Below are 124,135 nucleotides of genomic sequence, written 5' to 3'. Positions count from 1 at the left end.
TGGCAATTTACTATCAGCATTCAGAAGGCTGCAGTGGGAGGATCTCTGTGAGTTGAGTCCAGCCTGGTCTGTACAGTGAATCCCAGGCCCTAATTTAAATAAAGTAAATGAAAATTTTCCTGTACAGCCACATGATCGTCTTCATTTAGCCTGTGAGAAATTTCATGGAACCCAACAAGATGGCTCAGCAAGCCAGACTATCTTATGTGGATCCCTGGGACCTTCATGGTAGGACAGGCTCAACTGTTAGTCCCACTAAATGAGAGTAAAGACCATTGCCCAAATTCCTTGATCAAATTAAACAAGCTTTGTTTTCAGCCAGGGCTATCTCCCTAAGAGGGGCTTGAGAAAATAGTATTGAACATAGGACAAGATGAGGTTTATATAGCCCAAAAAGCTGCAAGAATGGGTTTTTAAGGGTTGGAGGATTTTCAGAGGGACTTTGGTTATATAGGAATTTGTCTGAATATTCCAAAATTATTTGGCAGAACATCTTATCAGGGTGGAAATCAGTGTGTGGAACATGTCAAATTCCAGAAAATTGGTCAAGACCTAGAAAAATTTAAAGTTTTACAGAAAACAGGAATAGCTTCTAATGTTAAAATGGACTCAGGCTGGTACCTCACAACTCCCAAGAGTTATCCCCTGCGCCTACACACACACACACACACACACACACACACAGCCATACATGAGTGTGTTTTAAAAGAAAGAAACTTAAGCTGGGTAGCAATGACACATACCTTTGATCCCAGTTCTCAGTAGGCAGAGGCAGGTGAATCTGAGTTCAAAGCCAGCCTGGTCTACACTGTGAGTTCAGTCAGGTCTTCACAGAGAAACCCTGTCTTGAAGAAACAAAACAAACAAAAAGAAAAAAACAAAAGAAAGGAATCTCATGGCTACATTTTAAAAGATCCAGAGATGTCCTGCCTTCTCTCCCCCAGCTATGTGTCCCTCCCAGTCTAACTGGGATTTATCTTCCCCTGAATCACATGAATCACACACCTTGGTCTAAAAGCTGCTAGAAAGACATCTTTGTTAGGAGTATGTTTTCCTGCCAACCTGGTCCCAGAGCCAGGTCGCACCAGCCCCAAATAACACACAGAGATGTTATTGTATTAGATATAAAGCTGTTAGCCTGTTTCTATAATTTCTTATTAGCTAGCTCTGTCTTAAATATTAACCCATTTCTATTAATTTAAGTATTTTCACATGGTCTTATCTTACCCTAGAGAGGGCCTGAAGTTCTACCCTGTTGGTCCTACATCTTGAAACTCCTCCCTACTACTTCCTGCATCCTCCTTGTCTCCTAGTCCCACCTCTCTTGCTTTCCTATTGGCCAACAGTGCTTTATTCATTAACCAATAAGAGAAACATATTTACAGAATGACATCTCCCATCATCTCTGTGAGGCCAGGCTGGCAGAAAACCTACTCATAACACTTCTTGTTTAGTTTCCTAAAAACTATGTGTCCCTGGGTGGTATGTGCATGAGTTCAGTTTCCTTCAGAGTCTGGAGTTACAGGCAGTTGTCTTCAGGCAATTGCCATGTTGATTCTGCAACCCTAATTTAGATCTGCAAGATCATCCAGCTCTTTAACCCCCAAGCCATTTCTCCAGTCTACTTGTTCACTTGTTCGTAAAAGTTTATTGGGAGATTGGCATTGGTGGTGTATGACTTTTAGCACTTGGGAGGCAGAGGCAGAAGCAGGTGGATCTCTGTGAGTTCAAGGCCAGCCTGGGCTACAGAGTGAGTTTCAGGACAGCCAGGACTGTTACACATAGAAACTCTGTCTCGAAAAATAAATAAAATAAAAAATGTTTATTGGGAAGAAGAGATAAAAGGTGCTTGAGGAGCAAACCTGGCAACCTGAGCTCTTAACACTGCATACACAAAAAGCTGGATGCAGTGACTCCTCTGTAATCCCAGCACTCCTGTGATAGGAGGCTGAAATAGAAGTTTTGGTGCTCCATAGCCTGGAGCACACTGAACTGCAGAAACAATGAGAGGCTCTGCCTCAATGAGTACCAACTCATGAAAGAAAGTTGTCCTGTCTTCTGCATATACACCATGCCACACGAATTTGGAAAATAAATGTAATTTTAAAACATATGTAACTGGGCAGTGGTGGTGCACACCTTTAATCTCAGCAATCAGGAGGCAGAGGCAGGTGGATTTGAGTTGAGGGCTAACTGGGTCTACCAGAACGAGTTCCATGATATCTAGAGCTGTTATACAGAGAAACCCTGTTTTGCAAAAACAAGAAAAGATGGGATGGGGGTAGGGGAGGAAAAACACACATACATTTTAGAAGAGGGAGGGTCTCAATATGTAATTCTGGCTAGGTTGGAACTCCCATTTAGACCAGGTTGGCCCCAAGCTCACAGGCTCTGTCTGCCTCTACACCCCAAGTGCTGAGCATGCAGCACTGTGCCAAGTTAAAAGTTAAACTTTTTGAGGTACAATTCAGAAAAGTAGGAAGACGGCAGGGAAGGTCTGTGAGTCACTGCTGAAAATATATTTATATTTATTCTTTAAAAACAACAATAACAACCAAACCCATTATTTAAATCAGACATAATAGAGCACACCTTTAATCTCAGCACTTGGGAGGCAGAGGTAGGTGGCTCTTTGTGGGTTCAAGACCACTGTGGTCTACAGAGGGAGTTTCAAGACTGCTAGTATTATGTAGAGAAACCTTGTTTCAAATAAATAAATAAATATGTGTGTGGTTGGGCCTGGTGCCCATACTGACCAGAAGAGGGCACCAGATTCCCTGAGATTGGGGTTATATCACATGGGTGTGGGAATTGAATCAGTCCTATGGAAGGGCAGCCAATGCTCTCTCAACTGTGGGGCCACCTCTGAGGTCTCCCTAACAATTATTTTATGACCTTCTTAGTGACTTCTGTGCTCTAAGACCTCTAGCATCTCCTCCCTATGTCCTAGAGGAGAAAGTTCAAGATCATGCTATCATAGCAGCATCCCAACTAGGAACATGGCAGTCACAATTTTACTTGCAGTTGTGTGAGTCGGCCGGAAGCCTACTGGGGTTATTATTTCCCCTGCCCCTGCAGGCAGTGTCTGGCACACAGAGGCATCTTACTGAATCACTGATAAATGAGCGAGTGGACGAAGAGCTTCACAGATGAGTGCAGAAGGGCGTTAGCGTGCCTGGGCCAGATATCAGCTCTTGCAGATTCACTCCCAACGTCACCATTCCTCATCTTCTTGGACTAAGCTCTCTGTGGACTTGAACCCCAGATCTACCACAACTGCAAGCTAGTCTCCCAGGGGCTCAGAGGCCACCTGTGGTCAAAGGTCACTGGCACTAGAGGGCTGCCTTGTACCCACTCCTACCTTGCCACCAGGTGTTTGCTTTACGTGTGTAGTTAGGGTTCTGGGGCAGAAAAGGAGGGCTGGAAAGGACCCAGGTGAGTACTTGGCTCCCAGCTGCTGCTGCTTGCTTTTTCCTTTTTTTCTTTTTTCTTTCTTTCTTTCTTTCTTTCTTTTTTTTTTTTTTTTTTTTTTTGAGACAGGCTCACACTGTAGCACAGGTCAGTCTAGAACTCAGCATTTTAGCACAGGCTGTCCCTAAATTCACAGCCATCCTCTCGCTGTAGACTCCCCGATGCTGGGATTGTATGAGCTGTCATATTTTACTCTTTGACTGTTAGCCCTGACATGCTTTCCTCCCCCTATAGAGTGATGGGGATTGTGGAAATTACAGTTGCTAAGAGTCATGCACATACTTGGGGGTCATTTGAAGAAGGGATGCTTAAAAAAAAAGAGGTAAAATAGCAGCAAGAGCTTGGACCTCAAGGAAAGCTGACACATAGCTCCCTTCAGAATGAACTTTATTTACAGAAGGGCCTCAAGACCATGATATATGAGGTGAGATGGAGAGCATTAGACAGAAACAACACAGTGTTTGGAGATCTAAGCCCCGTGTCACCATAAGGAAGGACAGGCTTCCCTCTAACACCTGGAGAGGAGCATTATTAAGAGTGAGAATGAACTGGGTGGTGGTGGTGCATGATTTTAATCCCAGCGCTTGGGAGGCAGAGGCAGGAGGATCTCTGTGAGTTGGAGGCCAACCTGGTCTACAGAGCTGAGTCTCAAGACAGCCAGGTTACACAGAGAAACCCTGTCTCAGAAAAAAAAAAAGTTGTGTGTGTGTGTGTGTGTGTGTGTGTGTGTGTGAATGAAAGAGAGAGGCACCATGAGGGAGCTGGGAGGCAGAAGAGGCTCTTTACAGGGAATACTCACACACTCATCCTCAGACCAAACCTCTGAAAGGCCTTAGATTGATCCCCAGAACAAAGAAAAACCTTTTAGGGATGACGGGGTATTTCATATCACATCATTTAGTTCAGAATATCTCATGTGACCGGGAGCATGGAAGAGAGCTGGGAAGTTCTAGGATAGACTTCTTAACTCCCTGTCCCACAGAGAGCTGAGTGGAGGTGTGGCCTGACTCAGGCTACAGGACCAGTCCTAAAGGTACAGGCCAGGGTTCTAATGGAAGGCTGTGTTGTACTTAAGAAAGCAAAGTCTAAACCACTTGGATGTTTTATCCACTCACCTTTCCAGTCAACCCAACATAGACATCGCCAACTGGTTCCAGCCCAGGAAAAACCATTCCCACTGAGGTAACAGGCTCTACCAAAGGACTGAGTTGGGGCAGAATCCCTACTCCCCTAGATACACTCTGAGCTCCACCTGTGTCTGTTTGGAATGGGAACATCCTTTCTTTATTCACATAAAGGTGATGGCTCAGAGAAGACAGGTTATTGCTTTTGTGGAGGACCTGAGTTTAATTCCCTGAACCCACACTGGGCAGCTCACAACCCTGTGGAAGTCCAGCTCTGTCTGTCTCACATCTCTAACCTCTCAGAGCACTCTGTTTGTTTGATTCTCAAGACAGGGTTTCTCTGTATAACAGTCCTGGCTGCTCTGGAACTCACTTTGTAGACCAGGATGTCCTCGAATTCACAGAGATCCACCTGTCTCTGCTGGGACTAAAGGCATGAGCCACCATGGCTCGGCTTAAGAGCACTCTTAAAAAATAAAAAATAGTCTATTCTACATGCATGAAATGCCTCATGGGTTAGTAGTGGTGACAGTAATAGGACCCTGTGGGGATACTAATAAAAAGCCTGCAGTATTTTAAGAGAAGGCCTTGCACCAGGCCAGAAAATGGGGGGGGGGGCTCCAGGGCTGTCCCACTCTGGTTTAGAAGGAGGCTTCCCTACCTCTAATGCTCATTCCAGTTCCAAGTTAGTGGTTGCCAACTCCCTGTTCATCCCTGGTCCCATGGGTCCCCTTTTGAGCTGACCTCAACATGCCTTGAACACCTTCTATCACTTCTGATTCAAAGGAGTCACTCTGCTTTACTGTAGTCAAATAAGTCTCTGAGCTGCATTCTTTCTGGTAGTTATTTCCATACCAGCTTCCTCTGGGTGACTAAGGGTTCTTAATGGGGACAGAATTTAACCCTGCAGGTACTCTGCCATTCCAAGGGACAAAGGTTATTTTCCTTCCTTCCTTTCCCCCCCCCTCCCTCCGTCCATCCTGTCCCCTTTTGCAGAGCTAAGGATGGTACCCAGGGCCTTGTGCAAGCTAGGCAAGCAATCTGAGCAACATTTCTTGCTGTCTACTCTGTTTTGTTTTGACAGAATCTCCTGTAGTCCAGGCTGGCTTCAAACTCTCTATGTTGATGAGATTAACCTTGAACTCCCCAGGGGGTTGTTGGTTATGTATATATATATATATATGTATATATATATGTATGTATGTATGTTTTGTGTTTGTGTGTGTGGCTTTTTGAGACAGAGTTTCTCTTCACAGCCTCTCTGTGCTGGAATTTGCTCTGTAGACCAGGTTGGCCTCTAACTCACAGAGATCCATTCACCTGTCTCTGCCTCCTGAATGCTGGGATTAAAGGTGTGCTCCACCACTGCCTGGATATACATACATACATATTTTTTTTTTTTTTTTTGAGAGAAGGCTTCTCTGTGTAGCCCTGGCCTGGAATTTAGTGATCCATGCGCCTCTGCCTCCTGAGTGCTCAGGCAGGCCACAGCAGCCAGCCTGCCTCAGCCATGTAATCACCTCGAGCTCTTAGTTAAATCATCACCTGCTACAGCCAGGTTCCTTTCCCCACTAGCTATTCAACATGCACACCCCTTAAAAATGCACATCTGAGCTGGGCGTCAGTGGCGCACGCCTTTAATCCCAGCACTCGGGAGGCAGAGGCAGGCAGATCTCTGTGAGTTCAAGGCCAGTCCTCTTTTCTTGGTCTTGTTCCTCTTGCTTTCCTGTCTGTCTTTCTGTCTGCCTATGTCATGTCCCCACCCTGAGAGGGCCTCTTGTTCTTTTGCTCTTCCCCTCCCCCACCCCCCAATAAAAATCTTGTTCTAACTCTGTTGCTCATGGTGCATCCCCTTAGGGGTTATGCTGGCAGGGCCTGCTGAAGGTACTCCCTCCCCAAGGGTTTGTTCTTTCATGCCACCATGCCTGGCTCATCGTCCAATAGTTTTTGAACCCAGGTAAATGTCCAAGAGTTTACAGTTGGAGAGTTTGCCAACCCTGCACCTCCAAGTCTATTTTTTTAAAATTTATTTTTATCTATTTTATGTGCATGACTGTTTCCCCTTCTTGTATATTTGTGCACTGTGTGTGTGTTTGGCTAGAAGAGGGGACTGAATCCCCTAGAGCTGGAGTTATCAGGCATGAGCCTCACATGTTTGATGGGACCCAAACCCGAGTCTTCTGCAAAACCAGCAAGTGCTCTTAATTACTGGGTCATGTCTCCAGCCAGTTTTGCCTCTGATCCTCTTCCTGGCTCCCCAAAGCTCTCAGAGACTCAAACATCTGAGCATAACCTGGCCCTGCCTGCTTTCCCAGCCTTAGGTCCCAAGTCTGTTAGATCTCCAGTCATCTGGCTCCTTGCAACACTGTCCCCTCTCCACATGTTACTCCTCCTATCCCACTACCACCCCCACAGCACACACACACACACACACACACACACACACACACACACAAAGACACACACGCACGCACGCGCACACACACACATACATACACACACGCACGCACATACACACACACATACACACACACACACACGCGCACACACACGCACGCACGCACACACACACACCACACACACACACACACCACACACACACACACACCACACACACACACACACCACACACACACACACACACACAAAGACAAAACACAAACCATCACTAATAAGGAAAAAAAAAATCAAAAGAAAACCCAAAGACGGTTAAGCCTATGTCACCTCCCAGAAATTTCTGGTCATCTCCAGAATGAGTCGTTCCTTTCTTAGGTTTCTCAGGTTACCTCACTCATTCACTCACCTTCTCCCTGTTGTCCAATTTCAGGTTTAGGAGGCAACACCATCTCCCTGCTGCCCAGTTTCTGGTCATTCCCAGCTCCTGGTATGATCAACAAAGAACTCTAAATGTGGTTTGTAATAAAGTCAGACTGGTTTCCAAGCCACCAGGTAGCCCAGGATGGCCTTGAACTGCTAACCCTTCTGCCTCTACACCAGAATGCTGGGGTCATAGGTGAGCACTACCACATCTGGTTTAAGTTTAGGTTCCTGTATTCTCACATCTCCAGCTAGCATTTACGGTCCTTTGGTGGCCAAAGCCAGCCAATGAATTCATTCATGTTTCTGTTCTGCAAGGAGAGGACAATGAGTCAGAGAGGATGGCGCTTGCCATATATTTTCTGGAAATAAAGGAGGCTGGCTGAACTGAAACGCCTTCAATTCTACTAGATAATTTTTAAAGCAAACTGCCAATATCGTATTATTTTGCTCCAAGTACTTCTGTGTTTCTAAAAGTCGGGGACTCTTAACAGCATCTTGCAACATAGATGTGGTTTCCACAGAGACTTACAAGCCCTTCCTCCAGTGCTGACTGGTACATCTCTCCTCCAATCAAGTTCACGCCCTGCTGGACAAACGAGGAAAAGCAAGAGCAGCCAGCCGCCAGGGATAAATTGGAACACAGGTAACTGCCAGACGGGAAGTTCTGCTCAGACACGTGGCTGGTCACAAGTTGGTGGGAACCTGCTACGCGGACACACCTAGAGGGACTGCGGCCGCACGCGAATGATCCCGAGGATGACACTGCTCCCGTGGCTGATACTCCTGGCCCCCTGGGGAGTGGCAGGGGCTGAACTAGGTAGGGCTGCAGGAAAACCTGCTTAGTCTTTGTTTCCTACTAGGAACTGGGGGGTGGGGTCTGGGTTGCTGGGAATGGCTCACAGAACAAGGCCGAGAATGGTCAAGCAGCTTAGAGGTTAAAGTCGAGAGTTTAGAGTCATCAGGGCTACTTACTGTGTGGTGTTGCTCTCTTGGTAGAGAGAGTTCGGTGGCAGCCTAGTATCCATGAAACAGTGTTTCAAAAAGAAAAGAAAAAGGGGCCCCTTGAGCCAGAGGCAGGGGCAGGATGCTGACTTTGCCAGTTGGGCACTGACTTGGCTTAGGGTCTGGTACAGAGCCAGCCACGGAGAGGGAGCAGGTGGTTGGAAAAATTTGTGAACTCAGTCGGGACGCTTGTGGTGGAAGGATCAGGTGTAGTAGCTCTGTGGTACAGTGATTGTCTGAATGCGCAAGGCAGTGTGTTCCAGCCCTGGGATTCGAACAAAGCAACAAACGAAAACATTGGCTAAGGGCTGGGGAGATGGCTCAGCCGGCAAACGTGTTTGCCACCAAGACCCACATGATGGGAGCAGAGAACCTATTCCCAAAGGTTGTCTTTTGACTCCCACACAAGTGTAGTGGTGTGTTCCTGCCCAATGGATAAACGTAAATAAAAATAAAATATAAAAACAAAAACATTAGTGGAGAGCCGATCTCTGAACCCTGGGTGAATGCAGGAAGAAGGCAGAAAAGAAAATTCAGGTCTTCAAGGAATAACCATCCCCTCAGCTGGAATAAACAACAGCCAAGGAGAAACCCAGCGTGAGCAAGACAAATGCTTATGCCAGTAGTATTCCAGAGTGACCTTGAAGGCTTTTTTTTTTTTTTTTTTGAGACATGGTCTCACTGTGCATTCCTTGCTGGCCTGGAACTTGTTATGTAGATAAGCCTGGCTTTGTTCTCACAGAGATCCTCCGGCCTCTGTCTCATCTATCTACTTGTTTTTCGAGATAGGGTTTCTCTGTGTAACAATAGCCCTAGCTGTTCTGGAACTCGCTCTGTAGACCAGGCTGGCTTCAAACTCACAGAGATCCTCCAGCCTCTGTCTCCCGAGTGCTGGGATTAAAGGTGTCACCACCACACTAGCTAAAAATTTCTCATCTTGAGTTACAGCTCAGAGAAGGAGGCAGGCTTAGCAGGGAAGATCTGCAAACCACTGTTGAAGAAGCATCATTGTTTTATGTACATGGATGTTTTGTTTGCATGCATGCCAGTGTACCACATGTGTGCCTGGTGCCCCAGTGCAGGCCAGAAAAGGGCATCCGATGACCTGATACTAGAGTTAAAGACAGTTATGAGCTCCCTTGTTGGTGCTGGGATTTGAACCAGGGTCCTCTGTGAGAGTGCACTTAACCACACTCCTGTGTGTGGATTTTTTTTTTTTTTTGACGTAATACTTTCACAACAACTTAGCCTGTGAAGTGTTTTCCTTATCATTGTACACAGAAAAACAACTCCAAAGTTACACAGCTATTGAGTCCAGACATGAACCCAGGCTGTCCAGCTGTGTTCTGTTTACAATGGGAAGCTCTGCAGAAATAGTCCATTAAGGAAAACAGCAGGCAGACTTATTGGCTGCTGAGCATTTTCAGTGGCCTAGACTTGGTATTAGGCTCTTGGAAAACTCTCTTTAAAACTTATTTCAATAAAATAAAAGGATAAAAGTCTTTATTTAAAAAAATTATATATAATATATATTCCTACACACATGCATGCACACACGCACAGTGTGTGGAGGTCAGAGGACACTTGGAGGAGTCAGTTCTCTCCTTCTATCATGTGGGTCCTAGGGATCAAACTCAGTTGTTACCTTTCCTTCAGGGCCATCTTGCTGTAAAGATTATGCAATCTCAGGAAGCTCACTTTGTTGTCCAGGCTTGCCTTGAACTCCTGAGCTCAGGTGACCTTTCTGACCATCTCCTGCGTAGCTGGAGTCGCTGGCACACACCACCACATCTGGCCTCACTGCACTTGGGTAGTTCTAGTAGCTGTACTAGTAGCTGCTGTTACTACCACATTCATTTAATGAGAGGCCCTGGGAGGTGGGAAGGGGGGGGGCAGTGCCTGTCTGATCCCACAATGAGACAGACTCTGCTAAGTTGCTGTGAGATTAAGATGCCTGCCCTTCTATGCTTTTCCTGAAATGTAGATTGACTTTTTTTTTTTTTTTTTTTTTTTTTTTTTTAGACAGGGTTTCTCTGTAGCTTCGGAGCCTGTCCTGGAACTAACTAGTCAGGTAGACCAGGCTGGTCTTGAACTCACAGAGCTCTGCCTGCCTCTGCCTCCTTCCAGTGCTGGGATGGCTCAGTATTTTATGAGTATGTGTTCTTGCAGATGTGTGTCCCAGCATCCATGTGGGAGGCTCACACTGCCTATAACTCCAGCTCCAGGGGATCCCACACCTCTGGCCTCCACAGGCACCTGCACTCACAAGTGTACACACACTCTCACTTACACATAATTAAAAACAACAACAACAAATGTCTTTAAGAAGAAGAAAAAAGAGCCAGACTGTGGTGGCACACGCCTTTAGTCCCAACACTCGGGAGGCAGAGGTGGACATATCTTTGTGAACTTGAGGCCAGCTTGGTCTACAGAAGGAATTCCAAGACAGCCAAGGCTACACAGAAAAACCCTGTATCGAAAAACAAACAAAAAAGAGTCCTGTGACACCTGCAAGCACTTTCAGGGTCTTCTGATGTGCAAGGAAGTGCCAAGTCACCTATCAGTTAGCAGCCAGTCTCCGCTTTGCATGGAACTGTGGGTTCTACTATTCTTAGCCAAGAGCTGGGATGCTATCTGTCATGACACCAGCATGCAGCTCCTTTTCCTCCCGTGCAGCTGGTGCAACACTCCACTCATTCCCCTGCATCAGATGGCAAGTTCAGTCTTGACTTTGTCCTTCTAATCTCTCTCCTGGCCCTGCAGAGGACAGTCCCAAGGAGACAAGGTGTGCAGTCAGGACAAGCTGTGGCCATTCCTCCCTTCCTTCCATCTCCTCTCTGCAGTGAGAGGAAGCCTGTCAGATATTCTCAAAGACCAAATATGGAGTAGCTGACGCTTCCCACTTGCTGCATGCCGATGCTATGTTAGCTCATCTCACCACATGCCATCTTCACGTACCTATGAGCTGCTGGACAGAGACAGGCCAGAGTAAAGATGTCCTTGTCTATGCAGCAAGTGAGCAGTAAAGCTAGAATTTCTACTGAGGTTTGTGCCCTCAACTACTCACTAAACTTGGCACCCAAGTTTTCTCATAACCATAATAATTAATTCCAGGTGGTGGCGGCAGCTGCGCATACACCTTTAATCCCAACACTTGAGAGGCAGAGGAAGGCAGATCTTGGTGAGTTTGAGGGCAGCCTAGTCTATAGAGTTAGTTCTAGGACAGCCAGGGTGACACAGAGAAGCCCTGTCTCGGTACTCAGCCACCCCCACCCCCAAAAAGAACCCTTATTCCAACCACTTTGTGGTGACACACCCCTGCTATATTGGCTACTTGGAAAGCTGAATGGGGGGGGGTACCTGCACTCAGTGCATTTGAGGTCATTCTGGGAACCATAACAGTTTTCTCAAGGCAGCCGGGGAGAGGGCTGGGGAATGGCTTAGCAATAGAGCACTTGCCTAGCATGCACCAGGCCCTGAGTTTGATTCACAGCAACACCCATTCACACCACACCCTACTCACAAATGCCAGGGAGGATGAGTGCAGTTTCATTTTTACTAGAAACTGACAATTGGCCTAGCCTTGCCCCCAGCCAGGACTTTTCTGGAGTGAAGAAATACCCACTGCGGCTGACATCAGAGAGACCAAGTGGCTGGTGCTTGTGGTTAATTGAGAAAGCTCCTCCTTGAGGCAGGGCAATAGTGTCCTCCTGGGTCTTCCAAGGACACCAGACAGAAGTTCATCTTGTTGCATTAGGCTGGCGAGCTTTGCCTAAAACATGGCCACATGCATGAGCTAGCAGGTGCTTGGGTACATGGGAAGCCCACTAGCTTGTCCACTTATGGTTAGAATGGGATGCTTAATTCCTTTACTCTGGCTTAGGGTTTTGTTTCTGGAGGAATAATTTCAAATATATTAGGGGCTGAAATCTGTGTGGAAAGATTAAATCCCTTCTTTCGGTATAAACGAAGACTCCATTCGGGTAAGACCATCAAAATGCAGGCACATACTGTCCATCTAAACATCTATCTAGAACAGGTACCTGGTTCTCCAAATGGCAACCACATCTCCTTAGAGTCTGAGCCACAGGCCCCTGCCATTGGCCACAGTCTCAGGCCTGTTGACCTCTGATCCTTTGCTTCCTTATCAGGAGAGTGGAGAGGGTAATCCAAACTTTCCAGGCTGTGGGAAGGGCAGCTTAGTCAGTCATTTATACCTTAATGTAAGCAAGTTTCAGGTCCTTTCCCCAGATAAGGTATAGGTCAAGAGAGGTAGGCAAGTTCTCAAGAGCACCTGGGAGGGAAAGTGTAGGAACCAGAGTCTGGACCTGTTTTGGTGCCACATTCGTGTCCTGGTCCCACCCCAGGCGGAGCATCCTGTGGGGAAGGATGTTAACTGTTGATTCTGAGTTTGAGGAAATGGAGTAGGAAGTATCAATAGGAGGTGAGGTAATCCCCAGGTTTCTCTGGCATTTCAGCCCGAAACACAAGATTGAGGGCAGAGGCTGGACCTACTTTCAATATGCTGTCCTTGAGAGCTGGGTGTGGCAGTGTGACTCTGCAGTCCTAGTGTTTGAGAGGCTGACACAGGACAATCCTGGGTTCAAAACCAGTCCTGTCCTCAAAAAAGAGAAACTGGGCTGGGAGGGGGGTGGCGATTGCCTTTAGTCCCAGCACTCAGGAGGCAGCTACAGGCGGATCTCTGTGAGTTCGAGGCCAGCCTGGTCTACAGAACTAGTTCCAGGACAGGCTCCAAAGCTACAGAGAAATGCTGTCTTGGAAGAGAGATAGAGACAGACAGACCATGGCAATGCCATGCTCCACCTCACCTGCTTCTTGTCTGTCCTTTCTCTGTATTACACGTTTCAGTTTGGAGAAAAATTCAGGCAACTGCTTCAACAAACACACTACCCACAGCGTGTGCCGATGCCCCAAATCCACACCATGATGTGCACACCCATGCGAGGAGCTGCAGCCTGAGACATCCTTCCTCTGCTCTGATCCTCTTTCATTTCCACACTGACTCCCAGGGTTTGCAAGCTCTCCCAGCTCATTTGTGTGTAAGCCTCCTCCCCCAGGCCAGATTTTCTGCTTATATCTCAGGGTTTGCCAGGGCCTGGATCTAGTGATAGGCCCTGCTGAGCGACTAGGCTTGCCCAAGGCCACACAGCTCTGAGGTGGATCCAGAGCCTGCATGTTTAACCTGTGCTTTTGCTTGCATACGCACACCTGCTCAGCGCCTTGAGGGTCACACGGCCCCATCCCTCCTGCAGCTGCTGTGGGTACTGGGATAGGCAATGATAAGAACCTCACCAAAAGATCACAGGCTGGGTGCAGAGCGAGCCCGTTCTCTACTCTGGGCAGAGTGGGGCTCTGAAACTCTTTCTTGAAACTTGGTGTTCAGAGGAGCCTGATTTTTTACCTCCAGGCTTCTTCCTCATCCAGCCTGGGGAAGAGCCAAGCATCGAGGGAGGTTCTCTTTTTCCACAGGAAGGTTCTGGCACATCTCTGACCTGCATCTGGATCCCAACTACACTGTATCCAAGGACCCCCTCCAGGTGTGCCCGTCAGCTGGCTCCCAGCCTGTGCTAAATGCTGGACCCTGGGGTGACTACCTCTGTGACTCTCCTTGGGCCCTTGTCAACTCTTCCATCTACGCCATGAAGGAGATTGAGCCGAAGCCAGACTTCATTTTTTGGACGGGGTAAGAGCAGTCATATGTCACGTGTGAGCCCTTTACCTCCTCTGTCCCTTTTAACCCTCATCTCAGCAGAACATCCAGGATTGTTGCGTGTTCGGTCCTCGGGCAGACACCAGGGGCTGAGATGGCAGAGTCAGGGACTGGTCTTCAGAGGGCTCTCAGCCTTGCAGAGGATACAGCCAGGAGAGAGGGCCGCCTGCACAGGGTACCAGACCCCACATGGCAGGACAGAAACGGACCCAGCAAACTGGTGAGGGTGGCTCCAGATGCTACCTCTGCCAGGCTCAGTGCACACTTATAGGAAGTGGGACGAAGTCCATAATGTTCTTGACTGTCCCTCCCTATGATGTAGGGGTGACCACCCCAGGGGCCCTGTGCAGGGGGAGAGGAAAGGCTATGCCCTTAAGGAATACGGCAGTATCTCAGGAGGGCCCAGGAATCAATAGACTCCTACCAGGAGTCACGCTGCGGGGAAAGGGCTCTGATAGTTCTGAGGAGTGGCTCTTAAAAACTGTAACAGTTGGGGCTGGAGAGATGGCTCAGTGGTTAAGAGCACTGGCTGCCCTTCCAGAGGACCTACACAGCAGCCCACAACTTTCTGTATAACTCCAGTTCCAGGGAATTTGATATCCTCATACCAATGCACATAAAATAAAATTAAAGAAATTATTAAAAAACTTTAACACTGAAATAGTCCCTCTGGGAGGGGCACTGGGAAATCCATAGCCCTTCCCATGGTGCAGCATTTTTCTAGAAACCTCCAGGGGCTTGCAGAGCTGAATGATATAGAATGGAATAATTTCTAGGGTTCTTTCTTCATAGCTCTTTAGTTATAAAACACATTTCTGAGACAGCTGCAGTTTCTTGGAAGAGAACTGTAGAAATGAGTTTTTTTTTTTTTTTAGACAGGGTTTCTCTCTATTGCTTTGGAGCCTATCCTGGAACTTGCTCGTAGACCAGGCTGGCCTCTAACTCACGGAGATCCACCTGCCTCTGCCTCCTGAGTGCTGGGGTTAAAGGCGTACGCCACCAATGCTCTGCAGGATGGTTTTATTTTTATTTAGTGTGTGTGACTATGAATAGGTATTATTATCTATTCTACACGTGAGCTAATGGGGGCTCAGACAGACTAACAACCAGCCCAGGACTTCACGGCAGGTGTTTAAATGGCAGAGCCTGGGTTTTTAATTCTGTCTGATTGCACTCCAGCTTGTCTTTCCTTGGTCATGTGGACATGCGGGGGTGGGGGTGTATAGCTACAGCTCTCTTCTCTCCGCTGTTCCCTTCAGTTTCTTGTGCCTGTCTGTCTGGTGCCCACTGTCTGTCTGGTGTTTTACAGAGATGACACACCGCACATCCCCAACGAGAGGCTAGGGGAGGCAGCTGTGTTGGCAATTGTGGAACGCCTGACTAACCTCATCAGGGAGGTCTTTCCAGGTAGGACTCGGTGTCTGACTGGCAGTGTTCCATGACCCCCCTCTCCCCCGCATCGTGTCTGGCACGGGCCACAGCAGCAGTAGGAGTACATACAGACCTTCATTGACAACAGTGGCTGCTCCCCAGCTTCAGGCGCCGGACAGCAACCATTTCTCACCTTTGTGGGAACACGGGTGACCACCAAAGTCATTGCCAGCCATTCCTCCATCTTACACTCTTCTCTATCTAATGCTAGACTCACACCTGCCAGTCAGTTACATACAGGCATCCCTGGGCAAGCTCAGTCAGGCTCACACATGGCCTTTGTATCCTGCCCTGACGCTGGCATCTGCTGTCTGCAGACCATCTAGCTGTCAGACTTCTGGGAGATGCTGCTTGCCAGCCACAGTACTCTTATCAGTGCTTCTTAAGCCTTTCAAGCCAGGCAGAGTGGTCAGAGAGTGGGAGTGAGTGAGCAACCCCGAGGGGCATGACAGAGAAAAGAGGGTCTGTGTGTTCCACCTATTGGCCCTTGAAGATGGTTTTAAATGGGCCATACAAAACAGGTCCTGAGGGCTGAGTCAGGTCCACAGGCTGCCAGCTGGGAACCTGAGAAAGCTTCCCGCCAGTGTCTACCTCATCTCCTTCCTCTCCTTTCAAAGGTCATATTCATGGCCCTCCAGGATCCACATCCAGAATCGTGATAAAATAGACAACAACTGTGCCGATCAAGCGCTAATTACTACTCTAAGAGTTTGGCAGGTTTTAGCACATTCACTGTCATGACAACCACAGATAGGAGCTGCTGCCAGCTTAACTTTCCTAATGAGGAATGTGAGTCTTGGCATCAAGTCAACTGGTCAAGGTCATTTGGCAAGTGTGGGGCTCTATGCCCCCATCTGGGTCCTGCTCTTGTTCCCATAGTCTCCTCCCTTGACAGAAAACATTTGCTGAGACACCTGGCTGTGTCCACCTTCTCTAATCCAGCCCTGTATGTTCTATAAAGGTAGACTCCGTACATCTTTTGGCAGAGGTTGCTTCTTAGGGTCCAAATGGGCTATTCGCCCAACCTCCAGCTAAAGGTATTATTACCCCCAATGCAGTTAGGGACTGATGCCTCAGACGTCACTTTCTAGTGAGGGATTCAGACGCATACCTAGCCCTGAGCCTCTTTCCTCTGGTCCACGTAGGACTTCTGGAGTAAAAGTGAAATAATGGATAGGAAAGCAGTTTATTGGGGCTGGGTGGATGGCTAGGTGGTGAAACACTTGTCACCATGCATGAAAACCTGAATCTGTTCAGATCCCCACACAGACATTAAAGCTGGGGTCAACAGCACACATCTATAAACCCAGCATTGGGGAGACAGAGACAGACAGATCCTGGGGGCTTGCTGGCTAGCCACTCTAGCCAAAATGACAAGTAAGAAAGTTCAAAAATAAGGTAGCAACTGGGAAGACATTAAACTGTCAACCTCAGGCCTCCATCCACACCCACATGTGGGTGAGTGCAATATATATATATATATATATATATATACATACATACATATATATATATATATATATATATATATCTCACATACACAAATCAAAAACAAAACCAGAAAAAAAAAAAAAAAAAACACTTTACTGACCATGACTTAACATGTGTAAAAATTATAGATTCTGTAGTCTGTGTCACATTTATTACAATTGCTATTGTTGAAGATGCCACTCACTGGCTGAAAAGAGAATCATTTTATATATGGCCATGATTTAAAAAAAAAAGTGCTGCCCGATAAAGAACGATAAGGTGCTTCCTCACAGCCATGGTAAACAGACACGCCTTATTTTGAGAGATGTTAAAATGAGACTGGAAGATACAAGAGAGAATTAGAATACCATCCAAGCAGAACCCGGAGCTGCATCACAGAGAGTTCAGAGGGTTCACCCGGGAAGAGTAAGGGGCCAGCTGTGTGGCTCAGTGGTAGAGTACCTGCCTGCCTGCCTTCCTGGCATGCACAGGGTTGGATCCTCCGCCTGCACAAAGGGATGGAAGGGGTGAGGTGGAGAGGGCATGGCTGGCCTGGGGAGTTTGCTTCTATAGTTTGACTGCGTTTCTCTTTCCTACCTTCACTTTGCACATTGGGCTTGACTCTCTAGTGTGGAAGAGAGGCCAAGAACAGGTGTACAAAGCAAGACCAGGAAAACAGCAACAAGACAGTCCCCAAATTTTACTTCCCCATAAGCTTGGGGATGTCACCCAGCATCTGTTTCCCTCCTGGGAAAAGGGGGAAATTGTGATGCCTGTCCCAGGGGTTGTTTGAGGATGACATAAGATAGTCTAGCCATTCATACAGCCAGTCAACGGGTGTTTACTGAGGAAAGTGTGAACATTCGATGATTACACCTTTAGGTGTGGAACCTGGACCACCGTAGCTGTGAATAGCATAAACGATTTTTTCCTTTCAAATTAGCACTTGCCGGGGATTTACATTTTCTCTCAGATGGGTCTGCCTTCTTCTGAGGTACGGGGAATGAACCTATGGCCTCTTGCTTTCTAGGCGAGGCAGGTGCTCTAGCCCATTTTGAAACCAGGCCTCATTAAGTTCAACAGGTTGGCTTTGAACTCATCTGCAGTCCTCTCCTTTTACTCTCCTGAGTAGCTGAAACTATAAGATTCTGTCACCTGGCTCAGCTTAAATGGGGTCTTCTTTGAGACAGGGCCTCACTATATAACTCTGGTTGTCCTGGAACTCACTATGTAGACCAGACTGGCCTTGAACTCAACAGAGATCCTCCTGCCTCTGCCTCCCGAGTGATGGTGTACATCACCATGCCTGGCTTTTCCCAAGAATTTTTGTTGTTGTTGTTCATTGTAGAATATTTATTAAGCACCTACTGCATGCCAGGCGTAGAGACTAAGTAAAAGCAGAAATGAGCTTGAGGTACTGGAGCAGGTCTGTAATCCTAGCACTCAAGTGGAGGCGGGAGGATCCAGAGTTACAAGGTCAGCCTGGGCTTCACAGTGCCTGGGGAAAAACAAAACAAGCAAACCCCACAATTAACACAAAAGAAGCGAGCATGAGGCTGTCCTTAAGGAGGCAGTCTGCTGGGCTCCCCTACACACCTAATCTCATTCACAGGCCACCCTTCCTCCTAGCCTTTGTTATCCCTCACACACAGCTAATTATTTGCTATCCTCTGCACCGCAAGGCTTCTGGGCCTGAGAGCCTGGTGCCCAGCTCCACGCTGGTGTGCTGTAGAATATTGGTTGACTTATGTGAATGAGGTGAGCCAGGTCTCCTCTCAGAAGCAAGATGATGTGAAATTGACAATAACACGAGTGGGGGCTCCATAAGGAATTGCTTCTCCTCGTCGCCTCCCAGGGGCCTCTTTTCTGGTCGAGTACAGGGGTAGGAAATGGGACCAGGCAACTCACAACTCTTCCATCCCAGTCCTCGGTGGAGCTCAGCCAGATGCTATCTAATGCGGTTTTCTGCCTATCTCTGTTTTCCCCTTATCTGTGTTATCTCTGTTCCCCTTTGGCTTTGATGGCCAGTGGCTGCTGAGGGCTGGCTGGCTGCTCTTGCGTGTTTCCTTAATATGTCTTCTTTTTCTCTCAGATACTAAAGTCTATGCCGCTCTGGGAAATCATGACTTTCACCCTAAAAACCAGTTCCCAGCGGAGAGCAACAGCATCTACGATCAGGTGGCGGAACTGTGGAGACCCTGGCTTAGCAACGAATCCTTCGCTCTCTTCAAAGAAGGTATCCATGGTGCTGATTACCATATGGACACAAACTGTTGGTCTGATTGTTTCATTTCCACAAGCCCTGAAGCAGGCACAGATTTTTATCCCCAGTTTTCAGAGGGAGACGCTGAGACAGAGGTCACACAGCTTGCTAAAGGAGTTGAGAACAGGATCTGGGACAGATTCCAAGGCCTATGTACTTAACTTAGGGCATCACTGATAATCGTAAAGCAGTGAATGCAACAGGATCTGGGACAGATTCCAAGGCCTATGTACTTAACTTAGGGCATCACTGATAATCGTAAAGCAGTGAATGCCAGGCACTATCCTCAGCACCCTTCTGGAGCCCGCTAGCTACCCTACTACAGCTCTGGAAGTTTAGCTCAAGCTAACTTGAACCTGGGTATCTACAGCCTGTGGGCCGGCAGGGCTGTTCTTTCCCCCACAATAGTATGTTTAGCAGTGTCTCTGGTCACTGTCTCCTAGATGCCATCTCCATTGTGACCACCAAATGTGTCTCTGAGCATTGACATATGTTCCTTGGGGGCCACATCTCAGTTGCAAATGTCTGGTGTAGACACACGGCCAGCCCAAATTTCTCTGACCTTGCTTTCTTCTCTTGTGCTGGAACTCCTCATTGTTCAAACCATAGCCCACTGATTGATCTAAATAGGTCAGCTCCTGGGACAAACAGCTGAGTGGAAGATGGTCAGCAATGGATCTAGATGGAGACTACACATCATTGTTAGTCCATTATCCAGATGAGGAGTACTGAGAGTAGAGAGGGACCGTGTGACTTTCCCAAGACACAGCTAATGAGTGATAGAGCCAGAACTAAAACTCAGCTCCAGAACCTTTGCTCCTACCCCTAGATGCCTCTCCTATGGGAGGGGAGGGCCCAAGGGAAAGAAGTCAGAAAGTGAGGTGCAGGGTGGCAGAGGCACCCACCTCAGGCTATCTCTGTGACATCCTAGGTGCCTTCTATTCCGAGAAGTTGCCAGGTAACAGCAGTGCAGGGCGAGTTGTGGTCCTCAATACCAATCTGTACTACAGCAGCAATGAGCAGACAGCCAGCATGGCCGACCCCGGCCAGCAATTCCAGTGGCTAGGAGATGTGCTGAGCAATGCATCTCGGGATGGGGAGATGGTAAGTGCTCCTACTTCTTTCTGTGCCCCTGGGTTACTCCCTGAAATAAGTCTTCCACCAGGCACAGGCTTACACACTCACGGGGGATGCTCATATCCCAGAGGGTCCGGTATCAGCCTGGCCCAGAGGAGGTTTCTTCTAGCCACAGCAGCCCTGTGAGTTGAGGACCTGAATCCCACTGCATGTGAAGACACTCAGGGCCTCAAGGAGCTGTAAAGGTCTCATCACACAGTAAGCAATGGAGCCAAGCCTAGAACCCTAGTCTCCTTGCTCCAACTTCAGACATCTTTCCATCACTGCCATACCCACAGCAGTAGTGCACACTGTGTACCCAAGGAGGCACCCAGATGTTGGGTGTGTCCATCTCGTCTGCTGACCCAGCAGCTACTCCAGGACCAGCACAGTGACTCATGTGTGGGTCGATGTATCACCCATCACATCCCAGGAGGACTTCGTGGCTGCTGTTGATGAGAGCTTATTATGCTAATAGCTGGCACATGGCTTTGTGCTTTAGACTTGACCCGTTATTAAATTTCGTAGCAACTCCATGTCTCAGTCAGGGTTTCTATTTGTGCTATGCAACACCATGACAAAAAAAAAAGGGGGGGGGAAGGAAAGGGTTTATTTTGGGTTATACTTCCATATTGTAGTCCATCATGGAAGGGAGCCGGGACAGGAACTCACACAGGACAGGATCCTGCAGGCAGGAGCTGATGAAGAGGCCATGGAGGGGCGCTGCTCACTGGCTTGCTTCCCTTGGCTTGCTCAGCTTGCTTTCTTACAGAACCCAGGGCCACCAGCTCCAGGGATGGCTCTACTCACCATGGGCTGGGCCCTCCCCATTGAGCACTAATTGGGAAAATGCCTCCCAGCTGAATCTCATGGAGGCATTTCTTCAGCTGAGGCTCCTTCCTCTCTGATGACTCTAGCTGTGTTGACACACAACAAGCCAGTACGCTCCCCCCAGGTGAATGCTCTTCCAGATGAGAAACTTGAAGCTCAGGGAGATGACATTCGGCTGGTGGCCAAGCTGTGCTTTGACGCCAGAGCTCAGTCACTATTCTTTATCCTTTTAAGACACGTTCCCACTCTGTAGCCCAGGCTTGGCCTTGAACTCCCAGAGATCCACCTGCCTCTTCCTCTCAAGGACTGGGACTGAAGGTGTGTGCCACCACCCCTGACTCCTAATTCTGTTTTCATTCTACATTTTTGAAATGGTGGCCAAGGGGAACATAAAACACAGATGCACATGAACATGGAGTGTTCTCACGGAGCCGTGGAGGATCAGCCCAGCTCTGGGAAGGATCAGGAAGGGTTTGTCTAAGTTACGCTCAGAGGGAGGAGATGCACATGAGCCGGACCGCCTGCCCTTGAGCACCTGGGCAGGGTTTGGGAGGTGGAAACCAGATGGAGAGAGCATCTCCAATCCTGGTACCTTTCTTGCAGGTGTACATTATTGGCCACGTGCCCCCAGGGTTCTTTGAGAAGACACAGGACAAGGCCTGGTTCCGAGAGAGATTCAATGAGGAGTACCTGAAGGTGGTCCAGAAGCACCACCGTGTCATAGCCGGGCAGTTCTTTGGGCACCACCATACTGACAGCTTCCGAATGTTCTATGACAGTGAAGGTACTGCGTCCTGAGGGAACTGGCCACCGACAACTTTCCTCTCCCCGTGGTGTCCCTTTCAGCCTGTTGTCTTTTCCCCTAAAGGTGCCCCCATAAGCGTCATGTTCCTCACACCGGGGGTCACCCCATGGAAGACCACATTCCCTGGAGTGGTCAACGGAGCCAACAATCCAGGCATCCGTGTTTTCGAGTATGATCGCGTCACACTGAACCCGCAGGTTAGGAGCGTGGGTCTGCTGGGGCCTGGGGTGGGAACCTAACCGCATCACCACCTTCTCTGGTCCTCAGCTAACCCACTTGCTACTCAGCGCTGAGCCTTGAAGGGAATGCTGGTTAGAATCTGCCACCTACCACCTGGTCAGGTCAATTCTTCCCCACATCTTTCTTTGTTCTGGGTCACTGCCACTTGCTGCCACACCCAGAAGGGATTAATCTTCCTAAAATACTAACTGCATATTGCCTGTCTGCTGCTTACAAGCCTTAAGATAAAATTGCCTCTCCTTAAGCTATATGGAAGACTCCCAACAGTCTGAGCTCAAGCCCATTGCCCCTTCCCAAACACCAACCAGGACCCAGCTCCTAACATTGTGAGCACTTTTTCGACAAAGAAAGACTACTTCATTCATTCATTCATTCATTTATTCATTCATTCATTCATCAAAATGTACTAAGAACCTCCACATGCCAAGTCTTGTTCAAAGCTCAGGAGATGCAGACACAAACAACAGAGTAACTGCTCTCCTTTGCCAAAATTCCTACAGGAGGACAACAGTAAACAAATGAATAAAATTAAACATGAGAGGCAGAAAAGGGAGGGTGGTAGCTGGACCAGCTGACACAGCACTGTAATCCCAGGCACTTGGGAGACTGAGGCACAGGACTAAAATTTAAAGCCAGTCTGGACTACATAGTGAGTTCAAGACCAGACAATAACATAGCAAGAAGACCCTGTGTCTCTAAAGGGGGATGGGGGCGTGGCTATAGCTCAGCAGCAAAGTGCTAGCTTAACATGGAGGAAGACGCTGAAGAAGGGTGGGAGGAAGGTAAAGGGGCTGAAGATTTTGGAGTGTGTGGGCTGTGTTACATAGATGGGACAAGGGAAATGTCGCTCTCGAGTAAGGAGGAATTTGAGTTCTGTGTAAACTGAGCGAGCCATAGGTTTGTAAAGAAGGTAGAGGGAACAGCAAGGCAAATGCCCTGGGGTGGGAAGGGGCTTGGAGGTTTAGGGAAAGAGCAGGGGGAGGGGTGACCCCGGAGAGCAAAAAAGGAAAAGTGGATCAGATCAAGGTCATGTCGAGAACTCTGGACTTGGAGAGCTGGGGACAGAAGTGTGAGCTGTTCTGATTCACAGTTTCACAAAATCACCACGTCTACTGTGATCAAGGCACAGGCACAGTAAGGAAGTAAACACCAGCAGCTGCCAGAGGGTGGTGACCCAGCCCTGGGTGCTGGGAAGTATCTGATCCTACAGGCATTTCAGAGGCCAAGGAGCCAGGGTTTGCTGACATGCTTGATGCAATCTTTCTTCTTCTTATAATGGCTATTTATTTATGTGTATGTGTTTTGCCATATGTGGGTGCTGGGAACTGAACCCCTGTCCTTTGGAAGAGCAGCATGTGAGCTGAGCCATCTCTCCTGCCTTGATACAACATTTCTGCCTTAGTCTCCTCTTGAGTGCTGCAATTACAGCTGTGAGCCTCCATACCCTGCTCAGTTTATATGTGTGTGCGCGCGCATGTGAGCGCAAGGATACAAACTCAGTTCTTCATAGTTGTGCAGAAAGTGCCCTTGGGAGCTGGACGGATGGCTCAGTGCTTTTGAGGAATACTCAGGTTTGACTCCCAGGACCCACATCAGGCAGCTCACACCTGCCTACAGCTCCAGTTCCAGAGATTCTGATCCCTTCCTCTGGCCTCTATGGGTTCCTGCATGCATGTGCATATACTCTCACAAAATTAAAAGTAAAATAAAATTTTCAAAAAGTACTCTTAACCACTAAGCCATCTCCCCTGCTCAGGTCTGAGGACTGAAAAATGTGTGTGTGTGTGTGTGTGTGTGTGTGTGTGTCTGTGTCTGTGTGTGTGTGTGTGACTTGCCAAAGTTGGTTCTTGCTTTCCTCCATGTGGCTTCTGGGGACTCATCTTGCTGGCCCCAGGCCTGAGGACTTTTAAGAGCATGTCTTGTTGTCTGCATGGACACTTCATTGCTTCCTCTGTACAGTGGCAGTCACAGCAGAGAGAGGGTGCAATAATGCCACACACACTCACCGAAGCTCCTTTCTGTGATAATCAGTGTGTTCTGGTTCCGAAGGCACCACCAAGTCCTACAGTCTTGTTTGAATTTGAAGGCCACATCAGCTGCAGTTCTTAAACTCTGCCAGCCACATTACCCCAACCCCTCCATCTCCCCTACCCCGTCCCCCCCCCCCCACACACACATCTGGCTGCTGCCATGGTTTCAGAGTGTTTAATTCCATCCTGGTGGGGAAGGCATGTGGCTACTAGTGTCAGGGACTCCTCATTGTCATTGAGCAGGAAGCAGAGATGGATCCAGAGCCAGCTTCAAAGGCCTCCTTCTGCCAGCTAGACTCCACTTCCTAAAAATTCTACAGCCATCCAAAGTATTGCTACCAGTGGGGGACAAGCATTCAGAATGCACCCATGGGGTACACTTCTGATTCAAGTCATAACAACCTCTTTAGGCCTGTGTTTTTATCAGGAGAATGGGGTTATAGGTGCAGTTGCCTCATCAGACCCAAGCACAGGCTCTCTGCCAGGCATACCTGCCTGAGTGCTCAGTAACAAACCAGCTGTTATGATAGCTCTGGAGAGCCTGGGGACAGGCTGGGTTGTGGGTAGGACTAAACAACTATTCATTCCTGGCATACCCTGTGTCTCTAATCCAGGACATGGTGACCTACTTCTTGAACTTGAGTCAGGCGAATGCACAAGAGACCCCACACTGGGAGCTGGAGTACCGCCTGACAGAGGCCTACCAGGTGCAGGATGCAGGCACCAGCTCCATGCACACGGCACTGACCCGAATCGCCAGTGACCAGCGCATGCTGCAACGTTATTATATCTATAACTCAGTCAGCTATGACCATTCAACCTGTGGGGACATCTGCCGCACTGAGCATGTGTGTGCCATGCAGCAGGTGGCATTCAACACTTATGCTACCTGCCTGCATGGCCTTGGCTCTAGGCTGATGCCAGGTTTCCTGCTCATACTGACTCTGCTGCCAACCCTGCCCATATTGGTGATGCTATGACTGTCAACACTGCCAACCTTCCCTCTTCCTGGGTTCAGCCTTCTCCCGGTAAAACTGGGCAGTGTCAGCTCATGGAGAGATGAACATCACCATCAGTCTACCCTGTCTTTTGATTCATCGGAGAGGTTCCGAAGAAGAACATTTCTTCCAAGTTTCACGTTTTCTCCACAAAACATGCTCGTGGTACATGTGTTTGTGCATTATTCCCCTTAATACATATATATCAAACTACCATGCACTTGATTGCCGCAGTAAAATGAGCCACCAGGAAGATGGGCCCTGCAGATCTGCTCAAGGCCTGAACTGGGCACACACGTAGTCTGCTAAACCCTAGATACTTTTTAAAAAGTTTTCTGGTTTGGTTTCGCAACCGTGCAACCTTGAGGGATCACAGCTGTGGCCCGGCCTCTAGCCCCAAACTCAAAATCTAAAGCAGCAGCAGCTGGGCTCTGGACAGGGTAGCCTGGGGCCCGGGTCTGAGCGGTGGGATCGGCTGAGGGGCGGGGTCGCACCCTCGCTCCTCCCACGGCAGGGCGAGAGGGGGAAGTTCCGCCCAGCAGCCCCGCCTCTCCGAAGACTGTCCCGCCCCCTTCCTGCCCGACGACCCGGCTGGCCGGCAGGCCCGCGGCTGCTAGGCCGGCTGGACGGCCATGCCTTTGTCGCTACAAAACCCTCTGTTCTTGGACCTGGTCGTGGGCGTGGTGGGCACCCTGGCTTTCCTGTTGGACGTGGCCGTTGACCTGTGGGCCGTCGTCCAGTACGTGCTCGGTGGCCGTTACCTGTGGGCCGCGCTGGTGCTGACGCTGCTGTGCGTCGCCTCGGTGCTGCTGCAGCTCTTCAGCTGGTTCTGGCTGGCCTCCGACCCCGCCGAGCTGCACGGGTCGCTGCCCTCGCGTCGTTCGCTGGCGCTGCTGCATTTGCTGCAGCTCGGCTTTGTGTACAGGTGAGTGCCCGCCGGGCCCGTCGAGGAAAAAGATACGCGGGTTGACAACCTTCAGAGCCAAGTCCAGTGAGAAAGTCCCTGGTATAATATGGGCCCAAGGACTGTTTTATTATTATTTTTTATTATTTTAATTTAGTTTTTTTTTTCTTTTGAGACAGGGTTTCTCTGCATAGCCCTGGTTGCCCTGAAACTCGCTCTGTAGATCAGACTGGTTTCGAACTCAGACCCGCCTGCCTCTTAAAGGCGTGCATCACCTTGTCTGGCGTACTTTTTATTTTTATCATGAATAGGAACTTGGGTGAGTCATTAACTCCTCTGGTGTCAGTTTACTCTGTTCTAGCGTGGATGGCAATAGTTGCTACTGATGTTCTGAGCAGATTAAAGGCACATGTCCGTAAGTTGTCCTGACACAGCTTCAAGTTTTCCAGGACAGTGCCCCCTTCCCTTTGTTTCTGTCCTCTGTGAGCATTTGCTTCCCCATCGGGGAATGAAAAAGGCAGAGATGGGTCCTGCCTGACTCATCTGTGTCCCTGGAGCCGGCCAGGGCTGGACACAGACTGGTTCTTGTAAAAATGTGTGTGGGTTGTGTGCTTTTTCTGAACTGGATAGGACCCATGTTCAGCTCAGAGTGACAGAAGTGAGGACAGTTAGAAAGTCCCTGGTGACTTTTTTTTTTTTTTTTTTTTTTTGTGTGTGTGTGTGTGTGTGTGTGTGTGTGAATAAGCCCTTGGGTGAGATGGGAGAAAGTAAAATCAAGGGGTCAGGGTCTTGTGATGAAGGCAGGGCTTCTTGGTGGGTGTGGGTTGGGATGGGGTGGCTGGATGTTCAAAATCTGTTGTGGAATTCTCATCTTGGTAAAGCTGGATACAGCTTCCAGCACTGGGGAGGGGCTTTGAATGTTTGCATTTTGCCTGAGGGATTGTACAAACTTGAGTGCAACCCAGGTGAGTGTGAAGGACAGTTATTACAGACAGGCCAGAGAAGGTGGCAGATCCCCTGGAGCGGGAGTTACAGGTGAGCCACCTCGTGTGCTGGGAACTGAATGCTGGTCCTCTGCAAGAGCAGTGAATGCAGTTAACTTTTAAGCCATCTCCCAGGCCCCTTACTTGCTCCTTAATTCCATTTTCCATCTCTAAAAGAGGGCTTTGTGAGTTGTGATAAACTTGGCACCATGCCTGACCAGCAAGAGTAGAAGTTGTATGCCACCCACTTTATAGATGAGGAAACAGGTTCTGTGAGGTTAGGTGGCTTGCCTAAGGTTCCATAGCATTTAAGTGACAAGCTAGGACTGAAGCCTACCTCCATGTACACAGTAGTAGACCTGGAGGAATTTACAGAGCACTGACCTGGCCCCCTGGGCATCTGTGTGTTCTGCCTAGGTGCCTGCAGGGGCTAAAGCAGGGGCTGTCCTTGTTGAAGCAGGAGCTACCATCTGAGAGTGACCTAGCCTATGCAGATTTCCTCTCCCTGGATATCAGCATGCTGCGGCTCTTTGAGAGTTTCTTGGAGGCGACACCACAGCTCACACTGGTGCTGGCTATCGTGTTGAAGAGTGGCCATGCTGAATACTACCAGTGTGAGTGCTGGACCAGTGACTATCCCTTTGGTTCCCTTCCAGTGTCAACAGTGTTCTCAAAATCGTAGGTAGGGTGACTGAGCATTGGGTAGTGGGCCTGGATTCAAAGCTAAAGCCATTTTCAAGCTGCATGAAGTTAGAAAAGTGACTCAAACTATCAGTTTTTTTCATCTGAACAGTGGGCATAATAATGAACCTATTTGGTGAAGTGTTGAGGTTAGATGTGGGGGATGCATACAAAGCCCAGGGCCTGGTACATACTATATGGGTGTGTGTGTGTGTGTGTGTGTGTGTGTGTGTGTGTGTGCGCGTTTGCAACTGTATGTGTGTATATGCAGAAGCCAGAGGTCAGTGTCAGGTGTATATTTCTCAATTGCTCTCCCATCTTTTATTTTTGAGACAGGTTCTCACTCTGTAAACCAGGATGGACTGGTACTTACTGTGTAGACCACAGTGGCCTCAAACTCACAGATTTCCCTTGCTTCTGCCTCCCCAGCAATGTGCTTTTTATTATTTTGATGTTAATAAAATAAAATATAGAAATTACCTGACACATAATAGGTTTGTTAGGTAATGGGCGTTTTATTGAGCACTGCTTCCACCTGCATGGCTTAGGGATTGACTAAAGAAACAACAGGCACACACAGAAGCTGGGACCCTGGATCCTGAAGCAGCAGCGTAGCACATTTGAAGTTTCTGTACATACTGGTTTTAGCTAAAGGCCAGCTGTTTCTTAATGGTATTACCAGGGATAATACCATTCCTATGGTCTGAGGCACTGGGGTCTTTGACATGGCCATTCATGGTCAATAACACACATCCACTCAGGACCTCTCCTGCTCCCCACAGGGAACCTTCAGACACTCAAGTTTTTTCTTTGTCACTGTGGTAGAGACACAGTGGTGAACAAGATACACAGAGCCTCCACCCAGCCTGTAAAATAAATAGTTACACTCTGTGTACTGAGTTACCAAAAGAGACAGGTGGCAGACACTCATAAGACTCCATAAACCTGCAGAGAAGTCTGTACAGTGAGGAGTCTTGGGAGGGACTTCCTCAAGACCAAGTGCCCAGCCTGGGACTCTCCCTCACACTGGATTGAGCCTAGGGCTCCCCTTTCTGTTCCCCACCCCTTCGACCTCAAATAGCTTTGTAGCAGCTCCCCAAGGAACCCTCCTTGCTGTCACACTAGGACCTGGGAGAACCCCTCACTAACAAGAAGAGAGATGCATCTGCTAGATATATAGATAGATGGCATTTTCTTGATCATAGCCATGTGGATAGGGTCTACACTGTTGGTTGAGCAAGAGGAGACAGGTTTTTCTCAGCTTTTGATTGAGGAAACTAATGTGTGCCGCATATTGGGCCATCTGGGGACCCCAGGTGAGCCAAGTCAGTTTTCTGCCCTCCAGGAGCTCAAAAATAGAAAACAGGGTGGTGGTGGCACACACCTTTAATGCCAGCACTCAGGAAGCAGAGGCAGGCGGATCTCTGATTTCAAGGCCAGCCTGGTCTACAGAGTGAGTTCCAGGACAGCTACGGCTACACAGATAAACCCTGTCTGGAAAAAAAAAAAAAAAAAACAAAACTGGTAATTGCTGTGTTGATGGGGTGGGTGGGTTGTTACAGGAACCTGTGGCTGCAGAGTGGGGTCTAGAAGGGAAACCCCAGAAGTTACTGAAGCTGGGTTTTGCAGGGAGGTAAGAGGTAGGTAAGAGGCGGAGCTAGTTGCAGATTTGATACCAGGTCCCAGGTGGTCCTGAGCACACAGCAGGCTCTCAGTACACTTCTGTTGAGTGAATGAGTTAGAAGAGGTGAGGGAAGACACATAGGGTTGTACAGTATGCCCATGCCACTCCATCTTTCTTGAGTCTAGACAGTTCAGAAGTGGGGTAGAACCCCTATCATAAAGTGGATCTTGGAAAATCAGGATAATGGGCCAGGCTTACATGGAGGAGAGTGAGGAGGAGTGGGGAGGCAGGCCATTACTCCCAGTCCTGAGGACAGCTGCAGGAAGTCTGCTGCTACTCCATGAGAACGTCTGCCTACTTTTTGACATGGAGAAAGGGGGGCTAGGACTACTAATTCCATTCCCAGACCTTGGAAATGGAAAGGTTATAGACCTAGAAGAAGCTTATAGCCAAGGTCCAGGAGTGCCAAATTCACACACCCTCCCATCCTTATGAGTGCTACCAGGGTAGCATTTGAAAGCAGAGCACTCTCTCTGGTTGGAACTTAACTGGATGTTCTCCCTCTCCAACTGTCTCTTGAACAACTTGGGGCTTGTAGGACCTACTTCTGGGTTTCTGGTAGCGTTCCTGTGAGCCCCGGGGTTTGCTAGGCATGCTGCCCTCAAGGTTGACTTGTTTCTTCTTGTTCTTGGTAGGGTTTGGCATCAGCACATCCTTCCTGGGCGTCTCGTGGGCACTACTGGACTACCACCGGGCCTTGCGTACTTGTCTTCCCTCTAAGCCTCGCCTAGGCTGGAGCTCCTCTGCCATCTACTTCCTGTGGAACCTGCTGCTGTTGTGTCCCCGAATCTTTGCTGTTTCCCTCTTCTCAGCTCTCTTCCCCCACTATGTAGCCGTGCATTTCCTCAGCCTGTGGTTGGTACTGTTGTTCTGGGTCTGGCTTCAAGGCACAAAATTTATGCCAAACCCCAAGACTGAGTGGCTGTACCGGGTGACAGTGGCATTCATCCTTTATTTCTCCTGGTTCAATGTGGCTGGGGGCCGCACCCGAGGCCGGGCCATCATCCACTTGATCTTCATCATCAGTGACAGTACTCTATTGGTCAGCATGTGGGTGGCACATAGCATCTTGCTACCCAGTGGGATCTTCTTGCCATTGTGGTTGACTATAGGAGGAGCCTGCTTCCTCCTGGGACTGGCTTTGCGTCTCATCTACTACCTCTGGCTGCACCCTCACTGCCACTGGGAGCCCGACCGCATTGATGGGGTCCTAAGTCTTCTTCCTAGGAAACAGCCTAAGAGGCTTTATAACAGGCGTGCCACTCAGTTAGCACAGAACTTCTTCCCCAAGTACAAAACGAAGGCCTCTCTGCCAGAGGTTTCAGAGGTGGAAGGAGTCCTCTGAGGCAGGGTGTGACTCAGCCAGTGAGGACAATGTAGAGAGCTGGGCCTTGGAAGAGTCAAAGGCCAGTCATATACAAGCCATTTTCTCTTCCTTTCCAACCAATAGAGCTGCTGTCATCAAAGCCGCACGTTGCCATTCTTACCTCTCAGGTAACTGGGGAAAATGTTCTGTCTCCTGGGTTCCTTGGCCTGCTCTAGAAGGCCCTGGGATGCTAGGAGATGTTCTCGAGAAGTCTTCCCTACCCCACCCATCCACTTCAGTTAACAAATGCTGAGAGTACTTTATGTTCTGGGAGCATCGCCCTAACTGTTGAACTGGCCACCACCTGAGCTTCTTTCCCTACCCACTTGAACAAATCTGATCTCAAAGACCAAAGGCCAGTGATGACCCTGCCAGTCCCGTGTCCGTGTCCCCCCCCCCCCCCCGGTGTCGTGATGCAGCAGTCTCTACTCTGGCACTTAGGCCACCTTTAAACCAAGTGCCTTATGGACCTGTGGTCTAGGCCATGCACTATCCATTGAGTATTTTTCATTGTAGCTAGCATATGTATCTCCTACTTCAGTCTGTGAAAGGACGAGAACATGTGCACATGTGTTCAACAGTATTATTAAAACCACATGAAATTCTCCAAACCAGTATGTACCAGTAAGTACACGCTATCACCCTTTCTATTACAGACAGGTGGCAGGGACCTGGAACCCCTTAAAACTGGTACAGACCCCTGGAATACAGATGTGGGCTGAGTTAGGTATGACTTTGTAAAGAATATCTAAATTGTGCCAGTATAATAAAATCTCAGGAGTCAGAAGTTGAGATAAAGACCTGAAAAACCCAAGGACAACAGAGAGCCTGATGGGAGATGTCATTCTGTAAATATTTTTCTCTTATTGGTTAATGAATAAAGCACTGTTGGCCAATAGGGAAGCAAGATAGGTGGGACTAGGAGATGAGGAGGGAGGAAGGAGTAGGGAGATTCAAGATGGAGCACGGGGAGAAGAACGCTTGCCCCTCTCTCCCATAAGATAAGACCACATGGAAGTACTTAGATTCATAGAAATGGGTTAATAGTTAAGACAGAGCCAGCCGATAAGAGGCCAACAGAATTATATCTAAAATAGCGTCTCTGTGTTATTTGGGGCTGGCTCGGCAGTGGCTCCAGGCTGCTGGAAAAACCTACTCATAACAAGAGCCCATGGCTGACCCTCTCTCTACACTTTTTCTTAATTACCTCCCCAGAAACCCTGTCCCTCTTCCTGTCCTCTCTAGCAGACCTCTTCAGTCCTTCAAGAACTGTATAGCTAATCCCAGTTAGCCAATCGCCAACTCTGTCCTTTGATTCAAGGTAGCTTTACTGGCATAGTGGAATGGCTATATCTACAATTCTCTCAAGTTTCCCTTTTAAGTTGGTAGAGCATGGGAGTCTTAATCCCATAACCATAAGTTTGAGCTCCAAGTTTGGCAGTAAATACAGCTAGCCTTTCTCTTTCCCACCAGCTAGCTCCAAAAAGCAACACAGAGACTTAATTATAAAATTTTGGGCTTGTCCCACTAGCTTATATAATTTAAATTAACCCATTTATATTAATCTGTTTGCCTCATGGCTTTTTAAATTTCATTCTGTATGTCTGACTCCCTGTGTGTCTTGGTGTCTCAGGCGCCCAGATTCATCTCCTATTTCCTCTCTGCCAGAAGTCCCTCCTATACTTCCTGACTAGCTATTGGCCATTCAGCTCTTTATTAAACCAATCACAGCAATATATCTTCATACAGTGTACAAATATCTGACGGCATGACTTAAATTTGCTTTATAAGATGCAGTAGCTGATGAGCCAGAGTGGGTTGCCCATCTGGCAGGCAGCAGAACTCAAAATCTGGGCAGACTAGTGCATTCTCCTGAGCCTGAAGAGTAGCATTTTTAGAACTAGGAGGTGAGTTTGAGGGGCTGGGTGGAAGGTAAGTACTGAGAGCCCTCCGTGGGTAAGAGGAAGTGGTTCCTGGGATGTGGATGCCATTGACGTTTTTTGGGGAGAGGGTTCTGCTCTGGGAAGTCTGTAGTCTGGTGAACAGGGAACAGGGAAAATGCCAGAGGCAGAGGAAAAGCTCCTTGTTCCCAGTGCTGGGAACCCACAATAGCTCTACCAGTCACTCGTTGGCATGGGGGTAAAATAAAGTGTGACCAAAATATGTATCATCGAATAGTGTCAAGCGCTGTAAAACAGAGAGATGTAAGGGTGTGTCGTGGGCAAGTTACAGTTTTAAGAACTGTTAGTGAAAACGTCTCTGAGAAACTAAGGCACTTAAGGTGTAGGAAGAACTACTTTAGCAGTGACTGCATCCTGAAGCCCCTGAGAAGCAAGCAGAGCCTGGAGTCATGCTACAGTATGCTGGTGGAGAGGGGTCTGCAAGTGCAATTCCTGTGGGACAATCCCACCGGGAGAGGACTGTGGAGTGCTGTTGGCTCACAGCTAAGAAGGCTGTAGAGATGCAGGTGGCGGCCAGGGAGAGGTTCTGGGAAAAGGCAGTGCTTCTCATACTGAAATGGTACATGCTGCGTATTATGGACAGAAAGGACCTAGTGATTTTCAGACCTTAATTTCATAGACCAGTAAAAGGGGCCAAAGTGGTTGCTGATATTAAGAGAACATGAAAAATAACCACCATCTCATGAAAGACTGGATGTGAGTACATCAGAAGGGACCGTTCTATAAATGGATGCCTCTAGGGGTACACACCTGAAACCACTGTTATCCCCATTTATACAAAGGGTGAGGTCTAAAGAGGGCTGGATTGGTGTGGTGCACCTACATTCTAGGAAAGGACATCAGGAGTTCTAACTCCTCAGTGACAGAAGCCCCTGTGAACTACATGAAACCCTGTGTAAATGGAAGTTTCTGTTCCACCTGGTCCTGCAGTAGTTTAGTTCCAAGTAAACACACAGAGGCCTATATTAATTATAAACTGTTTGGCCTATCGCTCAGGCTTATTACCATGTAGCTCTTAAACTTTGTTTTTCCTCTTCAAGACAGGGTTTCTCTGTTACTTTGGTGGCAGTCCAACTCACTCTGTACACCAGGCTGGCCTGGAACTCACAGAGATACACCTGCCTCTGCTTCCAAGTGCTGGGATCAAAGGCCACCAATGCCCGGCTAGCTCTTACAACTTAACCCATAATTTTTTATCTATGTTTAGTCAAGTGGCTTGGTACCTTTTCTCAATAAGGCATTCTCACCTTCCTGTGTCTGTCTGGTGACTACGTCTCTGCCTTTCCTCTGCCAGATTCTCTTAGCCTGGTAGCCCACCTATAAAGTAGCCAGTCAGCATTTTATTAAACCAATATGAGTGACACGTCTTTACAGTGAACAAGAACATTATTCCACATCACCCTGTCTCAACACAAAAACACAAGATGTGTTCAGAATTTCAGTTTTGGCTGAGCTTTCATCTGTATTCCAGATGAAGTTGTCAAATGTGGTTATGTGTATTAAATTAAACAATGTGTTATATTACCTAAAACACATAACCAAATACTATATAAAACTACATATTCTACCTAACACACTAATGCACACTTGGTGTTCTTGAAACGGCTTACGAAGAGCTAACCTAGCTGGGGACACATCATGCAGCTGAGGCTAAACTCCTGATCCTCCTGCTTCCACCTATCAAGTACTGGAAGTAAACAGATGTCAGGGCTGGGGCTAGAGATCCAGCTCAACAGTTCAGAGCCCTCGCAGATCCTTTAGTTTTGGTTCCCAGAACTCACAACTGCATGTAACTCTGGCTCCAGGGGATCCAACATCCTCCTTTGGCGTTTACACATGCATATACAGGTGTGTGTGCATGCGTGTGCACGCGCGTGCACATACACAAAAAACCAAAACCACCCCCAAAACACCCCTCACCCTGCATGTAACTACACTGGCCTTGATTTTAGACAGTTTATCCTAATTGAGATGACCTTGAACAGGTCATCACCCTGTCTCAGCCTCCTAATTGCTAGGATTACAGTTGTGTACTACCATAAAAAGGTCTATTTTCAAAGTTTACAGAATTTAAAACTAGACTAGTAATGTCCTTGATGATTCACATTGAGATATATATTTTTGGCCGTTTGAGAGGAGGCCCCACACATACTTAGGGTAGCCCAAACTCTTGACAATCTTGCCTCGGCTTTTAAGGATTATAGACAGGAGGAATACCACACCTGACCAGTTAACTTTTAAAAAAAATAATTTTTATTTCATGTGCATTCATGTTTTGCCTACACATATATTTATAGGCATATATACTGTGTGAAGGTGTTCGATCCTCTGAAATTGGAGTTACAGGCAGTTATGAGCTGCCATGTATATTCTGGGAATTGAACCTGGGTCCTCTGGAAGAGAAGCCAGCACTCTTAACTGCTGAGCCATCTCTCCAGCCCCTGATCAAGAACTTTTAAACACAAAGAAACCTGTTTTAGAAAAATAAACTACAGTAAGATTTACATGTCCCAGGACAGCCAGGGCCAAAGGAACCCAGTCTTGAAAATAAAAAAAAAAATAAAAAAATTTACATTCACTGAAGGGTCTGTAGGAGAAATGTTTTTTTTTAGGAGATGGGGATGTTTTCTCTTGGGATTTGGAAGTCAATCAATACTTGGACCCTCTGCTTGTAACTGAGCAGGGAGCAGACAAGAGCTAACAGTTGGCTTCAGCAGCACTGTGATTCAAAAGACCACTATCCAGGGTACAAGATGATGTCACACTTGCTGGAGGAAATTCACCTTGTGGTCTGACATATTGGATCCTTGGAAATGAGAAGTGAATTCTAATTTCCTTCATTGGAATAAAAGGCTTCCTGGCTGTTTTCCAAGCCAACAAAGGCCACTCAGACCAGTGTGATGGAATGGAGAAAAACTGGCTGATGTGACACAAAATTGGACCAGATTAAAAGGTCCACTTGGATTTGTTAGTGTTAATGGTTTGCAGCTCATGCTCAGCACAGATTGACTTCTAAAAACAATTAAAAACAATTCCTTGTTTTCCACTGTATGTCAAATATCACTTTTTGTATGTGTGAAATTAATGACCCAGTTATTGAAAGGTGACATCTTTCTGAATGAAGCCCTGATTAGAACCCTGCATGGCTCAGCAACTGGGTTAACCCTATTTAGAAAAGACAAATGAGAAAACTATATAGAAAATAAAAATTTTATTTTTTTCAAGTTTATAAGATAGTTCCCATTACATATAACATTATGGTCAAGGACTCTTATAGCCACAAATGCCCGCAGTCACATAAATATATCCAACCCAACCGATGCCTTTTCCTGTTAAAGAGGCATCTGAAGTCCAGAGGGAGAGTGGCGATCCAAGAAGAAAAAGTCCTTAATGGAATGGCTCCGCTCAGTGTGCTAGGAGGCAGCCAGGGAGCCTTGCTGCTGACTCAAGGCAGAGGGAGGACAGATGGCCTGCGGACAGAGCTGGGACACAAGCAGATTTTTGCCACTGTGGTTAAGGTATTTGAGCTCAGAATTCCAACTTGGCATCTATAATGAATCTGTCTGAATACTTCTAGCTTCTTGAAGATGGAGACCAGGTTAGCAGCAAGGAACAGAAGCTTACTCAAGAAGGCCTCAGCTGCAACCTGGGGAGAAGTGTGGAAGGAGGGCCCAAGCCTGCCACGTGGGGGCTAGCCTGTACTCTCCAAGAGGACAGTACCATGCTTTGTCTGGTGCTCTTGTCAATTGTGTGACTCCCATTCAAAGTAGTGTCTACAAGTGTCATATGCTTCCAGTTGCAGTATGCCAATCAGATTCTACTTGGAGCTGTGAAGGCTGAGTTTGCGTGAATCGCAAACAAGCTGTGCCAAGTCTCTTGGGATACTAGCTCTGACACTCAACTTGTAGAGAAGACAGAACACTCCCAAATCAAAAGCCCAAACAGGCACCTGAATTCTGGAGCAGGTATCCACTCTCCTGGACATCACCAGCTGTCCCGGGGCACTGGACAGGGTGATGCTAAGGCACAGTCAGTTTTACATTCGAAAGTCACCTTGTATCCAAGAACATTCCTGCAACTCCACAGACACTCCTAGAATTAGCCCACACCATGAAATGTCCAGACTAACCCTTGAGAGCACTGGATCCAGCAGGTGAAGGATTACCAGCTAATTACTTCAGGGTGCTCTTTCCAGTAAAGACTGGGTCTTTTTGATGAAAGACCCAGTTTTTTCCAGCTCCAACTTCCAACAGCTTTTAATTTTTAAAAGAGATTTTATGTGTATCAGTGTTTTCTTGCATGTATGTAAGTGCTTGGTGTCTGAGGAGACCAGCAGAGGGCATCAAACCCTCTGGAACTGTAGTTACAGATGGTTGTGAGCAGCCCCTGCAGGTGCTCAAACCTTGGATCTCTGTACCAGCAGCCAGTGCTATTAACCAATGAGCCATCTTTTTAGGACTAACAGCTATAATGCTGCCAGCTCATTTTCCTTCCCAAGCCTTTGTGGGAGGGAGGCAGAATCAGTACAAAGGGCAGCAGCCCTGGATGCTCCTTTCGGTGGAAACAACACACTCTGGCTTCCCCTGCCAGAACAGAGGCTCAGCTCAGAGTGTCTCCTTGCCTCTTTTGGCCAAGTCCAAATTCCTTTTGTAAAGAGAGCTAAATTGGGTGGGCAGGGACTCCATGATACATTCTAGGAATGAAGAGTCTCCCTTCAAGTGTTCATGGTGTTAACCTGTGTGTAGAGGGAGGGCTGTGTGTCACACTTGGAAGCCTTAAACGCCTGAAGACCAACAGGTGGCCTTTGTCCAGGACAAGAAACTACACTGGCAATGAGGGAAGGTTTTGAGGGTTGAAAGTAAAACTTTCCCTTGAGTTTCTATGATGGACCAGGAAGAAAAGGCTGGGTAGTGCTGGGATGGCGGTGCTAAATGTAGCCTAGGGAGGTCTGGCTTAGACTCCACCTCTTTGTTCCCACCCCCTACCTCAAAATAAAGCCAAATGGGTGACCAAAGATGGAACCTCAATCTCGTATCCTGTCTGAGCCCCTTACTTAACCGCTGCTCTCAGAAGTCTTGCCCAACAGTTCTGAAAATGGTGTGCTGCACTTTTTGTTGCTGTCCAGCGGCCTGGCTTTAGGAGGAACCTTGCCTTTATGCTGCAGCATCTCTGGGGACAGTGACTACAGCTATGGGTTGGTTAAGGACCTCCTGAGAACCAAGGCTGCACATATCCTCAACTCTAGGCAACTTTACCCCAATTAAGCAGGTAACCTCATTGGTCCTAACGGGATAATGCCTTCAAACAAAATAAAACCAAACCTCCCCCAAAGACAGCTGGGCTTGAAAGGCTAGGCCTAGGCCAAGGCTCCCCTCCACACCTTCTAGGGGCAAGCTGCCAGGTGCTCTTGCCCCTAGCTCAGGATTATATATTTTCTGGCCTGGTTTCCCACTTCAGCATGGAATCTGAGAAATGGGGTATTTCATAGGGAATTGGGTTTTGATTCTAGCTATCTGCTCTCTACTCCCAGGCACAGATCTGTGTAAATGTAAGTTGGGATAACTGCATGTAAGTGCAGGGCAAAGGAAGCAGGTATACCTTGCTCTTAAGACTTTTTGCCTTTTGAGTGGGCAGGGGCTGGCCAGAGCTGTACGGAGAGGTGGATTTGAGACAGAGCGAGCAGAGAGTGTGAAACCAGATTCTGATGACTGAGCTAGCCACAGAGCAAGCCTCTGGTGGGAACAGGTGCTGCTCTGCAGGAGCTCTAGTAGACCCTTAGCACAGGAGCCAAGGCGACACTCCTAAGAAGCCCAATTTGGAGGTTGAACCTCGTAGGACAGAGCCTCTAAATCATAAGCTAAAGGCTTAGATTTATTGTCTATGGGAAAGAGTTTCCAGGGTTGTAACTTTTGGTTACAAAGGAGGACTGGCAAGGAGACTGAGGTTTACAAGATGGGAGATGCCAAAGTCTAAAGTTAGTAAGTGACCCGGGCCCTGATACAGCCAGGACCTCCTGGAGAGCAGAGTGCTGGGGCCACTAAAGAGCATTGCTTATCACAGAGAGGTATTTCAGACACTTCCATCTCGGAGACTTTACACACCACTTTCTTCATAGAAAAGGCTGGGGGGGGGGGGTTTGCTTCAGAGACCAGGCCCTCACCTACAAAAATAACATCTCCATTCACTGGAAGAGAAGTTCTACAACTAAGATTACAGGAGATGTTCTCATGGGACAGGGCCAGTTTCCGTCAGCATGATCGGGAGCAGCTCCCAGTCTGTCCATGCACCAAGAGTGCAACTATGTGCCCATCATTGCCTTTCTTGTTCTTTGTGAAATGAAACAGAAGTAAAGCACGGCAGCGGCAGGAAGTCTGCTGTCCTACCCAGCCACCTCCTGCTAACTATGGATGGGGCTGTGGCTCACTCAGCAAAAACTGCAGTTGGTTCTGATTGTGTTCTCGCCAGCATTCCATGGAGAGAGAAAGAGCACAAGAGAAGGGGAGGGATGCTGAGACAGAGAGACAGACAGACAGAGACAAGGGTCTCAGAGGGTTCTGGCCTCTGACTCCTGTTGGAGGTAAAAAGAAGCTCACAGGGTGGGAAGGCTCCACGTTCCAGTTCTTAGAGGAAGTCAAGCTCTAAAGCCTGGTGCAGGGACACCAGGTCTCCATGGTTTGTGATCCTCCAGAAGGGCATGTTGTGCTGGAAGAGAAGAAGGAAGGCTTGTTAGCCCAATTTCTGGGACCTAACCATAGCCCCTCCTCCACAGATGTCTCCTTGAGGCTCTTGGTAACCATCTATCCTTATGTCTGAACTCAGTACAATACAGGACATAGAAATGTGAGGAATTTTTATGAGATTTCAATGCTACCTATGCTTTTATCGAGGTACCTGTCCTAGATTTTAAGGTTTTCAGGTTCAAATAAAATGGTGATTAAAAAAAAAAAAAAATCAGTATTTCTGAATGTAGTAGTGAATGCCTATGATCCCAATACTTGAGAGGCTAAGACAGGAATACAAGATTGAGGCCAGTCTGAGCAACACAGGAGATACTGTAAGAACTGACAGACTGGGAAGGAAACTGCCTTGTAGTCGATCAGTTTCCTGTAAGCCTTTGCTCTAACAGGCTCAAATACTACCCATATCCAAGATGCAGCACGTACAGATGTTATGTCACTAGAGCTATACAAAGTTCTTCCAGCACCTCAGTAAGTGCTGGAAACCATGTGCAAGATGATGAGTTTCACTGACCCTCTATGAGTTATTCAGAATGCTGAGTTTTAGAAAGTTCTGGCTTAGAGTTAGCTGTCCTTGTTGGCTGCTCAACTGTGGAGTTGTTAGCAGACAGCAGAGGAAGACAGCAGTGCTGGATCATGGCATTTTGTCCAATGGAAGGAAGGACATTGACAGCTTGAATGGCTCCATAGGTAGGTTGCTTGGGAATCAGTTCCCTCATCCTTGAGGCACATTCATGCAAGGACTAGTTTTCTTCCAGAAAGGCTGGAGAAAGATTACTGACAGGAAGCAGGCTAAATTGCATAAAGCAGTCAGACTTTTTAAAAAATAATTTTATTTTATGTACATCAGTGTTTTGCCTATAGGTATAGTCTATAGGAGGGCATTGGATCCCCTGGAACAGGAGTTACACACATTTATGACCTGCCGTGTAGGTGCTGGAGATTGAACTGGGATTCTCTCGAAGAGCAGCAAGTGCTCTTAACCACTGAGCCATCTCTCTACTGCACTGCTACCCCCCCCCCCCCCACACACACACCTTTTTTTTTTTTTCTTTTTCAAGACAGGGTTTCTCTGTGTAACAGCCTTGGCTGACCTGGAACTCACTTTGTAGACCAGGCCAGCCTCAAACTCACAGAGATCTGCTGCCTCTGCCTCCCGAGTGCTGGGACTAAAGGTGTGCACCACCACTGCCCTGCTTCACTCAGACATTTTAATGAGCATATTTCATTTTTGTCTCAGTGCTGAGGACTAATACACCCTGAACTCCTGGAGAGTGCATTTCCTAGTAGATTGCAGACCTCAGCTTAGGGGGGAACTCTACAAATATTCAAGCTCTTTTCTCTCTTTCTTATTCCTTCTCCTTTCCCTATTTCTTCTCCAGACTGAGAAGCCACCGATGTTTGTCCCGAAGGGAGAGTGAGCAGGACTGGAGAATCAAAGCCTCAATTATTAACACAGAAAAGCTTTATCAAGCGGCAAGTATTTCATGGAAACATCATGAAATAATGATGCCAATTGATTGTCAGTCACTAACTAGTAGTTGCTGTGGTTTCTATGAACTGGGTGAAGAAAATCAGGGCAACCCTAGTTGGTAAGGCATGGTTTAAATCTAAAAACAAAAGAAACAAAGGCCAAGAAAGAATGTTCATACACCCACATAGCAGATGAACAAACTCAGAGGGTAAACAGACTTCGGCACAGCTAACAGTGCACTTCACCTGACTTTAAGAGACAGGGTCTTTTTATATAGGTGAAGCTGACCCAAACTCCTGGCCTCAAGCAATCTCTCCTCTCCTCCCAAGTAGCCAGGACTGTGGGTGCACACGACCATTCCTAACTTAATCTGATTTTAGGTTCCATAGCCCAAACTCAGATACTATTTCTGTATGAAGAGAGGATGACCCATGGCTTGGGCCTGCATAGTGATAGGGGAACTTTATCAACAAACTTGCAGGGCTTTCAAAAGCATCAAAGACTTCTCTAACACAATTCCTGTTGAATGTACTTGTTTTTCTGTTTCCCTCCCTACTTTTAAAAACAGACTTGAAGCCTAAGATCAGAATGGTTTGCCTTTTTGTAGTCAGTCTGATGTCCTCAGAATCTCAGATGAAGATGAGGCCCACTTCAGGGTTAATGAGAGGGACCCTGAACTTGCTATATAGCCTAGGGATGACCTTGAGCATCTGATCCCCCTGCCTCCACTTCTGAGTACTGGAATCACAGACACGTACCATCACATCTACTTTTACTTGGTGCTGGGAATTGAGCCTGGGGCTTCCTAGAGCATGTAAGCAAGCATTATCCACTGATCTACATCCCTAGGCAGGGAGGAAAGGACAGAGGAAGATCTAACAAATTACAGGAAAAACTCCACCTGGGAAAAAGTGAGGAAGGAAGACACTACAAATACACAATAGTGGTAAAGATTTTTCAATTTTATCATTTTTCTCCCTATACCCCTTTCTGACAAGAGTCTCATGCATCCTGTGAACTCACTATATAGCCAAGGATGCCCTTTCAACCTCCTGCCCATACTTCACAAATGCTGTGATGATAGGCATGCTCCATCCCGGTTCTACAATCCTGAGGATTGAACCTGGGTTTCATGTGGTGAAGCAACACCCTGCCAAGTAGGCTAGATCCTCAGCCTTCATTCCCTCCTTTATTCGTAGTTCTGCCCACACGCCTCGCAGTTCATATCCTCTCACTGCCTCCAGAGGAGGGATTACAGATATACACCACTGTACATGCTCTACTGTACCGTTTTTCTAATTGCTTCATGCACAATCACACAACTGATTTTTTCCCCCTTTCTACGTTACCTGCTTGGCTGCAATTTCTTCATCTCGTCCATCTCCAATCACTACATATGTGACTTTCTTTCCAAACCTTGACACAATTCTCTCAAAGCAGCTCTCCTTACCTATAGAGAAAAACACATTTAAATACCAAACATAAGGCCTGCTGCTCCATTCATCTGCCTTACGGGCAGCCTGTGCAGACTACTCATTCAGGAGTTAGGAGTGTGGCCAGAGCTTCAGTAGCCCCTCTGCCCAAAGAATCTGACAGCATGCCATTATCAAACAACTTGCTTCCCTAGATCACAAACAAGCCAGCAGCTAGATTTGGCTTCGTTCTTGACTCCAAATCCAGGCTGTGGCCACAATCTACAGCAAATGTTCTCTTTTTAAAACTCTGTATTTTTTCATTGATGAAATTTATTCTTGAAGAATTTCATATGTCAGTGTGTTCTGATTACTCTCAGCCCTGTCCTGCTTGCCATCTCACTCTGGCCTCTATGACACCCCCTTCAAAGCGCCTTTCCCGAATTCATGTCTTTTGTCATGGGTTTGAACCAGGGCCGTCTATGTGACCAAGAGCGGAAAGCTATCCATTAACCTCATTTTAATTCCTGTCAGATCCAGTGACCTAAGAATGTTCCTCAAGACACTGGAGAGCCATCTGCAGGAAAGTGATTACAATACCTGTAAATTTGACACTCCTAGCCAAATGGCACATCAGTGGTGTCCTGGTGCAGATACTGGTCCAGTCTGTGTCACAGTTTTCCCTTTAGAGATAAGGCTTTTAGGGTACACGCGTGCTAACTTCACCGTGGCAGTCCTGCCTGGCTTTCTCTGCAACATTCAATTGTTGCTGAATGAATGCTTATCACTGTGTATTAACTTACATATGATTCAGAGCCAATATACCAAGCCCAATTTGGTTTAACTATTAGAGTCAAATAATTAAAGTACTGTTTTCTATTTGTGTGCACCTGTGTATGGTATGGAGAGATGTGTATATGTGAGGCTGACTGGCCAGCAAGCCTGAAGGACTCTCCTGTCTCTGCCTCCCCACTGCTAGGATCACAAGTATCTGCCATACCCATTACATGTGGGTCCTGGGGACAAATTCAGGTTCTTGGGCTTATGTGGCAAGTACTTTACCAACTGAGCTTTCTCCTAGTCCCTGAAATTTTTATTTTTTTCTGTGAGGATATATTTATGATTTATTAAAACTTACCTGAGGATTCAGAAAACAAAGTCAGCCTCAAGCTATAGAGATCAGGCAGTGGTGGTACACACCTTTAATCCTAGGACTCAGGATTAAGAGGTAGATGGATCTCTCTATTCAAGGCCATCATGGCTTACACAAGCGTGAAGAGTAACAGAGCCCTTGAACCTAGCGCCTAGGATAACACACCTTTAATTCCAGCATTAGGGAGGTATATAAGACAGGAGCAAGGTCTCAGAGCTGGCATTCAGTCTCAGGATTCTCCAGTCATGTTGAGAAGAGCATAGACGTCTGGGATTTCAGTTTGAGGTTTGGTGGAACCAGGATTGCCTTTCAGCCTGAGCTAGAGGTAAAAGCTAGTGACCGGCTGCTTTGCTTTCTGATCTTCAGCTTGAAACGTGAACCCTAATATCAGTCTCTGGGTCTTTTATTTATTCATGTTACACTTTTTTTGGAGACAAGGTTTCTCTGTGTAAGAGCCCTAGCTGTCCTGGAACTCCCACTGTAGACCAGGCTGGCCTCAAACTCACAGAGATCTGCCTGCCTCTGACTCCCGAGTGCTGGGATTAAAGGCAAACGTTACCACGGCCCAGCTCTCTTGTTTTATGATGCTGGCAATCAAACCCGGGGGTGAATTTTAGGCAAGCATTCTGCCAATCAGCTACAACATCAGCCCTAAATTCTTTTTAATAAAATTTTTATGTTGGCATACAAAGTAATGGGTTTCATTATGGCATTTTCATATATGTCATTATTAAGGTTTATTTTTAACTATGTGTATGTGCGTGTGAGGGTGATTATGTGCACATGAGTGTAGATGTCTGCAGAGCTCAGAGGAGCTGAGCTGGAGTCATAGGCAGTGTGAGCCACCTGATACAGAAGCTGGGAGTTGAATTTGGGGAAGCACTGTTAACATCCTGCTCCCTTTGTGCTGGTTCTTTTTGTCTCTCAAACAGCCTCTCTGCTGCTCTCAGCATCATCCTACTGAACCCCTCTGTCTCTCTTAAGATCTCTTCCTTCCTTTCATGGCCCTTTCTGAAAGCTCTTCTCCCCCACCTCACCTAAACCTAAACTTCATATAGCAGAGAAAGTATGTGGTATACCTTTCTCTCTCTTTCTTTTTTTGAGACAGGGTCTCTCTACATAGTCCTGGCTGTCCTGGAACTCACTTTGTAGACCAGGCTGGCCTTGAACTAACAGAGAAGCACCTGCCTCTGCCTCCTGAGTGTGTCTTTCTGAATCTGGCATATATGATTTCCAATTACAAATGCCATATTTTATTTTTCTATATGCCCAGCCCTGAATTCTAATGTTCAAAATGTTAAGAAGTTAATTGTTTAATTCCATGACAGCCTAGATTTCTAATTAAGCCAATATCTAAAAGTGATGTGCTTATGAAAAAAAATGATTCAGGTTTCAGACATTTTCCTAAAACCAAGAAAAAGGACTATGGCAATTTTACAAAGGATGATGAAGAAATTCCCAATGTCCTGATATGTTCTGATCAAGGATGAGATAGCCTCTGGGATGCCTCCCCCACACCCAAGAAAGCTTACTGAAGGAAGAGATGCACACAAAGAACCAGCTCTAACAGACACTCCCGTTTCTATCTCAGAACACTATGGATATGAACCCTTCTGTTCTGGAGGATGTGGGAGTTTCTTCTGTGAAAAATGGCTCTGATATCTGAGTGGGGAGCAAATGCCTGTAAACAAGGCTAAGGCAGAAGGATCACTGTGAGTTGGGAGCAACCTGAGCTAGAGACCCTGATTTCAAAAAACAAAATAAAGTCCCCAAGCTCACTTAGGGTATTTTCAGAAATGATGTTGAGAATTCAATCAATGTCCAAGGATACTGAGTGGCTCCATAGTAGACAATCATAATTTTAGCTGTGCATGGTGACATATACTTTAATCCCAGCTCCTGGGAGCCAGAGGATGATCAGAACTTCTAGGCCATCCTTTACTACACAGTCTGTTTGAGGCCAGCCTGGGCTACATGAGACCCCCATCGCAAAAAAAATATACAAAAAGGAAAACCATAATGCTGAAATCACTTCAGAGAAACTGGAAAAAGCCTTCTATTGTTGCTTCCATTTCACAGTTCTGTCAAGGAAAGCCTCAGGCCTCTTACTGTGATTACTATGGTAGCAGATCACACCAAAGCTTCAAACATTAGCTCTGAGAATCATGACTGAGGAAAATCACCAAATAAGCTCCCTTAATATCAGAGAGAATAAAGCCATCCCATTAGTTTGATTAGCCTCTGGACGCTAGGCCTTAATGCAATGATTACTACAGAAAATACAGCTTTTGGGTGTAAGAGGCTCCAAGGGAAGGTCTGCTGCATGGGAAGGCAGGAGCAGAGGAGGCGAATGTGAAGGAGCCTTTCTGTCTGTTTTCTCAATGCCCAAAATCCCTGGTCAATGGACTATTTAACCTATGGGGAAAGGATTGGTGAATAAAACCCAAATGACTACAGAACTTCCACTACTAACTTCATGTTCTGAATTCTTATTTAAAAATTAAAAAAAAGTAGATGTATTCATTTTATGTGTTTTGCCTACATATATGTGTGTATATCATGTGTGTGTTTGCTGCTCTCAGAGGCCAAAAGAGGGCATCAGATCCCCCAGAGTTATGGGGGAGCCACCATATGGATGCTGGAAACTGAACTCAGGCCCTCTACAAAAACAACAAGTGCTCTTGTTAGCATCTCTCCAGCCAAAACATTTTTATTCATTAGTTGTGCATATGTGTACCTCTATGTCCCACGGTGTGAGGGTGGAGATCACAAGACAACCTGTGGACTTGATTCTCTCCTCCTCCTGTCTGGTTCTGAGGACTGAGCCCAGGCCATCACACTTGGTGGCAAATCTAGCCAGGTAGCTAGTCTCAGTAACAGACTTTCAGCCAGCCAAAACAAATTAAACAGGAGAAAGGCGCTTACTAGTTCTGATTTCTTAAGCAAACATGATAACTTCTAAGCCTTCAACCATCATTTTAGAAGATTGGGGGATGACAAACACATTTGTATTGCATAGCAGAACTGGCAGTAACACAAGCCCCAGGGAACGTTTCCCCGAGAGGCCACTGGGGAAACAACATACCGATTTTGGTAGCACTGTAGATGTTTTCTATAGGAAATATTTCTCCTAGTCCATATAGGAGAACCTTGGCCAGGGCTGGAACCAGCTGTGTGGTAGTGATCAGAACATTCACACAATTCTTTCTAGAAGGGAGTAAGGAGGAAAAGAACACGGTGAAACTGAAGCAACCTAGGAGCAAGAGGAAACCTCAAAGAGCTGGACTCTACTGATCAATGTCATATTACTCACCACCCCCACACACACCAGACAGGGTTTCTGTGTTTGGCACTAGCTGTCCTGGAACTCGCTCTGTAGATAGATGAGGCTGACTTTGAACTCAGAGACCTACCTGCCTTTGCCTCCTTCATGCTGGGCCACCACACCCAGCTCAATGATTATTCTTATTCAGATTTTTCTTTCTAAAGGTCAGAGGGACCAGTGAGATGGCTAATACATTTACATGTGTATGCTGGGAACTGAACCTGGGTCCTCCGCTGGAGCTGTGAGTGCTCTCAACCACTGAGACTCCATCCTCAACTCCCAGCCTTGGCCACTGGTTTTCACTGCCACTTGTTGGCTATTATCACTAAGTCTTCTTGTTAAGGTCACCACATTTCAGAAGACAAGCAGAGAGTGGAGAACTTTCATTGCAGTTGCACTAAATGGAAATGCCACTCTCATGAGACACGATTTAATTTCTCTGCTCATCACACAACAGCCACTGAGATTCCAGAAGACACAAAAATTCCCTAGATCCTTTACCTCCAATCTCCTGCTGAGATTTGTTTCTCAAGTTATAAGACACAAGAGAGAGAGAGTACATGCTACAGCTGCATCTATTTTCCATTCTAGGCTTCAAGGCAAAATCCCCTCAATCATCTTAACTTTTTCAAAGTTACATTTGTTGTGTATACAGAACTAACATCATTAGGCTTGGAAGCAAGCACATGGGAGCCCTTACTGGCTACCTTAACCGTCATCTTTTTTTTTTTTTTTTTTCAAGACAGGGTTTCTCTGTGTATCCCTGGCTGTCCTGGAACTTACTCGGTACACCAGGCTGGTCCCAAACTGAGAAATCCATTTGCCTTTACCACCTGCATGCTGGGATTAAAGAAGTGTGCCATTATTGCCTTCTAATCCCTGTTCCTAAACTCCATTTTTAAGGGATGGCCTAACTTGACCAGGGATAGGAAGTAGCGTGTCTTTTGAGAGGATAAGATGTAAAAGAACATTTCCTTACCTAGACTGGATGAGAAGCAAGGACTTTAGCGCAGTTCCTAACCAGGAATCGGTTAGAACTTCGATCTCTGCCCTTAGTCTCTGCAGTGCTTCCTTTCTCTGGGGGCTGAGGAGGCCTTTTAGATAAAAGCAGACACATTTGTTATCTGACATGAATTTGCTATGATAGTCAGTCTGATATTCAGCATGATGGGTTCTGAAATCATCATGTAAACAAATATCTGGCCATGTCTGTGAGGGATCATCAAAATTAGGTTACTGGGGTGGGAAGACCCTCCCTAAATGTATGTGGGTTGGGGTCCTGGACTGAATATAAGAGAAAGCAGCCAAGTACGAGTACTCTTCACTGTGGACTCAATGTGACCAGCTGCCCTCTCCTCCTGCCACTGGAACTTCTTATAGTTATGGTTGTGAGCCTAGCCTTTAAAGGGTGAGCTATCCCACCAGCCCAGAATAAACCTTCCTTAAGCTGCTTTTGTCAGCTACTATGCTGGAGACAAGTAGCCAATGTATGTGTTACATACAAAGAAGCAACTCCCATGAGCCCCTGCGATTATACATTTCCATGTTTTAGAATAGTGCTACTCAAATGTGACTCCTCAGCAATACATTTTCTTTCCTATGGGTACATCATAACAAAGTCAGCTGACATAAACATCACAGTTAGGCATTAAACATATGTGCCCCATGCCTGGCTCTTCCACTTTATATATTCTCCCAAACAGGCTCAAGAGATTCACAATGTGCTGTATCATTTTCTCCAGGAAACAGGTCTAGTCAGTACGCAGGAAAGGAGCAGACATAGCTTGGGGGGAGGGGAGGACTTGAAAAAAGAAATTAGGCTCCTGAGATCTAGAAGCCAATGACTCTGCCTGATACCAGAGGGCTGTTACAACCTTCTGATGACCAACTTCAAAGCTGTCTCTGCTTTTAGCCACAGACTGGGGTGACAAGGAAGGACACTCTCCGGTATAATCTATATAAACCCTAAACTTCACACAGCACTGGATGCAGAGTCTTTTTTTGAGGGTGAGGGCTCATGGTTTTAAATATTTTTTTTTCCTTTTTTTTTTTTGGGGGGGGGTTGTTTTTCAAGATTGGGTTTCTCTGCGTAAGAGCCCTAGATGTTCTGGAACTCACTCTGTAAACCAGGCTGGCCTCAAACTCACAGAGATCCTCCTGCTCTGGGCTGCCCCCAGCCCCTGCCTGCTGGGATTAAAGGTGTGGGCTATCATCGCCTAGCAAGAAGAGCACATCACTAGTAAAGGACTGAAAAGACTGAAAAGTGCACTGACCTTTAGGAGTGTGGCCAGTTTATGCACTTGCCATGTGACTGTGTTATGCTATGCCTGCCCCTACAATGGATGTTAATTTCTCAGCTACCAAATGAGGTATTTAGAGTAGATTTCTAATATCTTTTCCATTTTGAACAATCCATGACTAATTAGTTCTGAATAACACTACCACCTACAATATTTCCGGGCAGATAAAATTTCCGTATTAAAGCACAGGGACACTGCCCTATAATCCTAGCCTATTTCCCAGCCAGATAGTAACTAATTTGAATTACGAAGATGGGTATAGATATCTGCTATTCAAACTGTGGCAGTCTATTAATAAGTACCAACAGTGGTTATATCTCAAGAATAATAAAAAACATTGCATCAAATGTAATATATTGAGGTAGGTATGGTGGGGCATGTCTAGCAAGCCAATACTTGGGAGCAAGTTCAAGGATGGGCTGGGCTTCCTAAGACTATCTCAACAACCTACCAAGCAAACAAGCAAGCAAGCAACCAACTAACCAATAATCTGTGGAACTATGGTTTAGATTTTACCTATTCCCCCAAAGCTAATGTAATGAAGGCTTGTCCTCACCAAAGGTGCTTTAATGTGATACTAGGAACCAAGCTACCTTCTCATACTCCTCCCTCTCTCTTTCTCTGCTGCAATGAGGTAATCAGACTCTCCCTGTCATGATATTCTGGTTTGTCACAAGCCCAAGATAACAGGGCCAAATGACCAATAAAATGAATAAATAATAAATCTCTTTTCCTGTTAAACTGATCATTTCAGGTATTTTGCCACAGCAATGGAAGCTAACAACACATTTTCTTTAAAAAGATACTTGTCTTAAAAAATAGTATAATTGTCCAAAGTTACATAAGAGGGATTAGGAATGTAGAACTTCTCCTGAAATCCCCCATTCTAATAGCCATCAATGGTGCAGAGCCTCGGCTATCATCTCACATTCTTTTAAATTAAATTTTTCTGTTTTATTTGTATGTTTGCATGTATGTGTATGTATAAAATGCATGCCTAGTGCCAAAAGAGGTCAGAAGAGGGCATCAGATCCATTGGATCTGGAGTTACAGATGTTTGAGAGCACTGTGTGGGTGCTGGAGACTTAACCTGGATCCTCTGCAAGATTAGCAAGCCCTCTTAACTGCTGAGTCATTTTCTAACCCTTCACACCCCATTCTACTGGCCATCAGTGATGTAGATATTATAACTGCTTTTTGTTTTGTTTTTTTTTAATACATAATTAACATGGCATGAATTCCTAAGAAGTTGCAAGGAGGATTTAAGACACTCTTAGAAAGGAATGCAGGAAAGCATTAAGAAACAGGTTCAGATTGGCTATCCACACTTACCTCCTACGTTGCTTTTATGCTTGTCGTAGATTTCTCTTACTTTTCGATATCGGAAGGCCAGCTTCCTCATCCAGTCCACACCCCCCTGAACACCCACAGATGAACCGTGACCACCACTGCCTCCTGAACCACTGAAACCATCTGTTGAGAAACTATAGTTGCTGCAAAGGGAGAGGATAATGAAAATTAAAATCCATACCTCCAGAGTTTGAGGTTAAATGTTACCTGAGAGTCTGTGGTTGTTCTTTGTGTCTAATAAACAAAGCTAATGCTTTAACAATCTTCTCACGGATATTTGTTATTGTTTTTTTGTTGTTGTTTTTTATTTAATTTATTATTTTACATGTCGATCCCAGTTCCCTCTCCCTTCTTCTCTCCCTCCCTCCCCTTTACCTTCTCTGCCCCCTCACATGCACCCTGACCACCCTCCCCTCCCATCCCCCACCCCAATTCCACACGTAGGGCAATGCCATCCAGGTGGGGTCATGTAGATCTGTAAGGTCATTTGAAGTAGGAACTAGGACTTCTCTCCTGTCTCTAGGTTAAGGTAGTATCCCTCCATGGGGGATGTGTTCGCAAGGTCCTTTTGTGCACCAGGGTTACATCCTGGTTCCACTGTCTGAGGTCCCTTGCACTGCTCAGTACTTCTAGTTAAGACCCATATTCAGGGGGGTTGAGTCAGTCCCATGCTGGATTCCAAGAGGCAGAGAAAGAAATCAGAGAAACATCACCCTTTACAATAGCCACAAGCAACATAAAGTATCTTGGGGTAACGCTTACCAAACAAGTGAAAGACCTATATAATAAGAACTTTGTGGCTCTAAAGAAAGAAATTAAAGAAGATACCAGAAAATGGAAAGATCTTCCATGCTCTTGGATAGGTAGGATAAATATAGTAAAAATGGCAATCTTGCCAAAAGCAATCTACATATTCAATGCAATCCACATTAAAATCCCACCACAATTCTTCACTGACCTTGAAAGGATAATAATCAACTTTATATGGAAAAACAAAAGACCCAGGATAGCCAAAACCACCCTGTACAATAAAAGAACTTCAGGAGGCATCACCATTCCTGACTTTAAGCTCTACTACAGAGCTATAGTTCTGAAAACAGCCTGGTATTGGCACAAAAATAGACAGGTAGACCAATGGAATCAAATTGAAAATCCTGATATTAACCCACACACCTATGAACACCTGATTTTCGACAAAACAGCTAAAAGAATACAATGGGGCAAGGACAGCATCTTCAACAAATGGTGCTGGCACAATTGGGTGATGGTGTGTAGAAGACTGCAGATAGACCCATGTCTGTCGCCATGCACAAAACTCAAGTCCAAATGGATCAAAGACCTCAACATCAATCCAGCCACACTGAACCTCTTAGAAGAGAAAGTAAGAGGTACCCTTGAACAAATTGGTATAGGAAACCGCTTCCTGTACATAACTCCAGGGGCCTAGACACTGAGAGCAACAATTAATAAATGGGACCTCTTCAAACTTAGAAGCTTCTGTAAGGTAAAGGACACAGTGGACAAGACCAAATGGCAGCCCACAGACTGGGAAAAGATTTTCACCAATCCTATATTCTACAAAGGGCTGATCTCCAAAATATACAAAGAACTCAAGAAACTAGTTGTTGTTTTTTGTTTTGTTTTTGAGAAAAAGCTTCATGCAGCCTATGCTGGCTTCAACTTCACTTGGAAGCGGAGGCTGGACCTGTACTCCTGTCTTTACCTCCCAAGGGCTAGAACAGGTGTGTACCATCATGCATGTCCTACCTCAGTGACCACTGAGAGGAAAATAACCTAAGCACCAGCACCCCATAGAGGCTGACTTGGGATACATTGTTTTCATTAGAGACAGAAAAAGCAGACTATACAATGTAAATATAATTACAGCTAAATAAAAAGAGAAATAGAAGTTGCCATGGTGGCTCCTTTCTGTAATTCCAGCATTTGGCTACATAACAAGAATCAGAGCAGCATGGACTAGACTTCTTTCAAAAAACAAGACATGTTAAAAGCAGGTTTCAATACATTAAGTGTAAGACTCTATACTAAATAAAGCTGCCAAGAAGCCAGGCCCTTTCTTTTTGACCACCAATCAGCTCCCAAATCATGGTACAGGAACTTATCATTAGTTTTGAATGCCTGGCTAGCTCAATTAGTAAAGCATGAGACTCTTAATCTCAGGGTTGTGGGTTCAAGCCTCACGTTGGGCACCAAAATGTATGAGGCTGTTTCTTTTTTGGCCACCAACAAGTTCTCAAATCATGACACAGAGAAGAATTATTAGCTTTGGTTGCTTGGACTAGCTTAGGCATGTTTCTGGCTAGCTCTTTTAATTTAATATGTTTCTTCTTATCTACCTTTTGCCTCGGGGCTTATTACCACCCTTACTACTGTATGTCTTACTTTTATTGCTTCTCTATGTCTGTCTGTCTGGTCTGTGGCATCTCCCTTGTTCTCCTCCTTCTCTTGATCCTCTTTGTTCTTTTCCCCAAGATTTCTCCTCTTACTTATTTTCTCTGCCTGCTAGCCCCACTTATCCTTTTCCTGCCTAGCTATTGGCTGTTCAGCTCTTTATTAGATCAGTCAGGTGCCTTAGCCAGGCACGGTGAAACAGATGCAACACATCCTTTCATAACTAAACAATGAAGCACAAACAAAAGTAACACATCTTTACAAAGTTGAAGTAATATTCTGTAGCATAAGCAAATGTAACACACCTTTGCCTGTTACAATAATATTCTACAATAACACATGCCTTTAATCCCAGCAAGAGGCAGGTGGATCTGAGTTCCAGGATAGCCTGGTCCGTAGAGCAAGTTCTAGGACAACCAGGGCTACATTAAAAAAAAAAAAAAAAACAAAAAAACCAAAAAACCCTGTCTCAAAAACACTAAACAAACAAGTAAATAAAGCTACTAAGACATAAAATAGGAAATCTGATCATTCACATATGTAAGAGAAAACAGACAAATAAATACATAAACGGACCATAAACAGCTTGACAGGAGGCCTTGCTAAAGAGACAAACGAAGCCTCAGCCATTAATGTGCAACACACGTAAGTGGTTGCTGATTTGTATGTGAGGGTTTCCTTCTCAGTGCTACATGGACAGGTGTGGCATTAAGAAGTAACAGATGAGCTGGGTGTGGTAGTACACACTTTTAGTTCCAGCACTTAGCAGGAAAAGGAAAGGGGATCTATGAGTTCAAAGTCAGCCTGGTCTACAAAGTGAGTTCCAAGACAGCCAGGGTTACACAAAGAAACAGAAGCAGCAGCAGCAGCAGCAGCAGCAGAAGAAGAAGAAGAAGAAGAAAAGAAGAAGAAGAAGAAGAAGAAGAAGAAGAAGAAGAAGAAGAAGAAGGAGGAGGAGGAGGAGGAGGAGGAGAAGAAGAAGAAGAAGAAGAAGAAGAAGAAGAAGAAGAAGAAGAAGAAGAAGAAGAAGGAGCAGCAGCAGCAGCAGAAGAAGCAGCAGCAGCAACAGCAGAAGCAGTAGAAGCAGCAGCAGCAGGAGGAGGAGAAATGCTTAATTTTAGGGAAGAATATTTTACTTATGAAAAGGGATAAAACATTAAAACACATTAACATGGAAAGATAGGATAGTCTTTTCTTCTAAAGTTTTTAAATGTTTTGGTACTGCTTAGTCAAGATCACTGGGCCAGGGCCATTGAAATGGCTCAGTGACTAAATGTGATTTCCACACAAGCTTAGTGACCAGATTCAATCCTAACACACCAAGTAAATGTAGGAGAGAACATGCAATGATAAGAAATAATACATATTTTTAAAAAGATCAATTGGCCAGAAGAAACAGGAGCCAACAGAGGAGTGAGGAGAATGAACTGCCAACGGGACTGCCCTGGTTTAGTTTTTACTGCAATGCAACAGCTAAGACTATTGTTCATATAGTTATTCCTGACGCCATCAAACCTCCATGATTACTGGGCAAAATTCCTGAAGCTTATGTAAGTAGGGCTGCTCAGTCTAGAAGCATGCTTTCCCCTCACAGATAATTTATGTAAAGGGAAACCAGTAGCAGCAAGCAATACACTCTCCACTCTGAGATCCAGTATCATTACATGGTAATTCTTGAGGTCTTGGTCAAATGCTACAGCACTGAGTCCTTTCTAATGGTGTTTGTACCTGCTCCCTTTACTGATGAGTACCACTTTACTTCCTTCTCTGCTCCCCATACTTTTCTATCATTGCCTCATCATATGTCATGGCTTCTGACTCTTCTAACAATAGACAGTGAGCATTTTCATCTTTCTCTTCCTCTGAATTCAGTCAGTTGCATATACCGGGTATACTGATGTTTAAAGCATCACTGTGTTTACCACACCTCAAATCCTGGCCATTGTCATCAGAAGCCACATCTTCCACATGCACCTGGTCACATTCCTGTTAAAAGACAAAATGCACTATTTCATTCCCAAGAACAGAAGTGCTATCACTACCATGACATAACTATAAAAGGACCACATATAATAGCAGGATGATGAAATAGTTTATAGTCTCTCTGGCAGGTGGACCAAGACCTGACACACAGCAGACAGTCTTTATGAACCCTTCCTTAACAGTTCCATCACTCAATTCTGCTCTTATCACAATAGTTCATTTCTCTAAGTGAAGGGAACAGCACAACCCCTATCACACTGTCCAGTGCCTCTATATTCTCTATTAGATTGAAAATTTTACTATAATAAGCTGCAGGTCTCAGATCTTCTATCTCCTTTGCAACATTTATGATTTACTTTTGGGCTTGAACTCACAGATAACTGCTTGCCTCTGCCTTAACTGCTAGGATTAAAGGCGTGAACCACCACAACCCGCCTCATTTACTTTATTTTTATTATGTGTACGTGTGTGTCTGTAGATGTATAAGTGAAAACTACTGACAGAGGCAAGAAGGGGGTGTCAGATTTTCTGGGTCTAGAGTTATAGTTGTGAGTCACTTGGCCTAGGTGCTAGGAACTGAACAAAGGTCCTCAAAAGAGCAGTAATTGCTCTTAATCACTGAGCCATGATTTCAGCCCTCATTGCACCATCCTAGTCTAATCCAATGTCCTTATGCAGTATGTATCTAATTATTTTTTCTTTAGGACAGGCTTTCTCTATGTAGCCAGGTCTGTCCGGGTATTCAGTCTGTAGATCTGTCTGCCTCAACTTCCCAAGTGCTGAGGTTAAAGGCTTGCACACCACTGCCTAGAGTGTATACAATTAGTTTTTGTAGATAAAACAGATGCTGGTAAAGTATGATATCATAAGAGAATTGGTTGCTCTTCCAGAGGTTCTGAGTTCAATTTCCAGCAACCATGTGGTATCTTACACCCATCTATAATGAGACCTGATGCCCTCTTCTGGCAGATAGAACAAATAAAATACACAAATCTTAAAAACAAACAAAAACAGAACAGTTGGAACAGAAATGTCTACCTAACAGGCCATCTTAGTCAATGCTTAAATGTAGAACTTGTCTCCTAACAGGAGGTGAAATGATTTTCTCAGGACCATACCACCAGTGAGCAGTAGAAAAAGACCAGATGTACCAACCACCTAACTGGCTGCTGTTTTCCCTGACACCACTAGGGCATCTGCACCAGAACCCTCTGGGGAAGGTTTAAAAATGCATATATTCTTGGGTTCAAGACAGACCTACTCTAACTTCGGGAATTAAAGTCCTAGAATCTCCAATTTTAAGATACTCCACAGGGGACTCTTATGCCCCCTAAGGTTGAGAACTACTGACCTGGGGAACAGGAACACATTCAGGTCAGAACTTTCAGTCCTGCGTGTAGACTATGTCTAGAAAATCATTACAAATACAATTTGGGAATAATTATAGGCAAAGAGTAGGTTTTCAACTGATGCTTACTGGCTAAAAACTATGCTGTCTCAATCTGCCAACAAATGAAGTAGAGGGCAGAGCTGTGATAAAACCACCCGAGTTAGAGCCACAGTCATCTGGTTTGCTGGAGAACTAGTCTACACTCAAAGTGAACAGTGCTTACTTTGGGTTTGTAAAATGTTCTTGTACTTTACTTTTAAATCTTCTTTTTTTTAGACAGGGCTTCCCTATGTAGCTTTAGAGTCTGTCCTGGAACTAGCTCTTGTAGACCAGGCTGGTCTTGAACTCAGAGAGATAGATAGATAGAGAGAGAGACAGACACAGACACAGAGAGAGGATCCGCCTGCCTCTGCCTCTCAAGTGTTAGGATTAAAGGCATGTGCGCCACCACAGCCCAGTGGAGACAGGTCTTGAACCCATGATCTTCCTACCTCAGCCTCCTAACTGCTGTGGTTATAGGTGTGTGTCACCAGACATGCCTGAGAGGGCCAGTTCTGAGAAACCTACATACTTTCTTTCCTATGTTTAAAACTCTATGTTAACAATCTATGTTAAAAACATCATTTAAACTCCTTCAACAAAGTCTAACTTGGTAGACTGGTTGCCTAACACAAAGCCTGTGTTCATCCCCTGGCACTGCATAAAGCCCTGCATAGAGGCACACCTGTAATTCCAGCATACAGGAGGCAAGAGGGTCACAAGTTCAAAGTCATCTTCAGCTACATAGTGAGTTTGAGGCCTGTATGGTCTACATAGGACCCCCTGTCTCAAAACAAAATGAAACAAAACATCCTATCTCCAACTCTTATAAAAAAACAAAACAAAATCAACTGGACCAGCACCACTGAGATCTGGTGTAACCATGACACTGATCTTCCCTGAGCCAGATGCCTGTCATGTTTTGTTAGCATAATCTCTGCACCCCTTATCTAATCTCCCACTTTCTAAACACAAGCCCAGGCACTAACAGAGAATAAAACACTCACAGAAGCAGAAAAACAATTTAAACCACTTACCTCTAAGTCATTGAAAAATAGATGTGTATCAGCCACTTCAAAAATCATTTCTTCCATTGTTAAACCTGAGCCAATTACTACTGTTGGGTCCTGGAACAAAGAAGAGTGAGAACAGTGCTTGATGCAATACTCACAGCACTCGTTCTAACTTCCAGGTATTTCAAAACTACTGAGCCCAGTCCAACACAGCTCCAGCCACACAGTACTTCAAGTCTTACTGATGCAATTTCACTCACATTTATAAAAATTGGGATTACAGAATATAGAGGCTGTGGACAATAAAAATGTCAAGATTTCAGTTTTAGAAACCACTATTTCCACAAAGGGGAAATTATAACTATAACTAAAACACTGTTACTGTAATGTGCACGATCCCTTTTCTGCTCCTATGACATGAGGAACACTGCACACCTAACAATCCTACCAGCCAGGAAGTAAAGAAAACCAGAGTCAAAAGTGTCTGCAGGACAACCAACGCAGCTTGCTTTAAAATGAAGCATCCATCTTCACTTAGAGGGTAAGTATTTTCCTAAGGGATTTAGGGACATAGTTTTGGGGCTTCTGTCAGCTGGTTAGGCTGTACAAAGTACTCACAGAAGACATTCCTGGCTACCAAAGATAACTGGGAATAGCAAGACAGCAAACAATTATTTTTATAACTTACTTATTTCTAGAAATGAAGAAACATAACCCTGGAGATGGTGTGTGGAGAAGCACAGCTCTACACTCATGAGGCTGAGGCAGGAGGACTGAGATCAAGGATAGCCAAGGCTACATACACAATGAGACTCTGTCTCAAGAGAAAGAAATACGCAGAGCTAACCTTCTTAAACTCGTTCTTCTGCTAAAGTAATGTTTATACTGAAGTACTTTTACCTGGTAAGCCACCTCATCAACATGAAAATGCATTCCTGAACACCTTCAGCTTTCATTACTGCTCCTAGTTCAAGTGTCTAGCTAGATCACCAAATCTACCTAGTTATGGAGCCTGCCTGGCGTAAGCAATGTAGTAAGTTTTATACATGGGAAATTCAATGCCAACAAGGCAGGACAGTTACAGCTCTTGCCTAGCATTTGCTGAGCCCTAATATTATTTTCTTGTTGTTGTTTTATTTTTAAATGTATGGGTGTTTGGCCTGCGTGTATTTCCTTGCATCATAGGTATACAGTGTCAGCAGAGGCCAGACAAGAGAGTGTTGGATCCTCTGGAACTGGAGTTATAGATGTTGTAAGCTGCCACGTGGGTGCTGGGAACTGAACCAAAAACCAAAATTGCTGCTCCTTTGTAAGAGCAGCAGGTGCATTTTAATAACCAAGCCATCTCTTGAGGCCCAATCCCTAAAACTCTCATGCATGCGTGCGTATGTGCGCATATATATATTTATATATATATATATATATGAATGAGAACAAAAGTCAATGGGGCAAGACAGGCAGCAGAGAAAATGGATTTTCTACTGTAGTAGTTGGGAGAGCTAGATCGGTGGCTCATCTTGCCACAGAAGGGGCAGTTACAACAAAACACTTGAATTACCTTTCCATACTTCTGAGCATAGGATCCAGTAAGAAGGGAATGAAATATGATGATGGTTTCATCCAAGTCCCAGAGAAATACCCGCTGAGGGGGGGAAGACAAAAAATGAGTTATCTGTCAATCACAGTGGAATAAAACAAGAAACCAAAAATAAATAAATAAATCCAGAAATACGTGGGAGTTTAATAACACAATTTTAGACAATCAAATGATCCAAAAAAGAAATGTAAATAAAGTTAGAGATGAATGGTAGTAACTATTACTATATTGTAAATAAATATATTGAGGTAATGAAAACAAATACAACATATTAAAACTTGTAAGACACAGTGGGAGCAATGCTGGAAGGGAAATTTTAACTGTAAATTCATACATTAAAAAAGAAGGAAGAAGCTGTCATGGGAACATGCCTTTGATTCTAGCACTTGGGAAGCAGAGCTTGGGGGGAATCTCTGTGAGTCTGAGGCCATCTGGACTTACATAGAGAATTCCAAGCTAGCCAGGGATACCCAGCAATACCTTGTATCAAAAAAAGAAAAGGGGCGGGGGGGAGAGGAAAAGGAGCAGCTGCCATGGATGCATGCCTACAATCACCAAACTGGGAAAACAGACAGGAATTATCAATTGCTAAGGCCAATCTAGGCTACACAGGAAGAACCTATAAAAAAAAGGAATAAGGCAAAGGAAGCTGAAAGCCTCAGGGAAGACTTTGTTTTACAGACCTAAGGCTCTGGGTTCAATTCCCAGCCCAAGAAGAAGAAAAATCTCAAGTTATAGCCATACCATACTATATACATCCAAGGACTATTTAGACAAGATGGGCAAACTAAAGCTACCAAAAGGAAGGAAATAACAAAGTAGAAAGTAGAACGAACAAAAAGAGAATAGATTAACAGAAAAAAGCCAATGAAGGCCGACAGTGGGTTCTTTGAAAATATCAACAGAACTGACATTTACCAAGACTGACAAAGGAAGACAGAGATTCAAATTACTCAGACCATAAATGCAAGTGCGGACAATGTGATGGACTTCATAGAAACAAATGGACCCTGACTGGGAATTATGAACAGTTGTGTGCCAACAAGCTGAATAGCAGGTGAAACAGTTTAATTCCCAAGAAACACAATACAATTGAAATTGACTTGAGAAAAAGCAGAAAAATTGGTAAAACTTGCCACTAGTAAGGAGATGAAGCAGTAACTGAAAACATAAAAAAGCAAACAAAAAAAAAATCTGGAAAATAAGTGGCTCACTTGTGAATTACAGCAGACATTTAAGTAAGAAGTAACATCATCCTTCCTACATTTTCCCATGGACACACTGAAAAGGAACACTTTCTAATTTATACAATGAAGCCAGCTTTACTCTAAGACCAGACAAGACCTGAGCATTGTAGAAAACTACATCCTCTTACAGTGCACAGATCTCAACCAAATAGTAGCAAGCCAAATTTCTCAACAAACAAAAATAACTATATGTGGCGATATATTGTTTATGACTTAATAAAGCTGGAGATGAAAATGCAAAGCTAGCTACAGCCACAGAGTCAGGCAGTGGTGGTACACACATTTAATCCCAGGGTCTCAGTAGACAGACAGACAGATCTCTATTCATGCGTCTTTAATCCCAGCACTGGGGACGTGTAGACAGGAGTGACATGGCCGGAGAGAGAGAGGTATATAAGGAAGAAGCAAAGTCAGTCTTAGGTAATTGGTCTCCAGCCACTGAGGGGACAGAGGTCCAGGGCTGCAGTCGGAGGCTTGGTAAGAGCAGTGCAGTCTGCAGTGCACTCTGAGGCTTCCTGGAGGCAGGGTCAACCAAATCGGCCTGAGGTGGAGGTAAGAGCGAGCTACTGGCTGGCTGCTTTGCTTCTCTGATCTTTCAGCTTGAACCCTAATATCTGTCTCTGGGTCTTTTACAACTATAAATCATCATGACTGAGTGGGATCAGTTCTTGGAATGTAAGGACGGTTCACTCAGTTCATAAAATTAATCAATGCAACATAATAAAAGAGGGGAAACATAATAATCTCAATTGATATTAAAAACACATCTGACAAAAATCCAGTGCCTTTTCATAATATATTTAAAAGAAATCAATAATCTCTTAAATACATTAAAAAATACATTAATGCAAAGGGTGATCTGAAAAAAATATTCAAAAATCAATCCCATCAACAATAATATTCAGGAGTAATTTAACCAATGAAATAAAAGATTTACACAATACACTGAGAACCCTAAAACACCGCTAAGAATGCAAATGCATAAATATAAATATTCAGAGTGGAAAACAATATTGCTAAAACGGCAACACCCAAGCCAGTCTGCAAACTGAATCACATCCAAATCTCCAGTGTTTTTCATTTAAAATTCTTTCTTTAGGTTTATTTTACACGTATGGCTCTTTCACCTGCATGTACATCTGAGTACCACATGCATGCCTAGTGTCTTGGAGGTCAGAAGAGGGCATCTAGTCTCTGGGAACCAAAGTTACGAATAGCTGTGAGCCACTATGTGGCTGCTGGGAAACAAACCTTGGTTCTCTGTAAGAGCAACAAGTACCCTTGACCCCTAGCCCACCTCTCCAGGCCCTCCACAGTGCATGATAAAGTTAAACCCCAGTTAAAAATAGAGCTTACATGAAACTGAACTTAATTACTACAAATTTTTTAAAAAAATGTTCAAAAATTGAGGTGAAAAACAAAATGTTCAGAAATGTATAGGGAATCTGATAGGATCTCCAAATAGCCAAAACCACCCTGAGAAAGGACAAAGTTGAAGGAGTCACGTATTTTAATTTCAAAACACTATAAAGCTTTTAGGACTCAAGGGCATGGAAGGATATTCAATATCATTAGTCATTAGGGAAATACAAAGAACTTCAGTGAGCTGTTACTTTATGCCAAACAGGGTAGCTTCCATTTAAAAAGGCGGGGGAGGGAAGATCACTGATTTCCAGACTTGCCTAATTGACAGTTCCAGGACAGCCAGAGCTATGAGTGGAGCCCTTGTTTCACCACCACCAACACCTAAATAGACTTTAAAAGGGGGAGAGGAGAGAGAGTAAACCCTGATGAGAACGAGGCTAATGGTGGGAGTATAAAGTTAAAAGTCTGGTGAGTCCTCAAAAACCTGAATAAAGAGCCAGCTGAATAAGATCCAGCAATTCCACTCCTCTGGATAAAGAACTGAAGAAGTATAGTATGAAGTATTCAGAGACTCATTATTCATATTAGCCTAAATGCCAAAGTGTCCTTCAACAGACACAAGATAAGCAAGATGTAGTATGCATGTGCATACACAATGAGTATCAATCAGCCATTGAAGAAATGAAATTATGATCCATGCTGCAACCGATAAATCCCAAAAGCACTACACTAATGAAATGAGTCTGACAAAAGAAAACAAATACTGTATGTTCACATTTAGATATATCTAATGGCTAGGCAAATTCACAGAAAACAGCAGAGTTGTTGCCAAGGGCTAGGAGAGAGGATGGGGAGTTACTGTTTAATAGGTACTGAGTTGTTTAAGAAAAGTTGATTAAGAAAAGGTATGAACACAGGGCAGAGTGTTTCACCCCTGTCATCTCAGCACTTAGGAGCAGGATTGCCCAGGAGTTCAAGGCAAGAGCAAGACTGACTCAGACAAAGAAAAATGCTGTAGGATGATCCTTCCGAACATTGTGAATACATACTGCTCTCACTGGTTGATAATAAAAGCTAAATTGGCCTAAAGCCATGCAGATCAAAGCTAGGTGGGAAAGTCAATCAGAGATACAGGGAAAAAGGGAGGGCTGGAGAAAGACTTGAGCCAGCTGCACAAGAAGCAAGATGCCAGAGGACCAGTAAAGGCACAGCCATGAGTCAATACATACATTAATAAAAACTGGTTAATTTAAAGTAAGAGCTAATTAGTAATAAGCCTTGGTTATAGACCAAACAATCTGTAACTAATACTAAGTCTCTGAGTGATTAAAAGGTGGCTGTGGGATGGGGTGGGACAGAAAAAATTCTCCATTTACAGAAAAACAAACATAAAAACATGAAAATGTTCCAGGAATGGTGGCTAATATATTTAATAACACTGAATTATGCTCTTAAAACAGTAAAGTTAGGGCTGGAAACATGGCTTAGCAATTAAGAGCATTGGTTAATGATGATGAGGTTTGATTCCTAGCACCTATGTGGGCTTATAACTGTCTCTAACTCCAGTCTCAGGGGATCAGACAACCTTTTCTGTCCTCTGTAGGCACCAGGCACGCTTGTGGTATACAGGCATATAGGAAGGCAAAACACCCACACATAAGGAAAAATGAAAATCACTCAAACACATAACAGTTTTCAAAATGTAACAAAACAGTAAAGCCCTTAAAAAAACTTTTCTTTAGGTGGAGTCTCAGGCAACTCATGCAGCCAAAGATGACCTTGATCTCCTGATCCTGACTTCTAAAATCATGCATCGGATTACAGGTGTGTACTCTGTCCAGCAACAATGGTAAAGTTTTGCATAATGTACTGTTTGGTACAATTTTTAAGAAAGAGAGAGTTGTTAATTTCTCCTTAGAATGGTATCAGAACTTTAGTTTCCCTATTTCTTACCCCCAGAAATGAAGAGGGACAGAGATTCTATAAATAGCTTCAATTTAACGGTGTCAAAGAGCATGTTTATCTCTTTGCTTTAATTAACCACATCAAAGAAAATTAAAACCACAAAAAAGGTAATGTAAAAACTATGACATTAGAATTTTGTATGTTCTTCTATTCTTTCCAACCACTAAGTCACCACGGTGCTCACAGCACTAAGATGTAGTGAGTGTATTCTTCCTGTCCTCCAAATGTGGAGAACAGTTTGTTCTTTCTGTTAAAGTCACCCTGAATCAGAAAAGGGTTTTCAGTGCTTTGGTGAAAACAGCTAGAAGGGGTATAAAAGATGTGCACACAGTGGGATTTTCTTTTACCTACTTTTTTTCCTCTTGGCTAATTAATGCCTCCCCCAGAAATTAAAGTGTACACAACATACAATAACATTATGTCTGCAAATTTGAGACATGCACTTGACAGGAAGTGAGGAAAGCATAGGTCACTCCAGTGAGTTTTTCACATACTTCTAGTTCACTGTCCTGGGAGGAACCAGCATCAGCTTTCCTCTTGCCCCGGTTCTTGACAGTCATATTCTTCCTGGACTGATCATCTGCATCTTTATTTGGTGTAGTTTGGGACAAAGATGGGCTTGTAGATGAATCTGTTGAAAGAAAAAGCAAGATACAAACTGTCAGCAGTCAAACCTGTGAGAACCACAGTAAGAAGAGGTGTTAGCTTGAGGAGCAATAAAAAACAGGGTCTAAAAATAAAGGAAAATGGGAAGAGAGAGAAGCCCCATACATCACGTTCTGGCCGGGAGTCTGAAGCAACCAGAACTGCCTACAGAGACCTTCATAATGCTGTGGCCCTTTAATACAGTTCCACATGTTGTGGTGACCCCCAACCAAAAAATTATTTTCATTGCTATGATATAACTGTAATTTTGCTACTTTTATGAACTGTAATGTAAACATCCATGTTTTCTGATGGTCTTGGGCGACACCTATGAGAATCACTGGCAAGTTTTGTTTATTCTTTAAACTTTATTGTAAGTTACATTCTTTGAGCAATGTAACTTAGACACAAAATCATATCTGCAGCCATTGTAAGCCACCTACATGCAATTCTCCCTTGAGGAGCCACAGCTTCAAAGGCTGTGCAATCTTTCCCAAGCATTCTAATTCCCACACTTTTACTTGTGAAGCAAATACTCTCCCTGATTTTAACTAACTCAGAGACAGTATCTGCCTTCCTAAAGACATCCCCAAAGGACAGTGAACAACAAATTATACCTACTTATGGCTACAGTTTAAATTGTAGTAGCACCCCTCTCTCATCCTTAAAAGCTAAACAATGCACCTCATGAAAAGCACCTTACAATTTCATTTATGAGGAAAATGCCCTTGACTGAAAGATGGCTTAGTGGATAAGAGCACTTGTTCCTTTTAAAGAGACTTGGGTTTAGTTCGCAACCCCCACCTGTAACTCAAAGCCACCTGCAACTCCAATTCCTGGGAGCCCAAAGCCCTCTTCTGTCCTTTGAGGGCAGCAGAAAAGCACTGGAATACATACACACATACACACAGGCACACAAAACACACACAAATAAGATAAATAAATCTAAAGGAAAATTTAAAGAGAAATAAATCAGCTTTATATTTTAAAAAGACATTATTGTGATTTTATGTTTGAGTGTTTTGTCTACATGTCTGTGCACCACATATATGCAGTGTCCAAGGAGGTTAGAAGAGGACATCAGATCCCCGGAACTATTAGAGTTCCAGACAGCTGTGAGCATCCACGTGGATGCCTGGGATTGAACCCAGGTCCTCTAGGAAGGAGAATAGTCAGTGCTCTTAACTGTGGAGTCAATTCCAGGGCAAAACAGAAGAACTAATCTCTAACCTTTGGTTTTGTTTTTTTTTTTTTTTTTTTTTTTTTTTTAAAGATATGGTCTCACTAAGTAGCCCAGGCTGGCCTAGACTTCACAGATATCTGACTGCCTCTGCTTCCTAAGTCTGATTGTCAAAGGTGTTTGCCACCACATCCAGCCTTTTTACTTAATATTTAAACTTTAAAAGTTATTTTAAAAATACTTATTTATTTATTGTTTTTCAAGACAGGATTTCTCTGTGTAGCTTTGGAGACCAGGCTGCTCTCGAACTCACAGAGATCCACCTGCCTCTGCCTCCCGAGTACTGGGATTAAAGGTGTGCACCACCACAGCCTGGCAAGTTTTGTTTATTCTTTAAACTTTACTGTAAGTTACATTCTTTGAGCAATGTAACTTAGACACAAAATCATATCTGCAGCCATTGTAAGCCACCTACATGCAATTCTCCCTTGAGGAGCCACAGCTTCAAAGGCTGTGCAATCTTTCCCAAGCATTCTAATTCCCACACTTTTACTTGTGAAGCAAATACTCTCCCTGATTTTAACTAACTCGCTAACTTTGTTCACTTTGGCTCACTGTAAAATTCTGTAGTATAATCAAGAATTGGTTTTTACACAAGTGAGAAGTCCCTCAGTGGAAGGGATCTCCTCAGGCTGCTGCTGGCAGTACAGGCAGTCACGCTTCCCAGTGCCTTGTGAGTCAAATGTTACGACTGTTGGGAAAGGACTATAGCTGTTTTTGGAATCCTAAAGAAATGTCGAGACGCAGAGAGACATGCCTGGATTAAAACTGGAGCCCTGCAACCTTCAACAAATACACCCTGTTGAGTGTGTTACACTTACTGGGAGGGCAGAGTATGCACTAGAAACCGCCTCACTGCCGGCACTTTTCTGTTCTCAGCATCTATAGACATTCTGCCAGTTTCTCATCATAGTCCCAGGACAAAATCACTTTTACCATCACTTGGAAACACAGTTGAAGTGTCCTTCATCTAGCTTTCTGAACTCACCAGAGGGAAGTCTCTGTGTGGTTGGTGCAGGTACCATAGCACTAGGCTTCTCTGTCTGGTACGTGGTAGCTGCTAATGCAGTGTTCTCAGCATCACTGTTAGTCTGGCCTGTGACTCCAAAGCTGGAGCTGGGGTAGCAGGACTGGTACTGATTCTGTCCAAGAATAGTATAGGTAGGATAGTCCTGTGGACCAAAGGGAGGAAAACACGACTATTACAAGAGGTATTAACACAAGAGGCTTTTTCTTCCCTATAGTGAGATATTCACCTTGTCTCCATCTGTGGCATAGACCACACCCATTGGGGGTGGAGACAAGGCCGGCCATGACCTGGGGGAACTAAGGCTGAAGTGGGGGTTTGGAGAGCTCTCTTGCTTGCAGCACGGGAACAGAAGAGCATCCTTGGGACCAGGAACCTGCTGGTGTTCATCTATGTTATGTGAATAAACATCTATTCGGCCTATTTGTTTCTCCTGAACCTTATTAAACATCAATATTTCCCTAATATTCATAATTATTTTCCTAAACTATTGTCTTCTTAGTTATCTAGCTACCTAGTAGTCCTAAGAAATCAATGATTTTCAAAATGCAGATGAGTACAGATGCATCATCTAAGTTGACCTGTGAGTTTTGGTCAAACACACTTCAGAAGTAAATTACGTTAAACACTTTAGAAGACTAAAAAGAAAAGCTGTGAAAGAAAAGAGCCCACACAAGGCTGCATGATGGACAGGTAGGAATTCAACAAAAACACTGGACCACAGTGGTGGCATGTGAACTCAGGTCAGGAGAAAAACAGGAGGAGTGATGCAAGTTTGAGGCTGGCCTGGACTTCATTTTCACAGAAATGGCAACACAAACAGAAGAGATTGTGTAAGGACAGCCAAGGGTGAGACCCCACTTCAAAATAACAACTCATCCACCGAGAACAAAATAGTACCCTCTCAATCCCAAGGCAGTTAAATGTGCCCTGAAGAAAGAACAGACACAGTGAGACACAGAAGGACAATCAGAGGAGGTAAACTGTAGCCAAACAACAGCTGTTGGAAGCGGCAGTGGTCACAGCAGTTGCTGTGAGCGGAGAAAGTCTGAGCATGTTAAAACCAAAACAAACTGGAACACTGAAGATGCTACAGTGATCATTTAAGCATAAGTAATGCAACAGTGAACAAATCACAGCTGGGCATGATGGCATACACCTTTAATCCCAGCACCCCGGAGACAGAGGCAACTGGATCTCTTTGAGTTTGAGGCTAGTCTGGTCTACAAAGTGAGTTCTAGGACAGCTAGGGCCACACAGAGAAACCCTGTCTCAAAAAACCAAAATCCAAAAAAAGAAAAAGAAAAAAAAAAAAAAAAAAAAAAAAGATCAAATCACAAACAATGAGAGGATGGATGGAGGTAGTATTTATTCACCCACAACACTTATGAGTGCCTTTTAATAAGCAAGTGCCAGGGGTTTGTCTAGGCTCTGGGAACATAAAAGTGAACAAAAATAGACAAATCCCTGACCTTCATTGAGGGCACCCTCTAGTGGGGACAGGGTTGAGACTTGGAGTACACATATTCCAGGGAGGATTAGCAAGGAACAAGAGGAAGAAATAGAAGCCAGAGAGCTCTGAGGACATCCAGCAACAGGACTCAAGCAGTCTACACTATTCCTGGTGATTTCTTAGATGGGCAAGCGGACCATGGAAAGAAGAGAGGTAGTGAACATCAGGTGAATCACACTAAGGAGGATGAACAAATGCGGCACAGTACCTGGTTTGAGATGTTGGCCACAGCTGCTGCTGGAATATTGGCAATTGCAGATGACGAGGATATCAGGCTGGCGTTTGTGCTTGAAGCTACAGGATTGAGAGTATTAGGAGATAATTCAGATCTAATGTAAATGGCTTAAAGGTAGGAAAGATAATCTGTTTTAACTGAACATATCTTTGAGAAGACAAGGAACACTGGCTAAAGAGGCAAATGCTGGAAGCTGGAGAAATGGTTCAGTGGTGAAGAGTGTGGCTGAGTTCAAGCCCCAGCACTTATATGCTGGCTCACAATCATATGCAACTATAGGCTGTCCTAGCCTCTGTGGCACCAGGCACATATATGCTGCACAGACACATAAATTCCAATAATAATTTTTTAAAAATGCAAGCACCTGTCTTGTTTTTGCATGCATATCAGTGAGACATGATTAGAATCAAAACACTTGGCAAGTTTCCTTCTACTTGAGTCCTCTGCTCTTTCTACTCAAGTCCTAGAATGATGTATACACAATTTGCAGCTCACACTCACACCAGTAAAGTCAGAACTAAGCCAAACCTTTTCTGCAGTAGAGCTCTGGTGAATCCTAGGCTGTGGTATTATCGTTTATGGCCATTTGCCCCAAATTATATATCTCTGGAGTGATATTTTTACTTTGAGAAATAGAGCTAGTTCTCCAAATTCTAAAATGCTTAGAACTATATCCAAATAATGGGTTATTAATGTGGACCAAAAACACTTCAAGGAAGCTGGCAGTGGTGGTCAGACGAATCTCCGTGAGTTTGAGGCCAGCTTGGTCTACAGAGATAGTTCCAGGACAGGCTCCAAGGTTACAGAGAACCCCTATTTTGACCCCCCACCCTAAAAAAAAGAAAGAAACAAAAAACAACCCTCCCCCCCCCCAAAAAAAAACACTTCAAGGAGTAGCAAGATGGCTTGGCAGGTAATGCTGCTTGCCACCAAGACTGATGACCTGAGTTAGATTCCTGGTACCCACATGGGAGAAGCAGAGATCTGATTCTCAACACGTTGTCCTCTGACCCTCACATATGCATTGGGGAATTTGTACACGTGTACACACACACACACACACACACACACACACACACACACACACACGCACGCACGCACGCGCACATACACACACACAAAGAAATTTTAAACAGCACTAAGATGTGTTATTTAGAAACTATCAATAAACCTGCAAAACACAGAAAATATTATATCTCATCTTGTCAGGTAAAAATATATTCTACCAGATTAAGTTTTCCATCCTTTTGTAACAGAACCCATCAGGTTCTAAGCCAGACTAGCACACACCACAGGGCTTTCCCCAGGCAGACAGGAATAATCATATTGAGGCACCAGTTTTTACTCTTCTTATCATTAAGCAGAGAAACATGGTTCCCACTGCAGTCGTCTACAACCGAAGTGCTCATCACCAGGAGAACCAAACTGACCAGTGACAAAATCCTCCATGGAAGCCTCTAGTAGGGACAGACAGGAGAAAATGCAGCAAAAAGAACTCTGGCCAGACCAGAACCAGGTTCCTCCCCTTCCGAAGGGCACTGTATTGAAAGCCTGTCTAGACAAGAATTGTCACTGGTCGTGCCACAAACTCAGCCTGCTGAACAGCTTGGCCAGAGAAGAGTTTAGACCATGTGTTCAGTGGGCTCGACAATCCCAGTGGTCAATAATCACCCGGAATTCCCAACTCCCTGCCCTTTCCTTACTGGGCTTTTAAGGGATTCCTTTCCTAAACACAACTAAATGAAATGCATTTAATAACTTATAGATGGTATTTGTTTCTCATCAGTAGTCACATTCTTCTCTACTATGGCTTAATCCATTTTTCCCAAGAGGACGTATCAAACAACAGTACACAAGATAGATGACTCCTAAGCAATTTTAATCACTTTGTGGGAAAAGACTTTCTGGTAGTTTCTAGGTTCTGTAAGCAACATATTGTTGTGGAATATTACTTTAACTCTGTAAAGATGTATTCCATTTGATTATGCCGCACAATATTACTTTAACTGTGTGAAGGTGTGTTGCATTTGTTTCACTTTGCCTGCCTAAAGCACCCAACTGGTCTAATAAAGAGCTGAATGGCCCAATAGCTAGGCAGAGAAAATAAATAGGAGGATAAATCTAGGCTCGAGAGAGAAGAACGAGAGGAGAAGAAAACGAGAAAGAGAGGGACACACCTAGGGTCAGAAACCAGGTAGCTACCAGCCAGGAAAAAAAAGGAGCTGGCCAGAAACCATCTTAAGCTAGGCTGAGCATTTATAACTAATGTCATGATTAATAAACAATAAATGAAGGAAAAATAAAGTTAGATATTTGTTAGTTGATACTGACACCATGATTTCAACCCTGAAAGACAAATTACACTCATGTTCTAGAGTTAGAATGTTCCACCTCCATCCTGACTTAATTACTTACTTGGTGACTATGAATAGTTACTTAGATTCCTCATCTGAAAAATGGGGTTAATAATACTTACAGGGTTGTTGTGAAGATGAGTAACACCTAGCCATGTCCGACAACACAGTAAATGCTCACTAAACATCAGCAGTAATTACTAACAGAAACCCAAGGGAAAGCAGCAGAATCAAAGGGAAAAATATATATCCAGTACATGACAGGTAAGGACAGCAGTTAATGAAATTCAACAGATACTTTCATGATCATTACAGCAATGACTTCTGGCTTACTCCAAAGCTGATGCCACTTATTTTCTAAGGGAAGAGAAGCTAGTGTTAAATTCAAAACACAACTACAGAAGAGTGGAGACTTTATACCCCACTTACTCCTCCTTCTCTTCCTTCATGACCTATGTGTATCCCTAAGAGGGACCTGATTATGTCACTGCTGATCCCAAAAGCCTATAACTTTGATGATAACATCAAAGTTAGAAATGGTGGCATGTGCTACTCCCAGGTGGCCTCAACAGGCTGGGTTAGGAGGTTCTTTTATTAGGCCCACAGGTTCAAGGGAAGCTTTGTTCCTCCTGGTTGGCTCCTGTTAGAAAGAAAGCAAACAGGGAGGCAGGGATGAAGAAAGGGGACACTGAGAACTGGAGGTAAGGGTAGTTTAAGAACAAAGTAGGGGCCGGAGTGATGTCTCAGTGGTTAAGAACACTCACTCACTGCTTTTCCAGAGGACCTGAGTTCTGTTCTTAGCACCCACGTTGGGCAGTTCACAATAGCTTGTAACTCCAGCTCCTGGTTATCTCCTGGTCTCTGTAAGCACCATATGGGTACTTTCATGCACATGCATATATATATATATACACACACAAAATAAATTAAATCTTAAAAAAAAACCCAAAACAAAGAATAAAGTGGCCCAGAGCTGTTGCTATAGAATCAAACAATCCCAACAGAAAGAGTTAAAATAAGTCTTTGCCATCAGCAAGGTTCCTATCTACAGAGGTTTTTGGTGTCTGTACTCATCCCTTTAGAGTTTATTTTATAAAGACTGAAATACAAAATGCTATAAAACAAATAACAGAAACAGAAGCATGGAGACAGATGAGAATCCAGGTACATGAACACTGCTTTCCACTCTAGAACAATGATTTGGGAGAGTAGGCAATTAAATATCAAAATGCCTTTTTGCCTACTCATCTTGATTATAAAATTCTACCCTTTTCAAAGAACTCAGGAAACAAGTTGTTATTTCACCCCGAATAAAAACAAAATCAACTTTTCTTTTTTTCCTTTTTTAGTGCTGGGGATGGAACTAAGTGCCTCATACTTGCTAGGCAAGCACTCCACCACTAACCTGCACCCTCAGCCTGATAAAGAAATACTCTCACCAAGAAGCAGTAAATAAGGGGGGGGGGGTCACAAAGCCACCAGCAGAAAAGCAGTCCACATAGCACATTCCACTGACAATTCACATAGAAGCCAGCCAAATTTTGACTCAAGGAGTCACCAACTTATATGTGAAGATGCCACTGAGACCAGACTAGAACAAAACCAAAAGAAGCTTTCTGGATATCAGCATGCAAAAGAGAAGGCTTCTTCTACTCAGCAGCTCACATTCAAAGCTTAAGCTACTTACAAACCACACTTTTGGCTTGGATTTGCTTGACACAAAAAACATGCACAAATGCATGCCATTCCTTTTACTTTAGAATACGATGCTCCTGTATCATCCAGTTTTTTTCTGGATATACGGGCAGATTAAAAAAAAAAAAAAAAAAAAAAAAAAAAAAGATAAAAATTAAATAACACACACACACAACCATGCCTATTTACCTTGAATGGGATAAGAATAATGTGCTGAGCTTGACTGGCTTGTGGTTAACCCTGTAGTGCAGGTAAGAACACTGTGTTGACTTGGAGATGGAGTCTGAATTAAACCACTTTCAGGTTTCATACCTGGCCACAGTGCACCTGAATCAGATAAAGTGGACCAATTACAAACAACACATGGGGCCGAGGAGCACGGCTACGCTTTAAATACCAGCTAGTAGGTTTAAAGTCCAAATCTTAAAACAAATTTGCTTGTAGGAGGAAATTACTGATTCTCTCACTTATACCACAAGCAAATACATTCTCAAAGAATTAGAAGATGGGGTCATGGGGACAAAAACTTTGCTAAAACCCCAATAGTAGTATCTCAACAGTTGGAGCAATTGACCAGGATACAGAAGAGTTAACAGCACCAAACTGGAGTATTTGTCATACAGAAAGACTGATGTCAGTGTACAATGAGAAATTCAAACTGTCAAGGTGGGAGATGGTCTAGGTCAGTTAAAATTCACTTACCAATGAAATAAGCAAGTTTTCTAAATACTTAGATACATCTTTTTCTTAAACTGATTACTTTATAAACCTTGTGTCTTAGATTAGTAAAGACATGCCTGCTTTTTAAAAAAGATTAACAATATCACACAGGCCCCAGAGGTGGCTCAGTTGGTAAAGTGCTTGCTTAGCATATGTAAGAGCCCTGGTTTCAATTCCACCACAATAAGTGGGCAAGGTGGTGCATGTCTATAACCCCAGCAAAGGCAGGAGGATCAGAAGTTCAATGCCATATAGCTATATGGCTATATGGCAACTTTAAGGCTATCCTCAGCTACATGAGACCCTGTCTCAAAAAACAAAATAAGACAAAAACCCTGAAAATTGTAACTTAGCTGAGTGGTGGCGCACACCTATAATCTTAGTGCTCAGCAGGCTGACACATGCAGATTGTGAGATCAAGGCCAGCCTATGTTTCCTGGCAACACAGTCTCAAAAAAACAAAAACATCTTGAAATATGTAACTTAGAAAAAAGAAAAGTTAGACATAACTATCATCCAAAATTAACTACACTAATGGATTGCAGAAGAATTATCCGAATCTCTCAGAGTGTCCTATCTCTCTGCCTTTCTCTTTGAGACAAGTCTCTCAATGAACCCAGAGCTAGGGTGACAGCCAGCAAACCCTAGTGATCCTCCTGCCTCTGTCCCCCACCCCCCCAGTGTGTGGGTTACAGATACACACAATACCACACTTGGCTTTTTATATGGGTGTTTGGGATCAGAGCTCAGATCTCTAGGCTTAAAAAGCAAGCCCTCTTTCCCACCTAATCATCTCCCTGGGCCATTATTTTATTTTTTACATGTAAAAGGTTAAGACTTGGTGCTATGATTCTTGGTGGTTTGGCATTATGTATTTTTGTTAAGCAAATTATCATTTACATGTTAACATAACTTAAACATTTATTGTAAGCAATGTGGTTGTACTTCCCAAATAGGTTTAGACCCTAACGTGTTTATTAACACACAGTATTAAAGCAATATCTCATCTATAGCAATGCATCAAGTAAGCATATCTTGTTAGCCTTATTACTTAGTATTTCACTTTCTGAGGCAAAGTTATGTCAGGTAGGCCAGTCCTCCTGAGTATGGAGATTACAGGCATGTACCATCATGCCAGGCCAGAAACGCAAAAAATAAATATTAAAAGGCTATTAAATTGGGGCTGCAGATATGGCCTTGCATTGAAGAGCACTGGCTGCTCTTGCAGAGGACCCAGGGTCATTTCCCAGCACACACATGGTGGCTCAAGACTATCTGGGACTCCACTGGGGACCTGATATTATTTTCTGACCTCCACAGGCACCAAGCATGCATGTGTGACATATACGTATGTGGAGCCAAAATACATACTCATAAAAATAAAATAAATCAACTTAATAAACATTTTAAAAGATTATACGTTATAATGACTACTAAGTTTTCCATGGACACACTGCAATTTGTTTGTTTGTTTGTTTGTTTTCAAGACAGGGTTTCTCTGTATTGCTTTGGAGCCTGTCCTGGAACTCGCTCTATAGACCAGGCTGGCCTCGAACTTACAGAGATCCACCTGCCTCTGCCTCCCGAGTGCTGGGATTAAAGGCATGTGACACCAACGCCCAGCTGGGACACACAGCAATTTAACATATACTTTTCTAATGCACATGTATATGTTTCTAAGTTTTTTGATAAATTTCTAGAACGGAATATGATTCAGGAAATGGAGTGGATTCTTAATTCGCATCATTAAGTCTTCCACCTCATACCAAGTTCTTTCAAATAAGCAGATAGTGCCAGCTCCAACCACTCGGTGTGAGCCTCTGAAAGTAAAGCAGCATCCTGTCCTCACTCACTCCTCAGTTTAGCAGACACCAGGCTTCCAGACCCCTTCCTATCCCATCACCCAACTTCCTACACCTCTGGAAAGTATGTGACTAAAGACCCCTAGCAACTTTTCTAGGTTTCTTCTAGCTTTTCCCCATATTTTAAAAAGAGGACACTGATTTCAAGCTGACCTCTGAGACCATCTTTTTGATACAGACCAAAATTTGGAAGAATTTATCAGTCCCAGGCTTAAATCTAACCCTAAGCATTTACTAACTTTATGACTTTAGTTGCTGAAAGGGGACAATGTTACTACTTGCTATTAAAAACTGCTTTAAGGATTAAATGAGACAATAATATAAAATGTGAAGTCCTATTCTAACTTACTGCTTGATACTGTGGACAGTTTTTTGCTTTTTGTTTTTTTTCCAAGACAGGGTTTTTCTGTGTAGTCCTGGAACTCATTCTATAGATCAGGCTGGCCTGAGTGTTGGGATTAAAGTGATGGGCCATCACTGCCCAGCTACAGTAAACATTTAAAAATACAATTATAATGAAAATTTATTTATTTAGGGTTTGTTGTTGTGTGTGGTTTTTTTGTTGTTGTTTTTGTTTTTTTTGAGGCATGATTCCATGTAGCCCAAGCTGACAAAACTCATGGCAATATTCCTGCCTCCGTTTCCTGAGTACTATAATTATAGAAGTAAGCCATCATGGCTAGCTGTAATTATAATGACATTTTTCAAAAGTCTACTTATATATGAAATATATTAACAGACTAGTTAACCTGAAAACAGCACTAAGGTAACAAACCTACTTAAACTCTGACTTCAAAAGAATCATTTTCTGCCAGGAGGTGGTGACTCACGCCTTCAATCCCAGCACTTGGGAGACAGAGGCAACCAGATCTCTGTGAGTTCAAGGCCATTATGGCTAACAGCAGTTCCAGGACAGCAGGGACTACACAGTGAAAATACAAATAATAATAAAAAGAAGAATTTTTATATATAAATAAATATAATACCAAAGAGAGTCATGTATTAAATTTCAATATACTCATGTGTATACCCTCTTACACACACATTTGTGGGTATCAGAGTGCAATTTACGGAACTGGTTATGTCCTTCTACCTATGTGTGAGTTCTAGGGATCAAACTTTGGCTGTCAGACTTGTATTTCAAGGGCTCTATCTGCTGGGTTATCCCGATGGTACCAAGCAAATGACTGTTAAAGGCAGGTCCCAAGAAAATGGCATAGTAAACTAGGCTGGGTTATCCCAACATCTGGGAGGTGGAGGCAGAAGGATTAGGAGTTAATGGCCAGATTCAAAATACACACAGAATTCAAAGCCAGTCTGATGCATGTGAGACCCTGTTTCAAAAAGGCAAAGAGAAGGCCTGTGAGCTCAGCAGGTGGAAGCATTTACACACAGGCCTGACAACATGTGTTTCATTTCCCCAGATCCCACAAGGTGGCAGCAGAGAACTGACTCTTACTTGCAGTCACATGCACACAAAACTCAAACAGAAAAGATACAGTAATTTTAAGAAATGTTATAAATAAGGGCCAGAAAGATGGCTCAGTGGTTAAGTAAGAGTGTTGTGTTATTCAGTCATGAGGACCTGAGTCTGCAGTCCCATACCCATGTAACAATCTAAACATGGCTTCAGTATGTGCCTGGTCTCAGGGTTAGGGTAGGCAAGAACAGGAAACCTCTGGGGATTGCTGACTTCCAGTCTACCCTGAAAGGCAGGATCCAGGTTCAGGAGAGAGACTGGGCCACAGGGTGACAGAGAAGGATCTCAATGACCTGGCTTGAGTAGACTTACAGGCATATTCACACACACATAAATACATACATACACACACACAGCACATCACACACTCACACGTGTGTGCTAATATATTGCAAATATCTTGTATTATTTCCCTGGGGAAAAAAAAAAAGAAGAAATACATCTATCATATACATTGCCTCTAATCTAAATCTTTTAGTAGTAAGTCACACATATCACTTAAAAGTCAAATCAAGTCAAAATAATCAATTTTTTCCTCTCATTTACTCACAGGATAATCTATGTAAGTTTCTCTTGCCTCCAATTACAATAGATTACAGACATTTAATATTACCAATTATCCTTTCTAACAATGCTTTCTCAGAAGAGCTCTATTTAATGCAATGACTATAAAGAACAGTGTAATAAAGGACACACAGAGCACCTTTTGAGGTTACTTAACAATTGGTTGGTTGTTTTTGTTATTGTTGGTGGTATTTTGAGACAGGGTTTCTCTGTGTAGACCTAGCTGTCCTGGAAATCATTCTGTAAACCAAGCTGGCTTCAAACTCATAGAGATAGATCCACCTGCCTCTGTCTCCCAAGTGCTGGGATTTAAGGTGTGCACCATGAAGTCAACAATAAATAATTTTTTTTTTAAAGCTAAGCACCTACAATATGTAGAGCATCCTGGGAATGGACAGCTGCAATGGTAAGCAGAACATACTGGGATCCTCATGGAGTTTAGAGTTACAGCTAAATAGATGAATTATTACCACCTAGGAACCATATATGGTGGTACATACATATAATTCCAGAACTTGGGAAGCTAAGGTAGGAGGATTTAGAATTAAAGATCAACCTGGCTATAAACAGTGTCTCAAAATCCAAGACTGAGGTAGAGTGTTTGTGTAGTGTGAAAAAGGCTATGTGACACATCTCCACCACAGAAAAACAAGAAGGCACACAAATACCCTCAGTTCTTTTGAACATTTACCAAAGAGTCAGAGAATGCTAAGAAGCCTAAAAGTTAGACAGATGTCAGTAAACTAGACACTGGCCAAGTAAACCAACAAAATTAGGAGTGGAGAAACTAAAAGGAGGCACATTAAAACACCCAGTATCTATGGAATAACTTCTCTAGAAGATTAAAAACCAAACGAAAAACGAAAAACAAAAAACAAAAAACCTTAGCTTGTTTAAATGAAATCTCAAAGACATAATTTTTTTTAACTAAAAAAAATTTTTTTAGATTTATTTATGTGTATGAGTATTTTACCTGCATGTATATCTATATGCATGCCTGGTGCCCAAGGAGGTTAGAAGGGGGTACCTGAATTCTCTAAAACTGGAGTCACAGAAAGTTGTGAACAGAGTACTGGCAACTGAACTTGGGTCTCTGGCAAGAGCAGTAAGTATTCTTAACCACTGAGCCATCTCTCTTCAGCGCCCCAAAACATAACTTCTTTAACATAGAAATTAAATTAGTATTAAAATAATTTTTAAAACTAGGGCTAGACAATATCTATCAATTTACACATGTATAGAAAACAACACAGATATTAAACGCTCACCCTCAAACTAACCTCCAGTAAATCATTTTGATTTAGTTTATATCCAAGATATGTAAAACTAATGAAAACGACTCCCTATGCATATGGCTTCAGATGTCTTCCCTTCTAAAAGCACTTTGGTTCATCAGAGCAACATCTGATCAGCTTTGGGAAGGAGAGGTAGGGGAGAAGAGAGAAAAACTGGCCAAAACAAAACACAGAACACAGCAATGATAAACAATACATAATAACCTACCATGAGACGTAGTCTAAATAGACTACATGATTTTAGCAGAAATTGGTCACCTCAAAATATACTTACTATATTCACTTTAGCATGGTACTATGTTCTATATACAGTAAGTCAAATCAATGGTAATTCCTCAGTTTTCCAATGATTCCAAGCTTCTAGCTGGGTGGGATAGCACACACCCGTAATCCCAGCATTCAGGAAACTGAGGCAGAAGTACTGAAACTTCTAAGATAGCCTTTGCTACACAGCAAGTTCAAGACCAGCCTGAACACCTGTATCAAGATTCTGTTTCAATAAAGTTTGGGGAACATAGTTTAGTGTCTGAGAGCTTAGCATGACAGGGAAGGCCTGAGTACAAACCTAAGCATTTGGGGGCCGAAATGACCCACGTTTCAGAGTAAAGACCTTGGAAATAGTCAAGTTTTAGTAAGTAACTAAATAATTATGGAAAGCTGTAAACACAGCTACTATACACTTGAGTAAATGGCCTATAAAAAATAAAGTATCTTCTTCTTTCCTGGTCAGCCTTGCTTATTTTCTGAGGAGGAACACAAGCTTCTGAGTGGTGGAAACATTCTTAAGAGCTGCTCACAATAGACATCTTACCGAAAGGAGGTAGTCCATATGTTTGGGTTGCCTGAGGGTAGACAGTGTAGGGTTGAGGCTGCTGCAGTGTCTGGTACTGAGCCTGCCCAGGGTAAGCGGTTTCCGAAACAGGAACTGAGAGGATATGTGCATATGGTCTAGGAAAATATAGAAAATGACAACTTCTGTCTGTGGCTCATTTGAGTTAATGAAAATAGATAAACAGTGATATTAAGGAATCCAGGAATGAAGACATTAAGTTTCCATGACAAAATAACTCTTATTATGGTCAGAAAACACAAGTTTTTCCATTACTCATTCCAAGAAATAATTTTATGAAAAATCAAATAGTTTTAAACATCTTCCCAAGTTCTAGCTATTACCCTACAAATAACTAACTGTATTACATGCAAGACCCTAAACGAGATATTTATTTAATCCCCAAGTGAGGATTACTTATTTATACCCTATGTATAATGAAAAATCTGGGCTGGGGACATAGTTGGTAGAGTGCTTCCCTAGTTGGTAGAGCTTTTGGTTCTTATCACCACATAAACTCAGTATTGTGGGGCAAGTCTGTAATCCCAGCACTTGGGAGGTGGAGGCAGGAAGATTGGGAGCTCAAGGCCATCCTTTACTACAGAGTGAATTCAGTCACCCTTCACTATGTTGTGAGCCTGAAGCTAGCCTGGGCCTCTTAAGACCCTTTCTCAGAAAACAGAAGCAACACGTTAGAAGCAACAATGGAAGAATGGACAGGACAGAATGAGCAGCTGGCCTACTCTTCATCTAAGCGTTGAGCCAACTGCAGTTCTAAGACAAGGAATGGGAGGCTGATGGAGCATGGAAAAGCAACCACATCAAAGAAGTGTGTGCCGTGTGTCTTCATCAGTCAAACTGGAGCCAGTTTGGCTAACAGACCCCAGAAGTCATGGTAAGCTTCAGCACATTGCCACTAGTTGGTGCCAGTTACACCATGGACAGCCAGGGAATCAAATTCACCAGTGAAACTTCTGAGACTTCACCCTGGCTTTCTGACTTGGCAGTTTATCCATTCTACTATACCCTGTGTGTAATTCTAGTTATTTTATTTGGCATAATATGCTGTGAGAAAAAGTGTTATTATATACCATAAAAGCCTTAATAAATATGGGGTAGGAGGGTTATGCCTTAACAAGTGAAAAGATGCTCTCCCCCCCAAAAAAAATCACCTTTGGGAGAAGCAGATGATAAAAGAAGGCTAGAAAAAAGCAGCAGGGGGCAGAGCAGGTAAGCTGTATGCAAATGAGAGACGGGTATTCCAGGATAAGAGCACAGCCCTAGCAAAGAAACACAGAAAGGCGAGCAAGGGTTTCCTATCTAGAGGATGTCTGATACTAATCCTAAGGGAGGTACATTCAGAAAGGAAAGGAAAGGAGCGTGCAAAAAGTAGAGAGAAGCATGGCCCTGAGTGCCAGGCTAGAGTTTGAACAAATCCGAAACAAGAGAAAGGCTCCGGACTCTTAGAACAAAGAATGGCAAGAGCAGAGCTGTGTTAGAGTAAGGTGAACTGTTCCTTAATAAAGACTCATGTCACACTGCTTTCTAAAATGGTTTGGAATGGAGGTCTAGTAAAACAAGGGTTTTAATGCAATGGTTGAGTAAGTGGTGAGGAGGTGAAAATGAAGGGAAAAGGCACACCTGAATAAAGAATCTGAATTTAGCAGCTATGCACACATTAGGGATGGATTTGGGGTATGCAACATAATCATGTTTCAACAGTCTCAGAGATCTGCATTAGCCAGATCTAAGCCTGGAAAATAGTTTAGACAACTATTACTGCTCAAGTCACACAAGAACACTTTGAAATTGTAGTTTCTCAAAACAGCCAATTTCCAGATATTGTAAAGACCATAGTCTCTTTTTCCCATATGCCTTTACAGATAATTATCACCAGGATAGAGTTAAAATATTTCAAAAATGAAATGAGAGTATTTCAAAAATGTAAGGAGAAGATGCATTATCTCATCTGCTAGTCTTTCAAACTAACACAGTACAACTTGGATATCAGAAAGCTTTGCAGAGTTGACATGTGTTTTACACTTAGCATCTAATCTAGGTGTGCTCAGTCTGTGACCTACATGCTGAATTCATCCCAGAATAGCTGTGCACAAGACCTAGTACATTTGTAGATGACATGTCAAAACAGTAGACACTCCTATGCCATGGAAAACCTCCCCATAATGCTTCCAGAAGACAGTGTTAACCACACCACAGGAGAAAACCACATGAGAATGACTGACCCAAGAAGACATTAATATTAACATCAGAAAGTGGGAGATTTTAGTCAGCTTATTTTTTTTTTAACTAAAGGTATAAATAAATGGGTACAACAAGGGGAAAAAATGCCAGTTTCCTTTTCGTAACAGACTCAGGGATCTCTCACCTCTAGTTATCAATTTCTCCATGAACCTGATATTTGCTCATTAAACCAGCGTGTACTTCCTAGTTTAATGTGTGCAACTGTGGTCTGTGTATGGAAAGATCAGTCTTCAATAATACACAACTGCAACTTTGTACAAACACTGTCTGCACCCTACCCACCTTCAAGAGGACTGACCTGGTTGGTCTTAAACACTGACCCTATGCTGTGAAGGCCTAAAATGAGCGCTTTGTAACTTTAACCCATCACACTTGTCTTGTTTCAAGCTCAATCATCTGTAGTTGCCAATCTGGAGCCATCTGAGTTGCTTTTACTGATCCATATGTCAATGTAGAGAAAGGAAATGATCAGATCACTAACATGCTTTTTGATCAGTACTCTACATTTTGAGTGCCTACTCAATTAGAGTGGGTTCCCATGTAATAGTAATCTATTCTAGCAACATCTGATTTTTATAAGGATGAGAGATTTTATTTAGATGTGATAAAAACTGAAGTGAGGATAGAGAATAAGGGAAGTAAAAATAGTTAAATATTAAATTTTGCAATGAGCCTAGAGAAAAGTTTGGAAATAATTATTCAACTTACTTTGCAGAATACATTTGTGAGGTATAATCATTGGATGAGCGAGGGATGTAATCGGTGCATGTCATAACTGAAAGAAAGATATTATCAGGTAAAAAAAAGTTAGAACATTTAAAAAAATCAAATGGAAAACATATCTTACTGTATAGTCCTTCAAAGTGAGTAATGTACACACAGACTGGATGCCAAAAAGTTCCAAAGACTACATAGCAGAAAACACCTCATTTCTGTTTACAGAACTGTCTGTAGAATGTAAGAGGCAGTAAAAGAAGAAAGACAGGACAGAGGGGGATAGATGAACACTGAAAAGATCTGAAGATAAACCAACTAATCCCCACTTTCTCATAACTATCTATGAAGCTAAATTCCCTAGACTCTTAGCCACGCTCACGAACGAACTTAGAAAGCCAAACCCATATCTAAGAAATCAAAAGATGCTGCTTTGTTGCCTTTAGATTCAGATGCTTACTCTATGAAAAGGCCTAGGAACAACTTGTGAGACAAATTTTGTATAAGTGCCCAATCTCATTTAGAAATTATTGCTATTGCTATACAGAAACAACAGCAGCATGGACAGGAGCAGGTTTCTGTATTAGGCTTAAAGTCCGCCAAGCAGTCTCTAAGACCCGTAGTGAAGGACTTTTCCACCTGGTGTCCTCCTGCCCTCCATGACTTTACCTAGAAAAAGCTGCTAATGGAGCGTGGTCCTAAGTCACAATTGGGATGAGAGCCTGAGCCACATTATTAGGCACTACTTCAGTTCATTACACTTATAGCGACACCATACATTCTTTGACAAGACTCCTGAACTGTTAGACTTCCTTCAATATCACGTAGGAACTGTTCTGTTGCAATGATGAACTGAAGACGAACTACTGGCTTTTATCTAGCAAGTTCCCTGAAAGAGTGACTCACACAGAAAGGAAAAATCCAAAGAAGAGGGGCCAATTCCACCCAAAAGTAAGACAAATTGTCCAATGCCATTATTTGAGGTCTTTAAAAGATTATTAAATATGTGAAGATCACTGTCATCTATATTCAGATAGGCAGAAATGAAGGTGATATCTATTAGGTGTAAACATCTTATCCACCATAGAACATGAGGTAGGGTCATTCAAATTTTGCAAGATGGATTCCCCTGGGCTAACAGGTATTCAATCCTGTCTACCCCTTCTCCAATGACAAACTCGTTTGGAGTTTATTACAAGGCCAGGGCATCACCTGTTATTATACAATAGGGGATTTAAAAAGTAGTCTATTGTCTTAAGACTACAGAAACAACAGTGAGGATGAGGCAGAGTGAAGGTATAACTAACACATCATTCTAATAAGCTCCAATGTATGAGATAAGGAAGCCAGGGTGACTTCCAGGTTTGTCATTTAAACAGACGGTGGGACAGTAACACAACATCATAAAATGGGTATGTTTGGGAGAGGAGAAAATCTGATTAGTTAAAAGAGACAAAAGCTTCTTACATAGTACTTATAACACTGTTTTCAGACACTAGAGATTTCAAATAGACAACTGACTACACAAATGAAATCAAAGAAATTAGACTGGAAATAAAAATGTGGGCTGGGCCTAATGGCCCAGGCTTTTAATCCTAGAACTCAGGAGACAGAGGCAAGCAGATCTCTGTGAGTTCAAGGCCAGCCTGGTCTATCTAATAAATTCCAGGCCACCCAGGACTACATAGAGAAACCCTTTTTCAAATTAAGTAATATAATGGATGGGAGGATCCCCAAAGAGGATGGTAGCCTAGAACCCAAACCTGAGGCCTCCTAACATCAAGGTACAGCTAGAAGAAGGGTTATTAAGGGGAGAAAAGTATGAAGAAACAGGCTGATAGGGAGAATATGAGGAAGAAAAGTGTCTACTATAACTGGCAATATGACAGCAACTGAGGACCTTGCCAAACAATTTCATGGGAAGAGACAACAGAAGCTAAGTCAATCAGCTGAGGGGTAAACAGGCGGAGGGAAGCAAGCAAAGGCAATTCCTTTCAGAGGTTGTGATGTATCATGAAACACAGAGAACATCTATAAATCACATAAGATGCAGAGCAAAGAGCTCTTGTTGCCTTCTAAAGATGGCAGATACCAGAGCACACCTCTTTATGACAACAATTAAGAAAAAGAATGTGAGGATGCTGGCGTAGAGGTGGGATCATCATCACACCAAGTCTTGAGGAAGGCCAGAGAGGGTATAGAATGTAAGTAAAAGGATTTAGATTTGACAAGAGCAAGAATACTCCTATGTTCTAACAAGGAGGAAGCAAGACAGGATGGGTACAAACAAAGGGAAGCCTGCAGATGGGGCAGTGAATAAGGGGACTTCCTGCGTGGGGCTTTTATTTAAGAAGACAACAGTTAAGCAGGGGGAAAGGTGAGAGTGAACTGATGTTCTGAGAGAAGAGGTGCTATAAATTAAAAGGCAAAGCTCAGCAGAGAAAAGAAGGCTTCCCAAAAACTGAGTACTCACCTGAGGCCCTGTGGTTATGATGAGGAGTACCTACTCAGTTAAGTATGTAATTCCAGCCAATAATGCTTAGTTATTTGTATACATTTATAGAGAAGAGGGAGAATTGAGTTAAATTAAGGTTGGGATTTAGGATGAACATTTGACTGACAGGTAGGATTACTTGGTTTTATTTTGGTTTTGTTTAAATTCTCTTTTAGGATCAGTCAGGCATTAGCCCACAGGCTTTTTAAATTTTAATAAAATGCTACTACTTTTAGAAATTCAACCTCCAACCAAAAATAAAGTCACTGAGTATAACTCCTTGGATGAGGACATTCCTTGATACTTGTCCTTAGCTGGTATGTCAATGATGCTTATCACAGTACATGTATGAACATGGGGAGAAGAGCCTTCTAGATATTCTGGACAAGCCAGACACTCAGTGACACCCCATTATACAAGAATAACATCCCTTGGTTATAGAAATACCACATTCACTGTGCATAAAACATGGTACTTACTTTCCTCTGACATACTAAGATTTGCTGCAAGGCTGGATGTCTCAGGCTTCTGATCACTGGCATCCGGGTTGTTTACTTGACTAGGAGAATCAAAACAAATATATTAGCCCCTGAATGAGTTGCTGCCATTCATGTTCAATTCATGTCCTTCTTTGTGCTTATTCTTTGTGGTAAAGACATATGAAATCTATGCTTATGGCAATTTTGAAAGACACAGTACTATATTCCCATACAATTTTGTGTATCTGTTACTTTGGTTAAAAATATAACAAAGTAGGGAGATGTGTAATTAGAGAGGGTGGGTCGTCATCAGCTACAAATCTTAATTAGAAGGTTTTGAAGATTAAATGTTTGTTCTAAAGGAGGAGTTCTGAAACTTAAAACCATTCTCTTTTATTAAGAAAAATTAAGTTTGGTGTGGTGTTGTACACCTATAATCCCAACACTAGGAAGATGCAAGGCAGAAAGATCAGGAGCTCAAAGCCACAAAGAGACAAAAGTAATACCAACAAAGTTAATGCCCGGTACACTACCTCAATCTGTCTGTCTGCCTACTTACCTACCTATCTGTAGCATCAGTGATTAATGTGTTAGGCAAACACTATAATTTTGTTTTCTTTTAACCCTAAGAAAGGTAAATATAAATTAGGAAGTTTTTTTGTTTGTTTGGGTTTTGGTTTTTGGTTTTTTCAAGACAGGGTTTCTCTGTATTGCTTTGGAGTCTGTCCTGGAACTAGCTCTGTATGTAGACCAGGCTGGCCTGGAACTTACAGAGACCTGCCTGGCTGTCTCCAGAGTGCTGGGATTAAAGATGTGAACCACTAATGCCCAGCAGTAAATAAGGAAGATTAGGTCATTACAATAGAAACTACAATGTTGTGAGTATACCACTAAAATTCTGGGATGGAAATGACTCCAAGTTGAGTCTTGTAGTTTTTCTTCCTTATCTTTGCCTTTAAGTCTCATTATTCCATTACTTCCTACCACAATCTAGTACTTGGGATGCTGAGGTAGGCAGATTTATCAGAAGTTTGAGGTCAGTATGGGTTACAAAATTAGTTTAAGGCAAGTCTGCACAACACAGTGAGACCCTTTCTCAAAAAATGAGCTAAGTTTATTATCAAGTGTAAGCCCTAGAGCTAGAGTGCCAAGTTCATAATCTCCTTTTTCAATAACTAGCTGTACAGCTTGGACAAAATCTCTAGGCTTCAGTTTGACAGGAAGACACAAACAGAGCCCACTTCATTGGATGATAGGGATAATGGCAATACAAAAAAGTCCAGACATAACAAACACACAGTAACCACGGCTGTTCTATTTCTTGGTTCCAGCCCATGTACACGTCCCACATTTATGGTCCCTGACAGAAGCCTTTCTCCCCTAGGGAGAGATAAAGGCTACTGTACCAGAGGCTCAACAGCTGAGGATAAAATGCCTAATCGGAAGTGAAAGTAGTTTCTACATAGCAACATTGTAGATGTAATATGTAATATGTAAAGCTAACCTCTAATATCCAAGTATTAATTAATAAAGAATTTTCTTCTGGTATATTCTGAATGTCAGTACATTCATTCATTATTCATTCATTCACAGGCAGGATCTCATTATGTATCCTTACCTGGGTTGAAACTTGATATAATGACCAAACTGGACTCAAACTCAGATATCAACCTGCCTCTGCCTCTAAGTGCCGGGATTAGAGGCATGCACCACCATACCTAATACATTTAGTTGAAACAAACAAACAAACAAAAACCCACCAACTTTTTTTTGGATGTATATGAGAGTTTTACCAGCATGCATGTATGTGGACTGTGTGTGTACCTGGTACCTATGGAGTCAGAAGAGGGCATCGGATCATCGGATCCCCTGGAACTGGAGTTATAAACAGTTGTAAGTCACTGTATGGATGCTGGGGACAAAATCCTGTTCCGCAATAGCAAGTGCTCTTAATGGCTTAGCCATCTCCCCAGCCCGGAAATTTTTAAAGTTAAATTCTCAAACACAGTTCAATTTTATCTCTGCTCAAATGATTAGACTTTTGAAATAGCAATTCACTATCCAAGTTATAACTATGGGAATTAAAGGGGAAAGGAAAGAAATGGCATGGACTAGTAAAACAGGTACAAACCAACATGCTAACTCAGAGTGCCCTGAATTCTGAGTCCCAGCTCATACCAATTTAAATAGAATCCACATAAGAAAGAAGTTGAAACTGGGCCAGAAATTCACATTTCCAGCTGCAATGCTAGTTTCAGTTTCTTTTCTGTGTACTTGGAAAACTCTTGAGTTTCAAAGTTAAAGTCACTGCTGGAGACTATTTTTAGATCCTGAACATAGAAGTGATATGTCCTCATACACACTGGGCACACCAGTTCCAAAAGGCCTTTGATTCTAGTATGATTCTAGAATTTTATGATAGCAAAATCCCCTACATATTCAACTAAAAATGTACAGATTAGAAACACAGTACCATACTGCCTGAAAATATTACTTTTCAGAACATATAAATGTAAATTTTTGCTTAACAAAAAAGTTGCTTAAAAAATAAAAATGACTGCCAGGTGGTGGTGGTGGTACACACCTTTAATCCTAGCACTCAGGAGGAGAGGCAGGCAGATCTCTGTGAGTTTGAGGCCAGCCTGGTCTACAGAGTGAGTTCTAGGACAGCCAAGGCTACGCTTAGAAACCCTGCCTCAAAAAACCAAATAAATAAATAAAATAAAAATAGAAAGAAAAACACTCAAACTTCATAAAAAAAAAAAAAGCCCTAATATCTTCTCATTCAACAGAACTCTTGTCAATCATCTATGACAGAAAAAAGGGAGAAAGTAGAAGTATGATTCATCTTTAAAAGGAAGGAAATTCTGATACATGCTATAGTATGTATGTCATTTTTATAATATACATAATCTTATAGTCTTTTACATGAAGTTTTTAAGAATAGTCAATCCCACAGACTAATTTCACAAAAACTAAAAGTAGAATGGAAGGCTAGGAACAAAGAGACAGGGGTAAAGGGAAGCTTTGCTTAACAGGTATGAAGTCTCATCGTGGAAGACAAAGTTAAAGAGATGGATGGTGTCGGTGGTCACACAAGTTCATGTATACACTAATGCTGAATTACACTTCTGAAAATGTTTTAAGGGCTACGGGGTGTAGATCAGTGATAGAGTCCTTCCTAGCATACACAGAGCCTTGGATTCAATCCCTAGTGTGGCAGATGGAGGGGAAGGTTTAAAGCAGTCTTTAAATCTCAGTAATCAGGAAGATAAGGGTCACGAGTTAAAGGCCAGGATGGCCTACACACTAAGGCTTTATCAAAGGAAGAAGGTTAGTGGTAAATTTTATGTTAAAGATACTTAGCCATAGATATAAAACTTAACCAAAGGGAAAGGGAGAACTTCGGGAAAAGACAGAGTTGGCAAGTTCTGAACCACACAAGAGAACTGACTTCCCAGGAAAAGGAAGCAGAAAATATCCACAATAGATTTGCTGAGAAGCAAGATACTTCTTTTTAATGTCTAACTTGTCTTGAAATAGGTGGCAAATTCCCTAGCTGAGTGAATAAAAATAGTGAGAAGTAAAGAGAAAGGGAGAAGACAGGAGGCAAAGATGAAAGGAAGAAAGACATAAGATGATGATTTTAGACACTGGGACATCAGATGCATGGAGAAGGGTGTCTGTGTGTCTGTCTATTTGGATGGAAACTAAGTTGAGCCAGTTTTGTGCTGTTCTATTACAGTGTTATGGTGGAAGGGAATAGATGAATAATGTCAGTTTAAACAAAGCTATGGTTTTATTGGCAAGCAGATTGGAAATATGCATAGCATAGGTGAACGGCTAGATGTACTTTTGCTGGTAAGCATAGAAAAGTGGAGGAAACTAGTATTTTCAAGGGAAAGACTATAGTAGTTGTTTTGGTTTTTTTTTTTTTTTTGGCTTTTTTTCTAGACAATCTTTGTGCAGACCTGGCTGTCCTGGAATTCATTCTGTAGACCAGACTGGCCTCGAACTCAGAGATCCACCTGCCTCTGTCTCCCAAGTGCTGGGATTAAAAGTGTGGGCCACCACCACCCCACAGTAGTACATCTTATAATTTAATTAGTATAAGAAAGAAACTGAAGTCCATTTTGAGAGAATGGCCAGTGGGTAATAGAGAAAATAGGCTAGGAATTTAAGGTGGAAGCAAGAGATACATGGCCAGAGTGGCAGTTGCAGGGTAAATGACCTGTAGTGGTCTATGTGGTAGTAAAATAGCATTCTTGAAATCTGTATGTTGGAAATGGTGCAGTTACTGGCTCAGATGGTTAGTGGACAACAGACAGGAGGTAAAACTCCAGGGGGAAAAAATGACACTGAACACAAAACGTGAGGTGCTAAAAAGACACCTTCATTCTAGGAGTAGAACCAACTTCTAGGGTATCACATTCTCAATTGGTAATTAATGCCAAAATCTTTGTATTTTCCTTACTTTGTTCTTTTCCTCTTTATACTGTACATTTGACCAAAGAATATATACACCATTTTTCATTTATGAGTTTCTCCACAAATGCCTGATATATATAAAATGAACTCAGTATATACTGTTTAATAAGTAATGAAAGCATAACAACAACAAAAGCCTTGCATAAGTATTAGCGGAAAAGCTATTTTGGAAAAGATGTTTTTTCCTTGCTTTTTTGAGATAGGGTATGCTATGTTGCCCAAACTAGTCTCTGGTTTGGGTGTTTAATCAATCCTATTTTGAAGAGAAATTTTAATCTGAATCCAAATAATTTCTAAATGTAAAGGTAAAAACCAAAAAGGTAGTAGTCAACAGAAAGCATGACCCTGTACTAACCAGCATATGATAAAAATGTAAGCAGACCATTTAAGAGAAGTACAGTTTTATAAATACCTTAAAGTTTGTTCTCCTGGTTCCTGCATCTTGGCTTTCTTCACCTGCAAACATCAGCACACATAGAAATCAGTGCAGTGACCTGAGTCTGAAACCCTAGCACTCAAACACAGTTGTCTCTCCTATCATGGGACTGGCTCCAGGAATCCACACTGATACCTAAATTGGTAGATGTTCAAGTCCTTTATCTTACCACACATTGTTCTCATGTACTTAAAACCATCTCTAAACTACTTACAACACCTAACACAATACTGATACTATGTGTGATGGGAGATGTCATTCTGTAAATATGTTTCTCATATTGGTTAATGAATAGAGCACTGCTGGCCAATAGGAAAGCAAGAGGGGTGGGACTAGGAGACAAGGAGGATTGAAGGAGAGATGGGAGGAGATTCAACATTAGAGACTTGAGAGCAGAGGTCCGAACCCTCTCTCCAGTAAGATAAGACCATGTGGAAATACTTAGGTTGATAGAAATGGGTTAATATTTAAGACAGAGCTAGCCAATAAGAAATGCTAGTAACAGGCCAACAGCTTTATATCTAATACAGTGTCTCTGTGTGCTGTTTGGGGCTGGCGTAGCAGTGAGACCAGGTTGGCAGGAAAGCTGCTCGTAACACTATGTGGATATTATTTAGGAAATGAGAATGCTTATACAATACACATTTTTTGCCCATTATATTTACCCTTAGTTGGTTTCATTCACAGATAATGATACCTGGTAGAGAAAACCGACCAATGTGTGTCTCATTTTGTTTCAATTAGACCTAGAATAAATGTTACTACCCAAAAATGTGAACTTTTACGTGACAGTAGTTACTTATAATAAGCCAACTAAGAGGTTGAAGAACCCCAGAATGACAAGCAGACTCTGACAAAGAATCTAACCCTATTAATAAAAGTGGGGGAAAGTGATTTAACCCAAGTACAGAGGAAAACAATGTTTTAAATAAAAACTAAATTGAAAAAAAAAAATCAGCTACAGTTTACTGACTGACAAAAATTTCAGCTCTTATTAACCTGCCTTTAAATAGTATTTTATGATTCGGGGGCTAGAGAGCTGGCCTACAGTGGTTAAGATTACTTGTTGCTCTTGCAGAGGACCCAAGTTCAATCCCCAGCAAGCACATGTCTTATGCCAGTTCCAAGGGACCTGAGCCCCTCTTCTGATCTCCTCAGGCACCAGGCATAAATGTTATACATACATATACATACACATACACACATACACACAAAAGTGGTATTCTATGATTTTTAATTTAATTTAATTTAATTGAGAATCCCATTGTGGTGGTGCATACCTTTAGTCTTAGCACTATAGGAAGGACAGAGGCAGGTGGATCTCTGTGAGTTCAAAGCCAGCTTAGTCTACATATTAGGTTTCAGGCCAGTCACGGCTATAAAGAGCCTGACTAAAAATAATAATAGTAATAATAATAACAGTAGAAAACTAATAGTTTAAGCTGAAACCTGATAAATTGAATTTAGTAGGTAAAGAGGAACTTGTATGGGGGGGCGGGCGGCTGGTTTGTACCGAAAGAGTCATTAAAAGGGTTCACCAATAATAACATGAAATTCAATGTACTGAAAAGTCACTGCATCTGAGAGCCTGTCTATGGACAGTAGCCTAATCACCGAGGTCCATCCTTAGATTAGGGAATTCGAGCCTACCTTGGGCATTTGCAAGACAATAGAACCTGCACTGAATCTTAGAGAGACAAGTCTGATAAAACAGAGATAAAAAAATGGACAGGAGGGAAACAACATTAAATGTAAAAAACATAAAGAGGACAGTGTATCAACACAAATAGGAGGGGATGCCCTAAAAATAAATTTCAGAGTAAACCAAAGGCCTCAGCTCTACTGTGCTGTTTTAGGACATACTCCCCTCTACTGTCCACTTTATTATAATTTTTAAGCTGTGTGCAAATTTCAGGAATTAGACGGGGGTGAGTTCCTAAACTCAACTGCATGAGACACAAAAAAAACACACACTCATATATATAATATACACTTATTCCTGTTTTCTACCCACCAAAAATCTGGCAGCAAATGAAGGAGACTGATCCCAACTATTTGTAGCTTTTTTTTTTTTTTTTTTGTCTCTTAAACACATGGGGACTTAAAGCCAGCATTCTTTAGTTATAGTGTAACATGGCAAAGTTGGGAAATAAAATGGTAGGCCCTCATTTTTTGGGTAAACAGACTTATCTAGAAAATAATACTACCAGGCCACACTCAGCTAACAGTGAGGGGAAATCATCAAATTACAAATAGCTTTGTAATGTTAACATACACAACCTTACAAAATGCAGCAGGCCTATCTCCAGATGGAAGACCCTTTCTCTCTGACAGTGTAAGCAAGCCTCTTCTTAAAAAGGAGAAAACAAAGAGTAACTAGACAATAGGAAATACCCGAAGGCTAGCTTGGAGATGAAGCACCTACTTAGTGGAGCAGGGCCCTCAGTTCAATCTTTAGAACCGTAGACAAGAAACACAAAAACAAAACAAGTAACAGACAACAACTAACACTCCCACAAAAAAAGGAAAGACAAAGGAAGGGGAGGGGGCTCACTGCAATTTACAGAGTGGGCATCACTGATGAAATAATGGTGTTATTCTCTGGTACTCTGAAGAATTTCAGTTTTCTAGTATCATATAGTCACTTGAGCCATTTGCCTAAAACTTGGAACTGTCACTATTACTACCTAAATGCCATATTCTTTTCTGAGATCTGTCTCGTTTCAGGATGCTGTTAATGAGTGGACATTAAAGTGGCACAGGTATGTAGTTTCTGGCACTGATGCCTTCATTCCTCCCTGCCATCACTGCTGGATGAAACAGGAACAACATGTAAGTGGCGTGCTTCTTTGCAGCTATCTCAAACTCAGCTCTCACTCGCTGGTTTTTTTTTTTTTTTTTTTTTTTTTTTTTGTTTTTTTTTTTCAGAGATAATAAACACTGGCCTGACAATTGTGTTTCTAAGTCTCAGGTCAACTGGACAGCTGATTATGGTAGCACATGACTGTACTCCCAGCACTACAGAGCCTGCCTATAGTTCAGGGTCAGCCTAGATCACAAATAGACTTTGTCTCAAAGAAACAAAGTCGGTTTATGAGGTAAATCTGAAAGATCAGAATTCATTTAAAATACTGTTAGCTGGGTATGGTGGTGCATTCTTGCAACCTCAGCACCTGGGAGGCTTAAGACAGAGGGCTCATGAGTTTCAGGTCAGTTCTGGCTGCATAGTCAAGTCAAGGCCAGTCTGGGTGTCTTAGAAAGATGCTGCCTCCAAAACAAAAAGAAAAACCAATTCAAGGAGACTGTCCTTTATAGCTATGGGCTGGCTGCTCCCACTCATGGAAAAGAGTGAAATGCAGGGTTGAGTTGGTTGTGCCATATTAGTAGTCTGTGGCACAGCCACTTACTCTATCACAGGGATCTCTACTACAACCTGAGAACAGCCTCCTCCTGAAAGTGAAAAACACTCTACCTATTTTTTTTTAATACTTATAGTAAATATTCTCTGTTTTCTTAGATTATATGCTTGCTTAATTGGCATCTACTAATTATAGGAGCAACCTGGAGGACTAAGCTGTTTGTATCTCCCCTAGAGTCCAGAGACCATAGTCAGAAACATTGCCTCTACCTAATTCAAATACTCCTTCTTAGTTATTGTTCTGAGACAGGGTCTTGTGTAGCCCATGCTGACTTAGAACATGCAATACAGCAGAGAATGAGCTTCAATTCCTAATGCTTCTGCCTCCATTTCCCAAATGTCTTCATTGGTGTTTCTGTGATAAACACCATGACCAAAAACAACTTTGGGAGCAAAGGTTCATATCACCTTACACTTCACTGAGGAAAGACAGCCCCAACTGAAACAGAAGCCATGAGGGGTGCCAGGCAACACAGATGACCCTAGCTTCTGTCAAGTTAACAAAAACACACTGGTCCACCAAGTACAGGGATTCCTGGTCTGCACGCTCGGCTGGTGACTGTGCCTCTTACATGCCTATTTCCCCTGTCCTAAAATCAACCAAAACAGCCTGCTAGAATTATTTTAGTGAGTCATGCCATTGCTGTCTGCCTTGTCTTTATGTAGAGTCTAGTGAAGCCTGTGGTTACATCTTCCCTTGGATGCTTTCTGCCTCCTTACTGACACTGGTGCCTCACCCAGTAATGTCAAGCATACTGTGTCTTTTCCAACAGCACTGACATGCCCATGGGGTCACACAGTCACCTTGATAGATTTGTGCTGGGAGCACAAACCAGTAAGAAAGTGAGTTCCCATACAGGCAGCAGTGGTGCACTCCTTTAATCCCAGTACTAGGGAGGCAGAAACAAGAGGATGTCTGAGTTCAAGGCCAGAATGGTCTACTGAGTGAGTTCCAGGTCAGCCAGGGCTACACAGAGAAACTCTTTCTCAAAAATCCAAGGCAAAAAGAAAAAAGAAAAAGAAAGCAACTTTCTATAACAATAACCACATGACAGAAATTCTGGCTTTAAAGTGTTTCAGTTTCTTACATTCCTCTGACATTTAGGTTTTGCATATAATGTTACAGAACCTGACCAGAGTAAGAAGGGAGGAAAGCAGAGTAGATGCGACGAGCTGTTAGCAGGTTAGTCGCACAATTCTTGTTACTTTAATTAGGTAGGGAGTAAGGAAAGATTCCCATTTCAACATTTACATAAGGCTTTTTGAATTTATGAGCAGACATTTGTCTTATTAAATTAAACACTCAAATGATGTCATTTTCCTTGGTACATTGTGTCTATAGTTCAGCTATTTCAAAAATGCACATCCTATATATGCTGTTCAAGATCATTTTAATCCTATTAAAACCCTGGTTATTAATAACTCCCCAAGGACAGGAATCACATTTAACATTTTCAAAAGGTATTTGTATTAGTTACTTATGCCTCCCTAATTTTTACAGTTTCCTTAACTGAGGAGGCTGAAAGAATGGCAGAGTAATTATGAGTATGCATCTCTCAGTACATAAAGAAAAGGGCAATACTCAATTGGTAATGCTGAGTTTGTTGAACAGATTCCCCAGCAGTAAGTGAGCAAGTATGAGTTTAAAAACAAGCAACATGCCAGGTAAGGTGCTGCACATCTGTGATCCTGATCTGGGAGGCTGAGGCCATTAGAGACTGCATATAGCAAGACTCCATCTCACAAACAAAACAAAAGAACACACAACATTGCTTTCTTAGAGGGAAATTACTAAGGATCCTGTTCCTTACTCCCACTTCTAATTTGGATTCCATATGTATACGTGACCAATACTCAAAGTTTCTTCAGATTGGCTTTTCTGCAGTCAACCTGAAGGAAACACTCACCGGTTGCTCTGGTAGGTCTTGCTCTTCTTCCATGAGGGCCACTCTCTCTTTACACACTTACGTGACTGGGTTGAAGGTCTCTGCAGTCTTCACAAACTGTAAAAAAGAGAGGAATTCAAGCTTTATATATTCATAAATTACTATCATCGAGGCCATCAGAGAATAACTTTTTAATATTTTGCTACTCAAGCTTTCTACGTTAGTTCCAATCTCAAAATCTCAAGCTTGCACGTGGCTTTTCAAAACTGACATGCTGTTCCAAGTCACGAGAGCGGTACGCAATGACTTCTGTAAAGCTCTGCAAAAGCCAACACGAGGAGCCACTTCTACTGGTTACTATAGTGCCTAATGCATTAAACACTACAATGACAGCCATGCGCAGATAATAAAACAATTTTTTTAAGGATTAGGGTTACATTTAAAATGATAGAGACTAGCCTAGCAGGTCAGTAAGTTATGATAACATCTAACCTGCTTTAATGTGGAACATTTACATAACTGTTAACACAGACACACAGAATCGCTTTAAATAGGACAAACTAGAAAATCAATTAAATACATCACAATCAACTTTCTATATGTAATCAATTTAAATGAAAATGTAATTCTTCTGGATCTCGATAAGGCAAATAAACACGTAAAATGAAACCTTAAATATGAGAATTAAGGAAAAATAATTATGTAAAGCTAAGATCCAATTTAATCTGAAATAATGAACTTCCACTAAATACTAAGCAATTATTTAAATAAATCTTTACTTTTCAAACCCTGTTCCTTTGATCCTAATTTTTAATGGTTAAACTTCTCTTTGACCTGCTAACAGTAGATACATTATAAAAAATGAAATACTCCATCCCTACTTAATTGAGGCTGGCTCTTTTCCAATAGATGCTCCTAAAGTCTCACCTGTGTGACTTTTCCTACCAGCCATTGAACCCACCTTAACACACAATTTAAAGTTCAAACTCCTGCTGCAGAGATAATGAAAAATAGAAACAGGAGAACCAAAGTCTTCATTTTTGCTGGTGCGTGCCCACTCAACTTGTGTTGGTATAATATAATATAATATAATTTTTGGAGCCACACATAAGAACAGGAAAAGGACAGAAAACAAGTTCAAGGAATACAATTATGTGATAATAGCTTTACTCCTTCCTCTACTCTTAAATGTCAAAAGGGAAACAAAGTTTAAAGGTCAGAAGTACATGTGCTCAATGCACATGCGGCTCTTACAGAACTTCAAAACTGTGTTCTGACTATAAGACGCAGACAACTTGCACTGCAGAATTACAGGACCATAAATGAAAGTCATAGCTACAATCCTCCCCAGGCTCATTGTGCTCAACACAGAAGAGAATAATCCATGTGGCCATGAAACTGATTTGTAACTGTAAAAATGCTTTTTTGTTTTACCAATTTATAACTATGTACTATGCAAACATACATTTGTAAATATATGATTTCAACCCAATAAGAGCAAAGAAAACAGAGAAACAGAATGCCTTCAATCTTCATTTGTTGAAATTCTGAGTTTTACCTATACAGAAAGTTATTAATACTCCATGTTTTCTCAATCAAGGCCTATGGATGTAAAAACTGCACTGAGTGTGCTCTTAGCAAAGAGTGAAGGAAATCTCTTTCCTGTGGCAGGGTTAAAATCCACACCCGGATAGAGGAAGATAAAGACAATAATTAAAAAAATAGTCAATTACATGTTCTTTACTTGTTTTTAAACACAAAACTAATTTATTTAAAAAATCTGAACATTAAAGAATACAAATTTTTTTTCATAGATCAAAAGGGGGCAATGATATTAAGTGAATATGCATAATCAAATATTGAACTTTCCAAAACCATATTAAAATCCTGAGCCACTCAATATTCAAGCTGAATTATGTAGTAAGTTACAAGGTGACTTCTTTATGAAAAAATAGAAAATAATTCTATTTGTTTCTTCCTTGAAAAGAAGCATTCTTGTTAATATCTTTAAAAGTACCAATATCTTTCCTCTCAGCTTTTGAACTGAAGGGACATAGTTTCCATATTTTAGAGAACAGAATTTTGAAAACTCAGACTTGATATTCTTACATAACTGCTCAATTATCAGCAGTCATTTCCATCATTTTAAAACAAAAGCTAGGTGTGGTGGCTCATACCTGTAATTATTTCAGCACTTAAGAGGCAGAGGTAGGGGAATTATTGCAACTCTGAGGCTGGCCTGGCTACACAAGTAAACAGTCTTAAACAAACAAACAAACAAACAGAAAAACAAAACAACCAATACCACCAAAATCAAATCAAATCCAAGTAGCCTACAAATCCTGACAATTGTGGTATGTGAGACACTTTCAAATACACATTCTAGCAAATCTGTGAATAAAGTGTATTAATAACAATAAATTACATAATTTCATTACAATATGCACCTAAGTACTATTGCTATCAATACAGTAGTTTTCCTTCCAAAAATTTGTAGGTTGAAATGTAAGAATATGTTAAATAGGAGGATATAAGCATTCTTCACATTTTCAGCATTATCAATGTGCTAAAACTTGATTATTTTATTTTTTTTTGTAATTCTAAAGAGCAAACCCAGTGCCTCAAACATGCTAAGTATACTACAATCTACCTTTTTATTTATTTATTTTGGTTTTTCAAGACAGGGTTTCTCTATCTATCCCTGGCTGTCCTGGAACTTTTTCTGTAGACCAGGCTGGCCTTGAACTCTATAGATCTGCCTGTCTCTGCCTCCCAAGAGCTAGGATTAAAAGTGTGCACTACCACCACCCAGCTGATAAAACTTTTAATATTTATGTCACAACAACTTTTTTCTAATTAACACAGGCTATATAACAGAAAGCTTGCTCACTAGAACTAAACACAATACTTGGTTCCAGTTTGGATAATAAAAGCAATGCAGAGTTGTTGCAAAAATCTTAGAATTCTCATTCCCATGGATTACTTCTAGTTTTGACATTATTCTGTAGTGAATGAAGACTTTAAAACACAAAATAATAATAGCTATGACAGATGTGGAATGAAGATTTTTATGCTGAACATAATATGAACATAATAAGAACTCAGTCAATAGCTGATGAAGCTACAAGCATACCAAGTTAATCTTTTATTTTAAGCACTTTTCAAGCACTTGGATAGTAAAGTCTCTCAACAGCCTTCAAGTTCCAATTATGGTTTCTAAATAGACATGCTTTACCATCTTTTCTGAAGATGCCTTCATGGAAACACACACATAGCGACATGTGCTCAACAAGTTATATTTAGGATATATATGTATATACAAATATTCATGTAATAGCAATTAATGAAAATTGAGGCCAAGAATTTGAAGAAGAGTAGGAGGGGTATATGCCAAGGTTAGGAGAGAGGAAAGGAAACGGGAAAATGTTGCAATTAAATTACAATCTCAAAAAGAAAATCAAAGAAAATATAAAATCGAGAAGAAAAATAGTATTTGCTAAGGCTTCACATCCCTCTAAGTACCCGCGAAAACGTTAAAACCCAGTTTAATTTAAAGAAAATGACAGTCTTGTTCGTCTGTGGGTTTTGGGGGTGAGGCCCTCACAATGTTGTTCATGCTGGCCTAGATATCGTGCACTCAAGTGACAGCCCCACCTGAGTTAGCTTTAACGTTGGTGTGAGTCACCACTCCCATGACATCATTTGTTTCACTTGTTTATTTTTCGGGGATAAGGGGCATGTGCCAGGCACATGTGGAGCTCAGGGACAGCCTGTAGGAGACTATTCTCTCCTTCCACCATGTGGGTTCTGGGGATTTGACTCAGATCACCAAGCCGAGTCACCTCCTGACCCCAAACTCCTAATTTTAAAGATACTATTGCAGATTTACACGTTCATAAACAAAGCCAAATCTTTTTATAATATCACAACTTAACTTACTTTACTTCAAAATTCTAGATTTGTTTCTCATAATCTTTCTTTTGTAGCTGGATATACACATTATTTGTCTTGTGATCATAATGGCCATAAGCATAACTTAAGTCTATTTCAATGTGCTATTACAGCTCTTAGGAAGAAAGGGAAATTAAATATATACTTATATATACTGTGCCAATGTGAAACTTACACTTACACATCAAGTTTGAGGCTGGCCTGAGCTTTATGAGACCATGTCTCAAAAAAAGAAAAATTAAATGAAAAAGATCACTGTTCCAAATCCCATGATTCAACAATTACTAATCTATCCTAAGGGGCATACAAATCCATAAACATGTACCCGACACCAAAAGTCTACAGGAGGATCAAAGTGAATTCTACCCTATAAACTAGGAAGTCTTAAAGAGCAATGGCACAGGCAGTGTGAAAAACCAGAAGCCATTCTATGTCCTGTTAATTGTGCTTCTTACCAGTAACTGCCAGCGGGTGATAAAAAGTGGCCATCTGGGTTTTACACATTAGTTTTTCAAATAAGTAATAAAGGCATGTTCCAATACTTATATTTTTTACTGAAAATTAGACAAAAATGGTAACAATAAACATTTGTGAGGGATACAAGAATAGAGGCAACAAAAACGCAAAGTCTTAGCACCAACTACAGAGAGGACAAGAGAGGGAGGACCGTTGGAGCACATGGGACACTTGTACCAGTGCTTTCCCTTTCAATGCCTCAGTCAGTTCACCTCCAAACCATCCTAAGACATGGGTGGCATCTTGGAGTCACATAATTTAAACAATTTGTCAAAGATCAACAGAAATAATGTTATTGTAGGTTAAAGTGGAAACCCATTATATAGAGAATGGAGGATAATGATAATGGTTGCACATTGTGAATTCGCCTAATGCCATCAAATTTTACTTTAAAATGGTTAAAATACTTGGTGTGTAGATTTTCTCATAAGAAAACAAAAAAACCAACCAACCAAAAACAGCACACTAGAAAGCCAAACTTACGATCAAACCTAAAAAGAATTTAAAATATGGAATAAACAACTGGGTATAGTTGTGTACAGCTCCATGAGTGGCATGAGGAGCTCCATGAGTCTAGCCTGGTTTACATTGTGAGTTTCAGACCAGCCTGAGCTTCAGAACAAACTGGTATGTGAAATAGTAAAGTTGAGTATCGATGTGTAGAGAATATTCACACCACATACTATCATTAATTAGAGATATATAAAGAACTGAGCCTTCAAAAAATTGAGAAGAAAAACAGTACCGCAGTATCTCATCTATGGAAGTGAGATAAATTTATGGGCAAAGAAACAAAAGGGACAGATATAACAGATCCTGTTTTGTGAAATAAACTGTCAAGCAATAAAACTAATGTAAGAAAGGCAATCTGCACTGTTACGATGAGTAAGGTTTAACACCTACAATACAAACCAAACCCTATCTATAGCTACAGCTCATTGATGATTATGGGGTAACTAAGCCTGTCAAAGGGCAGTTGAAAATGAAGATTCGGGTTGAGCAATGGGGGCACACAAATTAGGTTCTATTTCACATACACTAAAATACCAAAATAAGTCTAAATAAAACCTAGTTATTTGGGTTAAGAAGATAAATCACAACAGGTGGTAGTGGTGCGTGCCTTTGATCCCAGTATTCAGGAGGCAGAGGCAGGCAGACCTCTGTGAGTTTGAGGCCACCCTGGTCTACAGCTGGAGTTCCAGGACAGGCTCCAGGCTCCAAAGCTACACAGAGAAACCTTGTCTCAAAAAACCAAAGGAGAGACTGAGAGAGAAAAGATAAATCACATTCAGATTCTACTACAAAGTTATATGTATCTTCAAACTGTTCTCAGGATAGAGCATAAAAGACATAAAACAGGTCATGATCACATAAAACTGAAAACCAGAAATATGCCCCAAACTGAAAAATCTCAGTTATTAGTCAAAGAATAGCCTGCTTCATCAATGGCTAGTAGTTAAAAGATCTACAAAACCCTCCCTCTGACCCCTATTGGTGGCTGTATATCTGATAGTTAATAATTCTGGTTGGGCATGGGTCACAGACTTCTAAACCTAGTACTTGAGTGGAGACAAGTGGATCAGAACTCAAGGTCAACTTTAGCTCCCAGCTAAAGACCTGTCTGGCTATGTAACTTCCTGCTTCAAAAACAAAAACAGTAACAAAAAGTTTGGTTTAAACCATCCATTTTTCCTTGGTCCTATAAGGTCTGTGACCAACACTGTTTTATTATTGTTAGCATCAGGCAGTACACAGCAAGTAATCAATAATCAGTGATCAGAAGAAAAGGCATGTGAAGAGGAGAAAGACTGGGGAGATCAAGGCCAAGGAAAGCAAGCAGTTCCCATAGAAGCAAGCAGCGGTGAGGAATTTCTCCCAGAGCTTCTGGAGTAGGCTGCTAACACCTTGGTTCCTGGCTGGCCACCAAACCTGTGAGCAAATGTGTATTTCTACTGTTTCAAAATTCCAGGACAGTGGTGGTAGCACATGCCTTTAAACCCAGGCCAGCCTGGTCTACACAGTGAGTTCCAGGACAGCTAAGGATATACACAAAGAAACTCTCTAGAGGGTGAAGAGTGGAAAAGACTCCAAATTTGGTAATTTGTCACAACAGACACAGAATACAAATAGTTAAGAATTCTGGTTTTTGGTTGTTTTCTTATTAACTCCCTGGACTAGCGGCTCTCTCCTGGCTACTGAATAGAATACACAAGCTTTAAAAAAAAAAAAAAAAAAAAAATTGGAAGGTGTGGAAAAAACAGAAATAGGCTGTACATCCAACTGACCAAAAACTTCTAAACAAGCACAGCAGGAAGCTAGGTGTGGTGGCTAGCAGTAACCCCTGGACCTGGATGAGGAGTTCAGGGTCACCTTCAGCTACATAGGGAGTTGGAGACCAGCTATAATATACCCTATAACGGTAAAATGTCATGCGTTCTTTAGTCCTCGTCCCAGACTCCATCATGTTTATTTCAAATGTTCTCCAAAAAACCTTCTCCTAGGTCAGACTGGACTCTGTACTAGGGAGAAGGGAAACAGCCAGCAGATAAGGATATTAAAAACACTGTGTCCTTGAGAACAGCTAGAAGGTAACAAACAGACATTACTATTGCTTATCCCATGCACAAAAATGTCTACAGTTCAGCAATGGGAAACGCACCCATGGAGAGAAAGCTCTCACCAGGAAGGAACTCCAGCTGACTGCCTCATCGTCCCCAGGTGATTTCTGCTGGGTGCTTTAAACCCTAACTTGATGTTACCATTGTCTGGTATAGCTAGATGTTGTGTGCATGCAATCTGATGTTTTGCTATCTACTCTTTACTATTTGTTCTTTTACTTTTTTTGCTTGCTATGAATGTAAATAAACACCCATTTGAAACTGAAACGTTTCCTGTATGTCTCTGGACATACAGGAACAGCAAGCAGCCTGGGCTATATAAGATCTTATTTAAGAAACAAAAATAGTAACAGATAAAGGAAGGAAATATTCCAAATAACTGGGAAATTTCTCTAACAAACCTGGCATATAACTCCAAAGTTAGCATCCTACTTTTATACTGAGTCCAATTCTAAATTAAATTGAAGAATACTCAGTAAACAGTAACACTGACAGTTTCAAGTACTCTGTTGTCTTGATAAATCTTACAGATCTTCCCAATGCCTTAAAAACAAACTCAAGTTGGGTGGTGGTGGCACCTGCCTTTAATCCCAACACACGGGAGGCAGAATCAGGCGGATCTCTGACTTTGAGCGAGTTCCAGGACAGCTGGGCTATACAGAGAAATTCTAACTCTGTAAAACCAAAGGGGGGAAAAAAAACAAAAGAATGAACTTAAGTACCAGTATTTGTAAAGCAGACTTTTAAATTGACTATCTATACAGGCATGGTTGTGCACACCTTTAATTCCAGCACTGGGGAAACAGGCAGGAAAATCTCTATAAGTTTGAGACCAACATGGAGTAGAGAGTTCCAGGCCAGCCAAGACAACATAGCAAAACCCTGTCTCAAAAACAATCAATCAAAGAAAGACTGGTCATCTGCAAGACACACTTGGCCTGAAGGAAAAATTTATTGCTGGATTTATACCTGAGAGATGTAAAAGTTCCTGGTTTATCTTTACCATTTACCAATTTTAGGCAAACTTGACTAAAAACTGAAGACCATATTTTTCTATGTTAACTAAATTTCACATTTTTTTCTTTTTCTTTTGATTTATTTGTCTCTCTTGTAGTCATTTTGTGATATCTATAGAATAGTATATGCTTTTCTATAAAAGCACTTACTAAACATGTAATATTTTTTTTTTTAAATTGAAGACAGGGTCTCAAGTAGCCAAGGATGGCCTTGAACTCCTGATGTTCCTGCCTCAGCCTAGCAAGTGCAGGGATTACAGGCATAAACTACCACACCTGGTTTAATTGTTTCGTTTCATTACACTGGGAACTAGGGGCTATAAACTTCAAAGGCCACTTTTAGTGAGGCCCCCACTCCTAAAGTTCTCCAGCCTCCCAAGACAATGCCACCAGCTAGAGAACAAGTCATGGCTATCAGATTTATAACCTGATAAATTTAGGTTATAAGTCTAACCAAACAGTTTTCCTCAGGGTAGAAGAGGTAGACGAGAATCTCTGTTCATCTGTTTTCGTATGCAGGTTCTAGTCAATTACTACCACCTCTCCTGACTACAAGATGAACAATACATGCCCCCAAAGGCAGCAAAGACAGGAGGACTGCAAATTCAAGTCAGATGAGGACGACATACTAAGACCCTAGGAAAGAAGAAAGGGGAATAGGAAGGAAGTGGGAGGCAGGAGAGTGTAGCTAGGCAATGTCTGAAGGCAAGTTTGCTTCTGAATATAAATTTATCTCTTCTAAACATCACAAAAATTATGTGGGATTTAGCTGGTCTCCTGTACCAGGGCTGGTGCTAGCAAGTTAATGACTGGTAGGCAGACTGGGAAAGCCAATCATCTAGCAAGAAAATGGCATTTCATCTTTACTCACTAAATGCTATATGGTGAATAGAGTGCAGGGAAATAGATACCTGGCTGCCATGAGCTGAGCCTCAATTATCTTTTAAGAATGTTTCCAGGGAACAGATGCTCGAAACTGAGAGCAATGGCCCAGAGACTGAGGAATACCCCAGGTGCCTTCCACTCTTGTTAGCGCCTTGGTGTCCAGTATTTCTACATATGCTGAAGCCTACATCCATTTGTTTTACTAATTTTTATTTTTCCAATGCCTTTACTACTTCAAAGATCCTATAAACAAAACCCATCACTCTTACTCCCTGTGCTGTCACTTCAGCTTATAAAATTAATCTCTGTAAGAAGCAGGGCTGGCAAGCATAAGATATTGGGGGGGAGGGGGGGATACACTTTGGGACCAGACTACAGAAGTCCAATTTACTAGCTCTGACACTAACCATGAAACGGTAGATAAGACCTGATGGATCTCAGTTTCTTCATGTATAAACCATGAATAGTACCTTTCTTATAAGGATTAAATGCCTTAATATTTGTAAATTTTAAGAGCAGGTTAGCACATAATAAGCATGATGTATTTAAAAAACAAAAATAACTTTGAAGGACTGAAGAGATAGTTCAGCAATTTAGAGCTCATACTATTCTTCCAGAGAACCTGAGTTCAATTCCCAGCACCCATGAGATGGCTCATAGCTGCCTGTAAACCAATTCCAAAGGATATGACACCCTCTTCTGGTCTCCTCAGACAACAGCACTCACATGCATGCATATACCTACCTACACACACACACACACACACACACATAATTACAAAATTTAAATTGAAAATAAAATATTTGAACTAAGAATATTAAAACTGTTATGATAAAGCATGAGGGAAACCTTGGCAGATTCCATGGGTGACCTAGGCAGGGACAAACATGGCAGGCAGGCAGAACTTAGCGAGAAGTTTTATTAGAAAAGGAAAGGGGTGGGGAGGTAAAGAGACAAAGACAGAGAGAGGACAAAGAGAAGAGGGAGACAGGAAAAGGCCTGTCTGCCCCAGGGGAACAGCAGGAAAGAGAGAAGAAGAGTGTAAGTGGGTGGGGGATCTTTCTTTTAAAGGGGCCCTTTGCATCTTCCTGCAAACTGCACAACCATGGAACCCTGGGTTGACCAGGGTACTGCCTGAGTGCATTCTGCCAGGTGACAGGGGCAGGCCAGCATAATGCCTGGATCCTTACAAAAATTCTCAAGAGATAGGTCTGAACAGTAAGAAATTACTATAGAAGATTAGATGGGTTTGGCCTGCAGACTTGATAAACTCCACATGAGACCTTTCTGTACAAATCTCCAAGAAAAGATATTTTCAAACGTCTGGACAATTTAAATTTAACATCATTACAAGCCATCACAATGTTTTTATTCAGCATATATACAAAACTCACCACAGTCACAAATATTCCCAGGAGATCCAAATATGAGCTCATAGCACTAATAGCTAACATTTACGGAATGCTTTTTATGGATCATGCACTGTTCTAAGTACCATTATACACTACTATTTTCATTTTTCCATTTTGCCTGTAACATAAGGACCATTTACGATCAACACCATTAGACAGATGAAGACTAAAGGCACAGCAGGTAACCTGCTCAAGGTTATATACCTAGTAAGTCACCAACTGGAACTCAAGTTCAGGCAGGTTTATCTTCAAAGTCAGAGCTCTCAATCCATTGTCGGTCTCACAGACAATACTAATGATTGTAAAAGCTGAGTAATGCATACCACAGCCACCAATAGCCAGCACTGAAAGGGCAAATAATGACAAGACTCTGAGAAGAAGGCGAGTTTTCTTGTTTAACCCTTCCAGCTCTCATTATCCCAGTTCTCCACTACTCACATGTGTGGATCCCACTGAAGTGCACTGATAGTACCTGACTCACAGCAAATGCTCATCAAGTGGTAAGAGATAAGGCTAGGTGTGGTACCTCAAGCCTGTATTTCATAGCACGAAGTCTTCAGCAAGCTTAAGCAGGAAGATCGCTGTGAATTTCAGGCCAGCCTGTGTATAGCACAGCGACGACACACACACACACACACACACACACACACACACAGGAGGTAATAACTGATTAAAAGCAAAAAGTTGACTATGTCTGCTGACCTCACCTCACTTAATGGCTCAGAAAGTACAGAAACACTGCAATCTACACCTCCCTTTCTCCTCTAAGATTTAAAAACTGAACAGGGACAACGAATGTGATCCACCACCGCAAACTCTGACTGTGACCTCATACATATGTGCAAACTGCTTCATTTCCTCCGTCTTCTTTTCTTGGCTCTAAAGTTTGGAGTAGGGGTAAAGAGAAGAAAGAATAAAGCAGCTCTGTGACCTACTAACTGAATGCTAGGAAAAATGACATCTACGAAAAGCATCAAACAGGCCTACATGACTGTCACATGAAAACTGAAACAGGGTCCTTATGCTGGATGTGCTATAGACCAAGCACTTTCACAACCTCATAATTCAGGGTTCCTGAAGTTGTGGGGGCTATTCTTTATTTTTTTATGTGTTTTTATTAGCATATATTAATTATACACAGGGGCTGGAGAGATGCTTTGCAGACTTGGGTTCTGTTACCAACACTCTTATCAAGCAGCTCATGACTGCCTGTTACTCTAGTTCCAAGGGATCTGATAGCCTTGGTCCTCTGAGGGCACTTGCACATAAGTAGTACACAAAAACCATGCAGATACACATGCATACACATAAAAGTAATATAAATTATACACAGGAATGGGTTTAACTATGATACTTTTATGTATGTATGTTGGGGGATGTCCTTTGCATGCTGAGAATATATGTTTCTCTTATTGGTTGGTGAATAAAGTTGTTTCCGCCAATGGACTGGCAGGATGTAGCCAAGCAGGAAGTATAGGTTCGGCTACCAGACTAGGAGAAGGCTAGGAGGAACGCAGGAAGAGAGTCAAGAGAGTGGCCATGTAGCCACTGAGAAAACAAAAGGTCCAGGCATTCACTGGACCACATGAGACACATAGGTTAATAGAAATGTGTTAATAATTAAGAGAGAGCTAGCCAATAAGCCTGAGCCATCAGCCAAACAGTTTATAATTAATATAAGCCTGTGTTTATTTGGGACTAAATGGCTGCAGGAGACAGAAACTACTGACTACACATGCCTGCAAAGCATTTTGATCATGTCATCTCTCTTGTTTCTAGTTTGTTTGTTTGCTTTTTGAGACAGGATCTCACGTAGCCCAGACTGGCCTTGAACACAATTTGTAGGTGAGGATGACTCTTGTAACTCTTGATTTTCCTGCCACTACCTCCCAAGAGCTGGGACTGTATGCACCCATGGCTTACTGAAGTTAAAATCATGGTCCAGTAGGGTCCCCTCGACTATTTTACATAAGTATTTGGCTAAAATCTTTACATAATAAAGGCTAACTTTCATAGAACAAAACCTAGTAAACCCAGGTCCTGTAGAGATGACTCAACAGTTAAGAGTGTCCATTGACAGAAGATCTGAGTTCAGTTCCCAGCACCCAAGTCACAACCACCTTTAACTCCAGCTCCAGCAGGAATATAATGCCTGTAGCCTCCAAGGGCACCTGCAATAGTGTGGATATACCCACATGAAGACACATGCAACTCACATAATTAAAACAGATCTTCCAGCTGGGCGGTGGTGGCACACAGCACTTGGGAGGCAGAGGCAGGAGATCTCAGAGTTCAAGGGCAACATGGTCTACAGAGCCAGATCCAGGACAGCCAGAGCTTCACAAAGAAACCCTGTCTTGAAAAAAAACCAACCAACAAATAAATAAATCTCCCCCACAAACTCCAGTAAATCCAAAAGTTTAATCCCCTCAAAAGCTAATGTACAAAAGGTAGAAATAACCAGAATTTTTCAATATAGGTATACTACATTAGAAATTACCACAACTTTGTGACGTAAGAGCAACCAGCAGCCTATTTAAATGAAATGTAACAAAACAGAAAATACTCCAATTCTTCACCAGTAAACTTTCATTTAACTTACTTCCACTTTGAATATAAGCATGTACATATATGTACATAAGTACTGAGTAACAAAGTAACATGCATCTACAGTGGACCATGACCAAAACCTTGAAAACCACTTTGTCAAAAACAAAAACTGACCAATCAAAAAGAGAACAAAGGGCCTACAAGATGGCTCAGCAGGCAAAGGCACCTGCCACCAAAGCCCAATGACCTGAGTTCCCTCCCACTGAAACTCACACAGCAGAAGTAGGCAACAGATCCACCAAGTTTTTCTGTGACTGCCAAATAACATTCTGTAAAACAGGCACACACACACACAGATAAATAAAGGTAAAAAATTTAAGGAATGAAGTTATCTACTTCAAATTATATACTAAAGTTTTGATGGTTCAATAAATTAGTTTCATTAATATCTACTTTTTTTCCTTCTGAAAACCTCATTGGCTGGCCTGTAAATCATGAGATCCACTTAGCTCTGCCCCCTGAATTAAAGCATATACCACTGCATCTGCCAGAAATTACACATTTATTTAAAGTAAGCCTCTGAGGCAGGAGGACCTTAACTAGAAATAAAATCACAAATTTATTGCTTTAAATAGAGTGGTCTTAATGAGATTTAATTTTGCAAAAAACTTTCACTTTTGGAAATGAAACTATAAGTAGGCAGAATCTGTTTCAGCCTTTTACTTTTTATTCCAAAATTCGTACATACATGAGGGAATGTTAACAGTTGAGCATTTAAAGGCTATTATATAAGCATAGTCAATATGCTACAGGCTAAAGAGATTTGACTACTAATGTATGTTTCTCAGAAAGTTATAAAAAACGGGTAGTGACAAGTTTGCTATCTTCCAGCATTCAAAAACACCCAGGTAAACTTTTTGATAGGGTTCCCAACCAAATCAGTACCCTTGGGGGCTGGAGGGATGGTTGGCTCATCAGTTAAAGAGTGTGAGTTCACCTGGCATGGTGGTACATGCTTTTAATTCCAGTCCTTGAGAGGAAGAGGCAGGCAGATCTCTGTGAGTTCAAGGCCAGCCTGGACTGAGTTGAGTATCTGTTACCACCTGTAACTGCAGGTCCAAGAATCCCTCACTCCTAATGGCTCCTGCATTCCCACAAATACCCACAAGCAGACACATACTCAAAAATAAATATTTTATTAAAAGAAGTGATACTGGCCAGATGGGGCATGGTACTACACACCTTTAATTCCAGTGCTTGAAAGGCACAGACAGATGGATTTTTGTGAATTGGAGGCTAGTATAGTGATCGATAGGTCAGCCAAAGTAAAATAGCAACACCTTGTCTCTAACAACAACAAAAAAAGTGATAATTTCTATATCAAATAAATTGCTTTTAAACCTCAAACTTTTATAGTTCCTTTATGATGCAGAAGATAAAATTAGTCTCCTGAACAAAACAAAACAATGTTATGAAGCTGAAAGACAAAGACCAAATTCAAATCTGCTTAACTAGCATTGTTACTTCTGTGCTCTGTTTCTTCATATGGAAAATTAGAATATACTTCATAAAGCTATAAAAAGTGGAGTTAGTAATGCATGAACTATTTAGAAAAGAGTAATGCCTGACATAAGGGCCATGCAGTCTTACTGTGTAAGCCATGCTCAGACAGAATGCACAATCACCATCTTCCAGCTGTGGCCCATGTCCTAAGACTGCAGGCACAAGGCACCTTGAGCGCCTGAATTCACTTTTCTTTCTTCCTCCTCCTCTTCTTTATTTCTTTTTGTTTTGTTTGCTATTTTACTACAGATTTTTTTTGTTCCGTTGTAAAAGAAATCACCAAATGAAAATTACTTCTACTTACAAAGAATGTAATCTGTTAAGTTGTAAGAGAGAATCAAGTAATAACCTTAAACTCTAAAATGGTTTCAAAGCAATAGGACATCATACATCTAGTTTTCATACATCTAGTTTTCAAAGTCATATACTATTTTCAGTGGTGAATGACACATTCTTAGGTCTAAAAGTTCGTTCATTTTCTGGGAATTTAGTTTCTATTTTTAGTTTGGTTTGATTTTTCTGAGACAGAATCTCACTCAAACTCACCAAAATTCCTATTTCCTCCCAAGAACCAGGTTTACAAATGTGCACAACGTCCCTCTTAGTTTAATTGTAATTATGTTAAGCCTTTATTTAACTCAGAAATTTACAAACAAGATGAGATTCAGAGTTTAATATAATTGCTGCTCCTATACAAGATCATCTAATTCATGTAAACAGTCTAAATATGTAATATTATAATGGACACAGTAGACACCCAATTTATATTTATTGAAAGAACTGTACTACAAAGATTACTGTTCACTATTTTACTGGAAGAAAAAAATCTAGCTGGTACAAATATTAACCAAACTAATAAGTTAAAGTGCACCCACCACAATCTGTAGTAGGATCTTTGAGATATTAAATACTATCTACACTGGACTGGTCTGTTAACTTATTTAAAGTAAACTACTATTAGGATACACATAGTAGCATATGCCTACAATCCCAGCATTTGGGAGATGAAGGCAGGAGGTCAAGAGGTTAAGAGCATACTCATCTATATAGTAAGCTGAAGGCCAGTGTGGGATATGTAAGCTCCATTTAAAAAAAAAAAAAAGTCAGATTTCTTATGTTTTAAAATGATTTTGCATACTCAAAGGGGAAAGCATTAAAGACAAATATTATGAGGCCCATGCTTTAAATGTCTGGTTTTATCTTATTATTACTGGGGGAGAGGGATATTTGTTTTTTTTTCAAGATAGAGGGTTTCTCTATGTAACCTGGCTGTCCTAAAACTAGCTCTGTAGACCAGGTTGACCTAGACTACCTCTGCCTCCTGAGTGCTGGGATTAAATATCTAATTTTTTAAATTTACATTAAATAAAATACTTCTACATTACTACATTACTAACTAGCTACTTTATGACTTAAGTTGATGGCTCCAACATGATATGTTTCCTTATGCATTATGTTCTCTAATTATAAAGCACACATATTCAGAAAAGGAATAGGCACTTACATTTTTAAATTAATCAAAATCCAGCTTTTTTCCTAGTACTTTACTGTAAATATAGAGTTCAACCTTTTAGAATAAACCACTTAGGAGAATTTATGGAACAATAACCCAGTCCTAACACTGTATTTCTATTTGAACTAATCTTCCTCCATTTTTTCTTTAAATAATATATTTATTCTTAATTTATGTCTGTGTGAAGTCATCAAATCTTAGGAGTTACAGACAGTTGTTAGTTGCCACATGGACACTGGGAATTAAAACCAGGTCCTCTAGAAGAGCAGTCAGTGTTCTTAACCACTGAGCCATCTCTCCAGCCCCTCCATTTAAATGATACACAAACTACAGTAACATGTAGTCACCTGCAATACACAAAAATCTTTTAGACAAATAACTACTAAAAAGTAGGCTTCATGACAGCCTTTTATTTGTGGTGAAAGAGGATGAAGCCATGAAGTAGCATGGGCAGATCACAAATCCAAGGACAATAGGAAGGACAGGTTGGAGGTATATTTTGCTACTCAAATATTTAAAATTGTATCATCCTTTAAATATCATCATAGTATATAAAGGAGAAAAAATTAATACATTTGTGACAAAGTACAGTAACAAGTTAACAAAAATAATAACCAAAAATGATCAAGCCAAAACCAGAAAGCATGATAGGTATAAAACATGCAGAAATACTTCCTAAATTGAGCTCTCAGACTAAAAACTAAAACAAAACTAAGGTAGAAATTGCTATAGAAAACAGTGAAGCCAGGTGGTGGTGGCACACGCCTTTGGTCCCAGCACTCAGGAGGAAGAGACAGGAGGATCTCTGGGAGTTTGAGGTCAGCCTGGTCTACAGAGTGAGTTCCAGGACAGACAGTGCTAAACAGTGAAACCGTGGAAGGGGAAAAGAGGGGGGAATAGACAGACACAACACAGAACCCAGTCTCTAGTGACCAGGGAGTTGGAAGCTGTGATGGTGGAATGAAAACGGTCCCACAGGCTCATACTTTAAATGCTTGGTCCTCACTGGCACTGTGTGAGCAGGGTTGAGAGGTGTCTTGCTGGATGGGTGTGGCCTTGTTGGAGGAGGTGTGATGGGGGAGGTGGCGCCTTTGAGGTTTCTAGAGGCAAGGACCAGACTCAGTCTCAAGTTCCTGCATGTTCTCTGCTGCCTGCTTCCTGCCACAATGACCACGGATTAACCCTCTAAAACTGTAAGCAAGCCTCCAATTTATGCTTTCTTTTCTAAGAGTGGCCTTGGTCACGGTGTCTCCTCACAGCAACAGAACACTAACTAAGGCAGCAGCTAAGTAAGAAAGGCAGGTTCTTCGGTAGCTAGAAAGTCTATCAATGTTCTGTCCCAAGTCCTGGAGCATGAACATGGCTGTTCCAGCAACAGCATAGGATCTTCATTTTATTTAGGGCCTTTAACCCAGAATTTAGATCACAACATAACAATATCACTTTAAAAAACTAATTTCTACTTCTGCACTAACAGTTTCTCTAGTCGCTTTTTAAAAGCAAATCCATATTGCAGATTTTATTTTGTGTTTTATTTTGGAGGCACAATCTGGCCTGGAACGCACAGGTATCTATCTACTTGCCTCTGCCTCCCAAGGGCTGAGATTAAAAAAGCATGTGCCACTATGCCTGGCCATGGCATAGATTTTTTTTTTTCAGGGCATAGATTTTTTTTTTTTTTATTATAATAGTTTCATTCCTATATCATCAATCCATCAATATAGCCTACCAAATAATATATTGTACTCACTAGTCTACAGTTTTCAAGGAACTAAACTCATCACTGAATGCAACTGCAGGACTTCTTTTTAAAAAAACGATCTTGGTGGGTTGGAGAGATGGTTCAGTGGTTAAGGGCCACTGGCTGCTTTTCCAGAGGACCCAGGCTTGAGTTCCAGCACCCACACAGGAGCTCACAACCATCTATAACTCCAGTTCCAGGGAATCTGATGCCCTCTTCTGGCTCTTCTGGCCTGCTCTGGCACCAGGCACAACAACAACAACAAAAAGACGAATTTGGAAAAATCATCATAATTCTTAAAGCCAGGTATCAATGAAGGAGTACATACAAACTCTAAATTTCCTTTGGCTATACACTATAAAAAAAAATCTCACTAAGTTTGGACTGAAAATATGCTTAAGATACAGTCAAGAGTAACACAGGCCTGTAATCCCAGAGTGTAGAAGGTAGAGGCAGGAGGATCAGGAGTTAGGGGCATTGGGAGCTACAAAGCAAGTTCCAGGCCAACCTGGGGTCAAAGCACACCACAGAAATAGAGAGGAAGGAGGGAAGGAAGGTAAAGAAGGGGAGGAAAAAAAATATAAAGTTCAGAAATAAAGATTTGAAAGTTGTGTACCACCTATACATGTAAAAAAAAAAAAAAATACTCTTCAAACCTAGAGACAAAGAAGCCACTAGAGCCAGCCATGGCTATTGGGGTTGTTTTTAAAGATGGGAAAAGGGGTTGAACAGAGAAGCTGGCCTCTCTCACAAGTTAAATCCTGAAAGCCAACCAGAAGGGTCTTTCTCTGTGGCACCTAGGACTAACATTGCCACGCTCCAAAGGGCCTTGCTAAAAATAGGTGAAGAGAGCTGCCCAATTTTGGAACTAAGTCAGTCTATGCTACACTCTCATATGTGTATAAGAGGGAGGACTCAGTCAAGAGAAACCAATAATAAACGTTTTATTTGTTCTGTTCATATTTAATTATTCATGTTGAATTTTAGACTGATCACACACACACACACACACACACACACACACACACACAAATGACAGCTGCAATGAAACGCTACAAACACCAAAAACCTGAAGAGAGTGGAGATTATCCAAACCTGTACCTCAAGATATACCTTAGATCACAAAATGTGAGAATCAGGTCACTAGCCATTATTAATCCCTTCACAGATAATTACAAACCTCCAAAGAAGGTAAGATGTCTTTAATCTCAAAATAAGAAAACGGAGGTGTCTAAACTACGGCGGCAACACTAAAGAAAAACAAATTAAAAGAATATTCTAAGAAGTAATGTCTAGTGACTTCTAGCAGAAAACAGTAACACCTCACTAAAATGTTTTAAAAGTAAGTTTATAAACCCAGGGCTGGCAGTCTCCCAACAAAGTCGGTCCTGTGTCAAAACAACTGCCCTCTCTAACTTAAAATCCATGCAGAGCGCAGAGCATCCGCACTTTTGCCTCAGCTGTGCACAAGCACTCTCGTGGGACAGAGGACACAAAACGGACAGGACGTACTCAAGACCTGTCAATTAAGGAGATCACACAAGCCCGACAGCGAGCCGGCCACCTGTTCGCTACTCTTCTGAGAGCCCGGACAACTACGGCAGAGCGAAGAACTGGGAACGCCTTTGTTGTTCTCAAAGTAGGGGAGCGACCGGGGTTCGGTCCAACCTCGCGCCTCGGGGCAAAACTTGCCCGGGGCTGGAGAAGTCGGCCGGGACCGGGGCTTTGAAGAAGCCCTCGCCTCGCTCCGAAAAGGCAGGCGAAACACTGCTGTCACCCACTAGTCCCCGGAGGGGGTAAGGGTCACAGGTGAGGAGGGCGGGGCGGGGCGGGGCGGGGCGGGGGACGCCGCTCGGGGTGGGAGGACACGCGGGTCCGGGCGAGGTGCTACGCGAAGAGCGGGCGGGCAGGGCAGGGCAGGGCAGGGCAGGGGCGCTGAGGCGAGGAGGGGCGAGGCCAGCGTGACGGGAAAGGCTCGAGGGGACACCGGCAGGGACAAGGGACCGGACAAGGGACCCCCACCCTGTAGGACCGGGGCACAACTCTTCAGCCGTCGCCTGCAGGCTGCACCCGGGCCGCCGCGCTCACACCCTGGCGGCGGCGGAGACTCACCCGAAGGCTGCAGATGCCCCACAGCACAACATGGGACCGCTACGGACCCACTCTGGAACCAACTGAGTGGCGGAAACCGCGGCGTTAGCGTGACCCGGATGCGCATCCCTAGGAACCGGAAGTAGGCGTACGGGGTCGCCTCACAATCCACACCTCGTTCCGCCCGAACCCTGAGTGCGCCTCAGGCTTCTCGGGGCGGGGAAAGGCCCAGGCCCCGCCCACTTCGGCGACGGAGGTCAGTGATTGATTGCCCGGTTGCTACGCGCTGGTCTCTTTCTGAGTGCCTGGTAGGAGGCTGATGCTGCTCCGCCTCCTTGGTGAGAAGTACTCGTGCCCGCATTTCCTTGCCCTTCCCCCATCAAAACAAAGTCTCATTACGTAGCTCAGGCTGGCCTCGAACTCACGATCCTCTTCCTTAGACCAAGGACTGGTATTGCAAGGCTTGTGCCTCCACGCCCAGCCACAGCTCTCATTTTTAAAAGTAAATTCTTCAAACTGCGTGTGGTTCCTACGGTAAAGGACGGTGAAGTTAGAATACTGACTTCAATTTGTATTTTTAGAAAAGCTGGAAGAATTAAAATAAATGGGAAGTTTTGAAGATGCTTGGAAGGCAGGCTAACTCAAAGTGAACGTTTTTATCTGAAATTCTATTTTATACCTAGTAGCATATTACATTTGCAGTTACCTTCATTGTGTGCACATTGTTTTTTAGGAACTTTTTTTTTTTTCTGAGACAAGAGTTTCTCTGTTTATTCCTGGCTGTCCTGGAACTCACTCTGTAGACCAGGCTGGCCTCTAACTCAAAAATCTGCCTCCGATTGCTGGGATTAAAGACATGTACCACCACCACCATCTCAGGAACATTTTTTTAATGCTTCATTAATTTTAAAATACAATTCCAGTGTGGGCAAGGAATGGGATTGAAAACAAGTTCTGTGGAATCTTCAGTGTATTCAGTCTAACACCCTTAAGAAAAAAGACCCAAACTTACAAATACAACATTAAATTAATCACAAAGTTTAAAAAAAATCATATTGTAACATGAATAACAGATGACCCAGAGACTAATTTGAGGTTCAAGCTGAAAGATCAGAAAAGCAATACATTAAGGCCACTAGTCTTACCTCTACCTCAGATACTGTCTCCACAAGTCCTCAGAATGCAATCCAGACTACCCTGCTCTCCACCAAGCCTCAGGCTGCAATCCTAGACTGTCATGTTCTACTCAACGTGGCTGGAGATCAATTCTCACATGAGACCATTTGCTTCTTCCTTTCATACCTCTCAAATCCTGGGAATAAAGGCATGAGATCCCAAGTGCTGAGATCACCTTTGTGTGAGCTGTTTCACTTTTGGACTGGATCAATTTTCTGTAGCTCAGTGAGGCTTGAACTAACAGAGATCCGTCTATCTGTCCTGGAATTAAAGGTGTGTACCACCTCCGCCTACCTTCTATAACTAGTATGGCTGGCTTTGCATTCTAATACTTCAGGCAATCTTTAATAAATCATAAATAATACATCACCACATCTTTTAAATATAAATAAGAAGACTTATTAACTCCTATTTCAACAATTTTCTAAACAATTACTTTGGTAAGATTCTTTACCCTTTTTTCTCACACACCATGTCTAATTAGCTCAGTTAGTAGACACTGTCTTCGAAGTCTTTGCAGAACCTGGCCATTTACCACCTATGTTGGTATAAGCCACAGTCAATCTGTGGTTTTTAGTGTCCTATTTATAGGCCTGCTATCCCACACTCTTAACCCAGAAGCAGAAGTCTGTTAATAAGCTCATGAGCTTCTTCCAGTGACTTTCTATCTCAGAGTGAAAACTATAGTCTTTACATTGTCTACAGGACCCATAAGACTTAACTCTGTCAAGTAGAACTCTAACCTCTTCTTGAACTTTCTCTAGTCATCCCTCCACTTAAGATGCCCTGGCTTTAAGTGAAAGCGGCACATATCTTTAATCCCAGCTTCAGAGGCAGAGGCAGGTGGATCTCTAAGTTTGAAGCTAGCCTGGTCTACAGAATGAGTTCCAGGACAGTCAGGACTACACAGTGAAATCGTCTTAAAAAGAAAGACACCCTGGCCTCCTCTGCTGTTGCCTGAAGGTCAGCTGAAACACTATCTGCTTTCTACTCTCTCTGCCTGGAATGCTTTTCCCTCATAGGCCTACATCATTCACCCTGTTGCCTCTTTTACATCTCCGTTCAAATGTGCCACCTCAATGAGATCGTCTCTGACACTGTACTTTAACTGGTGTGGAGGTTTGAATAGGAATGGTGCCCATAGACACTTGTGTTTGAATGCCTGGCCCATAGGGAATGGCAATATTAGGAGGTGTGGCCTTGTTGATGGAAGTGTGTCAGTGTTGGGGCAGGCTTTAAGGTCTCATATATGCTCAAGCCATGCCCAAAGTCCTCTTCTGTTCCCTGTGGATCAAGATGTAGAACTCTCAGCATCTTCTCCAGCACCATTTCAACCTGCATGCTGCCATGCTTCTTGCCATTATAATAATGAACTAAACCTCTGAAACTGTAAGCCAGCCCCAATTAAATGTTTTCTTTATGAGTTGCCGTGGTCTGAGCTGACTGCTCTTCCAGAAGTTCTGAGTTCAATTCCTAGCAACCACATGGTGGCTCACAACCCTCTGTAATGAGATCTGGTACCCTCTTCAGGCTTGCAGGTGTACATACAAACAGAACACTTCATATATAATAAATAAATAAATCTTAAATGAATAAATAAATAAAAGACTCATCGTCATGGTGTCTCTTCACAGCAATAGAAACCCTAAGACAAATGGGAACACTATTATCTTTCTTGTACTTTCTTACCACAACTAATTTGTTTCATGACATTTTCCAACAAGTTGCTTGTCTCCCTTACTGAGAGAGTATAAGCTCCATGAGAGCTTGAATTTTGGTTTGAAGGGGGATATTTTTTTTTTTTTCTGAGATAAGGTCTCATGTGGCCCAGGCTAACTCCAACTAGATTTGTGGTTGAGAATGGATTTGAACTTATGATTCTCCTGCCTCCCTCTCTAGAATCATAGGTGTGCACCACCAAGTCCAACTTGGATGTTTATTTTTTGTTGTTGTTTTATTTTAGCAATAGAACACAGTATGTCACGTAGCAAACAACTAATAAATGAAACGATTTTGCTTTTACAAACATGAAACCATGCAAGTTGAACTGCCAGCTCCACCAGAGGGAGCCCACAAACAAGGAGATGTCCCCAACATTATTCCCAAAGCATAAGACCTACATGCACATCAGCTCTGTGCCCTGTTAGCAACTAAAAACAATGCTCTGGGACTGACAAGGTAGTGCAGCCTGTAAAGATGCTTGCCCCAAAGATTGATGACCTGAGTTCGATTCCTAAGACCCACATGGAGGAAGTGAAGAACCAATTTCTATAAGTTGTTCTCTGACTCCATATGCAGGCTGTGACACCCATACACACATACACAGATAAATAGATAAATGTAAAAAAAGAAGTTAAAATGGGGGGGGAGTGCACCCCTTTAATCCCAGCACTCAGGAGACAGAGACAGGCAGATCTCTGTGAATTCGAGGCCAGCCTGGTCTACAGAGTGAGTTCCAGGACAGGCTCCAAAGCTTCACAGAGAAACCCTGTCTCAAAAAACAAAACAAAATTAAAACAAACATGCCAGTGTCTTTGCAAATATATATACATATACCTGCAAACACACACACACACACACACACACACACTGAATTTCATTATGTAGCCCTAGCTGGGCTAGAACTCTATGTAGACTAGGTTGGCCTCAAACTCACAGAAATTGTCTGATTTTGCCTCTGTAATTCTAGGATTAAAAACATTCTGCCACCGCACCCAGTGGCCAGCCCTTCCCAGTTCTCAGAACATATGCCTAGCCTCCACTCATATACTGACCTCTAGCCAGAATGGTCCTTCATATTTGCTTGTTCATTTGAGGTTATGGTGGCACAAGCCTGTAATTCGAGTACTGGGGAGACAGAGACAGGAGGACTCTTCCAAGTTGGAGGCCAGCCCAGTCTCAATACTGAGACCTTGTATCAAAATCAAAACAAACAAACAAACAACAAAAAAAAAACTATATGCCTTGACCAAATCTTACAAGTGTACACAGAAATCAAAATTGAGTTCACTCTATAAATGAGGTCACTGTGTATGGGAAAAGTTAATCGACTTGCTTGAGGTCACATGACTAGCAAAAACCAGACAAAGCTGGGCATAGTGATTCATACATGTAATCCCAGAACTCAGGAGTCTGGGGCAGCAGGATGATGGGTTCAAAGACAACCTGGGCCACATAGCCAGGCCCTAGTTCAGAATACCAAAGAACAGCAGTCACCTGTGGGACCGCTGCCACTCAGCCTGCCCGAAGTGTAACTTCCCTTTTCCTTCTTCTCTCTCCCAGATACTTGCCAATACCTGGGCCTGTTTCCCCGGTGTCCGAACCACCCTCCTGCCATCGCTCATCTCTGCACCTAAGACAAAGGCATCTTTCTCCCTCTCTGCTCCAGGCAGCTGCCAAGACTTACAGCTTGCCTGCCCTGTTATTTTCCTCTTAAACTCTAGAAAGTTATTCTTGAACTTAATAGTAATAATAAAAGAACAAAACACTAAACAAGGACTGAGACTAGGTCAGGATGTCTTCAGAGTCCAGGATCTTAACTCCTGGGTCATGCTGCTCTCCCACTTCAGGAAGAGCAACAGGTAGCCAAGCGGGGAGGAGGTTTGTATTTACTTACAGGTTTCTCAGTGACTTCATGCCTCTCTCCTCTTCCTCCTCCCTCTCTTTCTTCTTTCTTCCTCTCTCTCTCTCTCTCTCTCTCTCTCTCTCTCTCTCTCTGTTCTAGAACTCCCCACACCTTTGCCTCCCAGTATGGGGATTCCAGGCATACACTGGGTGTTGTTTCCTTCTGCCTTAGTACAGTATTACTGAGAACAAGTAAATATATATACACAAAATAAATATACCAAAAATGCTGTTATGATTTCCTCAAGCTGAGTTGCAAATAATCACGTATCTATATGTTTCCTTTTCTTTTTCTGTAAATTTGGACTCTTTCAGAACTTAACAAAAGAAAGGCTATTTCTATTGTGTTATAGACATATGTTACTGAACAAAAGAGAAGGTGTAAATCAAAACACAAAACTTATTGCACTAAAATAAGACTATAAGGCCTCATATTTCTAATTAAGTTTTGTTCTTTTTTATTTTTGTTTCTATTTTTAAAAATTTAAGACAGAGCCTCACTATGTAGCCTTTGCTATCCAGAAACTCAATATGTAGACCACGCTGGCTTTAAACTCATAGAAATCTGTTTGGGATGTTTGTTTACACTGTGTGAAGATATGTCTCTGTGACTGGTTTAATAAAAAGCTAAATGGCTGCTGGGCAGTGGTGGCATGTGCCTAGGCAGTCTAGGCAGCCTGAGGATTCGTAGAAATGGATGTAGTCTGAGCAGCAGTTAGTGTGAAACAATGCAGTCTGAGGCAATCAGTCTGAGGAGGCATTCTGAAGACAGAATTGCCTCTTTGGTCTGAGCATTGGTAGAGGTAAGGGCTCTCTAGTGGCTGGGATTAAAAGTGTGTGCCATTACTGCTTGGCCTCTGTGGCTAACTAGTGTGGTGAATTTTGCACTCTGATCTTCAAGCAAGCTTTAAAAAACTTTTTTTTAAACTTTTTAAAGATTTATTTATTATGTATATAGTGATCTGCATGCAGGCCAGAAGAGGGCACCAGATCTCATTACAGATAGTTGTGAACCACCATTGGTTGCTGGGAACTGAACTCAGGACCTCTGGAAGAGCAGCCACTGCTCTTAACCTCTGAATCATCTCTCCAGCCCCCCCCCCCTTTTCTAATCTTTTGTTTTTATTTTATGTGCATTGGTGTTTTGCCTGCATGTGTCTGTGTGAGGGTGTCAGATCTTAGAGTTACAGATAGTTGTGAGCTGCCATGTGAGTGCTGGGAATTGAACCCCAGTCCTCTGGAAGAGCAGCCAGTGTGCTCAGTCTCTGAGCCATCTCTCTAGAACTGCAGGCAAGCCTTATCTGTTAGATCATAAACAAAATATCCCCACAGGTTTATATCTTCAGTGTTTTCTATTGCTCTTCTTTTGTACATATGTGTGTGTGGTATGTTCATATGTAGATGTTTGTTCATATGCATGGGTGCAAGTGTGCGCCATGGTGCATGTGTGTGTGTGTGTGTGTGTGTGTGTGTGTGTGCGTGTGTGTGTATGTGTATCTGTATGCATGTACATTTGGAAGCCTGAGGTAGATGTTGGGAGCTTGCCCAATCACTAAATGTTGAGACTGGATCTCATCAAACCTGGGGCCCAGCTTCTTAGCTCGCCAGGCTAACCAGCTTGCTAAAATGGTCTCCTGTTTCCACCTCCCTGTCACTAATATCACAGCAGGGCCACCACACCCACCCAGTTCTGACAGGGCTTCTGGGAACCTGAACTTTGGTCCTCAAGTTTGCTTGACATGCTTGACCTACTGAACTGCCTTCCTGGCCCATCCATTGTTCTTAGCTAATTTGGGATTGGGGGATTCAGGAGTAAATCAGAGGGTGGGGAGGGAGAACAGGGAGGAAGCCGAGAAGGAGCAAAGCCTGGCAAGGTGTGGCATTTGTGAGCTTCTGACCCAGGTCATTGTGAATCCCCCTTGCACTGTCTGCATCTCCCCACACTTTGACCATTTTTGGATGCCTGATGCACACACACATCCTCATCCTCCTGCCATGCCCGTCTTCTGCAAGGATGCCTTTCTGTTTTGATTAACACGCTTGAGACACTGTCTTCTTGCACAGATGTCCAGTAACAGCTGTCTTGGCACATTAGGATGCCATGTAACTGTGGACTGTCCTCATGAACAATGTTAGACCCACAAACCAGGTCCTTGGCATACTGGTGCCAAGTCACCTTTTCTGACTGAAAGTCTGGCTTACTGACTTCTGTCACTGTCTTACCCCTGTTAAGTCCTAATCTGACTCCATTTGATCACCTGTCTCTACTCCCCAATATGGGGATGACTAACCTGCCCACAGCTAAATGGAACTAGCCTTACCCCAACTGAGGTCACTTGGAGGTTTCCTGCCAACAAGAAAAAAATATATATTTTAATTGTAATTTTAAATGGGTGTTTTTGGTTTGCTTGTTTGTTTTGTTGTTGTTTCCAAACAGATTTCTCTGTGTAACAGCTCTGGCTGTTGTATGAATGTTTTGCCTGCTTGTATGTCTGTACATCATATGCATGCCTAGTGCCCACAGAGGTCAGAAAGTGGGTGTCAGATCCCCTGGAACTGGAACAAAGGATGGAGGGGCTAGAACCTGGCTCTCCTTTGAGCCTGACTTAGTCCTCAAGGGCAGCAAGACATGGACACAGCACTTCTGGACCTTAGTTTCCTCAGCCACACAATGAAGCGTCTCCCTCCTAACTTGCAGGGACGAGATTAGGATCCTGAGAGTCACGGAAAGTTCCGATACCTGGCACAGAGTAGACACAGATGATGTCAGTATCCTTCCCACAAGTCGCCCATCATAGTCTCAACCCCCAACAGCATCCTAAAAGAGGTGTCCAGCCGAGGAGGAAACAGTGAGGCTCTCGATCTTTCCTGTTGCTCCCTGACTTTCCCACAACCACACCCTCCTTCATTTCTCTGAACTTCAGCCACTCTGTAGTTGGGGGTGGGAAATGGGAAGACACGAGGTAGAAAGCCTTGTCCCTAGGGGCTCAGCTCAACCCAAAGTGGCCATGCTCAGATGCTATTTGGTCATGAGCCAGAGTTGCTATTTAGAAAAACACATCCGTTCTGAGCTACCTCAGGGAAACTCAGTAAAGCTTCAAAAGTGACAGTAATAATGATTCATGAGCTAAACTTCTGAGGAAAATTACAGGACCCAGACTGGTTAGGTTAAGGAACAAAAGGTCAGAAGGAACAGTGGGGCTCAACTGTAGGCCTGGATGCATACCTGGGTCCCAGCACTCATGAGGTTAAAGCAGGAGTTCGACCTCATGTTCAAGACAAGGTTGGAATACAGAGCAAAACCCTGTTTCAGAAAAGCAGACAGACAAACAAACCAAAACCCTCAGACTGGAGAAATGGCTCAGGGTATCACTGGCTGCCCTTTTACAAGTCCTGAGTTCAATTCCCAGAAACCACATGGTGGTTCACAGTCACCTATAATGAAATCTGGTACCCTCTTCTGGCCTGCAGGCACACATGCAGGCAGAACACTGTATACATAATAAATATCTTTAAAAAACAAACAAACAAAACTTCATAGAGTTGAGGGTATTGCTTGGTGGTAGAGCATGTGCTGATTATGAACCAAGCCCTGGTTCTGTCTTCAGCACAGCACACACATGCACACATACATACACACACACAGGCACACACACACACACACACACACACATTGAGGTGCTACAGAAGACAGGATAGATCTATGCTGCAGATTTGGAAGAACGAAATGGCAGGACATTAGAAGGATCATGGCATGCCTCTTGAGGCAGGATCCTGAAATAGGAGGTCCTTACCTGCATGGATATATGAGTACCACCTGTGTGCTGTGCTCATGGAGGCTAGAGAGGAGTCAGATGCCCTGGAAACTGGAGTTACGGATCAAAGAAGCGATGAAGACTCTCAACAGCCAAGACAGAAGAAAGGGAAATACCCAGGTAAGAACTGCACTCATAGCAACTACTGGCTTTAGTATAATACAGAATCATATGGAGGACTTGTTAAAATAGACTTCTGGGGCCCAGTCCCATAATTTCAGAGTCAGTATAAAGGTGTAGGACCAGGAATAGCATATTTCTAGTAAGTTCCCAGATGGTGGTGTTGCTGGTCCAAGGTCTATATTATGAAAAGGTCTGCCCTAGGGAAGAACCATCCATGACTCAGTTCCTCGTG

The 124,135-nt window shown here is 42.9% G+C and overlaps 3 protein-coding genes and 1 non-coding gene across 6 annotated transcripts; 3 read left to right on the top strand and 1 right to left on the bottom strand.

Moving 5' to 3' along the window:
• The first annotated feature begins 8,036 nt into the window (after positions 1 to 8,036).
• On the top strand, positions 8,037 to 25,517 carry Smpdl3b (sphingomyelin phosphodiesterase acid like 3B). Its single transcript, XM_051189004.1, has 8 exons — positions 8,037 to 8,232; positions 13,908 to 14,121; positions 15,458 to 15,555; positions 19,142 to 19,285; positions 20,244 to 20,416; positions 21,863 to 22,043; positions 22,128 to 22,261; positions 24,949 to 25,517. Exons 1-8 carry the CDS (start codon positions 8,160 to 8,162, stop codon positions 25,312 to 25,314), a joined length of 1,383 nt encoding a protein of 460 aa, XP_051044961.1. The 5' UTR covers positions 8,037 to 8,159; the 3' UTR covers positions 25,315 to 25,517.
• Positions 25,518 to 25,927: 410 nt separating this feature from the next.
• Xkr8 (XK related 8) lies at positions 25,928 to 31,333 on the top strand. The gene is made up of 3 exons (XM_051189003.1): positions 25,928 to 26,257; positions 27,637 to 27,833; positions 30,220 to 31,333. Exons 1-3 carry the CDS (start codon positions 25,965 to 25,967, stop codon positions 30,927 to 30,929), a joined length of 1,200 nt encoding a protein of 399 aa, XP_051044960.1. The 5' UTR covers positions 25,928 to 25,964; the 3' UTR covers positions 30,930 to 31,333.
• A 5,805-nt stretch (positions 31,334 to 37,138) lies between these two features.
• On the bottom strand, positions 37,139 to 115,326 carry Eya3 (EYA transcriptional coactivator and phosphatase 3). Of its 3 annotated transcripts, XM_051189000.1 has the most exons (18): positions 115,187 to 115,326; positions 95,331 to 95,426; positions 89,982 to 90,025; positions 85,082 to 85,161; positions 82,103 to 82,169; positions 79,115 to 79,251; positions 72,572 to 72,709; positions 68,307 to 68,392; positions 66,547 to 66,730; positions 64,168 to 64,304; positions 59,058 to 59,141; positions 57,524 to 57,613; positions 55,002 to 55,060; positions 50,645 to 50,805; positions 47,992 to 48,106; positions 46,773 to 46,894; positions 42,472 to 42,572; positions 37,139 to 39,613 (listed from the first exon to the last, which is right to left on the bottom strand). In XM_051189000.1, exons 2-18 carry the CDS (start codon positions 95,361 to 95,363, stop codon positions 39,533 to 39,535), a joined length of 1,719 nt encoding a protein of 572 aa, XP_051044957.1. In that variant the 5' UTR covers positions 95,364 to 95,426; positions 115,187 to 115,326; the 3' UTR covers positions 37,139 to 39,532. The 3 variants fall into 3 exon arrangements, with proteins under 3 accessions (XP_051044957.1, XP_051044958.1, XP_051044959.1); XM_051189001.1 differs by lacking the exon at positions 72,572 to 72,709; XM_051189002.1 differs by lacking the exons at positions 85,082 to 85,161; positions 115,187 to 115,326 and having other exon boundaries at positions 95,331 to 95,422.
• Positions 52,800 to 52,872, top strand: Trnak-cuu (transfer RNA lysine (anticodon CUU)). The gene has a single exon. It is a non-coding gene; the product is annotated as a tRNA-Lys (tRNA).
• Positions 115,327 to 124,135: the final 8,809 nt, after the last annotated feature.

Source organism: Phodopus roborovskii, unplaced genomic scaffold, assembly GCF_943737965.1.
Source record: "Phodopus roborovskii unplaced genomic scaffold, PHOROB, whole genome shotgun sequence".
Taxonomy (NCBI): domain Eukaryota; kingdom Metazoa; phylum Chordata; class Mammalia; order Rodentia; family Cricetidae; genus Phodopus; species Phodopus roborovskii.
Note: the sequence above shows the minus strand (reverse complement) of the source record. Positions and strands in the feature narration are given on the sequence as shown.

Bases quoted from the DNA above. Each gene is read 5' to 3' on its own strand.
- Smpdl3b (XM_051189004.1), top strand. From the start codon at position 8,160: ATGATCCCGAGGATGACACTGCTCCCGTGGCTGATACTCCTGGCCCCC. The intron at 14,122-15,457 runs GTAAGAGCAGTC...GGTGTTTTACAG, and splicing joins GACTTCATTTTTTGGACGGG to AGATGACACACCGCACATCC. The intron at 15,556-19,141 runs GTAGGACTCGGT...TTTTTCTCTCAG, and splicing joins CATCAGGGAGGTCTTTCCAG to ATACTAAAGTCTATGCCGCT.
- Xkr8 (XM_051189003.1), top strand. From the start codon at position 25,965: ATGCCTTTGTCGCTACAAAACCCTCTGTTCTTGGACCTGGTCGTGGGC. The intron at 26,258-27,636 runs GTGAGTGCCCGC...TGTTCTGCCTAG, and splicing joins CAGCTCGGCTTTGTGTACAG to GTGCCTGCAGGGGCTAAAGC. The intron at 27,834-30,219 runs GTGAGTGCTGGA...TGTTCTTGGTAG, and splicing joins CCATGCTGAATACTACCAGT to GGTTTGGCATCAGCACATCC.
- Eya3 (XM_051189000.1), bottom strand. From the start codon at position 95,363: ATGGAAGAAGAGCAAGACCTACCAGAGCAACCG. The intron at 59,142-64,167 runs GTATGTGAAAAA...TCCCCCCCTCAG, and splicing joins CCCAGGACAGTGAACTAGAA to CGGGTATTTCTCTGGGACTT. The intron at 39,614-42,471 runs GTAACGTAGAAA...CTTCTCTTCCAG, and splicing joins AAGAAATTGCAGCCAAGCAG to CACAACATGCCCTTCTGGAG.